The following is a 121896-nucleotide window of genomic DNA, read 5'->3' as shown; positions in this document are numbered from 1 at the left end:
TCCTACCAAGGGGTACTGCGCATGTGCACATCACATTTTAGATCTAGAGCAGCATGCCCATGATTTTATGCTACTTTTGGTTTTTTGTCCAAAGGTTTTTATTGCATGTTTTTCAGCATTAGTGTGGTTTTTCTTTTATTCTAGTTGTGATGTCAACCCAACCTTTCTTTAAGCATACTATACAAAGCCAGCTTATTGTTATCAGTTCTTAGATTTTTTTTCTGTTATCCAAATTGCTAAATGTTGATTTTAGTCAGTGAACACACCTTCAAGTTCATGGATGCATATTAAGGCATATTTACCAATGTTCATATACTAAGTGGCCACTTAACCATATAGGTGTGCCTATGCTGCAATACTGCAAATAATTTACTTATCAATCATGATGTGCTTGCTACCAATCTGTAGATCTGCAAAGCATTCCGGTCCAAATTGGATGGCAGGTTAATTTATAGTAAATACATTTTTGCTGTAAATCTTAATACAGTAATAGGCCTATTTGCCTCAAAAGTTTTCTAGCCACAAAAGGTTATGCAAACTTTGTTGTCCGTAATTGCATTTGAAATTGCATTTCATTTTTATTTTATGTGTGCATGACATAATCGTCAGAAATCATGACATAATTCAAATTCAAATGCAGAAATAGCATTTTAATGTTTTCTACACATTTTATCTGACAATTAGAAAATGTATGCAAGTCTCCATACCATGCATGACACAAACCTATCACAATTAAAATTCAAACGGTAAAAATATAATCTCTAGATCTAAAATAACAGTTTCTTCTTGTAAATGCATGATTGATGACAAAAAGGAAATGATATTTCAATTGGCAGTCTTACTTTCCATTTTCGAAGGCCAGCCAACTTCTCATGGTACACAGCTTACATAAATGAAAATACACTGTTCTTTCATTTGCAGTTTTCACTTCTGTGTTGTCACGCATCTACCCTGACAAAATTCAAATAATAATGTAAAGTTAAATACATTTTAATTTTCAAAGTCAAAAGACCTGTCAGTCAACAGACAGGGGCCTTACAGGGGCGATTAAAACCCTACCAAGAAGTCCCCCTAACCGACCATAGACGGGTAGATTTTTTCATTGCGTATACTTAAACAGGGTGGTACAGTGGAAAGTACCATTGTCTCTCAGCAAGACTCTCCCAGGTTGGGGATTTCTGTGTGGAGTTTGCATGCTCTCTGGCTACTCTGGTTTCCTCCCACAGTCCAAAGACATGCTGGTACGGCTAAACTGCCCATTGGTGTGAGTGAATGGTGTGGGTTCCCTGCAATGGATTGGCACCCTGTCCAGGGTGTGTTCCTGTCTCCTGCTCAATGCCTGCTGGGATGGACTCCCCTGTGACCCTGACCAGAAATAAGTAGGTAAGATAATGAATAGACATAATTAGGCCTAAGTAAAAAATATCATTTAAAATAACTGCATAGCTGCCAGCAAGTTAATGTAAATGGAATACAGTAAAATTCAGAGTAACTTGCCTGCAGCAATTAAGGTGTACTGTGAATGGCTTTAAAATATTTCACAGTATGATTACTGTAGATTCAATTACAGTACCCATCTAAGTAATGTAATTGTTATTACGGTAAACATATTGTGAAATGTATTACACCAACTTACAAGCTAATTGCTGCCAGCAAGTCCCTATATTTATAGTATAGCTATTACAGTACAATGGGGCAACTCATTGCTGTTTTTGGCACTTTTATGTACTTTGTAGAGGCAATTTGTTTCAATTGATATTTCCTATGAAACACCAATGCCAAAATTTTCTGATAGGGCCAATTAGGTCCAATTAGGTCATAAAAATATGCTGCCTATTGTTTTGCAATGGTACCCAATGTTTACTATATTGTTTCAAGTAACTTACCCCTGTGATTTTTATTCTTACCATCTGAAGACAATACGGTCATTCAAACTGAACATATCAAATAGCAAAAATGCCCCTCTGGCCCTTCTGTAGTGTGAATGATCATATGTTTCTAGGTGTCAATGTGTCTGTAAATGTAAATTGTGAACGCTGCTAGGGAAATGTCCCGATGTGGATAATGAAGTGTAGTATATGTGAATGTATGTATGTACAGTATTTATTTTACAATTGATATTTAAGTTCTTACACTCTGTTGTCTTCAGGTGGTAAGATTAAAAAACACAGGGCTAAATTACTTGAAACAATTTAGGAAACACTAGGTAGCATCGTTTTTGGAATAGAGGTTGTTTAATGTTAGCTAAGATCCAATAGCTCCGCAGCTTCGACTGGAAACTGACATTGCTACCATGACTCTGTGCCACCCAGTAGCCAAGTTAAAAATTGAGTTACCAACACAGGCACAGTGGTGAATGTGACCATTTAGACTTACAGAAAAACGGTATGCCTGTCCTGAGGATGTCATTATATTGGGGCAGTTTCTATACGACCGGTGATGTTACCTACGAGTAGTGCTCTTCTCTATGTCTATTCTGCGTGTGTATCCAATATTGTTATTGGTTTATGTACCTAAATGTCAAATGTGGAGAAGTATTTTTTGTGGGCCTGGAGCATTTGTGATAATGTAATCGACAGCAAGAAGAAGAAGAAGAAGAAAAAGAAGAAGAAGAAAACGCAAGTGAAGTTGTTTGTGAATTCTTTCGTTTGAAATGGGGCAAAAAAATTACGTTTTTAAGAGCTGAGAGTCTGTGGTCATTGTGATTATTTCTGTAGGGAACCATGAAAAGTGCCAAACTCTCTGTGCTATATAGGTATGGGGCATTCATGAATGTGATGGCGATTGAAGCACGCACTTAATATATTTATGTTAATTCGAAATGGGGACCTAAAACAAATATTTTAATTTTAAGTTCAAATTTAAGTTCGTTGAAAAAAAATATCAGGATGATATTCGAATATTTTTGACATTCCGATGAGGCATCCCTTGAGGGGTCTCACGACACACTAGTATAGTCAATACCTACATAGTCTATATAATCTTAATCTTGGAAGAAAGGCAACATTTTCTACCAGGTGAGATTATATTTGGCCTATTGTCTATACGGTTTTCCAGGACGATTCAATATTTTTCGGCCAGAAGATGTCAGTGTTTGTATTGCGGCGCGCAAAAACAGAAAAAAGAAAGAAAAACACTGAAATCCAGGTAGGCCTGGTGTATTTTTTGGTGGCCGTTTTCATATTCTTCTCAGTCTGTAAGTGACAAAATTGCGGTGGTGTGTAATGTTTTCACTGTGCACCAAGCGTTTGTAGTGGAACCATTATTAAAGCAAGGGAACCCCCGAAAAGCATTCCAACCCCAGCAAGATTTGTCCTGGGGGATGGTAGGCTACAACTTGGATCGTTCTTCGCAGTAAAATGAAAAAAGTTGAATGACTTCACAGTAAAAATTGAATGTGTTTCACAAAAGCACCAAAAAGATATTTCTGAAATGAAAACAGAATGTTAAAGCTATTCTTGTGTCCTTGTGAATGTCCACTTCATTCGGCCTACAACTATATGTTGCTTGCATTGCCTGTTATAAAAGGTTGAAAAAATGACGCGACGATTTATTGTGATATAGTTTGACCCTTCGAATCACACAGACGTTGGCCAATGTATTGTGCAAACGGGCACCTGTCTAAAATAAGCGAGGGAGATGTGTTTATGTGCAGAGAATATGACTGTATTATGAATCGTAATTTTAATTCGGTTTGATGATGGGCTACACATGGAATTTACAAGACGGGTGGATATGGAGACCCACGAATTTATTTGCTCTTTGGCCAATTGCCAAGTTAATTTGTCTGCTAAACAATTTCTTAAACTTCAGACATTGCAGAAATAAGGAAGTACTAGGAGAAACTAAGCTGGGGTGTGGCTTAACAGTTCACAGCAAACTTCTCCGTAACCCAAACTAAAGCAAACGCTGGATTACTTTTCCATTGCACGTTGTATTGGAAGAAGAAACAAATTGGAACGACTTTAAAGCAGGTTGGTGACCAATAATAGCTAATTAAACGTCTGTGAATGTTTAAAATTAGCCACACGTATTGCGGTATTATACCTGCATTACTAGAGTAAATAGAGGGGACGGAAGAAAAAGGGAAGTAGGAGACTGCACGTTTTTCGGGTGGCTGAAAAGAGTACAACTCGTCACTTTATTAAAGAAGTGTTTAGATAAATCTGTTGTGGACTACCACCTGTATTCAGTGATGGTCGCAACTCTTCACAGTGATTGGCTTTACTCAGCTTGTCTTTGTGGGTTATTTATGTGACATGCAGGTTAATAGTTAGAAGAAATCTATTTTACCGATATGGGCTTACGAGAGGATAGACTTTCCTACGATTTCAAAAAAAATCTAATGTATTTTGTTTAAATTGTTTTTGTGTGCTATGGGTCTTCATTTTACTACTGTAAGCCTACCTGCGCATACCCTACCTTGTGCGCACGACGTTCGATGACTACAGCGTTCATCATTCATTTAGCAACATAGCCTACTTAGCATATTGTTTATTTATTTTAACATATTAACATAGTAGGCTCATAATTCCTTAGTTGTATACTGAGACAATTAAGAAGAAAGTACATTCGACAATAATTCAGATATGACTGTGCAAGGTTTGGTGTGACAGCTTCGAAAAATCTCTAGAATGTTTCTTAGCTGCAAGTTTATGCAGGTGAGACGAGTCTGTGCATTCCATGGCCCCAGGCTGCTATTTCGACAGTCTTAGTTTCCAGAGACAGTACGCAACGAACAACGCTGTTATTTAAAAAAAATGTAAATCAAATTCCACTGTTTTAGGAAAGTATTGATTTCTGATTTGCAATCAATTTTGCGTTCTTGTTGGGGAAAATAGCGGCGATAGTAGGCTATTGTAGGACTGTATGTTATTTGCATGTATAATACATAATTCCTAAAATCAGCAGAAATGTTTACCTGGTGTCCAACTTGGAGGCGACCTGATAACAAAATTCAAACAAAGAAGTTACATTTAGTTTTATTTAATAATATTTAAATATCTATGTTAAATATCATTGTTGGGTAGTAGGCCTAACCTACGGCTTACTGGAACAAATGCTATAGGCCAACGAGTTCTAACATGAATGTGCACACAAGCTGAAAGTGACACACTGAGAAACATAATTAATATACGGGAAAATAAAGAAAATTGAACGTACAGAATGTTACTTTATGATGGGGCAATGGTCTCAATGCATGTTGTGGTCGTCGTTAAACCACGCGTACATCATGGAGCTAATCGCAGGCAACAAAACCTGTTCAGAAGAAAATGTCGTACTTCGTTACAGTTGCAATTCTGGAGCGCTCATCTGTCAAAAAAAAAAAAAGTTTGGTTTATTTTTGGATGTCCTACTTGTGATTTATACCAAACATTCACATTTCATCCAATTTTTTTCCAAAGCGTGTGACAAAAGTAGAGAACATCAGTGTTTGTATTCCTCTCAGGAATACAAAATAGCAATATTTCATGTTTGCCTTTTGAAAGGCTCAATTATTGCCCACACCAGTTGCTTTAAAATAACCACACCCCATGGAGTAAGCAGTGGAAATAAAGCTTGAATAAAATCAGTCACTTCCATTTGTGTGGTAACTTTCCACATGCAAGTAAGGTCATCCGATATTGCAACAAAGTGTGAGGTAGCCTAATACATGGCCTGCCTCTTAGCACTAATGTATGGCTGGGCTGGATCTAGGGGATGAGGCCACATCCCCCCCCCCCCCCCCCCGAAACTTAGACCATTTATTCGGATAATTAATTATATTGATCCACCTGTATAAAAAATTACACTTTTTTAAAGTTAGTATTTTTCACCTTATTCCCCGCTTTTTCTCTGCTTAGCCAATCATAAAAATGCTCTGTTGAAAATAACAAATAAAACAATTTAGGTAGATACTAAAACTTACAAGGGAAAACATAAAAAAACCTTTTTAAAACATTATCTTTGTGAAGTCCTTGCTCCCTGCGATAGATTTCAGGGTGCAATCCTGCATCATGACCAATGCACGTGGGGATTGGCTCCAGCACCCCCCACGACCCTGCCCAGGATAAGTGAATATAGATGGAAGTCCTTGCTGCTTAATTTCTTGCTGAGGTTCAGTGTAGTAGCTTTCATTGATTGACAGTCCCTTTTATGGACATTGGGCGAGAGGCAGGAATACGCTCTGGACAGGCCACCAATCTATTGCAGAGTAGATAGATTTGAGGGTATTTATTATCTATATTGGGTGATGCTTTTAGGAATTTCAGCCCTTTTATACATAGCCTTCCCATTTCAGGGGACCAAAAGTAATTGGTCAGTTGGCTGCTCAGCTATTTCTGGGACAAATGTTTGTTCTTCCATCATTAGTTCACGCAAAAGAAAGCTAACATAAGGTCTAGGTGTCACATTTGCATTTGGGGTCTGCTGCTGTTGTCTCCCAACATGAGGACCAAAGACGTGTCAATGCCAGTAAAGCAGGCCATCATGAATCTGACAGATCAGAATAAATCAATTTGAGACATACCCCAAACATTGGGTTTGTCAAAATCAACTGTGTGATGCATTGTGAAGAAGCAAAAACACACTGGTGAGTGTAGTAATAACAAACAACCTAGTAGACCTGGGACGACCACTGTAGAGGAGGACAAAAGGACACTATCAATTGTGAAGAAAAACCAATTTTCAGCAGTTGAAAAGATCAAAAACACCTCCAGGATGAAGGCATAGATGTGTCAAAGCCTACCTTACAGAGAAGACCACAGACATAACCTCAGAGTATTCACTGCAAAATGCAAACCACTAGTAATCCTTAAGAACAGACTGACAGGTTAGAGTTTGCTAAAAAGTACATTAAAATAACTGTAGAGAGCTGGCACAAGGTCTTATGGACAGATGTAGGGGTGTAATTTATGGGTGGGATAGGGGGCTCAACCCCTCCTTCCCACCCCAATATTTCAAAACAAATACCCCCCCCCCCCCCAATAATATAGCATGATGATGACAAAATTGATTTCATGATGTTATTTGGATATACTGATTAGTAATCTGAAATATTTCCCCCTTAGAATTCACCAGAATTATCATTTTGCCGCTGTTCTTTTGAAAAATTTCTTTCAAGGGCCCCACCCCTGGACCACTTACAAGGTTGCAGTTTTTGGAGTCTGCATTTCATCCCCCTCGATATTCAAACTAAAATTATGCCCTTGGACATATGAAACAAGTATTAACCTGTACCAAAATTAATGAAAGAGGAAAGTGAGGAGAAAGAAAGGAACTGCCCCCCCTCCTCATCTGTGAAACATGGTGGAGGTGGTGCTATGCCATGTATGGCTGCTACTGGAACTGGCTCACTTCTCTTTACTGATGATGTGGCAGTGTAGTATAATGGCTATAATGGCTCTTGTAACCCAAAGGGCGCAGGTTCGATTCCCCGGTAGGACACTGCCATTGTACCCTTGAGCAAGGTACTTAACCTTCATTGCTCCAGTATATATCCAGCTGTATAATTGGATACAATGTAAGTTGCTCTGGAAAAAGCGTCTGCTAAATGCCTGTAATATAATGTGACTGCTGACGGCAGCAGCATGATGAACTGTGAAGTGTACATAAATCTTCTCAGAACCAACCAAATGCCTGAAAACTCATTGAATGGCACTTGCAGCAGGACAATGAGCCAAACTTCTGACAATGAGCCATGCTGCTAAAGCAACCAAGGAGCTTTTCATAGAAGTAGAATGTTCGTGTCTGACCTAAATGCAATTGAACTTTCACTTGCTGAAGACAAGACTGAACACAAAAAGCCCCGGAAACAAACAGGAAATGAGTGGTTGCAGTACAGGCCTGGTAGAGTATCACCAGGGAAGATACTCAGTGTGTGCGATGTCTATGGGTCACATACTTCAGGCAGTCATTGCAGGCAAAGGATTTGCAACCAAGTGCTAAATTTGACCACTTTATTTAACACTGTTTTAAACTGACCAATTGCAGTATTTATGGTCCCCTAAAATAGGTGAGGGGGGTGGGGGCAGTGTATAAAAAGGATGTTATTCCTACACAGATCACCCATGGATGGATCTAAATACCCTTAAATTGCAGCAGACAGTCTGTACTTTAACCTCATATTCATTGCTTCGTTTCAAATCCAATGTGCTAAGGTACAGAGCCAAAACAACAAGAATTCTGTCACTGTCCAAATACTTATGGACCTCACAGTATAGAATATAATACACACTGTAGCATATAAAGGATGTAAAAAGCCTGTAAACTGTATGGCACACACGGTGCCCTGAATAAAAAGTCACCCCTCCCTTTCCCCCCAACCACAGCAGTCTATAACCGGGACTGATGTGTGGCAGTATTATTAGCACAGAAATATTTAATACATTTCACATGCATTTGCTTGAGACAAATAAACTGCCTTCTTGAATTTCAGGAGGAAACTTTTTCATACATAGTTAATTCCTTTTTATATAGGCTAATTATCTGTTATCCCAAGAAGCTCCTAATGCTAAGACATTTACAAAAGAAAATGTGAGTTTTTGTTGTTGATAACTTTTTATTCAGTGTAAGCCAATAAATCACACAGTCTTTGTCTGAAATTCCTTGTATTTGTGCTCTTGTCATATGAAGTGTCAATGACACTATTAATTTGATCTAGGCCTGCAATTAGCCTAAGGCATGGACAGTAATCACATAGGAAGACCAGGACTGAACTAAAAAAGATTGCTTAATTGGGTTTGAAAACAGTGAATAGAATGCTGCTACTTGATATACCACCTGCTATATTCAGTACTTGTAGTAGCCTATGTCTGGCAAATGATTTCAGATATATAATATATGGTGAGCTCCATAATGTCTGGGGCAAAGACTTTTTTTTTGATTTGGCTCCGTACTCCACAATTTTAGATTTGTAATCAAACAATTATTGTTTGATTCTCTGCTTTTATTAAAAGGTATTTATACATATTGGTTTCACTGTATAGAAATTGCAGCATCTTTTATACACAGACCCCCCATTTCAGGGCACCATAATGACAAATGGCTTCACAAGTGTGTCTGATTAGTCAGCTGTGTTCAATTGCTAAAATTGTGGAATACAGAGCCAAATCAAGAAAAAAATATGTTTTTGTCCCAAACCTAATGGACCTCACTGTATATATGTGAAATCATTATTATTTTATTGAAGAGGGACACTATAGGGACATTTTTGTAACCTGGGCAGGGTTAGTGTTGTGGCTAGTAGTGACCTGCTTTGTTAGAATTCAGCCCCCTCACAAAGAAATTGAGTGTCTTTCAAGAGGTTTTTGCACTATTCCCTAATGCTGGCATTTCACATACTGTAGTGTAAGCATTCATAGGTGGCTCAGTCATGTGCTATGTGTTATGCACCAGTTTACCGTGAAACGAGAACATCAGCAATTATTTTATTGTAATCTTATTGTACATTGTGTTGGGTCTTGGTGTCTTTGACTTAGGAGATGGAAAATACTCAGACTGGTTATGTAAATGAGCACAGCTGCAGCGAGAGCATTTAAAGTTACAATCTTGAAGATTTCCGTTTCGTTCTCTTTGGCGGTACCAATGGCGAGAAGCGGTAATTGCAGGTGTGTTTTTGGACCTCACTTCCCATAGATCCAACCGGATCCAACCAGTGTCGCCTGTGTGACGTCGGTCAGTTGGCACCTGGGCCACGCCAACTATAACACTTACTATTTACTGAATAAAAAAGCGTTGTTATAAAAGTAACGTTATGTACAAACTCATTCATTGTCTAACATTAGGCTAACTTAAGCTGTCTTTACACTGCCGAGCCGGGTTAAAATGCCGTAGCAGACCTTGGGTAGAATTAGCGATGATCAATTTCCACAAACATTCTTTATCCACCATTTGCCTGGTATGAACATCTTTACACTGCAGAGAATAATTTGCGGGATTCGCTGTGGCTTGTGCAATTATGTATCTCGTGCACAATAAACAGTCCTGAATGATTGTTGTGTGATATTTTTGAAACAACTGCCTTGCAAAATGTTACCCCTGGTGTTTCTGGTTTTGCTAGCTAAACTGTTCGAGAACACAGCTGAGCTGGGTGTTAAATTAGCAATCAGACCAAGAAGAATAAAACAAAAACAAAGGAAATTTCATCAAAAAAGGGCATCAAGGCTGAAGGAACATATGAGGAAGCGTAATAAAATAATAACAACGCTAATCCATACTGCCGTATTCTTTTATTTAGTTTTCTCCGGCTTGACATCTTTACACAGAAATCAGACCCGGCTCTGGTCCACCTATACCCCGGCTATATATTTATGAACTTCATGGCAATGTAAATAACGGTAATATTAAGGCCAGTTCAGATCAATGATTCGCAAAGAGACAAAACGGTTTTAAAATGTTGCAGAGAAAATTGCAGCGGTGTGAACTGGTTAGTTGCAGAGCGTCTGAAGCCGTTGCCTGGGGTCTCAAAAGACCCACCTTGTCAAATCGCCAAGTGCAGTTTTAGAACGTTCACAATCAGACGTCTTGAATTTTGCAAGTTGCATCCAGTCTCGTTGCGAATCATTGATCTGAACTAGCTTTTAGTAAGCCACATTGCAACGTTGCAACAAGGTAGCATTGCATCCGAGAGACGGTTTGCGAGGTTGGTACCGGTCGCTAGCATTAGCTAGCGTTTTTTCTAATTGTTAGCTGACATTAGATTGTGTTAATTACACTAGCTAGCTAGCTAACACAACGTTACCTGATATGAGAGATGGATACTGCGCGCAGTGTTGTCTAAACTAATGTTGCCTTTCTTGACATGGTCTGGTAGCTAGCGTTAGCTGTGCAAATAGCTATGTAATTTAGTAACGTCAAACTGTCATCAAATGTAATACGAAATCTACATCAACAAATAATATGACCTCTCATGTTACACAAAAACTTTTTAGGGTTCCATAACCCCCCCCCCCCCTTCTCTGTTATTGTAACGCTAGCAGACACCGGAAAAAAACAGTACACCACTCACACACAAGTGACTTGAAGAGCGAGCCTGTTGCGTTAGCTCCACCTACTCTCTCTGGCGGACCAACCACTGATGGGTGATGGAAAATGCGTCATTAACTATGCGCTGCTTGTGATTTTTTCCCGGGAATGTCGCCACAGACACCCAGTTCTTTAATCATAAATTATAATAATAATAATATAAATTTATATAATAATAGGCTCAATCACCATTGTGTTACCTAATTCGGCGATAGATAGTGACTTAACAGGCATTCATTTTAATGAAAATCTTCGAGATTATTACTTTAAATGCACTGCCAGTGTTTAAGATGCATCTTGCACATTGCAAGAAAGCGAAGTAATGGAATGAATTCATTGTTATTACATGAACAGCCTATATCCTCTGTAGCAACCACATTTTAAGAAACCATTTATTGGTTGTATGTTGTGCAAATATGCAGAAAATTATTTTCTAGTATTTAAATATTTTCCAGCCATCTCTGAGTTGACTGTTCTTGCACTATTTTACAATGCTGCATAAAGCAATGCTTTACCTTTAAATTAATTTTGTGCAAATTTCACCCACTGTCATTTTATTGCAGCAAGACCACTAATGCCCACACTGAGCATGTTGTGGTTCTGAGGAAGTTACTCCCCACATAGAGGAATTTACCCACATCACACTAGGCTCAGTTTTTCATGGATGACAGTGTTGCTACATTTCTGCTACATGTCTATGTAGTGTACAGTCATCAGCAAATATGAAGGGATCTGCACTTTAGAGCTGGTTTTGGATTTTGTTTTTAAAAGGTTCTCATTTGTCCGGTATCTGGATTGAAGGCCTTTAGTCCTGTCCTAGAAGGCATCAGGTAACTTTTTCAGGCATGGATCTTGTCTTCAGAAGTATTCAATCACCAGTATAGTCACACCCACTGTGTGTACATGAATTCATGCCTAATTTACACTCCCAAGGCACTCAAATTCACATTTTTAAATTAGTTTTGTCAAATGGCTTTTTGGCCAGCATACATTTTTTCCCATCATAGGAGTCAAAGTAGGCTTGTAGACAGCTGGCTCTCTTTTTCTCATGTCAGTATATCAAGGAGGAAAAGCTGAGATCAGGTGGCATTCAGCTTTGAGAGTCAGAGGAGATAGAGACTGAGAAAGAGAAGTGAATCCGACTGCTTAGTATTTTAAAAATGAACATGGAAATTGCTTAAATAAATAGTTAGGTAAAGAGATCAAAGTTAGAGAACTAGTCCTCCAGTTTTTGTGTTCACCTTAACATAAGCAACCAATTTAGACCCAAAAAGCCAGATGAGACCGTTTTAATTGGCCATTTAAGTGCTGATAAACAACAAAATGTAGAAGACCCTGTGGCTCTCCTGGACCACGATTGAGTATGAGAACAGCAGACAGTGTATGCAGACAGTGTGCAGGTGTTTGAGTAAGAAATTCTAAAGTTTTTGAATAAAAGAAGATTTTAATGAAAAAATGGGAGAAAGGGGAGTTGAGGAAAATTACAACTCCTGTTGGACGATTGTAATCTTATCTTTGTTTGGACATTGGTAGTTGAGCAGAGGGAAGAAAATAATGTTTAGAGAAGAATGTTTCCTGCAAGAATTTCTGTAGATGAGTAAATACCTGGAATTAAATCTCAATACGCCGCAGTACTCATGTAGGATTTTTTAAATGACTGTGAGCACCATATGTGTAACGATGTTCAATACCCATTGAAATGAATAATTAGTATAAAACATGAAGATAGATTTCAGAATAAGTTTTGGGCTATAAATGTCTCAGCTTAACAATTTTTACGTCAACACGGAGTTAGACAGTCATATTTAATGCGAAACGAGTTTTGAATTTTGTCAGGATGAAAGAGAAAAGTTAGGCAGTTTATAATAGCACATTCATGTACTATATAGTGAAGTAAATGTAAAAGTGAACCACAATTCTAAGTAAAAAATGAGCAATGATGTAGCTGAACAAACTGCTGTTAAGACAAAATGATACCGCTCTTTCACCTTGATCAGCTATGCTCACACTCTGGCTGAAGATACATTTCTAAAGATGCCTTCCTGTAAGCAGTACTGTCTCTAGGAAGCCTGTAAAGGGAAGTTAAAAGAAGTAACTGACCTTTTTTCTTAAAGGACACAGAAGTTTTGTGGGCTTATCTCACATTCATATCATATCCATATAGTGCTGCAAGGTAATGAGTCTAACAAGAGAGGAGGCTAAGAGCAACTAAATCAAAGACCTCTGAGATCAACAACCTCTGAGTCCCTCCATTGGTTCATTGAGCTGCCTGCATATTCTACATTCCAAAAGCAGATTGCAACTGTGCCATTCTCCTTCCACTGATGCCTTGCTGCTTCTTGCAATAGATATTCCAAGATGCTAGAATGTTGCCAAATGGCCTTTTCATGTGCTGTTGATAGTCCTAGTCAGTTCAGTTTGTGAGTCCACACCCATGTATATGATGTGAGTGAAATAATTATAGCCTAGTCTTTTCAATGAATGGTGCAATGAACAAAAACCATCCTGTGAACAGCAGTTCTGAGAGAAAAAACAACTTGTTAGTGAGAACTCAGAAGACAATGGGCAGACTAATTAAAGCTAACAGAAAGCGCACACATGCAGAAGGGTATCTCTGAATGCTCAACGCATCAGACCTTGAAGAGGATGGGCAGCAGAAGACAACACTGGGTTCCACTCCTGTCAGTTAAAGGAGTAACATGGTGGTTGAATGTAACACTTGCCAGTTGTCTTTAGGCAACAACAAAATGTGCATATTTTTGTTTTTATTATTCAGTCATTTAAATGTATTTTAAAACTTATTTTTCTAAGCCTGAATTTCCCACTATAAAAGTTCACCCGAACTGTCTGGGCGTGTTAATGAGAACTGTCGGTTAGCTATAATTGACAGACCGTGCCCCGTTACCATAGCTACATTCATGATACGCGCTCATCTTGGGAGACTGAATTTTCACAAACTAGCCAACTAGCTTAGTATATCAAGTAGAGCCCCACCGATATATCGGTTTGGCCGATATATCGGCCATTATTTGACTTTTTTGACGACATCGGGATCGGCAGTTATGCAGCCGATGTGTCCCGATGTATAATAAACAAAAAAAACATTGATTATTTATCCATACTTGTCTAATCGCACGTTGTAATTGCTATTTACTAGAATTATCCAGTAGAGGGAGCTCTAATACAAGTGTGAACTGCAGCAGCTGACGCGCTACTTCTGTAATAAGACGTGCCTCATCCAGTATTCACCACTGCAGATTCGATTGCCGCAATAAAGGTATGTATATTTAGTGAAAGTTTTTAATTAAATACGTTTATACGACCACTATGTTTATCAATCCTCATTATCAAGCGAGCGAGCTAGCTAACTTAGCTATTTGGTTTACTTTAGCAAGCTAGCTGGCTAGCAAGCCTTTATAAAGTGGCAGTGAGCACATAAGCAGCGTAGGATCTACATTTCCAGAGGACATTGCTGTATTCTCAAATAAATAACCGGCCAAAATAAAATGGTGATTGAATGCATCACACATTTGTTTTTTTATCTGAGATAATGATATTAGCTACTATATGATGCTGTGTCAATAGCCAACGCGTTATTGCAAGCGAGTGTGTCATCGTAGCAAGCTAACCAGACAGTAAAAACGCAGATCAAACACTTCTAACGTGGATCATTTTAAGCCATGTTATCTAGCTTTGTCGTGATAACATGAGAGAAGGATTGCTCTTGGAGAAGTGAATCAACCAACAGTTAGCGCGGGTAACCTGCACGAAAGCAGGTCTTTGAGATCATGTAGTAGAAATAAAATAAGAAAATATAATTCATTTAACTTACTGAGAATATATAATAAGAAATAATGAGGCTGTGTCAATAGCTAATGCGTTATTGCGAGCGAGTGTGTCATCTAGTCATGCGTCAGAGCGCATTGTAGTTATTTTCACCACCAAATTCTTATGGACAGGGAAGCTCGCTAGGTAAAGGTAAAGTCTTTGAGATCATGTAGTAGGAATAAAATAAGAAAATGTAATTAATTTACTGAGAATAGATACTAAGAAATAATAATAACAAATTAATAACAACAATAATAATATTCATAAAAATACATGTTTGAAACTGGAAAACTGATTTTTTTTTTAAATTAATTTTTTATAGATGGCTGGAAAAGAAAGGAGTAAAAGCAAGGTGTGGAGTTATTTTGATTTCACACACTTAAAGATGGTGTTATTATATATATATTTAATTTAATATCATCTTTTACATTTTTTATCTAAAAAGTTCTTTGTGTGTTTATTTTTATTTTTATTTGTTTGCTTATAAGTTAAATGTTCTTAAATATAGAAATTTTAATAAAATATAAGTTTTTCAAATTGATTTGAAAATGTTGCAATTTTTGACAAAATATTGGTCAAAACATCGGTAATCGGTGGGCTAGGACTCTCCAAATCAATCGGAACATCTGGCATCGGATCCAAAATACTAAGGATCGTTCACTTATATCAATAATTTTTTTAGCTAAGGCAAGTTAATATACCAATATAATTTTGACAATAGCTAGCTAAGTTAGATACAACTATGGTTCCTTTGAGCAACTGCTCTATCGTTATTGATCAACTATCTTTCTTCTTCTTCTTCTTCTTCTTCTCTTCTTCTTCTTCTTCTTCTTCTCTCTTCTTCTTCTTCTTCTTCTTCTTTCTTCTTCTTCTCTTCTTCTTCTTCTTCTTCTTCTTCTTCTTCTTCTTCTTCTTCTTCTTCTTCTTCTTCTTCTTCTTCTTCTTCTTTCTTCTTCTTCTTCTTCTTCTTCTTCTTCTTCTTCTTCTTCTTCTTCTTCTTTCTTCTTCTTCTCTTCTTCTTCTTCTCTTCTTCTTCTTCTCTCTTTCTCTCTCTCCTCCTCCTCCTCCTCCTCCTCTCCTCCTCCTCCTCCTCCTCTCCTCCTCCTCCTCCTCCTCCTCCTCCTCCTCCTCCTCCTCCTCCTCCTCCTCCTCCTCCTCCTCCTCCTCCTCCTCCTCCTCCTCCTCCTCCTCCTCCTCCTCCTCCTCCTCCTCCCTCCTCCTCCTCCTCCTCCTCCTCCTCCTCCTCCTCCTCCTCCTCCTCCTCCTCCTCCTCCTCCTCCTCCTCCTCCTCCTCCTCCTCCTCCTCCTCCTCCTCCTCCTCCTCCTCCTCCTCCTCCTCCTCCTCTCTCCTCCTCCGTATACACTGCATTATGACGTACCGTCTGCACGTTCACTTATTAACCGGCTACAATATTGCCAAGCCATATGGATTCAACGGGAGCTCTTCTGTGCTTACTGGCCTATGTTCTTCTTTAAAACCACGGACAGGTTTGCTAATGATATTTCACGCATTGCATAGCTGCCATTACTACTAACTATATTTCTTCTATATATCAAGTTTTCCGGTTCTAGCTTAGGAAAACAGCAAACAGGATTCCTACCTGCAGATAAGCCTATCAAAATGCCTTATAAACCTTACAAACACTAAAAGTACATCTCCACGAAATAACAGACAACGGAGCAGGACAGAAGGGTACACAAGTTGCGACCTAGATAGCTCTAATTCTACGGGCTTGCTGATTCTTTTGTCAATCAAGGCTCGTTGGATGGCAGTCAAATCCGTGAGTACATACACTGGCCATATTTCACCTGCGTTTCTGATCCGTTTACACTTACGCCACCGCACCCTTTGTCACAGCCACTGTTTTACATATATAGCAAACCAAAACTGCCAAACGGTACACCCTCATCAGACTGTACAAATGCACACAAGGATAGCCATAATCCACAACCGTTTCTTACAGGGTCACATCGCATTTCTCACTCTCATAATAAAACGCTTTGCAAAAAGAAATTATATCTTATAAAAAACACGTTTTCAACGTACAAAAATGCCAAGTTACTCACACATACAAGACATACCCCGTCTACAACTCATTCATTCAGACTGCCAAAATCCAGGCCTGTGGTTAAAAGTATTGATATCAAAATGACGCCAAGTTATGGTACTACAAACAATATAGGCTATCTTGCCTCACCGAAATTACATAAGATGTATTCCAAAGCAGTGCTACCCAATATTTCCTCAATTCTTTCACTTGGCCCTGTGTTTTGTAATCTTACCATTTTACAATGTCATGCAAACTTTGTGTCAGATCAAAGTGTCAAATATTTAGAATTGCCTCATGCAACACGTTGAAATTCATGTAGAAAACTGCTGGTGAGTAACTACAGGAAGCATATTTCTCCAGAAAACATATGTTTATACTTGCTTCTGAACTGCATTTCAGTAAATGTACAAGTTATTGCATATTTGCTACGTACAAAAAGTACTGCATGTAAAATACATATTGTACATGCATACATAGAGAACTTCTTTATCCCCATGGGGACATTTCCCTGGCAGCATGTTACATTCACATTTACGAACACACACTTATACCAAGAAACATACTATCATTCACGCAACAGAAAGGCTGGGCAGCAAAATACATACATACCAATACAACTTGGACATATACACGCCTATTCAATCAATCTTGACTGTGAGAAAGCCATCCACACATATGTTTGCCCTGCCCATGTAGTGCATGCTTATACACAAAGGGCCAAGTGACTTGAAAGAATTGAGGAAATATTGGGTAGCATTGCTTTGGAATACATCTTATGTAATTTCGATGAGGCAAGATAACCTATATTGTTTGTAGTACCGTAACTTGGCCTCATTTTGATATCAATACTTTTAATCGCAGGCCTGGATTTTGGCAGTCTGAAAACGTTGAAAACGTGTTTTTTATGAGATCTATATTCTACTACATGATTATTATCATCGTCGTTAGACTGGTGAATGCAAACTGTCGCCTTTGGGGATGGGCTGCATCTGTTTGATTTCCGCTGTTACTTAATGAATGAATCTGCAAATGTGCCGCAAAATGCTTTAACGTGTTTTATTACGTGCAGCAAATTAACGTCATTTCATTTCCTGTTTAAACTCGTTAGATATCACTGATCAGCTTTGGGAAGAAACGAATATCTGTATACAATGCGTTGTCTGTGCATTTAGAGTATATGCGTGGTTACACCTGTAGGGGATAATGTATTTCATTAATAAGAATCCTTTGACGTATGTCCAAAACAATCCATTTTCATTGAGGAGATTTTGACATTTCCTTTCATGCATATCATATGGAAAATGTGAGTGCCGATTGAACACTCCAGCCTACACCAGTGGAGAAAGGCATCTGTGTGCTAAAAAAAACAGTGATTACTCCAACCTGAAATTAATTAATCTAGGCTGTAAATGATGGACTTTGGGGTCATTCGTGTATTGCTATTCATTCTTTACCGTGGTCCCTGAATGTTAATCCTGAAGCCCTTTTTTATTAAATCATATTTCTCACATTTCTCTTTGGATGGGGGTATCCTTGAAAGACATGAAGATAGGAAAATGTACATGTATTAATACCCCCCATTTTGATATAGCAACAGTAATACAGATTGCTGTTCCCCACTTGCCAAATACCCAAACACATAAAGAATATCGTTGTAGAAACATCTTCACAAGCTTAAAGCATTAGGCCTAATTAAATTACAAACCTATAGACAAATCTGCTAACTGGCTACCTAAAATACTATACGTACAGCCTTCAAATGCCTCATATTAACAGCAACCTGTATTGATGTACTGGCAAATATGGACTGACTTGCATTCCTGTACCATTAACTATGCATGGTTACTTTTATTCATTTGGGAACTAAGGTAGCTGCTTCATCTAGCTAGCTGACTGATGTGAACTATTTACTTTCCTAGCAATCTAGATACCTTGCTTGTAATATACACCCTAGCTAGTCCACGGCTTTATTCTTGTCAGATCATGTTGATGAATAATCAGTTATTTTTCACTCAATTTACATTCACTTTCCATGTTCATATGTCCTATCTGTACACTGTCTTTGCGAGTGTGGAGATGGGTGATACAGACAATGGGCCACTTAGTATAGATATTAGATATCATTTCCAACACTGAATTTACAGAAACTAGTACTTTCCTGATACATTCACATCCAGTACATTTTTGAACCCGGGCCCTATTTTCGGATAAACTTGGATAATCGTGAGTAGTGGAGAATACAGTTTTGCTGATTGCTTAAAAATTGAGTTTCATACCATTTTTAAAATACCATTTGCAGCCTTCTAAAACCATGACAAACTTATCTTTTGAAAATGAGAAGCTCACGGTATATTCATACTTGTCTTAGCATGTTCTACTGAAACAAATCATTGCAAACAGAGCAGTTCTGGGGTGGGAAGTTACATTTTTCTGCCTATTATAATTTCTGGCTACATCCATGTAGGACTTTGTGTGTGTACGGGGTTGTGGTTGCGAGGTACAGTAGCTAGCTTGTTTTTTATTTTTTTTATTTTTTACAATTCGGTTGCTGTAGCCAGCAGTCTGTTTATGTCTTGCTGCAGCAGCTTAGTTACCTACGGATAAAGCTTGCAAAATATTTTTGTTGCGATATTTTGCTTGTAGCATGATGGATTCCTGCTATGATGATTGTATGTTTGATGAGGATATATTCGGTTTGGATGGCAATGCCTACCAGTTTGAGCCTGAATGCACCGATGAGGAGATGCAAGAACTGCACTGCTTAGTTTGGAAAAATGTTAAATATTATTGCATGCTTCTATTGTGTGAGATTTGGATGCCTAATTTGCACTGAGGCAAGTTTGATGAATTTGTAGAACACTTATAGTTAATACATGACAGAACTCATTATTAATACTATTTCTTAGTGATGGCAGCCACCTTTCAGTGGAGCCACTTACGGAAGTACCAAATTGAATGTAGTTGAATGGGACCATATGACCAAGGGCCACCCAGAGTACCTAAGTTTACAGTTGACTGGAAGGTGCTTGGTTTGAGAGAAAAAAATAGTTCCAACTGAAACTGAAAAACGATTTTGTTCAAAACAATTTCTGCATTTCTGAAAAATAAGTCAGGACTGCTATGCATGTACTGTGAGCTTCATGTTTTTGAAAGAAATGTTTATTATGGCTTTTGAAGGCTGAAAAAAAGCCCCCAATGTATTCTAATGGGAACCATGTCTGAGCTTGCAACAAAAGGGAATGAAACTCAATTTTTAAGAAATTGGTGAAGTTCTGGTCTCCACTACTCACAGGATTATCTGTAAATATGGCCTGGGTTCAAAAATACTGAAGCTGTATCCACTATCCAGGACTCCATTGCTCCACCGTGAGTCACATTCATTACCTGACAAGACTGGAAATCTGATAACATATGAACTGGGAGCAGTGTTGCTATAACAACTCATGTGCAGACTTGAAGGCCTATCAGAATCAGAAGGAATGTGTGCCTGAAAAGTGCATGTGTGTTTACGGTGGGTTTAGGTCTAGTGTTGCAGAATGTGCTGTAAAGTCTAAGTTCAAAGAGGGAAATTTATATTCTAAAGAGTACATTCAAGATATATATATATATATATATATATATATATATATTTAATGTTGGTAGGCAAAATTTAAGAGATATTTTCAGGACTTAGTCATACCAGAAATGATTTCATTCACTCATTTTATTTCCTCAAGTTTGAGACTATTTCACAGGCTGTGCACATACAATTCCTCTCTGTTGGTATTTTTGGTATTAGTAGCATATAAAAATGTCTACTTCCTAAAATCAAAATAAAGATCTTTTACTGAACATTGTTGTGATACAGTGCCTGAAATCTTAAAGGGGTCACAGCACATTTTTTGTATGGTGAACAGACTGTAGAATTTACAATAATGCATTCAGGTATTCATTAAAAACTGTATTTTAAAGTGTTATTGGTGGGTAGGTGGTTCCTTTGGTTAATTTGTGGTGTGATTGTGAGCACAAGAGTCTGCATCCCATAGCAGCAAATCATTGTCTGGTTGAGTTTTCTTGCAGTACCTCTGAGGCTGGAATTTTTGCTTGCACAAGTTTGAAATATCCAAAGGCCGTATCTCACATACTTGTTTTGTGTGCTCGGCCTGCTGTTAGGTTCCGGGATTGTTGTTATTCGCAGTCAGTGTTTAAATCAATTTATTCTGAAATTCCTATCATTGGTATTGCACTACAGGACTTGAAATAGCAATTCATTGTTTTTGAAACTTAACTCGGCTTGTGTACTTTCTAATATTGTTTGTTGATACTCCGAAAAGCAAATTCTATGAATATGTAATATATAGGTACAAAGTTATCTATTGTAAATAAAATGTTGCATGAAATATCAGGCTTTAGGCAGTCATCGATTGCAAAGCATTCACAAAAAAGTACTAGATATTATTTCAAATTATGTTAATTTGTCTTGTTACTTTTGGTCCCACAAAACGGGGGAGCTGTGCATTAAATTGGCTCTTATTCCTGCATGGTTCGCTCTCAAATTAGAGCTGACAGTCTGAACTTTAGCCTCATATTCATCGTTTCATGTCAAATACAATGTACTGGAGTACTGAGCCAAAACAAATTTTTTTTGCCACTTTCCAGATTCTCACAAACTGCACTGTATATGAAAAGGTAGAAAGACAGCTTTAAAGCAGAACGGGTAATGGATAGAGAAGGGATCACAGTTATGAAGGTTCCATGGTGGAGATCAGACCCCTACCTGCCCTGGGGGACTCGTATATGGCTTGAGAGTAGACCGCCTTGTGGACTGTGTCAGCCTACATTGTTTTTAAACATGGAAGTTTGCCACTGTATCCATAGCATGTAAAATAGGGTGCAGAATGGAACTTTTATGGAGAAGATTTGCTTCCATGTGTCCACCAAAAAGAGTAATTCTGAAGGAGTCATTCATTACCCATCACAAGATAAAAGTGCAGTTAGAAAATAAGAACATACGCAGAAATCTCGTCATAGTTGCAGGTGTTGCGTAATAAGAAATCATTCAAGACGACTGCAGAAAGAAAACCGTTCTTCTCTACCCCTGCAATGTTTTCAGAGATTTATTTACGAACACCAGTCTGATCTACATGGCCAATCAGTGTAATGGCATTTGAATTCAGTCAGTTCAAGAAATTAACTGTAATTTGATTGTTGAATTGGGAAAATGCCTATGATGTTATATTAGGTTGATGCGTTGCTTGTTAAATCACAAGGGGATTGAAACTGTGTGTGGAAACATTCTTTTGTCTCCAAAAGTACAAAGTTCTCCATTCTGTTGACACTGAAGGCCTCAGAGTTGATAGATAAGGCAACACATGCTAAAATGGAAAGCATGCAGTTATGCAATGCTGAATGACTCACAGTTGGAGAAACCCAGTGATGTTGTGCTGTCTGTTGTTACTTCACCAACTGGTGTTGTAATCCAAGTTGCATTATATCCAGATATGGAAATACAATGGTTAGTAAAATGCATGGTACAAACCTCTCCCTGGTGCAGTACAATATCTAAAATATTGTTTTCCCACAGTATGTACCATGTACAGTGCATTTCCCATACCAACACTTTTACATGTTACCGTATAGGTCATTGCCACACACAATAAGTTTGAAGATGTCAGGCAGAATCATGTTGGAATCATCCCCAGAGAGTGCCCTGATGGCAAACTCAAATTTAATGGCTGATTTCTTAATCCAGCCAAGCCTTTTCCCTGGGGGTTACATTCTCACGGTACAGCCCTTCCAGTGTTAAATCAATCAATAAATAAATAAATCAATGAATTAACACATTTTGGATTTCCCATATTCAAAAAATAATAATGATTAGCCAAGAATAAATTATAACCAGACTAAAGTTCTAAGGTTCCATCAAGCATGAAAACAAAACAAAATAAAACAAAACTGAAAAATTCAAGAAACACAAAAACAGGAAAAGGTGTGGTTTGACTGAATTGTATTTGCCCTTAAACTGGCATTGTGCATTTGATTGAATCTAAGGGAGTACCTTATCTCTGACTGACTTTGCAAGAACTAAATGTTAAAATTTGGGAAAGTTTAAGGGCATATGAGATCCAGTAAAACCAGACTGAATTTGTTTTTGGATTCAATCAAAGAAAAAACTAAAAAACCAATATACAGGAATAGGTATGGCCTGACAATTGTGGTGCCAGGGCATTTCATTTATTTTATGAAATAATGAAGAGGTGGGAAACAAATATTGGTTTGTCAAAATTGTTTTTCAGAGAAAAAACTATTTCAACAGGCAACAGTAGAATTAAAGTGCTTCATCTTATAATTTAATATGGGTATTTGATAGTATTCTTGTGAGCTGATTGATGATTAAAGGGAGTTCAACACACACCAGAAAACACTACAAGCTGTGGCATAGCTGCAAAAGTGTTCTTTCTGGCTTTTGATGCCAGAAGCATTTTTTCATGCCGTATGGTGGACAATAATATTTTTATATTTGATATACGTTTTTGCTGAATACACTGCTATGTAGCATTAAAGCAACAAAAGCTGAAAGCCAATGCCCTTGGACCAGCAATTATTAAAACGTTGATATATATTTAATGTCAGTTTCTATTATAAAACTGACCTTTGTCTGTCCATGCCTGTGTAATATTATCCATTTCCAAATCAGCAAACACTCTTGTCATGGGTCAACATACAGGTTTGTCATTAAAAAACTGCTTGCTGGAAGTAATGACACCTTTGTGTCTTTAGGATCTGGTAAATTGAACATTAGGCTGCATTTGTAAGGAACACAATAGGAGTTGACCTTATCCTGGGGCTGTTTTTATGACTTTTCAGTTTGAACTGGTCGGGACCCAGTAACATGAGCAGAGATGCAAGGTATAGAAATGACCAGAACCTTACATCTCTGTTTCACCATGCATAACATTTTTCTTTACTGTGACTTACTGCTCTTACTAGTAACAAGATAACAAGAATAAATACAATACTATGAATCACTTATAAATTCCTTTGTTGCTGGGCATAATTACTAGGACTGATTTTTGGTATGAATGCACCTTTAATGATCTGTTTATCTTCGTTGAGGCTTGTAATGATCTCTTTTCATGGTTGGGTGGGGTGACAAGAGCTTCTTGTCCCTGAATGCTTTAAGTATTAAGCTTAACTATTAAACACTAACCCCAGGCATGCTCAGCTTTAGTGACAGGGACTGGGAGGAATTCACCTCTGGGAACAAAGAAAATGGCATTCTCTCCAACTGTGCAAATGCCCGGTGATGCCAGGAGAGCTCTATATGGCTGTTACCATTATGAAATGTATATAGTCCATAATGCTTGAATATATATATATTTTTTGTTTTCTAATTAAGGTAGGGTAGTTATCCCATCACTACAATATCTAAAGAAGTTCATCAGTGAAAGAGCACATTTTCAAAAAGATGCATATCCACTTTTTGCATCTGGATGACTTTATAGGCAACATTTACATAAAACAAATTAGGAAAATAGTATAAACGCTTAAAAAGGCATAATTTGCTATGATTGAATTTAATCGTGTGACTTTTTAATTGACGCATGACGCATATAACTATTCTAAAACGTATTCTTGGCTGATTACTTTTTGTCTGAACTGGTATTGAATGCTGCAAAGGGAATTTATTTTTTCCCTTTCACTTTCTTCTAAACCCCCTCTTCTCCACTCCTTCTGTCACTGAACATCATAGTCTCTACAACCAGCTGTCTAATAATACTGCTGTCTCCTCACTCTTCTCTCTTCTAACACTTGATTCTTTTTGTCACCTTTTCAACAGACCTACATCCTTTCCAAGTCCGTGTTTATCTGACACATGCACTGATAGGACCCCACTGTGGGGACCAGAGAGAATGTGACACACAATGCCCTGTCCAGCTGCTATTCCCTCCTCTCTACATTTTCATCCTCCATCACTGCTGCTAAGGCTAACTTTTTCAAACTAGAATTAAGGACTTGTCCTTTAACCCATGCAAACTGTATTCATTCTTCTACCACTTTTATCTGAGTGGTATATTATGTTTTTTTTTTTTTGTCTAAACACATAAATAAAATACATCAGTGACTGGTGTTTGAATTTTCACTTTACGTACCTGAACTAGGCTATAGCTCAAGACAGACAGATCTGGTGAACTAATTGTTTCTGTCTTTCACATTGTGCTTCTTGGCATGCATGTATTCACTTAGCAAAGCAATGATTTACAGTAAGTGAGCCACTAGATTAGGGCTTCCCAGCCCTTTTCCTCTTGAAGCCACCTCAATAAACTGTTAAACCCGTAATGCCTTATTTAACATCTACAACAGGCTGAAATGTACAATAGTACATTGAAGCATGTATCAGTTGCTGTCGCTTTATATTATGAATCAAATAGGCTCAACTGTTTGGTACAAGAAATATCTAGGCTATTTATTACAATGAGGTTTATTTTACAGTTGATGTCATTTTTAAAGTTTTAAGCTATTTAGTGCTCTTTTATATTAAAGAGGAAACGTTTGATAAGGACCCCCCTTGGGACAACCTATACTAAGCACACGTGTGTGTCTGTGTGAACTCTGCTTTACAATGTGTACAATGTGTACCTGTATATTTTCATTAAATATGGGTGAAAGAAGAAGAGAGTACTAACATGCTGGTATTATTCTCCCAAATGATATACTCCACCCGTTATTATAGTATGGATGTGTGTTTCCATATTTCAATATGGGTGACTAAACCCTCTCGTCCCCAGGGTGCAGGTGTGATGGTGTGGCTGTTTCCGTGACCACACGTGACGAGATGTCGGGTGACACCAGCACCCTGTCCTGGAGGCTGCCAAGCCCTGGCGGCCCTGATTGGTCAGACTGTGGCTCCGATGGGGCAGGTTCTGGGGCTGGGGGCCCTGTGAAGATCCTGAAGGTCTGCTTCATCAGCAACAGCTCCAACCTGGGCAAGAACTTCAAACTTGTCAAATGCGACAGCTCCTGGGAGATTAAGGTAAGAGGCCCCAGAACAGTGCAATTAAAGTGCATGCTATTATGACTGGCATCTTCCATTAATTAAATGACTATTAATGCAAATGCCTTAATACAGGGGTGTGCAGTCATAGGCCACAGGGGATGCCATTGCACCCCCACGAATCACCATCTCATCATTTTTATTTGGCTACTTGTTTATTAGTTTTACCCAAAATTAATTAGAATTTTATTTTTAAAAAGATACTTAGAATATGCATCTATTTTGGAGTATTGAATGCTCCATTTTGGAGTATTGAAAGTGCAAGTAGTAACTTTATCTGCTGTTCATTTGCAATTGGGTAAAGAGTAATGTAGACCACACACTAAAATTAGCTGGACCAAGCTTATTCAAAGTTCAGATGGCGTGACTGCAGTACCATATCTGGTTCATCAAATTCTTTATTAGAAATACCAACATTATCTTAAAACCACAAAACCATGAAAATCAGTGTGACATAGCAAACTTTAGTTTGGGTATGCTGAGGAAACAGACACTAAATTCAGCGGCATACCAGCACCTGGGTAAGCCAAGAATCGTAGTTTTTCATTGCTATCTGCAGTCATAAATTCCCTCTCCCCCTGCCCCTCTAATTTTTTGGCACCCCCATGACAGGCAGATTTTTAAATACTGTGCACGCTCCTGCCATAATATTAGCAGAGTCAGACCTTTGTTGATTAGCTACACAGCTACATACAGTATTAAGTCTTGTCGTGCTCTTTTTCTGTTCCCATTGGAACCCATTGTAGATCAAAATGTTTGCACAAAATGAGGTTGGGCTGGTTAAAATAACATAGCTGGGGGGAGGGCTAACCCTCGCTAACAAGCAATACGATGGGAAATAAAAGTTGATAACCCATTCATTGTTGATTTAATGAGCTAACAAGTTAAAAGGACTTTGATAAGTCATTGCTAGCTCTCTGGGGTATGCCCAAGGGTATGGGCACAAGGTTATCTTGTTTTTGCATCACTTGTACATGCATGTAAAGGGGGGAACTATGTTTCGTGTGAACTGCGTTATGTGTCGCCTCTCCTGGAGCCGCAATGAGCTGTTATGTTTCCATACTGTCAAGGCCCCGTTTTAAAGCCACAAAGTAGTCTACATACACAAGTACAAAAAAAGCATGTTGGTTTTGGTATATTAATAATGCAAACACACAGAGCATGTCAAAATTTCATTGGCAGCTCCAATCAGCTGCCCCAGAATTTGCTTTGTATCATCATAAAATGGGCACATGGGCATACTGCATCAACGTGCTTATCTTACTGTAGCATTCAAGCAGAGTGAGCAGTTTGAAGAATACGCTGGACAGTTATATCAAACTCAGACAAGTATGACTTGTTATCTGTGGTGCTTATACAGTACTGTTTATTTTCTTATTACTTGCAAATCAGTTAACACTTTTGTTTTCTGGAAGATATCTTATTATTCGAGTAACACATATTCATCCCCATCAGGTGTGTAGAGCACAAGGCATAGGCTGATTACCAAGTGTTGTATATTTTACTAAAATGCAAGTATGTTAAACATTCAAACTGGAAATTTTACCGGCATTCTATTCTATTTTAATATTCGACCATTTCTAATAATTCTATAGGAACATTGACAGAGATTGAGCATTTTCCTCATTTAGCTATTCACAGTGTGTTGAAAGTCTGAGTCTAGTACCTTACCCATGACTGCACTGCACATGTAAGGACCTTCAAATTCATTCCAATAGCTGTTTCATTATTATTTATTTATTTATTTATTTTATTTCAAGAATAATTAAGGATTATTGTGTTAATGTAATCATAGGCCTCCTAACAATATAACTCTATAACAATGTAATTGTCCTTGCTGAATAGAATCCACTGTATGTGCACTGTAGGTATACAACATCCTCCACAGTTTGTTTATAACACTGTCTTCTCTGTGGTTTCCTCTCTGGACTGAAATTGAAAGTATTAAGAAATCTGATGGCAGAGCAGTTATCTTATGCAACTAGATGCCCTAGGGTAGCGTTTGCTTCAAATTATGTTCTTCTGTCAAGATGTGTTCCCACCCAAGTGGGATATTCTGTTACTGTTCATAGTTGCCAGCTCAAAAGCCAGCTCAAAAATTCCCCTGTATTTATTTATTTAAATGAGGGGAAATTAATTTGATACAGCATTCATGCTATTTAGCTAACGTTACATGTAGCCAACTTCAATAACAAAGCTAACAAAATTGCTAACAACTTTGAAAAGGCTACGGATAACTTCATGAAAAAGTCATTCAATTTAAGTATATTAACTAGCAATGATAGACCTATGGACTTATCCACATGCAATTCTGTGTTTACATCCAAATTCTAGCTAAATGTCCAGGGTATATAAATGCAATGATTCATTCATTCAGGGTGGTATTTCAGGAAGCAGGGTTTGAGTTTGCTGGATATCTGTGTGGAGTAAAACCCAGAACTGCCCTTTTTCAGTTCATGTTCCAGTTTTACTTAGTGCGCTTATCCAGCAAACTCAATATCCTGCTTCGTGAGACAGGGCCTAAAATAGGCCTAACTAAATACCAAACAAGGAAAAACACAAAATAGCTGCACTGGCGCTGTTAAGTTAATACCATACAATGTTACCATTCACTAAAGGGTGTATTCAGTGTATAACACTACATAATTACGGTTACCATCTATTTGGAATCATTCGTTTTGCACTTGTAGCACTCGAGGGTATGTCTTCAATGAAGGTGTGGGTGGGGTTGAGGACTAAGGAGGTGTGAGTGGGGTTTACAAACACAGAGCCTACAAGGACCGCAAAATCCTATGTAGCATACCTTTAAATCGTATCCCCATTTCTGCAATGGGCCTCATTCATGAAGCGTGTACAATACGATCATATTTGATCGCAAACTGCATGTAAGGACGTTTCCAGGAACATTTCAGCCATAGCCATAATTTCAGTCATAATTTTTTTCTTATCTGTTTTTTTTTTCATGGCTGTTTTCTTATGTTAATCACATGGACAGGATTGTGCATAAAATTTACTACAGTCAGCATTTATCATCTCGTACACCTGGGATACGCACAAAAACAAAGGTCAGCACATGTGTCAATGAATCTCATATTGATTTTTCATAAGAACATTTTTAAGAACAAAAGTAAGAATAATTTAAGAAAGGTTTGTGAATGAGGCCCAATGATTAGGTGTGCAGTTACAAACGCCAGGTTTAGGAAATGCCCTGTTCTACATCCGCATCCGTTTTTACTTGCACTACAGGCTAAAGGTACTAGGCGCCTTAGAAAAGCTAAAAGTATATTTCACTCAATTTTATAATCTCCCTCCCACCCCTCCACCTTTCACTTCGCAAAAAGATTGGATAGACTTCCAATAATTAATTTAATTGTCATTAAAGCCAAGGAGGCTATTTCAATGGAAGTTATGCCTAAGATTATTTTTAAGTATTTTTTATTGTGTTATTGTAGGTTGGTTTGTTTGCTTTATTGTTGAACATTCTTTCCTGCTATCAGCTGGAAAAGAAGCTCATGATCTGTCTGCTAATGTCATCATATCCAAGTAGTCTGCCTCAAGTGAAGACATTTAGTATTTGGAAGTCAGTATTTTCTCATAAAGATGTCTCTTTTTTTAGCTATGTGACACTGCATTTGATTGATTTTCTCTTCCAGGCCATCATCAAGTCTATCCTGATAAGTGGCCGTTTGGGTCCAAATATAAAGTACCCAGGCTGTTATGGGCTCCTGCTCAAACACCTCAAATCGGAAGAACTCCACTGGCTCCACCCAGACTTGACGGTGGGAGAGGTGGAGCAGAAATATGAGAAACTACACTTGGAGGCCGAGTGGAGGTAAGTAGGCTCAGCACAACCTTGAATTTTACCAGTGTCATGCATGAATGTGAAAATCTAAATGGCAGTATCTCGGGCAGACTTCTGCAATTCCATTTCCGAAGACCTGCTCCTTCTTTCTTGAATGGCTGTGTAAACCAGACGGGTGTATAATTCAGCAAAGTACTTCGTCTCATGTCATATGGCCTCTTAGAGAGTGAGAAAGACACAGGGACAAAATGAAAACAAAGGTACCATTAGCTGAAGTGCATACAGATACAGGATGGTATATCTGTATGCTTTTAACACTCATTATCTGTGCCTATTCAAGTTCAAAACTCCTACAGATAAAGGATTGCTAGATGTTATTGTTGCGTGTATGCATTTCTGAGAGCTCAGTGCTATCATCACTGGTTAACCGGAAATGTCAATGTGTGAAAATGCCATTTATGGTTGTTGTCAGACAAATGGCATATGATAAATATGTGAATTCTGTCTTTACGCATTTTCTGACAAAATCAGTTTTAGTTCACCCTACAGGGAAGAGATCACATGCAGAAAATATGCAGGATGTTTCAGAGGATATTGAGGTGGGATGTGGTGAAGAACCAGATAAATAGCCAATAAGGCATCAGGCCCCAATGGAATATATCTACTGTAAGTGTATTGAAAGAACTACTGTATTTATAAACTGTTTTTAAAACTGGAGAATTACCAGATGACTGAAAATACAGGTCAGTATTTTTAACATGCATTATCAGATCCTGTCCTGTGAACAGGCAAAAGTTAAGCGATTATTACTTAACGTGAATAATAAATTGAAATGTCTTTGAGTTCACTTTCAGCAGTAGAGCTCAAGGATACATTTGTATTTTAGTTACAATCATTTACTGAAATATCTGTTGGTTTAGTTTCCACTGAAATCAGCTTCTCTATCTCTGGCCTCCCATTACAAGTGTGACTGAAAATACACTCACCGGCCACTTCATTAGGTACACCTGTTCAACTGCTCATTAACGCAAATATCTAATCAGCCAATCACGTGGCAGCAACGCAATGCATTTAGGCATGTAGTCATGGTTAAGACGATCTACTGAAGTTCAAACCAAGCATCAGAATGGGGAAGAAAGGTGTTTTAAGTGACTTTGAACATGGTATGGTTGCTGGTGCCAGACAGGCTGGTTTGAGTATTTCAGAAACTGCTGATCTACTGGGATTTTCACGCACAACTATCTCTAGGGTTTACAGAGAATGGTCCGAAAAAGAGAAAATATCCAGTGAGCGGCAGTTCTCTGGACGAAAATGCATTGTTGATGGCAGAGGTCAGAGGAGAATGGCCAGACTGGTTCGAGCTAATAGAAAGGCAACAGTAACTCAAATAACCATTCGTTACAACCGAGGTATGCAGAAGAGCATCTCTGAACGCACAGCATTTCGAACCTTGAAGCAGATGGGCTACAGCAGCAGAAGACCATACCGGGTGCCACTCCTGTCAGCTAAGAACAGGAAACTGAGGCTACAATTTGCACGGGCTCACCAAAATCGGACAATAGAAGACTGGAAAAATTTTGCCTGGTCTTGTATCAACGGTTCAGGCTGGTGGCGGTGGTTTAATGGTGTGGGGGATATTTTCTTGGCACACTTTGGACCCCTTAGTACCAATTGAGCGTTGTTTAAATGCCACAGCCTACCTGAGTATTGTTGCTGACCATGTCCATCCCTTTATGACCACAGTGTACCCATCTTCTAATGGCTACTTCCAGCAGGAAAATGCGCCATGTCACAAAGCTCAAATCACCTCAAACTGGTTTCTTGAACATCACAATGAGTTCACTGTACTCAGATGGCCTCCACAGTCACTAGATCTCAATCCAATAGAGCACCTTTGAGATGTGGTGCAACGGGAGATTCGCATCATGGATATACAACCGACAAATCTGCAGCAACTGCGTGATGCTATCATGTCACTATGGACCAAAATCTCTGAGAAATTTTTCCAGGACCTTGTTGAATCTATGCCACTAAGAATTAAGGCAGTTTTGAAGGCAAAAGGGGGTCCAACCCAGTACTAGGAAGATGTACCTAATAAAATGACCGGTGACTGTATAAGGTAGTCTTATATTGCATTCCCAGAACAAAGTACACAATGTTCACTTGTGATAGACTGCCTTGTAAAAACACCTGCCCAGAGGGCCAGTGTGTCCGGGCTGGATCTGCGCCGATTCTGGCCCAAAGTCAGCACTGCCAGGCCAGAACTGGTGCAGATCCAGCCCATACTTGCTGGCTGTCTGGGTGAGACCAGTGAGGCGTTGTCCTTTTTGCTGGGATATTTAGCCACTTTACCAATTTGCTGATAGGCTCAATTTGAACTGGAAGGTAAAGTTTCAGGATTTCTGTTAGGTTTTCCTCAATGGGCAGGAGAGGGGTCCCGTCTCTCCCTGGAATGCCAGATAATTATCCCTTTTAACTGGTGACAGGAAGTTGGGAAGGGGAGTTCCTAGTAAGGTGATGCTGTAAAGGCTGAATGAAAATGAGGACACCAACCTCCTTTCCTCTTCTGGTCTGTTTAAAATGATTATCATTAGATGCCGGTGTCTAATTTAAATAACCATTGGGGCTATAAGAGCTTAGGCTATAGAGGTGTTTTTATTTTAATTTCTTAAAGCCTTTCCTCAGAAGTTAAAAAGACATGCATTCTAAGAAACATGTAGAATTAATATGCTTATCTGTATTCAGAAACTTTAGAGAATTAAACTCTGGAGGGTTTGGGGTCAATTGCCTGGCATTAAATGTCCCATCCAGCACAAATGGAAAAGAGCTCAGGTTTAATTTGATCGAGGTTAGTGAAAATTGTGACTAACAAAATGCACAACGTTTATGAAACATGCAACAAAACTGCACATAAATGTGCATGGTTCTCCAAGATAATACAGTTGACGCAATATAAAGGGTATTTGGCTTCATATTTCACTTCATCTTTGACAAGATAGCAGACTCTTTATCCAGACAGAGATTTCTGGGGAGCAGCTTTTTATTCAAGGCACAGTGTGTTCATACAGTTTACAAGCCTGCATTGCTTAGTGATTTTTAACACAAGATCATTGACTCCGTCGTTTCCATTTAATTTTAAATATGCACATCGTGTTAATGCAGGATCCTGCGGTTTTCACTCAGATAAGAGGAGACAAAACGCAGGGTAAAAATGCACTGCACTGATATTGGTCTGACATTTGTGTTTTTTATCATTTATGTTTTATATTATGCTTTATATTATGTTTTTGATCATAATATTTACACAGCTGTTGGTAGCATTGCAAGATTCAAAGAGAAATCGCATAATTTGACTGAAAAGTGGAAAATGACATGTTACTCTCTAGCTACCTTTTTAAAGATAATGCATTTGTTTTCTGTGCCTGTCATCATTGTACTGTGACCAGTTTAAACTCTGGATTATCAACAAAAAAAAACTTTTTAAAAAAGGTAGATTTTTTAAAATGGGCCCCCTCAGATGCACGCACACATGTGCAAACACTGCACCATTAGTCCTAGGTATTTTACAGTAGACAATGTGTTGGGTTGTACGACTTAGGCGATTGGGATAATATAGGTAAAGGTAGACATCAGAACCATGAACTGGGCTCAGTCTGGACAGTGCTTGGCTGCAGGCTGCTCGAAACATCAACAGTTACTGAAACAAACTTCACAACTAACTAGGCCAATAGCTTGCTTAGGTCTTCATGACACAACTTACCAAAAAAGCACAAAAAACAAGCTTAATTTGGCGTAGCGGCTCACTTGTTGTAGGCTAGGCTATGTATAAGCCTTCACTGTGTATGTTATTCATTTAAAGGTTTCCCACTCGGCTAGGAGTTTGCTTGAAAGTTAGCTAGGCAGTAAGTATTGCTACAGCCACAAACTGTGTAAAGTTTAACCATTCTAGCTAGCTAAAATCACCTTTCAATAAAATCCACCAGTTACTGCCTTGACACTTTTGCTCTCCTTGAAATCTCAGAAGCTACAGGGGGTAATGCGCACAGAATGTCCCCAATGTACGTGCCATTTTTAGCTTGTGGAATGCTGCGTCTTTTGAACGCAGGACATTTCAAAGTTGTATTTTACGCTAAATGTCCAAAGGTGGTCCAAAACTATATATTTTTTATAGTTATATTGGCATGTTTGATTACAAGATATGTATTTTTGCAAGCAAATAAACACATGACAAAGTGTTTAAGTCTGCTTTAATAATAGTGCTTTTGTTAAATAGCTGTTAGGTGGTGATTCTCAGCCCCCAGTAAATCAATGTTAATCAGTATTTGGCTTACAAAGCTAATTCTAAACAGAAAATTTTTTGTGTGTACATAAGATAGGACAGCTTAAGCCCCCCAATTTAATAAATATTACATGGTAAGTAGCTCTGCGGACCTGGGTCGAAAACGTGAACTATTCGCATGTAGATTACAGTTATCCATAAACAAAATTTCACGATCAAGGTTTTCACTTAGGAATGCCGTTTTCCTACATAAAATAAGAAAGCAATTGTCGAGCCACACGGCGGCTATAGCTAACAGGCTGACAATATCAGAAACCTAACACCAGTCCCCTTGAAAAAACACTTTAACTATTCACTCCTTTGAAGGGCGTCCAACAAGCCTACATTTAGCGGTCTCCAGCAAATTAAGATACCGAGCTGTGATGCTCTTGACAGAAAGTAGTCCATAACCAGTCCACTCAGTCTTTCCTGCCAGATGCTGCTCCTCATGCAGTTCTTGATTCATCTTCATTTAAAAAATGATTCATTCATTTAAACAGCACTCACTGCTGTTGCAACTATGGCAGACAATGTCATAACATCCGCAGTAGCCTACACACCTCACATCATATGATGTTTCACAATCAAGTTAGGTGACTGAGGTGTGTTTTGATGATCTCAGTTTTAAAACATATCCTGAATGACAGGAGATGAGCAGGGAAGGTTGTTGATAGGTTATATTCATAGTCGGACAGACTTTTTGATATGGTTGAGTTGCAGGGTTTGGTGATTGCATTTTTAAAAAGCCATCCTACTCTGGCAACTTGGCTACCTTTCTCTCCTAGTTCATTTTCTCTTTTCTATTCTTTTTGTGTTTGTTAGGTATTTTGATATGCTTACTTGTAGCTAGGACTTCACATTGTTCTCTTATTCAGCTAGCTGGCTGACCTTAAAAATTCAATGCCAAAACTGGCTAACAAATAGAAACTTCACATTAGACCACAGCATGAGATATTTCCCAGAAATCTTTTAATTTCAGAAAATAACACTAGTACCAAAGAAATTACCACAAATTACTTAATTGAATAGTTTTAAACATGTTTTCTGTAGAATTGGCATATAGACTAAGTTTGACGTGATCACAGACTATTACAAAAAAGCGTATTAACCATGAGACGAGTCTGCTTATTGAACGATGAATAAAACAGATGACACGACAAAACCAAATTTGTTTACTGTCTCTGATGCAAGCCCTTGCATCAATACACTTTTTTCATGTAGAGCTAGTTATCCACAATGTTTGGGGGGAGGGAGGGGGGGGGCAGAGAAAAACTTGGGGGATCCCCAAAATCGACCCTGCTCCTGAAGACTTTTTATGCATATGTTGTATGAAATAAATGTATTTTTATTATTATATATATTTCTCTAAATTGACATTGTCATATTTGTACAATATTTTGAGACATGAAGGGGAATTTCATATGAGACACACTGAAGATTAACTTTTAAAATGACTTCTTATTGGGTTTTTCATATCAATAGGCCACAAAGCAAGCACCATCAAAACCAAGCAAAATGTACTTCGTGGATTACCTCAATTCAGTTAGTTCATGTTTCATTCCCATTTATACAACATACTAGTTTAATCACTAGTTCAAGCGGCTTTTTGAAAACTAACATTGTTACTTATCACCATGGAGTATATATACACATCCAGGAAGAGCAGGCATAAGTTCACATTTATAATTCTGGTATAAGAAACTCAGCCACTCAAGTGACGGGGCATTATTTTTCGAGCTTGTAATACACCCTTAATCTTGTTACACTCTAGATTGATGCTTTACTGCATGCTTTATCTACATTACCAGTAGTATAATGAGGATGAACACTACATGTTTCTGTAATATAAAGCAGTAACACATTTACTGTATGGTTGAATGGATACACAGGGTGGATGACAACTGTCAGACAGTTCTACAACAATGTACAACATGATTTATCTCTTTGGCTTTCACTGGCATGGAGTTGAATGGTGCAGACCACAGCACAGCTGACTGCCATTGTTCTGCTTGGTGTCATGTGTGATGAATTGCAGACCTGTTCAGCCATACTGATGAATACACCAGAAGTGTCTCAGTAGACGCTCCGCAGGGCCCAGATCTACAGTAGTCTCAGCCACATGGAGGGAGGAACTGGAATGTCAGTCCTTAGCAAGACTGATTTATCACATCAATTTGAGCATAATAGAACATAGAAATAATGTAAACTTAAAATTGCCGTACTTCATATCAGCTAGGCTCAATTTCCTTTGGATTTTCTAATCTTTAATATGGAGGATGTGGGTTGTACTTAAATATATGTTAATTTCTTTTTTTGGTATGTGAAGATTGCATTACCAAAGACATTAGCTAATTGGCATATAAATTAGGTAAATTTATTTTCCCCATTTTTCTGCCAATTTGGAATTCTCAACTGCATTCATATGCTAAGAGCATTGCAGCAGCCTCATCTATCTACTCAGGAGAATGCAGAAGGGCATGTGCTCTTCTCTGAAACTTGCTCTGTCTGTTGCTGCTACTTTATGCTACACAGTTCACCAATTAGGCTTGCGCAGGCATCGAGTTAGAGGAAGATTCTTTCTGTACAGTTTATGTAAGTGCTGTATGGGCACTGGATTTTCCAGAAGTGACTGCTGATTCTGTCCTCCCTGTATGTGCAGCCAATCACAAACCACCCTGTAGGACTCGCAGCCAGCACTGAATGTTACAAGCATTGAACAGATGCACTGATGCTCAGCTCCATCATCCAACACTGTATTGCAGTGAATATTGGTATGTTTATGTGTGTTCTTTCATATCTCATTTTCAACAAAATTAATCTACTCAAACCTTTTCTTCAGGTATGATCTGAGAATCCGATACATTCCAGACAACTTCTTAGAGAAATTTAAAGAAGACAGAACCACAATGTTGTACTTCTATCAGCAGGTGAGTGACCTTATTATAAATCTACCTCACGGGCTCAAAGTGTAACATATTAGACTCCTTTTTGTTATAATTTTACATGTGGTACCCATGCTATAATTTCTCACAACTGTTGTATTTCTGTTAGATATGATAAATAATGAGAACTCATACTGAAAACAAAAAACACGAAACCAGATTTTAGGGCCAGTTGCATTTATTTATATTATGCTATAAAATAATTTTTTGAAAAGAGACAGAAAGAAAGTAACACAAAACCTTGGATCTGTTCTTTTGGGCTTCATGCAGGTCCGCAGTGAATACATGCAGCACCATGCCAGCAAAGTCAGTGATGGGATGGCATTACAGCTGGGCTGCCTGGAAATCAGGTAACATCCTCACCAGTGCCAGGCCAATTAAGCCAATAAACTAATCGTAAGAAAATGAGTTTTATCATAAATGACAGAGAGTTGGAGCAAGTCCAATTTATATTCAATAACTAAAGGAAGATTTTATGTAATTCAGCCATACCATCGGTTGCTTTGTTCAATTTAATTAAATTAGATATTTTATGGGGAAACAGCTGTTTTCTCTGTTTTGATGTGCTTTTTGTTTCAGGAGGTTTTACAAAGACATGAATGCTAAAGGTCTGGAGAAAAAGTCAAATTTTGAATTGTTAGAGTAAGTATGAACTTTGTGTGTGTCTGTCCTACTTCTGTAATAATACTATACCTGTCTTACATGACTTTAATGGTAATTAAAGCCACACATATGTGTCATATGACACTGTATAAACTTTCCTTCTTTGTTCCAGGAAGGACGTGGGACTTGAACTTTTTTTCCCCAAAATGCTTATTGACAGCATGAAGGTACAGCCCTGATATTGTTTAACAATTGAATGCAATAACACCATTGTACAATCTCCCCCGTCCAAATACCAATGCTCTGCAATTATAACTAAAAACCAAACTAAAGTCCAGAAATTTCTGCAGTTCATAAATATAGTTATACACTTCACAAACCAATTGCCTCTGCATACTCCATCTTGTGTTATGGTGATTTGCACCACGATTTGGAAACTGTAATGCAAATGCAATATCAGTTCAAAGAGACCAACCTTTTACTAAACTATTTAAATGTACAACGCATCCACACTACATGTTCAAGTGTGAAAGGAAATAGCCATTATTAAGAGGTCACATGCGCAGCACTGCATGATCATCACCTGTGGCTGGATTACAGATAGATTTTTAATAGCTTTTGCAATAGTCAACAGCTTGCTTTTGATAATAGGCTGCCAGTCTGTCAGATATGTGAACAATACAACTGTTGCTTATGGGATGGTGTGGTGCTAGTTTGTATGTGTTTCAAGGCGATACTTGGAGTGATTCCCTTCAAAAAAACTTGTTTCTAAAGGTGTAATTTTTTTATTTGATCAACTGAACAACAGGTGAAGTTTGTTCTTTTGTCCCTGTATGGAACATTTTACTGTGGTCTAATCTAAGAGTGACCAGTGCTGGTGTATAAAGTTTTTTTTTGTGTGTGAACATGAGGTGATTGGTTTAAACAGAAACCCAAAACCCTTCGCCAATGTTGTTGATATTTATGTGTACATGTATGTATGGTATATGTCAGATTCCCTGAGAAGTCTCATGATTAACTAATTCATTGATTAATTGAGTAACTGCTTGGTGGACAGCCAAAACAACTGAGGAAGATGATCCAGCAGACCTTCCTGCAGTATGCTACGCTTAAGGAAGAGGATTGCATGGAGAAGTTCTTCGAGACACTCACCACATTCTCCAACTTTGACGAGGAGGTGTTTCCTTGTGAGCTGGTGGTGAGTTTCCCCCTTTGGCTAGAGAAGGCTGTCAAAGCAAACTAGCAAAAGCAAATGTGCTGCTAGCAAGCCCATATCATAAAGGAAGAGGTGCTGTCAAAAGTTGTTGCCTCGTTGCCTCTTTCTGTGAACATGACAAAAATTCAACAAAACGAGTTAACTTTTGAGCTAGCTCAAAATGTCAATACAATCCCACTGGGCACCAATCTCCACTCACTTTGCAAACTAATGTTTCCATCTTTACAGAACCTGCACCGTTTTTGGCCATATACTTCTGAACCAGTGCCCACTTAGAGCTTTGATACCTTGAATACAAAATCAGAAAATACCTGAACAGAACTCCTGTTCTTTTTCCAGGCAGTTAAAAATGGCAAGACATTTAGTAAATGATTATGGTAACTGTAATTAGTATGCTGGAGTGTTTTATCAAATTATTATGCTTGCTGAGATCTGAGTTCTAATCTGAGCCTAATTTACTACACAGTCTCCAGTGTTTTCACATTATTTTCTCTGCGTCTCCTACAGCAAGGCTGGAGTCTTGCGGTGGAGCTGGTCATTGGACCCAAAGGCATCCGCCAGCGTACACAGAAGCACTCAGCGGTGAGAATGTCACAGGTTCCTCCCATATTGACCCCAGTGTGTCCCCTCTCACAGCCTCTGCAGTACTGATTTCACCGCACAGTGAACCCCATTAAAAGCCTGTTTCACAGTTATTCAAAAAAGTTCTATTTAAGAGGTATAGAAGATATAGTCAGTGCTGATCTGAAGTCTGTTTTGAGGTTTACCATACCATTTGTTATTTAATTTTGTTCAATTTATTCCTCCAGCCCATCTGCCTAGCTGATTACAAACAGATTAAGAGCATCAAAAGTTCTGTACAAAGTGACAGCAAAGCACTTCTGAATCTGAATATAGAAGGAGCCGCTCAGGTAAGCACAAATAAGGTTGATTTATTGGACTGTCATAAATTAGATGATCTAATGAGCCCTTGACTGAGGCTGTGATTGCAATGATTTCCTTTTTATTGAATTATCAGTCTAAATTTTATAGACAAGAGACAAAAAAATATAGATTAAAAACCATTTTTAATATGCTGTGGCACAGCCCACACATTTTTATTGTTTGGAACATTTCAAGGATAAAGTTGTAAATTAATAAATTATATGTATAATTCATTGTTTTTATTCAGGTTTTTAGTTTTAAGAAACATCGGGGACATTGTTATTGGGCAGTGGCTAATGACAAAACTAATAACAGGATGAATACTATACCTGTGTTTCATTATGTGGCCATATGCTGTACCTGTGTTTCATTAAAGAATGTATGCTGTATCTGTGCTCCTAGCCTTTGTCCATCCACACGGCTTCCATCAGCATGGCAGAGAACATGGCTGACTTGATAGATGGCTACTGTCGAATACAGAGCAATACAGAGGCATCTTTGATCATGAGGCCACAGAATGGTAAGGAGCTTACCACCCAATTGACCAGTGGGGGTTACTGGTGCACAATGAGGTGCTGTCATCCAGGCCAAGCGAAACTTTCAATTGGCTGGAACCAATTGTGCATCATCATGCAGGGCTGCCAACCACTGTTGGCAAAGGCATGGTCTGGATTTGATACCAAACTGTCAGGCCAATCCATACACTTGAACAATGCCTTAATAGGATGAGTCACTAGGCAACCCCTTATCAGATGATCAGTGAAACAGTTACAAAGTAAAATCCCAAGAGAATTGTTTTATTTATGTGCTTGACATACACTATATGACCAAAGGTATCTGGGCACCCCTTGGTCTGGGGCTGTTTTTCATGGTTTGGGCTAGGCCCTTTAGTTCCAGTGAAGGCAAATCTTAATGCTACTGCATACAATCACATACTAGATGATGAACAGTTTGGGGAAAGCCCTTTCCTGTTTCGGCTTGACAATGCCTCTGGGCACACAGCGAGGTCCAAATAGAAATCAGACCTGGGTCAAATACGTATTTGTTTGGGATTCAAATACTGTTCTACGCTTTACTGATCTTGTCTGGTGTATTGGAACCAATTAAATAGTCTCAAAAAGTGCAAACCCCGCCTTCTGGTCATATTGGCAGGCTCAATTACACCAGACAAGATCAATGGAGCACAGAAAAGTATTTGAATACAAAACAAATACGTATTTGACCTAGGTCTGATAGAAATGGTCTTGTCGAGAATGGAACTTGACTGCCCCTGAACTCAACCCCTCAACCCCATCCAACACCTTATAGCAGCAAAGGTTGGACCAACTCCTTTTAATGCCCATAATTTTGGATGAAATATTGGATGTCAAGTATCCACATACTTTTTTCCAAGTAGTGTATATATATATATATAATATATATATATAACTGGCTTTTACCTTTTGACCCTCAAATGAGTGGTATAATATTTCCATGCGTTTTTCTTGTATGCCAGTTGTAGGGATGTATGTAACTTTGTAAGTGTCAAGTGTTGTTTTTTTAATTTATTTACTAATTCTGAAGTATTTTTATTTATGTGATAACTTAATAATGTTTGGAAAATATTTATAAATGTAATGTCTGAATTTTAGTAACCATGACTTATTTATAGCAGTACTTTTATTGAATTGGTTACTGCTCTATGTTGAGAAATGTTAAACTCCACTTGCAGTACTGTGCAAATGAATTCAAATTTATGATGCCTTCTCAGTTATGGGGGACAGGTGGCTCAGTCACAGACTTCACTGCTCTCAAAGTGTTCCCTGAAGACATATTGACTGCAACCTGGACACACATAACTCCTTTCTTTTAATCTCTGTAAAGAACTGCCTGAAATAAGCTATATAGACAAAGTTTTGTGAGTTAAATTTGGAAGTATTATTATTATTATTATTATTAATAATAATAATAATAATAATAATAATAATAATAATACTAATAATAATAATAATAATTGAAATTATTACAGCTTACTGGTGTTGCTAGCTTGCCTTTTAGTTTTAATGTTAAAAAAACATAAATGGAACATCCAGTGTGCCACCCTTCACAACTTCTGCAATGCGTCACTATGTGAAGGCATCTGTGGATGGACAGAATGAATTCTCAAGATCCTTTATGCTGTTCCAGCATTGCCTAAACTATCCTCAGCACTGTGAATTGTTTGGTGGACTCGGTGAAAAATGTTTTGTTTACAAGAGGCTGTAACAACAGCAAATTATGATTGGAAAGCATGACTGTGGTTGAAAGCAAACTGCATTTACTCCAGAGTCTGTAGCACAGGGGGAACACACACACCTTTTAATAATATTTTTGTCTTGAGCAACCATGTGTAACTATTAGAACAGCAGTGTGATTCAGGTCAGCCCTCTTCATAGACTCAGCTTCTCTGGGATGAATTATCAAATATGCAGTAATAGGCACAACCCCCAGGGTTGACTAGACACAAATGGTCAGGAATGAAGAGGCACTTGTAAATATGATCACATTTGTAATTTATTCTGTATTATTTTTTCAGACAGGAAATTAAGAAATTCACTACCTGAGATTCCCACTTGGTGAGTTATTATTTGTCATTGGTTTAAACCTGAGGATTCATTTGTAAACATTTTATATTTATGTTTCATAGATATATCAGAAAGACTGGAGGCTATAGAAAAGAGAGATCACAACATTGTTATTCAGTATAATCAGTATAAGTTGGCCTGAGTAATGACTTTATTTTCATTTTAGTAGATGCTCATACTAAGATTGCTTAAACTTAATTTGTACTTACAATCTATTAAAAAGTATTTAGTGAAGCAATTCAGGTTAAGGACCTTGCTGAAGTTACAACTGGGAATTGAACCTGCAAACTCGCATTACACGCCTAGTTCTCTTCATTTACTGCCTTATCTTTTCTACATGTCTATATAAACTATGATGCTGTAATTATTAATGTTGTGTGTCTCCTCACCAGTGACAATAAAGAGACTACCACCAGATACAGCATGGGTAAGTGTAACATTCTCTCTCAATGAATGTTTGTTTGGACCCTTTACAATTTGTAAATTTGCAAAGCAAATATTACGTGATTCAGCTCTGTCATTTAATTTTCCCCAGGATCTGACATCTATGCAGAGATACCAGATGAGCGGCCAAAGTCTGGTAAGCTGATGAAGATGAAGCCGATTAAGGCTGCCCTTATTACATTTTACATACATTTCTACCTGGTGCGCACAACCAAGAATAACCTTCTGACTGTTTGAATGTTCCAGTAATGAGATATGGTCTGTCCAGAGATGACATTGTTCTGGGCAGGATTCTGGGTGAAGGTTTCTTCGGGGAGGTTCACGAAGGAGTTTATAAAAAGCAGGCAAGTACATGGATCACAACCAAGTGCTTATCGTTTCACATTCCATGTGAATTAGTGTATCGGTAAACTGAAATCAAAATGGTGGTGTTAAAGGTTACTTCACAGCTGACACAGACCTACTGTATAATTCATATAGAAAAAGAGATGAGTAACCTGAGGTGCGTATGAAATGCATACATATAAATATGTATTAGAATGCTGCCCAACACTGACAGTAGGCTTACAGATGAACTAGCTAGTACCAGACTGTGTAAAAAAAAAAAAAAAAAAAAAAATCCTCTGTGTAATATTCGACTAAGACTAAATGTCTCACTGTGTGTTTAATTTAGTCCGGAGAAAGGATCAGTGTTGCTGTTAAGACCTGCAAAGACTGCTCTCCTGATGTCAAAGAGAAGTTTATGAGTGAAGCTGGTAAGATTTTGGGCCTCTCAACTATTGACCCCTGCAGAACCTTACATAGATTCTCAGAAAATCCCAGTTCAGATCAAAACCAAAACAGAAGGTGAGATTAGAATGGTGGGCGTTTATAAAAAGAATCTTCAGGCGTTTAACAAAATTACTGTTATTACCATAACAACAACTCATTAACTGGTTGAACAGAACTCTGGACTGATTATGCTGTACTGAAATGTTTTTTAACAATTTAAATGAACTACCCGCCATTAAGCTTGCATAGTGTTGCCATACTCATGTCATAAGACCTGTTATTATCAGCCATGATTAGCAGCATATTACAGGTCATGGCATATTACTGTGATAGTGTGAGCATTGAGTTTTACAATCAGATTTTAAAATAACTTTTACAAAGTGTCCATGGTATACACTATACTAGTGTAACTGTATCTATTGCAAGTTGTAATATGCGGTCATGGCCAGTTTTGACAGGCGTTATGAGCTATTATATGCTTTTGACAGTATTATATTCGTCTTTGGGTGTATAGTTCAAGTAAACCATTACCAAAAATCAATCTCAGAGCATTCTTATCAATGGATGACTTTTTAGAACCTCATGCAGTCGGCCTTTCTTTTTGAATGAAATCTCAGGGGCAGTTAAGAATAAGGAGTTTTGTTTCCTGCAACTATAAGAAATGGGTCCTTATGCTACAGATGTCTTTTGTATATGCATTTTTCTGCTATTGACCTGTTTCTGTATGTCAGTGATCATGAAGAACCTGGACCACCCCCACATTGTGAGACTGATTGGAATCATTGAGGAAGATCCGGTGTGGATCGTCATGGAGCTGTACCAGCATGGAGAGGTCAGGATTCCCCCCAGCTGTGGAAATGCAGGCAGGGTGAAAGGAGAAAAGACTAGATTAGAGTCCATTGCTCATATGAGAACCAAGCCTTACAGCTACTGTAGATTGTCTATTTAAGAGATGGGGCTAGATGGGCTGAACGGCCCGTTCTTATTATTCAATATTTTTATGCTCTACTTGCACTCCAATGCATTCCAATTTAGAGCAGAGGGATTTGTATGGATTGTCCCCTGGCATTCCTTGCATTCCAGTTTTGAGCAGAGGGATTTGTGTGAATTGTCCTCATGGAAACCAAGCCTCCTAACTGCAAGGCTACCTACTGGGTTTAAGTGATGGGCAGAATGGCCTCTTCTTGTCATCAGATATTCTTATTCTGTTCATGCATTTTTATGTTAGTATTGGGAGTCAAGTTTAATTTTGGTCAGCTTTGTCTGCCATTTTAAGCATGCACTATTGGCTCGGTAGACATTGCAGGCACCTCAAAGGTACGTTCGGTGTTGTTACCTTACTTGGGGTGAAGCAATGTACCTATTTATGTGCAGTATTCTGTTCATGAAGCATGGCTCATGCTCTGAAAGTGACATTCTCTTTATCATATATAAAATGCTATATATAATATTAATCATGAACTGTTGATCATGATGTTATTTTTGTCTGTTTTTAGTGATTATGATATGTATTGCTTCAAATACATGCATTAATTTATTTCTTGATTAAAAATGTTCTGCATGGGCAAGCTTTTTGTCTCTGAGAAGTAAATCAACAGTAAAGTAAACATGCAGTTACACTAACAAAGCCCTTCTCATTCTTTGTCTTGTCCCTTAGCTTGGAAATTACTTGACAGAAAATCAGCACAAGTTGACCAACGTCACGCTAGTTCTGTACACATTGCAGATCTGCAAAGCCCTTGCTTATTTAGAAGGCGTAAACATGGTCCACAGGTGAGTGTTTATAATTTCCATTTACCAAAGTCTTTTGAATCAGTAGGAAGCCTCGTTTCATCAGTGGCAAAACGCTACAGTGTTTTTGTGCCATGTAAACCTGTAATGATTTTTTTCTGTCAGTTAGGCTAAATTGAAAGCAGGCTGTCTTTAATGGCAGTCTGTGGCATTGCTTGGTAATATCGCTATTTAAATAAATGTGAACCCCTGTTCCTAAACTTAACTTAGATGCTTTATCGAGTTTGTGTACGGAGGATGATTATAGCATTTATCTGTACAGAACAGACAGCCTATGTTGCTGGTCACAGTCTGTGGTTTGTATTTCCTCCCTGCTGCACGCAGCATATCTAGTCCTCTGGGCCACTGTGTTGAGGGAGCAAATGGTGCCATATGTTGGTTCCCCATATTTACCCAACGCACTTGGTTTTGTGGTATGGTCACACTGATATGCGACATTTGTGAAAGCGGATGTTGTGGTTGGACCAGAGGGAACTTTTGAAGACTGGAAAGTCAGCAGTATGAAAGGTTTTACATGTCAGTTTGAGGCTGATTTTACGATGCTTCTCCTCTTGCAGTTCACTTAGTGCAGCGATCAGCCGTGCAATTTACTGTGCAGTAATTATTTTATCCTCTGGATGCTGATGCCCTGAAACACCTTCAATTTTAATGAAATGAATGTGACTCAAATTAATATACTGTAGATATATTCTGTTGATATGCAGTGATTTTCTTTTAAGTCTCAGAGATGTGTGAAGTTATTATTTTAGTCCAAATAGTACAAATGGGGGGGGGGCGCACTACTGAAGGAGATTCACTAATTTAATCTCCTTCAGTATCTGTCATGGAATAAACACAAGCCTCACCTGCCACTAAACAGCACATTTGGTGAGTCACTGTACAGCACAAATGTGCACCCAGACTCATTGTATTTCCCTGTGCCTGGCTGTCCATCCATTGCTGGACAAAGCTGATCTTTGCTCATGATGTTTTTAATACATGATATTATCAGCATACCAATAGTCTGTCTGCTGCCTTAAATAATACATTGTTTGTTTCCTTATTATACTTCTCCTGAAACTGATATGACTCAAACACCTGCCAAAACGGATTCTAGATAACTTGGTTTCTAGTTTAAATTTTTTTTAAATTGATATTGTTTTTCAAATTATTTCACTGGGGCTTGAAGTTAATAAGACACAAAGCTCATCATTTAACACTTTAATGGGACTTTAACAGTGTGTGACATTTTTTCCATGGTGTGCAGAGACATTGCAGTGAGAAATGTTCTAGTGGCTGAACCAGACTGTGTGAAGCTGGGGGATTTTGGCTTGTCCAGATACATTGAAGAAGAAGAGTATTACAAAGGTGAGTCTGAATGATGGTGTGCTGTTGGTGCCATATTGAGGATGTTTTGTGTCAATCAATAGACCAATGCCCTTCTCAGTGGGTATAGTTATTTACGTATAGTTATGTATTATGCACAAAAATCCTGAATTTCATTTGAAAAAGGGTGGTCTAATACAGGATGCAATTTGTCTTTATGTCCTACTAATTCTTTTGCCATTGATTACTTATATTTCTGAAAAACAGCACACTTGTGAATAAATATCCAAATCTGGTTGCTATATGGTTACCATGTGTCTGTTGTCTCCTATATGAAAGCAAAGCAAGGTTGTCAATATTAGTTGGAGCCAATCGCTCTGGATTATCTCCACAGCCTCTGTGACCCGATTACCAATCAAGTGGATGGCCCCTGAATCCATAAACTTCAGACGCTTCACATCAGCCAGTGATGTCTGGATGTTTGGTAAGTTGGTCCTTGTCCCGCTCAGGATAAAGCAATCAAATTAAATTAAAAAACAAACGTGCATGTACAGTACATACAGTATGATCACCTTCAATTTTAGCTATTAACACAAAATCAGGCCAAAGCAATATATAATTGAATATCTTTAGGCTTTTTAAATGAGATTTTTAAAGGGATTAATAAAATGGATGACAAAATATATTTTAAGTTATGTCAGCAGAATAAGGGGATAAATGCAGAATTTAATTGAAGGGGAATATTTTTTACATAGAGCGATCAATGCACTTGCCAGGTCATATAATAGCCTATAGGGAAAGACCTATATGAATATTATGCATATATGCATAATTATCCTATATTTAAATGCACACAATCCCACTCATAAGCAGCACCGTTGCTAAGTCCAATGTTTTTAAGTCGCAAACCATGGTCATTAGCATAAACTCCTGTGGTTCTCAATCATGCGGCTAAAACCAGGCTTTGTTTTTGTCGCTTGCTTCTTGGACTTGTTCAGAGATGTTGCTCACTAGCACCAGTGCAGTTAGCTCCAGTATAGATGTTTCAGCCATCCATTTCAGTGTAAGTGAATGCAAATGAAATGGTTAGAGTATGTCAGTATTTTTTTGCAGTGGGTGTTTGGTGGATAATACCTGCCAGCCCATGAAAAGGCAATGGGTGCTGTCACAATGACTTGGTCCATATATTTTCTACAGTCTATGTTCTAAATGTGCACCAACCCTCTCAGCCAATGACATTACAGCTGTCGCTCACCCCCCCCCCCCCCCAATGGCCATCACTATCTCCCAGATAGAAAAAGCAGCACGGCTACCTTCTGATTCCACAGGAAACACTGGACCCTATGGGGTATTAAAGACAAGGATGGATGCAGTCATGCAGTCAGCAACTTAACAAGCCTAGGTGGTCTGAATACCTGTTTTCTCACAAATCATGTATGTTCTTAGGTATATTTTGTATTGGCCTGGACCTCTTAAATGGGTTCGTCAAGATGGTCTTCTTGCTGGAGAGGTAACTCAGGGACACAAATATCCATAGTCCATAAAATTGCAATGGAGATATTAAAATGTTCCAGCCTTTATGAAATAATAAATTATCCTGAATGAAGGTGAGGATGTTTGCTGGAATGGGACCTAATTTATTTTTTACGGCTCGTGAATTCAATTCCCTCCCCCGACATGTTTTTATTTCCCTCTGGCTCAGAGATATGACAACGCAGCCTGGCCGTGCCAGTCATTTCCACCTTAGAAGCAGCATCAAACCGCTCCTTTATTTACTGATTGCAGTGACAGATGATAACAGTGACTAAAGCAAAGAGGTCATTGGGGAGCTGTTGTAAAAATGTTTGAACAGGAAGTTTTATTCCGTCATCTGTTGTTTTGAGGTCTTGCATTTATTTTTAAACAAACTCATGAGAATCCTTCTGACAAGTTGATATTTCGATTTTGTCAGGTTATGGGGCTAGTATAACACATTCTGGCTGTGCTCACAGTTTGGAGAGCTACTCCCATGAAATCCAATTGCATACTGCCTGTTCAACTTGTCATGCATTAGACAGTTGATCTCTGATGGATAGCTGTTCCTTTTATCTTGTCCTTCTCTGTGCAGTCATCACTTTTAGAAATGAGAAAACATAACACACTCCACTATAGTTTCATTGTCATTGCCATTGTCAGGTTGCTGATCTGTCTTGGGAAGTGGTTGCTGTTTTGAGCTCTTACTGTGAAAATACAGCATATTTGAATATGTTTTAAAGTGCGAGCATTTGTTGCTATTAACATACCATGTAGTTTGTGTGTATTTTTGCATGTGCATTTTTGTTTATTGGTGTGTTAAAAATTTTACCAGTGCTCTATTCCACATGTGAACTGTGTGTGCATACATGTTATATTATTTGTGGCTGTTGTGTGTGTATGTGTGTGTGTGTGTGTGTGAGTGTATGTGTGTGTATTAGCATGTACATTAGTGTTTGAACGTGAATGTGTGTGTGTGTGTGTGCATGTGTGCCTGCACGTGTGTTCAAAGCTTCTAAGCCACTATTGTACATGTGGGTGCTCTTTATCACTGTGTTTTCTGCGTGTGTTCAGCGGTGTGTATGTGGGAGATCATGAGTCGAGGTCAGCAGCCCTTCTTCTGGCTGGAAAACAAGGATGTGATCAACCAGCTGGAGCAGGGCATCCGGCTGCCCAAACCCGAGGACTGCCCCCCAACCCTGTACTCCCTGATGACCTGTTGCTGGACCTATGACCCTCGTGAGAGGCCCACCTTCACAGAGCTTGTATGCAAACTGAGGTACACAAAGCTGCTGTGCAAACATTATTCAGAACAGATGTGGGTGTCAGTTCTGGGAAGGACATTGTTGTCTTATAGTAGCTCATATGCCTTGTTGTACGGCCAGTGTTATTCAAGAAAAATATTTGAGTTAATGTGTAATGAACTTGACTTAAGTTGGCTTTGGCATTCCTGTGTGTCAAATATATGCAGGGTTCGTAAGGTCATGAAAAACCTGGAAAAGTCATTGAAATTTAAAATGCAATTTCCAGGCCCTGGAAAAGTTATGGAAAATAATATTTTTTGAAAAGTAATGGAAACACAGCTAAAGTTGCATCAAATGTAATTACTAATGAATCCAATCATAAAAATAGTATGTATAGTAATACAACATAAATTGGCACGTAACCTTCGCGGTATTTTGGTGGTGTAAGAAGTTAATTCGGTCTGGCTCAGTCTGTTTACAGGCACGCTTCTGTAGCTAATGTAGCAGTTAGTAAACGTAGGCCCTACTGTGCCGACAATATGCCAGGGAAGTGCAGCTTCAATAATATATCAGGGCTCGAAATGAACTTTTTTACTTCGTAGCACTGGTGCTCGCAACTTCAAAAAGTTAGGAGCACCCACCAAAAATATAAGGAGCACCAACAATATATGCAATACAAAACACTAGCCTACGTTAACATTTTTTAAAAAAATGCCGTAATCGTTCGCTTCAGCTTTTCAGCTTTCGATAACGCTAATAAATTGAACATAAACTTTTGTCTTCAGGTAACATTAGTTAACGCGTTAGCTCCCTGTGTCGCGTGACAGTGGAGTGCAGTGAAAGGGAGTGATTGAAGGCTAATATTAACCAATTTAAAATCAGCATTAAAGGTAAGAATGTCAAGCTCACGATTGGTTAGAAGGGTCACCGTCAGCTCACAAGGGACATACTGAGTGTACCAACCAAGCGGCCAAAACCAGACTTCGTTTTTGAAGCTCATTTCCTGGTGTTGTAGTTCCTGGTTGCTCACTAGCGCCACTACGGATGGCTCCAGTATAGGTGTTTTCATATCCGGTTTCCATGTAAGTCTACGGTACAAATGCGATCAAAATACAAAGTCAATAATTTTTTCTCAAAAGAACAAATAGTCATAATAGGTGTATTTTATTGGTCTTATGACTGTCCGTGGGTCGATTTCATGATTTATTGCGTCATTTGGGCACAGTGCCAATATTTGTTCTGGACCAATGAGGTACAGCTTGCGTCACTTCCGGATTACTGCGGAGGACTCAGCTACAGTAGGGGCTACAGTCTATGGTCACTGGGGTGGGCGGTGGCGCTTCTTGGCCTTGCCATTGCGGCTCCGGCTACGGTCCGCCTGTGCTAAGTCTGAAAATGCAGGCATCCCATTTCGTGGTGATTTCATTATGGCGTGTGCTATTTACAGCTGCTCTAGACGACCATAAAATAATCCTCCTCTTAAGTTTTTCATTTAGCCTACTTAACCAAATAATTACTTGGCAGAAAGCGTAATCAGCTTGCTATATTTGGTAGTCCAGTAGTAGCCTGTGCTAAAACAGTTCGCAACTTCGGCTACCAAGCCATTTGACTAGCTAGCTAACCTTAACCGGCAAACATTCAATCTGTCAAACGTGTTTGGCGGCTTGTCAGTCGTGTACATTCCGTAAATGTCTACCTGGGCCATGCTTCACGCATGTGACAAAGCTACTATAATCCCGATTTTGGGATAAACACTTTTTCAGTTTCACGAAGCGAATTAAGAGTTTCAAGGTTCATTTGCTGAATATACAACACACGATGAAATCACACACACAGAATTTAACGAAATTAACCATCTTGGCATTTAGAAAGGAACATGTTTTTAGCATTTAAGAGACCGACAAGCTAGGCATTTAAGACAGTGGTTCTCAGAATCGATTCTGGGGGCTCCTTGCGTATATTGGCTTTTCTCCATTGGTTTTGATGATTTACAAGAAAAAAATAATAGCCTAATAATAATTAGAAATTCAACGTAGGCTACATTATTTTTGTCTTCATGCACCAGGTGGAAAACTTGCCGTACAAAGTGCGTTGTCATATTTACACGCCTGCAGATCAGTTATTAAAATACTTGGTAGATTTGTTAATCACCGCTGAGTGTTAATTTTTGTTCGGTAGAAAGTGATTTGCGAACGATCGGTCAGATAGCGTCACCCAGCAAGTGAACACCACAAACGGCGATGGAGTAGCTAGTAGTAGCAGGCTCATTATCTGACTGGCGAAAACCTACGACGATAACTTGCTCGGTTAACAGCAGATCTACCAGACAGTTATACGAAAATTTGCCTAGTCAAATCACCAGTAGCCTACACATCTCCGATTGATTGACCATCAGTGTAGTCAATGTTCTTCCCCTGTGGTTCATATTGCTAACGCGTGAGCTAACCACGGACAGCCTACCTAGCTCACTGGCAAGCTGATATGCTAGCTAAGCATATTCGTTTTGCTGAGAAACATACATTGAAGATAACTGAACATAGCCTAATTGTATTTTTAATGTCATACATAACGTGATTACATGACACAGTACAGTCACGGATGGAAATTAAACTCCGTAAACATCTGATAATATATTTTAAAACATAACGGCAGACAGTCAGCTAGCCTCGTTCAGCTTGAGGGGCTTTTCCGCACCGGACTGTCAATCAAATTGTAAAAATCGCAAGACCGCTTAACTCTATGGTTTTGGCTCCAAATCGAGAAAATGGCCGCGCCCGCCATTGAGCTTCAAAACGTGTTTTAGAGACCCACGGAGAGTCAATGGGTGACGTCACAGTAGCTGTGTCCATATTTTTTACAGTCTCTGGTACCAACTAGCGAATGTACAGAGAAAGACGTTCGACTGGAAAAAGAAAGAATAAAAAAGGTCGCACCAGAACAATTATTTTCACTCGCACAAATGCTCCCAATTATATTTCGAGGTCGCACAGATTAAATTTCGGTAGCATATGCGACCAAAATGGTCGCAATTTCGAGCCCTGTTTGAGACATTGACAAAAATGTTAAACTATTCGAATTAAAATATGAGAGAATGTATCAATGTACCAAAGTGTGTCTGGTGTTTATTTGTTTTAGAGAGGCACCATATGTTTCAGATGCAGACCTAATTTTACTTAGTGTTGCAATAAATCATTTTAAATCGTCCCGCTGAGATAAAGTCATTTGTTTTGGTCATGGAAATTCAGTTAAAGGTTGTGGAGAAGTCATGGAAAAGTCATTGAAAATCATTGGTGAAAAAGTGTATGAAACCTGTATATGATGTGATGATTGGCTGGTCCTGTACAGTGCAGTCCACAAGATGGAGAAGGAGCAGGAAGTGGAGATAAAGAGGGACCGGGCGCGGTCAACTCGATACTTTGACTCCAAGTTCACCTTCAATGAGCCTCCACCGAAGGTACAACCTGTTGTCTCAAATTTCTGACTTGAACTGTTAAACTTACTTGCACTGCTGTCTTAAACTGCTTCTGTCCCCATGTCTTATTCTGCTTGCCTCATATGTTCCCATCTGTGATCTGATTTACAGCCATCAAGAAACAAGCCTGGTCGCTTCGCCAACACACTTAGCATAGGCGTACATATTCAGGTATCTATTTTCTTGTCGTTTTTACCAATGATGGGAGAATCAGGTTTATGAAGCCCTAGATGTCATTGTTCCAGTTGAGAGAAAATGGACCTAATGGTTTTATTATATTGAAATGATACTAGTGTATCTTAATGGCTTATTTCACTAGGTCGATTTTCTGTCTTGAATGTGGGCACACCAAGACAAATTACAATTGACTGTGTGACATGACAATAAATTATTGAATTGAATTTTCATTGGTTCTAAAAATTGACTGGTTGCTCTACCCATTATGAGACTGAAGTTGTCAGATGGAAAAGCGGTAGGCTACTCTGTGTGCTTTAACCTGCAATGCTCCATTTTGGCTGCAGAGAAGCTAAATGAATAATATCAGTGCATGGAAACCATGTTCTATTTCATTAAGTCCTCTGTTTGGTGTTTAGCCCATCTCGGCTTGCTTTTGCTGCTTCAGTTTTAGCTGTGTGTTATGTGAAAGGGTTCTCATACATAATGTAAAAGAGCATGAGCCCCCCCCCCCCCCCTGAGTTTTATGGTCAGGCCAGGCAGTGTTGCTTCTTGTGGGTAGGACTAGTTTTAGTTTCCATTCCATATAAGGCCTTAATTATGTTTTGAAGTCCTTATCAGTACAAAAAGTTAACTCGACCTTGATTCCAGGTGGAAATCAATTTGTCTGGTTAAATGTAAGTGTTAGTTTGCAGATACAAATGTACTAAGAAACTATTAATTATCCATTCCTAAAACAATTCCTGCCCTCAGGGATCAGTATTTTAAACTGCTACTGTGTAGCTTTCAGTGTTTTGCTTTGTGCTCATTGCTCCTGTGTGTGTTTGTGTTTATGTGTGTGTGTGTGTGTGTGTGTGTGTGCGCGCGTGTTGCTGTGGCTCCTTGTGCATGTATGTGTGTTGCTGTGGGTCCTTGTGTATGTGTGTTTATGTATGTGTGTGTGGCTGTGGGTTTTTGTGCATGTGTGTGTGCTGCTGTGGGTCTTTGTGTGTGCGTGCATGCGTGTGTGTGTGTTGCTGTGGGTCTTTGCACATTTGTGTGTGTGCATGCTTGTGTGTGTGTGTTCATGTATGCATTTGTGTGCCTGTGTGTATATGTTGCTCTGGGTTCATGCCTGTATATGCGTGTGGATTTGCGCGCGTGTGTGTGTATGTTCACGTATGCATGTGTGTGCCTGTGTGTATATGCTGCTGTGGGTCCATGCCTGTATATGTGTGTGAATGTGTGTGCGTATGTGTGTGTGTTCATGTATGCATGTGTGTGCCTGTGTGTATATGCTGCTCTGGGTCCATGGCTGTATATTTGTGTGGATGTGGGTGTGTGTGTATATGCTACTCTGGGTCCATGCCTGTATATGTGTGTGGATGTGAATGTGTGTGTATATGCAACTCTGGGTCCATGCCTGTATATGTGTGTGGATGTGAATGTGTGTGTATATGCAACTCTGGGTCCATGCCTGTATATGTGTGTGGATGTGCATGTGTGTGTATATGCAACTCTGGGTCCATGCCTGTATATGTGTGTGGATGTGTGTGTGTGTGTATATGCAACTCTGGGTCCATGCCTGTATATGTGTGTGGATGTGGGTGTGTGTGTATATGCTACTCTGGGTCCATGCCTGTATATGTGTGTGGATGTGCGTGTGTGTTCGCTCCTGCTGCCTGCTTCCCAGCTGCCCGAGGCTCTGTGTGCCAGCTCGCCCAACCTCGTTAGCCCATGCGATTACCAGTCGCCCTTCGACTCCAACAAAATGCTGATGGTGCCCAGAACTACCCCCCGGCGTCGCAGTGTCGGGGTAAGACTGCTACCTGCCCTGCCACTGCCCTGCCGGTCTTACGTGGGGCAGGGAGGTGTGGATTTACCAGGTGTTTTGCGGGTACTCAGTTTCACATTGCTGTGTCACTTTATCGTGTAGAGATGTTTTTCTTTGGGGAAGGGAGATTTCTGCACTCAACATTTTACAACCAACACATGTTTGTTGGGTTTGTGAGTTGTCAATCGCACAAATAGGCTTTTGCATTATTGTGCTCAGTCTGTTATTGATTCTCCCTGGTGACGACCGGTGAGCACTGAAACACATGAAAGTATTCACCCCTGAGTTCAGGAGTGAGAGGTGTGCTCAACCTTTTTTATTGAAAGGGAGGCAAGGATAACAGATAAAGTTGTAAGTATTTGTGCATCACAAATATTTGTAAACATTTTAATAGTAATCTGGGTAAGCTAAATAAGATGTGTACCTCATGAGCAATGCATTCTGTCTATGCTTCTGTCTTTGTTAGGGGGTGAAGTTCATAACTGTCTGTCTACGTGTGTGTGTTGAAGGAGGGGGAGTTCATTATTGTCTGTCTGTACGTGTGTGTTTTGAAGGAGGGGGATTTTATTATTGAGCCATCCAGTAAGGAGGATGCCAAGCAGCTGTGGGAGATGGAGAAGCACCGGATGCAGGAGACTCTGAAGAGGCAGAAACAGGAGATGCTGGAGGATAACAAGTGGCTAGAGAAGGAGGAGAGACTGCTGGTGAGAATCTGATCTGAGAACAGTGCAGCCCGCTCACTACAGTCCCCTCAAACCTCTCTGTACTGACCTGGGAACAGTGCAGCCAACTCACTACAGTTCCCTCAAACCTCTCTGTACTGATCTGAAAACAGTGCAGCCCACTCACTACAGTCCCCTCAAACCTCTTTGTACTGATCTGAAGACAGTGCAGCCCACTCACTACAGTCCCCTCAAACCTCTCTGTACTGATCTGAAAACAGCGCAGCCCCTGAAAAAACATGTACTGACCTGGGAAGTACAAATGTGATACATTGGTTCTAGTTATCTTAGGTACAGTCACAAAACTGAAACAATCATAGTACTACTCAGTCCAGCTCTTCCAGGCTGGCATTCATCTACCTCAGCCTCATGGGTACTTTAACATTACAAAAACACTCAGTTGGATGCTGTAAGTGGGTAACGCCAGCCAGGACAGTTACAAAGATCTACACTCGGATGATCAATCACTGATTACTGAAATAATCAAGTGACCAAACCCAAATCAGTATTTGTTTTGAGATGTGCTCTTGACTGTTGTATGATGTTTTCCACAGATGGCTTAGCCTCAATGACCATTTGGCCATGCTTTCAGCATTTTGGAATTCATTGATTTGAGCTGTAGGCTTTCAGTTAAGCAATATGAAATGGGGACAAGCAGTTGTTATTCTTTATTAGGAACCCTCTTTCAAAAGGAACAGCCACAGCACATTATGGAAAATGAAAGCATTAGTTTTATGGAAGTTTTATAGTTTTTGAAGAAATTGTTTATCATGACCCATAAATAATAGACAAGTCACAAATGTGTTTTACTATCACACACATATCTTTCAACTGTCTTGTAAATTGTAATTTACATGACTGTGTACTGATTTGTGCAAATGCATACATATTTGTGAATACATATTTCCCTGTTGCACAAATATATTTTTACATGAAAACCAAAAATATTTTTCCAATTTCTTTTCCAATTTTTTGCAATAAGACGTTCTCAACTGTATAATTTGTGAAGTGTTGAATGTGCATTTGCGGATCAGGAGACATGCATGCATTCAGTGACGTAAAAAAATCTTCAAATTAATCCTGTTGAAATCTTGTAATATGAGAAGCTGCATGATTCCCAGTCTTTGCAGAATCTTAAAATGTGTGCACCTCTAGGACTAAAACCCATGATTTAGGACCGATTGTTATTAGATGTGAGAATGTGTCAGACTTTTGTGTAGAAGTCGGTTAATGTATGGGAGGCATAATCTGCATGTCTTTGGACTGAGGGAGGGAACCCACACAGACACAGGGAGAACATGCAGACTCCTCACAGAAAGGCCCAGGCTGGGATTTGAACCTGGGACCTTAATGCTGTGCGGGAGTGTTGTATGGTTTTATTGTTAGATAATCTTACCCTGTCATTCCCTCAACTTCTCGTTGGGTGAACCCTGAACACAAGCCAGAGCTCAGGTCTGAAAATAAATTACAGAAATAAAACACTTTCACACTTTTTTTTTGTCTAACTCCAGATTTTTAATTCACAGAAATATGCTGTCTGCATGGTGAAACACATTTGTGACTTGTCTTTTATTTATGGATCCTGATTCATACAATTGTCAATAATATTGAGACTAATCTCTCTATATATTTCTGGGTGGTCACAACCTTACGTAGCCTACAATGTTATTTGTATAAGCCAACACATTTTAACAATATTGCCAAATGCTGGGGGAAAAAATTCTGTAATGGATCAAGATTCTCATCATTGTCAATTGTTGCAGTCAGAACTTTGATAGTTCCTGTCAACAATGTTGATGCCTAGCATTCCTTCCCCATTATAGAAAGGTATTACTGGCGCCTGGAGCAGCTCCGAAGGGTATTGGTCTACCTCTGAAGGGGAGTGGCCTAGCTCCAAACGGACAGAGTTTAGTGTAACCCTCCTTTTTGGAGCTAGACCACGCCCCTTTAGAGCTAGGCCCTTACCATTTGGAGCGGCTCCAGATGCCGGAAATTTATTCTTGCTCATTACAGTAAAGTTCAGTGACAATACCTAACCTGTCAGTTTATAACATGATGTACCAAAACAACATTTTTAAGAAATAAAAACATACACATGGTAACTGTGTTTTATTTCAGAATGCAATTTGAGCGTGTTCTATTTCTAACAGCGACTAAGTGCACCAGCCTATCAGTGTATTTTACTTGTTGGCTATTTGTTCCTAGAAGCTGGTTACTCCCTGTTGATTTTTTCTTAAAGTTAACGCACTTGTTACTGTTGCTACAGTTGCACATGCTATTTAAATAATTTCCCACTGTTACATGAGATTACATTACATTACATTACAGGCATTTAGCAGACGCTCTTATCCAGAGCGACTTACACAACTTTTTACATAGCACTTTACATTGTATCCATTTATACAGCTGGATATATATACTGAAGCAATGCAGGTTAAGTACCTTGCTCAAGGGTACACGCATGTCCTTACTCGGAATCGAACCTGCGACCTTTCGGTTACAACGCAGTTCCTTACCCACTGTGCCACACTACCGTCCTCAATTTTCCTCAATGATCTATCAATTTTTTTAAAACTCCTTGATTTCTTCTGCTTTTTTCATCTTTCTGTAATTTTTTGCAACTTTGCCGTGACTGCTTTGCGACGTCAGCCAATATTTTCTGTCACAAACACCAATCCTTATATTTATGATTAATCTAAACATGTTCTTCCTGTGCAGGATCCCATGGTACAAGATGACATGAAAACTCCAGTGGTATGTCCTTTCTGTGTTTGGAACATGTATGGAATTGTGACGATATTAATATTTCATATGGTGAGGTCTGATTCATATGGTGGCCTGGAAGTACAAAGTACAACAAAGTACATTACCCAGAACAACTGAGAAACACTGCAACAAAGCTCAAAACAAATGGGGCTTCCTGTAAAGTCATTGTACTTTGTGTTTTGCACTTCTTGGCCACCGTAGATTCACCACTTCTGTTGTCTTCCAAAATGTGCAGCTTTGTCAAAGTTGTAAATACCACTTTTGTATAAAAACAAAATCAGATGAGTACACACAATGATACGTAGTATTTCCTTTCTGCGTAGTATGTAAATAGAACATTGTCACTCCATGTTCAGTGTTTGAAAACACTGTTGAAATTGGATTTTCATTCTCATGTTTTTCTCACACAGACACCTGAAAAGGAGCCAGGATATGGTGAGTTATGTGTCAAATTCCATTTAGGAATTCTGCATCAACACTAGATTTTACGAGCTGTACTGTGCTGGACATCTTTGCTTTGCAAACAGATGGTACACTGTTTTATCACACATTACATCATTTTGACTCCAGTCACATTTGCATACAGAATTAATTAGCCATTAAACCAAAATATTACATTTTTGTGGTTTATAACCCCAATTTATCAACCCATTATACATTATATCTGTTTACTCGTTTTTCATGCCTGATGAAATTTTTCTAACCCAAAAATGACAATCTGTGAAAGCGACCTGCTTTCAGTTTACTTTTTAAAAGGCGTATATAAATGAGCTGCTAATTGTAGTAGTTTTGAAATATTACTTTTTCATTTTGGTCAGAAGTGTTCATATAATTCCTTCCCAGTTTGGCTCTCAACTTTAAATTAACTGCTTCATATTCATCTATTCAATTTGGTTAGACTTCTGCACTAACATTTCATGTTAATTGCATGTTAATCTCAAATTATATTGAAGCTAAACTGGATACAGGCCTTATAGAGTCGGGGTGGGGAAACACACAGCTGCAGGGCCATAAACTTGGCTTGAAATCCAGTAGCGGATGTGGTCCTCTAGGAATGAGCTTCCTCACCCCTGTTTAGACAATCATAAAGTAGAACATAGTTATCGGGTATGCGAGGTCCTTTGGAGCCGAGCTGCCCACTGTGAGCCTGCTCTCCAGCGTCCTCCAACCTCAGAAAGCCTCACCACTCTCTCTTTCCCCCACCAGCTGAATTCACCGGCCCCCCCGAGAAGCCTCCAAGACTAAGCGCTCAGGTAATGACCGGACCCCCATTTCCTTTCCGCCTTCTTCCACAACACAGATGTTCCACTGTAACGCTGGGGTGTTAAAACCTTTGAAGCTTGCTACCAGGAATAGTTTCCTTTGCTGTGAAGGGTCTTGTCTTCCAGACGGCAATAATGTAAGCGGTTGGGGGTTGGGTGGTTTCAGGGAGCACTGTCTGTGTATAAAGGGATTACCTGGGGGGCATGGGTCTGCTGGCGTGTTATGGGACTGTTAAAAGGCCTCTTCCTGTCAGCACATGGCTATGTACCGTCACACTGCTTTGGACTAAAGATTAGTCCAGTCTCTTTAGTTAGAAAAGTTTCACAGACCTCTTGTAAAGGTAGCACCATAATGATTTTCAGGAAAGGCGTTTTCTGACTTAATTAAACTTAATGTTTAATCTTTATTTTTAGTGCATAATTTGCCAATTACAGGCGAGATACATTGAAAAAACTGGGAAATAAAGAATGAAAACACACACATTTATGCTCCAGAGATGGTGATACATTTTTTGACCATGCAGATAACATGCCACTTGGCCTTGCAACACTCAGCAAGAAACTTCTACCATATAATTATCTAGTTACATTGTATATGTACATACAAACTCTTTTTGTGTATGTATATATTTTGTGGGCTTTACCTTAAGCACAGCCTTACTGAAATGTGTTCCTAAGTGACACAGCGTGTCTGGTGTTTATCTTAAGCTCAGCACTTTCCTGCCTTGTTGGGAGGAATGAGTAAGTGTCTGGATGGAGCATTATGACCCTGCACCGTTAGCATTAGCCTGTGTGAACATGCTGATGGACCTCCATGCACTCTCTCCCTTCCTCCCTCCAGCCGGCCCCCACAGCCGAGATTGACCGATCTGATGACCAGGTCTACCACTTTGTCATGGAGGTAGTGAAGGTGGTTGTGCAGCTGAAGAACGATGTCAACACACTGCCGCCCTCAGAATACGTCGGTGTGGTTAAGGTAAGTGTCCGTCAACGGGAGGGTGGACCGGGGGAGAGGGGAGGGGCGGGAAACAGTGGCCTGCATGTTGGGGCCTGCCTACGCTTACGTAATTGTATGCCGACACCTCGCAATGAAATGTGCTTCTGACTCTTCTTCATACCATTGGCCTCCACTGTGCAAACTTAGTGTCTCAGCTTGTTTGGCTGTCTCAGTGTTCTCCTGTACAGTAAGCAGACCAGTGTTAAGTAATTACCTGAAATACAGTACCTTAACCCTTTCAACCCCAGACCCATGGCAGTTACAAATGGACCATATATATTCACCAATATTCTGCATTTCATTCTTCTTTATTATGATTGTATGTTATGGTTTGTAACATGGTTCATTGAAAAAAATTTCAGGGAGTTGCAGGAGTTTGTTTACAGGCATTAAACTGGCAAAGTATTTTGAATACCTATTTGACTCTGAGGTCTGACTGTAGCAAGGGATGCTGGGCTTATTATGTTGAGTAAAATCCGACAGACCGACCTTCCCATGTCCCCCCCACACTTTGCCTGTTTCTGTCTGCTGTGCCTCAGAATAGACCTTTTAAGCACTGGAGAATAAATGGGTATTCCTCTGGTTATCATTTAAATTCAGACAGTATTCTAAATAATGGCTATTTGACACATTCTGAAACTACTTATTACATGTACCATTACATATGCCTGCTGGTGATATTTCGGTCATCAGATACGTGGTCATCAAAGCCCTGTATTTTCCTGTATTCTAGAGCCTAATCCTTTTCATTAATAGAGATGTTCACATCACCCTATTTTAGCCTCTTTACACTGGTTGCCTGTAAGATATAGCATTTATTTAAAGATTTTACTGATCATTTTTGAAGTTTTGCATGTTTTAGCCCCTGTATATTTGTATTGCAGATCTTTTATCCCCCTATCAGCCAGTGCATAGTCTGAGTTGGTTAAGACCCTTCTGAGCATTCCAAAATCCAGATTGAAGACAGAGGGTAGCCTTTGGTATTACTGCTGTTGTTGGTTTTGCTCTTTGTTTTTAAATAGCTTTTAACCTACTTTTTGTGAAGCATTTTGTAAGCACTTTCTGCAAGTTCTGTATAACGAGAATAATTATAATAATGATAATAATAACACCTTATTATTGTTGTTATTATTATTATTATTTTGGATAGGTGCTCATGTCTTATTATTTTGCACATATCTTTGTTAAAGTAATAAAGGTATATCCAGCATGTCTGATACCAGTAAACTCATCATCAGTCACTTTTTGGTGTATTGTTATTGAGTAAGGTGTTTGCATGACTTCAGGGTAAAATATATATTACTGCCCATGTAACTAGTGTTTCCTGAGAAGGTTCTACATCAAAGATACACGTTTTTGGTATAAATAACATATTGTTGATGCCAATAAAAATTTGTCTTCTCCTGCCATGTAAATAGATTTTGGGAAGGGCATGGACAGCAGCTAACACTTAGCATTAATGAGGTCAGAAAGGCCATAGAATTTAACTGCTGAATGTATATGTTGTTATTTTAATGTGAACTCAGAACATACACATAAACCTGGTGCATACAGTAGTAAATTGTAGTTAAGGGCGCCTGCCTCCCTCTGTCTTAATTAGCCACAGTGCCTTCAAAAGGAGTGTAAAATGTTACGGTATGCACATTGAAAATCTTAGCATGTATACGTTTTCACAAGTCTGGGCAAGACATTCCTCCTCTCTGAAGTAGCAGTGGGAGAATAAATGATTTATAACTGCCCTCAAGTCTTTTTTCAGGATGAATATGCACATATAGATGCTGATATTTTTAATCAAAGCTAATTTTCCAAGCTTAACTTTGGTCCTATATGCCTCTCAGGCATGTGCCTAGAAGGTGCACAATTAAAATGATGTGATTTGTGAATATAATTTGCCTCAAGTCAAAAGCAGGGATGGTTCAATGAATTATTGGAATATTAATCTCATATATATTCCATAACAATGAATTGAAATTAGCTAATGTTAGTTGCGATACATTACAATGTTATCAATTAATCATAAAATAAAGAAGAAATAATGAAGAACTGTTCCATATTGTTGCCTACTATAGCGAGTTCATAAAAGTTTTATAATGAAGTGCAGCATCAGAATGTGGGCGTCCAAAATGTTATAACAGAAACAAAGACCTATACCTACTCTCTTACTAGTGGTGTTGCATTTCATTGAGTTTTGATGATATTGTTTTATCATTGTGAAATGTTTACCTGGTAATTTTTGGATGCATTGTTTAGATATCCACAGCAGATTTGTGACATTTCCACTGGTATTTCCCTCTTTTTTAAATCTCTTGGTCAGACATGGTGTTGTATCTCTTTCAGACGGTGGGGCTAACCTTGCGGAATCTGACTCGCAGTGTGGATGACGTTCTGCCTTCTCTCCATGAGTCCATCAGGACGGAGGTATGGAGGAACCGGGTTCTCGTTCTGTCGTGATTCTTCTCCTTCCTTCCTCGCCCTCTCAGTGTCTTTCTGCCCTCATGCAGTCTCTCCCTGCAGACACAGGTCAGCTCTTGTGCATACAAATGTGCAGCTCTCTTTAGTATGGGTCTTACAGCCCTGGTCTGGTGTCAGATGAGTGCTTTGATAGCCTCTTCCTGCACCGGTTCAACATGAACAGCCAGCTCTGTATCCTCGCTCAGTTGTCTGATACTGGCTGTAGATTGTAATGGATCAGCAGAATGTGCTCAGATTTCCAGATAGTACTGATGCATACAGTATATCCCTGGTGTTTCACAGATATAGCTCCATCTAACTGAAAAACAAAGATTCATTGTGTTTTCTCTGCATAGTCTGGGTCCACATAATTCTGGCATCAGGTGTGACCTTTTGATCCAGTGTGAGTTCTGTCCTTTCAGCAAGGCAGATCAAATGGGTCTGTATGTGCCCCCCATGTGCATTGTAGCTACTTATATTTGGTTTTTCAAAAGATATAACAGAATACTGTCAGATTAAATGACACTATAAAAATTATACAAGATGTTGAGCTCTAAAATCCGCAAAGCAGCGTTTCAAATTTCTTCATTGACTTTTTTAAGAAGGTGGACCAGCGGGTGTGTTCCAATTATCGGGAAATCACACTCTCCAGGAGGCTTCGGCAGATAGTCGAACCCCAGATTCAGGAGGAACAATGTGGGTTTTGTCCAGGTCGCAGCAGACCAGCTCTTTACCCTCTCGCAGGTATTTGAGGGGGCAAGGGAGTTTGCCTATCCAGTCTACATGTAAATGGTAAATGGTAAATGGACTGCATTTATATAGCGCTTTTATCCAAAGCGCTTTACAATTGATGCCTCTCATTCGCCAGAGCAGTTAGGGGTTAGGTGTCTTGCTCAAGGACACTTCGACATGCCCAGGGCGGGGTTTGAACCGGCAACCCTCCGACTGCCAGACAATCGGTCTTACCTCCTGAGCTATGTCGCCCCACATGTGTTTTGTGGATTTGGAGAAGGCATGTGAGTATAGGGAGTATAGGGTGCCGGGGTCGCTGTTGCGTGCCATTCGGTCCCTGTATACTCAGAGCGAAAGCTGTGTTCGCATTCTCGGCATTAAGTCAAAGTGGGTGTCGGATTCCGCCAAGGGTGCACTTTGTCTCCCCTCCTGTTCTTGGTATTCATGGTCAAGATCTCAAAGTGCAGCCGAGGTATTGCGTGTCCAGTTTGGGGACATAGGAGTGGCATCTCTGCTGTTTGCAGATGACGTTGTTCTCTTAGCCTCATCGTACTGTAACCTTCAATGCACACTAGAGTGGTTTACAGCTGAGTGTGGTGCAGTCGGGATGAGGATCAGCACCTCCAAGTCTGTGGCCTTCAAGTAAGGGAAGAGCAACTGCCCCAGGAGGAGTTCAAGTACCTTGGGGTCTCATTCACAAGTGAGGGAAAAAGATCAACTGCCATCTAGGTGCAGCGGCTGCAGTAATGCGGACATTGTATCTATCAAACAGTGTTGGTGAAGAAGTTAATGAGTCGAAAGGCAAAGCTCTCGATTTACCAGTCGACCTTCCTCTTTACTCTCACCTACGGTCATAAGCTGTGGGTGAGATTGTGTCCTTGATAGGGTGAGGGGCTCAGCTGTCCAGGAGGACCTCCAAGTAGAGCCACTGCTCCTCCGCATTGAAAGGAGTCAGTTGAGGTGGTTCAGGCATCTAATATGGATGCCTCCTTGGCGCCTCCCTCTGGAGGCATTCCGGGCACGGCCACCGGGGAGGAGACCCAGGGGCAGACCTAGGGCACACTGGAGGGATTATATCCAAAGGCTGGCCTGGAATCAGCTTGGGATCCACCGGGATGAGTTTGTGGAAGTTGTTGGGGAGAGGGACGTCTGGGCTGCTCTACTTGCCCCTTTGCCTCCACAACCCAGATCTGGACTAAGCAGTTAGAGAATGGATGGATGGATGGACGGACTTTAATCGTTACTATTCAAGGACAATCAGTGTTCATTAAAAAAAACTACCTGCATTTTTACTTTATTTCTAGTGTCCAGGCAGTAATATGCAGCTGAATGTTCCATGGCCAGTATCTTATAGGCTGAGTAGAAGGATTTCTAGGCATGATGTTGCTCTCAGGTTCTGTGCATACACTATGCATTTCTTCTGCCTTCCATACTCCCTTCTTCCACCTTCAACCTTTATTATTCAATTTTAGTTTTTGTTTTTTTTCCACTCACCTTATTGGCATTGCCCCACCCATCACAGCGGTTTTAACAACTAGCCAACAATTAAGCGTTGCCTGAAATGTTTACTCTTGTGGCAGATACAAATCATAGGATTTTTTTTGCAGCATGTTGGCTGCAAAAGTCTTTTGTGATTGAGCCTCTCCAGAGAATAAAATAACCAGATTTTTCTCCAAGTCACTTTTGCATAGAAATTCAAGCAGGAGAGCAGTGGACTATTGAATTAACAGAATTAAGTTAAAGTGTCACCTGACTGCTGCAAATTTCCTAGCATCAGTTTGGTTTGGTACTCATTAATCTCTAAGAGGAGAGGTGGGGTTCTGATGTGTGTGTGTGTGTGGGATTGTTTGGCCACCCATTACCCTGGCACAGTGAACTAACTGGCTGCTCATATCAAACCATTCATACAATTAAACTAGTTCAGAGCAGAAGCTGGCACAAAATCCTGAAACACTCTATGGTCCTTCTTCCCCAGCAGTGATTGAGCAGTAACATGCCCCTGTCTGTCCCCCAGATTGAAGGCACCCAGAAGCTGCTGAACAAAGACATGGCGGAGCTGATCAGCAAGATGCGGCTGGCTCAGCAGAATGCCATCACCTCCCTGAAGGAGGAGTGCAAGAGGCAGATGCTGACTGCCGCTCACACCCTGGCCATGGACTCAAAGAACCTTCTGGACGCCGTGGACCAGGCTCGTGTCCGAGCCAACCTGGCCAAACCCAAACCCGCCGCCTCCTAGCCACCCCTGGGCCAGCTCCTCGGTCAGCTGGAGGACCTGAATCTGGACTCCCTCCTGAGGATCATCAAAACAACAACAAAAAAAGTCTGATGCTGGTGAAAATAAACTTACGTTCTCTGTAATTAAAACTGTGTTGTTGGTGGCTTTTGAATATTTTAGTGTTTAATCTCACTTAAGCTATGATTTTTTCACAAATGAACAAAGATGAATATGCACACGTACACACAGAAATACTTACTAAACGCAAAGCAATTGGAAAGTTTTTTTGGTGTTTAGTTCAACTGACAGTACCGTCTCACATAAAAGCAAAATGTATGACAAAGAATATGTACACCCTTTGTAATAATAAGCCATTTTTAATGATTCAACGGAAAAAAAAGGAATATTTTATCATGACTGTGTTTATCATCATCTGAAATATGTGGTGTGTATTATTTTAATTAAAACAAGTGAAAAATGACTGCACTGTTGATTTTCTTTTGAGGAAAAATGGCTGTTATTCTCCACACCTACTCACTGAAAACTCAAACGCACCCCCTACTGAAAAAAGCTTTTATGGAAGTTTTGACCCTGGAATAAATGCTTGCACACAAACATGAAATTATCCAGTTTGCATGACAAGAAGCAGATGTCATTACACTACATAAAGACAATCTTGTAAAATAAAACTATGCTTAGAAAGCTGTTTGTGACAGTACTGACAGGTTGACTGATGTAATGCCATGAAAGGAAAATGGCATTGTCAGCTGTGTTGATACATAATGAGCACCAATCAGTACAGTTCCTGACCTGTTTCCTGACTTCTATTTGTCCAGATAATTTCTCAGGAAATTAAATTAAGGAGCGATCAAAAAAGACTAACATTATTGCCTCTCGGTTTAGAGATTAATTGCCAATTATCTGTGTAATTACATCAGCAAGGTGAGTTATAGTGTTTTGGGGGTTTTTAAAGGAAGCTCAAACCATCTGGAAGCACCCATGTATTTACTGAGTCAGTTTACTCTGATTTCCTAGTGATGTATTGCAGCATTATTTATATGGTATGGGTCAAAGCATATGCTCATGTTTTGCTTGCTGCATTTTAAAAATATTTTTATTTTTTGATTTGCAAAATAATTTAAACATGTACTATACATGAAAGGCAATTCACCAAAGCGTCCTTGCTGTTTTGTCAACCAGTGTGCGTGTTCAATCAAAGGTTGAGAGGCTAGAGCACAGATCTTTAAATTGCTAACAGTCTCAGCTATAATTTTGTTCTTTTATCATACTCAAGTTAATAGTAATTCACCCTAAATAAGATACCTTGAACACACAAACGCATACATGTAAGCTATCCCAAGCGTCTTTTTCCCACAGCATTGCCACCAATACTAACAAATTATCCTTGAATATGACAAAGCATCTATGGCATGTGCCATATTAGACCAAAGGCCGTATCTGGCATGTGCTATATTGGATTGCTCAAAAGTAATGACTGGCATGTGCCATATTACAACAAAAGTTGTCTTTGGCACATGCTGTAATTGGGCAGACTCTGGCATGCGCCACATTGGACTAAAAGCTGTTTCTGGCATATGCCATACTGGGCTGAAGGGTGCCATTGCAGCATTCTATACTGGCTTGAAGCCATCACCCGTGGCCCCTGCACCCTATGTCCCCACTCACTGAATGAGCAGTTGCACTGCTGACACCTTAGTGTGCTGTGCCACACCAGAATCTCTAGGAAAGGGCAGTTCTGTATATCAGCCTGGCATTAGCCTGGCCTATCCTGGTACCAGTATTTTAGTAGACTGAAAAAGGGTGGGAGGTAATGTTAGGGTACATATGTCAGTCCAGAAAAGAAGTTCTGCTTTTTATGAGGCTACATCCTCAATGTGACCACAGTTTCTGCTCCATGACAGAGAGATACAGAGGACAGCAATTTAGACCAAGGAATATGTTTCACACTTACTTTGAATACATTCGTTTTCATACTCTTTATTATACTTTATACCATTGCACTGAAAAATAGGATCCATTTCTCTGGCAGGGAGGCAGGGATTGGGGAGGAGCAAGAGTCAGTACTTTAAAAAAAGTAAGTCCCTTAACTTGAATTGCAGGCAAACTCCCTGCTACATAGTGGAGTACATTCAACGCCAGCATGCTCTCAGCGACAGTGGTGTCTGGGTGCTGATGGGGCTGCCCTAGATCATGCCTGCCAGCCAGGGTGGCAAAAAGAGCCCAATGGTGCCCAGGAGGCACACGATGATGAACATCCACAGAAAAATGCGGTCGATCACCATGGCAACATACTTCCAGTCTTCCTTTACCTGAGGAACAGTGAAACAGGACACAATATCAGTTGAAATCTTGGAGATGATTTTACTGCTTTTATGGATTTTAATGTGACTGAAATTAATTGAATGAAATTAATATTTTAAGGATGGGTGTTCACTAAAATAAAAAATAATATATATCAGGGGTGTCCAATCTTAACGGAAAAGGGTCTGTACACGTGTACAGGTTTTTGTTTTAGCCCAGCACGAAGACACCTGATTCTACTTATTAATTTCTTCATTGAAGGCCACAATTAGTTAATTAGTTGAATCAGCGTTCTGTAGTGCTGGGCTGAAACAAAAACCTGCACCCACATCAGCCCTTTTCAGATAAGATTGGACACCCCGATACATATGATATATTGGAATACTTATGATTATACAGTGTCTTTTGAAGGTATTAAACTTCAGGTAATAATTTACTAGCTCAATCGGTAAATTCAAACAGTAATACACAAGCTGACAGCGTCCCTGGTGTGGAAGCCATTTTTCATAAAGTGATTAGTGCCTGAAATGGGTCCTGCCTGAACACTGAAGCAGCATCCTCCCTCCTTTCCCTCTTTCATCATTTCACTGATCTTAAGTGACTGCTTATTGACTAGGCGATGTTTCTGCCATATTGCTGTCATCTGCCTATACATTATAGGTGAAGGAAAACCTTAGAGGATTCGGACGTAGCCGCAGCTTTGACCTGTGGAACCATGGCGATTTAATATTGGCTCACTCACAGAGAAGTCAGCGTCCTCGGCTCTCAGGTGGTCCGCAATGTAGTGGACCCCCTCCAGGGCGCGCAGGACACTGGGGGAGAACGTGAACCCCTCTTTGGACACCGGGCTGTCCATCTTGGTGGGGTGCTGCTGGGAGGGGTTGACCCTGGCTCCTGAGCGGTGCTGCTGGGGGGGCGCGGGCTTCTGCGGCAGGGGGAAGGGGAAGGGAAAGCCCGGGGCCCCGCCCAGCTCCGAATCGCCATGGCGGCAGTCCACGTCCGTCTCCCGGAGCCAGGTCTCAGAGGTGCTGAGCTGGGCGGCGGGGGGCAGCACCTTGTGCTGCAGGAGGAGCACGCGGCGGCGCTTCTCGTCCGGGACAGGCCTCCTCATGAAGAGCCAGCGCGGGATGAGCTCCAGGAAGACCGTGTGCACCCAGCGGGGCATGGTGTGCGTGCCCGGCGAGCGGTGGTGCACGTTGAGCACGAACACCGTGATGACGATGGAGAGCGTGACGAAGATCATGGTGAAGAGCAGGTACTCGCCGATGAGCGGGATGACCAGCGAGGTGGAGGGGATGATCTCGGTGATGAGCAGGAGGAAGACGGTGAGGGAGAGGAGCACGGAGATGCAGAGCGTGATCTTCTCGCCGCAGTCGGAGGGCAGGTAGAAGACCAGCACCGTCAGGCAGGAGATGAGCAGGCAGGGGATGATCAGGTTGATGGTGTAGAAGAGCGGCAGCCGACGGATGATGAAGAAGTAAGTGATGTCCGGGTAGATCTCGTGGCAGCAGTCGTACTTCTTCGTGTTGTAGGTGCCCACGGCATTGACGATGGCCCACTCGCCGCTCTCCCAGTAGTCCTTCAGGTCCACCGTGTTCTCGATGCGCTCCAGATCGATCTTGGCCTTGTCGTAGGTCCACGAGCCGAACTTCATCTTGCAGTTCTGCTGGTCGAATGGGAAGAAGGTGACGTCGATGCTGCAGGAGCTCTTGTAGATGGCGGGGGGCACCCAGCGCACCTTGCCCGTGTGGAAAAGGTGCGCCTTCGTCATGTGGGTCACAGCAAACTCCCCATCAGCACTGCAGGACACGCAATGATCTCATTAAAGGGGAACTCTAGCCAAAAATCATAATTAAATATGTTGGTCCTCACCTCAAGAATAATACAATAATCAAATTAGTAACATGTCACATTCAGTGTAATACTTTTACAACAGAAAATGTACAGGGCCTCACCACAAGTAACAATTTAACCACGGTATAACACCTCCCCAAATTTAGTAGGCCACAATTCAGCTGAAACTAACAACTAACTCCAACTCTTCAGTTATGTCTTAAAAATCTGCAATATTAATAATTATAAATATAGAGAAAACAATTAAACAGTTAATGTCAGCATTAAACAGTATTCTGTAATTCAAAAAGCACCTCCTGTTTCTTTACGTTATGAGAAAGGAAATTAAGTGATATCAATACTTAAAATGATCTTTTGCATTTGATTATGACCACATCAAATACAGGTTACGCCAATGATTTTGGTATAAAGCAGAAAATACCAAATCATGTTTAGGTGGAATTCCTTTAAACCCAAAGATCAGTGCAATTTGACAAATCTAGTCATTACATTACAATATGAACTTATTGTCCACTCGAAAAGTGTAAATTTGCCTTAGGCTTTACATTGTCATGCATTCATTTTAAAAAGAAAAGTGGACAAATCTTACACTTTGCACATACCTATAGACCTATGCAGCATATTCCCAATTATACATTCCTAATTTATATGCAGCTCCACTGCACTGTTTTGCAACAAAAAACAATGAACAATACTTAATTATAACTTCATAAAAAATTATTTGATTAGCATGGTCATTATTTTATTCATGTTACACTTAATTTCAGTCATGACTCAGTGCTGCACTGTTTCTGTCATGTTGAAATGAAAGGCAGTAAAAGTACACTTTTAAATGTTTCCACTAGATGGCAGAGTAAAGTTATTTTCCAGATTCTTGCAACGATGTTCTTCTAAAATCAGTTCGTAATAGTGTTGATGATCTCATATTCAAAAAAATATATCTGTTATAAGTATTGTAATATCAGATTTCTACAACTAAACAATACATAACATAGAATCCTTATAAAACCAATTTCTAGTCACATTTCTAAGTTAAGCCATTTTGTATACATATTTGGACATAAACACATGCACAACACTTGTTCAAACTGTGTTCAAAATTGTTTTCCCAAAAGCTTGATCAATATTGCATAACCAGTACAGAGCAGCCTTTCACCTCAACCTTTTCACCTTTAAGCTTCTCACCAGTCATAAATACAATGCCATCACATCCACATCTGCTACCTTACCGAGATTATTTGTGGTACATCTGTATATACACTTCTATTAGAAAAATGGTCATCTTAAATGTTTAAACCCTGGGCTGTGTCCGAATAGTGTTTTTTGCTTAGGAAGGTTCCTAACTGAGTGAAATGACCCGGAAGTATCTAAGTGGCAGCCATGATAAGAGCTGTTCTAATTCTCTAAATGCTAAGGAAAGGTGCTTAAGTGCTTCCTTTCTTATCTCCTTTAGCATAGGGGACACTGGACCATCCAGTGAAAAGAATTATGAAAAGAAAGTATATAATGCAGTCCCACAATTTCTTGCAGTAGCAACATTTAAAGCGATGCACCATTCGGCCGTTCACGAAAACAAACGAACAACATGACTGAGTTGTGTGGTGGTTCTTAAGCTATTATATGCATAGGCTTATAATCAGATCATAATCAGCATATTAACCATAGCACAGTGATCTGTCTTTCAAGAAAAATGGATATGAGACGTTTTTGATGATATGTACAATAGTAGATTTGTAGGCCTAACATGTTATGCCTATCTTGCATAAATTTAACAATTATTTTCATACAATCATACTAATTGGGATTCACGATAAATATGAGTGGACAGGAGGGTGAGCGTGAGCAACCATTCTCAATGTGACAACCATTTCGTTTCACTTTTGTGACTGGTAGCCTATATTCCTGGAATGAAGTAATGTTTTTCACCGGGTTGTCCACGTTTATATAGCCTGCCCTGCATGAAACACGGTAAGAACGCACGGGGCGAAGTATCTAAGATGTGCTTTTAGTAGTCCATCTTTGGAACATTGTAGTTTCACCACAGCAGACCCATGTCAATAACATCCGCCGTCACACAATTATGTGGCCTAGTGTAAGTGCAGTCGGATTCTCTTAGCACCGCGGTTGTCTTTTCCTAAGTCCTTATTAATTCTCCTTCACATCTTTCCTTGACCTCATGATGTTTTCCATCGAGGTCAAGGAAAAGTGGTTAGGAAAAGACATAGGACGTAATTTTTTTTTGACTATTCGGACGCAGCCCTGGTTTAAAATCCTAACTAGTTAGGTCAGAGACTCACTTGTTGTACAGGACAATATCGGGGACCCAAATCAGTTCAGAGGGCACCCGGATAGATGTTACATTGTCAAAGTCTGAGGGCTTCCATCGTAACTTGTAGTCATTCCACTCCTGCGAGGCAAACGTGAGACAAATGCATTTATTCAGACATAAAGCACACACACAGGTAAAAATAGATATACTTCCTGTTTTTGTCTTCACAGTACATTCACAGGTATTTGTTTTACAGACTTGTGTAATCAACTGAGGTAATAAAGTGTGTTGAGCAATTAAATATGCATCATCCTTCATCTATATGCACATAAAACAAATGAGTAAACATTATAGAGGTTTTGGATGAACAGTGCTCAATTATATATAATGTGCTACAGTGACACTGAATATTGCATCCACTTGATTCTCGTTAGCTTTTTGTGAGTGGTAACCTAAATGTACCCCAGCACAAAAGCTTTGGCCAGCTTGATCGAACGTGAGGGATAAAAGCCCCGCCACTAGCATTCTCTTGTCAGCAGCTTGGCCATTTAAGTCCCTGCCAGCCTGAACCTTCTGGAAGCCCTGGCAGCTCACCTGCTTCAGCCACACGTTTGTAGTCATCATCTGGTTCTTCTCATCCTGCGGGGAAGCAGAAATGAAAGGGGATGAGATGAGTCAGGCAGCTGGGGCCCATCCAAACGAGGGAGGGGTTCAGAAAGAGGTCAGTTTCGCTGAAATGTGTGGCCAGCACCATCTGCAATGTAATATCCTAATTGAGAAATCTTGGGAGCAAGCAGCTGCTGTGGGATTTGATGCGGAGCTGAAAACCTGCTTTCAAGCAAATTATCTTTCATTGCATTTAAACTGTGTACCCACCTGAGGTTGAGAATCTGAGAAAATAGAAACTTTGGCTGGACATACCAAACTGATCAACTTTATAATAGCCATTTACGTCTTTTGAGATTTCCCTCAGGTTCAATTCAATCTGCAATGGCTGCTTCCAGAAAATGTAAAATTTATTTTAAAACTCAAATACGACTAAATGTTAAATGATGCGTGTTAGGTAATGGCAAGGGCCACTTGTTTGTCTCCACCATGTGACCTGTGGGGATTTAAACTTATTTCAATGGTTATCCTCCAGGGGTCCCCACAGGGCCCCACAACACTATCTCTTTCTGGCAGGGGCCTGAACCTACCCCAGCCTCTGTAAATTCTGTGGCCTCTGTCTGCCTAAATAATCCACATACTCTTAAAACCAGAAAAGGGTTTGAATTATTTTATAAAAAAACTTTTCATACAGGATGCAATGATGATCCTTTTCATTTTCAATAAGCATGCAATTAAAAAAGCTTAGCGTAAACGATGAACTCATTGGTTTTTCCCTGAACTGTCAACTCTGTTCATGTCAAGGAACAAAGCTTGGTCTCTTGCTAGACGCACTGGAGATGCATCCGTTTGGACTGCATTCGGACAACTTATAAAGAAATGCACACCCTCTGTGCAGAAAGCCTGTATAGCTCTTACTCAAACAATTTTCAAAGGTAGTACATAAAATGTAAAAAATCTTGCTACTGACTCAAATTTAATGACTGTTCTATATATGACCATAAAGAGATTTGTTTAGCTTTTAGTAAACATTTTTCAGCAGTGGGTCACCTTGAGCACACAGAACCCCCTCATACGACCAATGATCATGTTCATGCTGTAAACCATGTTCCTCAATTAAACTTAGATCCCATACCTTTCAATGCAGTTTTTGTGGCTCTCCAAGATATTTAATCCACAAAATCACTGGGCGAGGATGACTTTTTTCCTTTAGCACTCTGCTCCACTTATCTCAGAGCAAGTAACTTATATTTGTAGTTTCTCTATTTCATTCTTACACACAGGAGGAGATAAGAGCAATCTTAATAACTATAAACCAATATCCAAACTGTCACGCCTAGTAAAGATTTTGGAATCACTTGTAAATAATGGCATTAAAGTATTTCTCAAAAGAAATTCTATTTTGAGCCCTCATCAATCTGGATTTAGAGCAGGGCATAGTACCATCTCCACTGTCACTTCAGTCACAAATGGCAATGCCTCTGTGGTAGATAAGAGAAAACACTGTGCTGCACTTTTTGTTGATCTGACACTGTCGATCTGACACTAAAGCATCTGACGCTGTTGACCACCCCTTGCTTTTGCAGAGAATACAAAATGTTGGTTTTGATTCAAATGCTTGAGCCTGGTTCCAAAATGACCTCTCTGAGACACAACAATCTGTGAAATTGGGAAATATCCATTATTTGGGCCATATTTACTAAGCATGCCACAAATTACTGTCAGGGCTGAAAAATTATCCATTGCTGCATATTTTCAATTTAGCAGGGTATTTACTAAGGCTAGTTATGTAAATAAGCACAGCCACAGCAAGTTCATATAAATGCACTACCAGTATTTAAGATCTGCACATGTGCAATTTAAACCTCTACCGCCTCTCAAAAATTTCCAAAAAACTGTCTTTGAGTCAGTAAAAATGTGTTCTGGAAGTAATATTTGTGGTAAGGCTTTATTTCTATTTCCAATAAATCAAATCATACATCATTTAAAAAAAAGTTACTTGCCTTTGAAAAGTTAGTGTGGTGTTCTGAGTGTATTCTATGTATTTGAGCTGGAATCTAGATAGCCAAAAAATCATGACCTGTATAAATGCAATAACAGCCATAACACTTACACTGTCTCTGAGTTGCTATAACAAACAATGTGTGGTTTGTAGTTATATGTTTACCAGAATGCCATTGAAACAGAAAACGAGAGGGTTGGTAACCAGGGAGGTCTGAAGGTTCGGGACAATACATAGTGTTGAAAATCATCTACATGTAGTGTCCTTTTGGGAGACATTAAGCATTTTAAATGGTGTTTAATATTTATTAAATAAATTAATTTTTACTCATTAACATGTTTGACTTTAAGTTAGTTCAGTGTTTAATGTTGAATGTATTCTGCTCATTTGCTTGCTGCGTTTACATATCCTCATCTTCTGGATGCTCCAAGTGATTAATGGAAAAAGAAAGAGCTGCCTGGTCACAGGCATTTATAATAAGCACACAGCAGTTGGTCTGTATGGTTGGCTATTTGCTTTGTAAAAGCTTACCTGGGTGTTAAGAAACAACCAAAAGCAGCTTTCCTCATCTATTTGGACATTACCACAACTAAATTCATGCTAAGTTACGAAGTTGCTCGTGCATCAATGTTTATGCAGAGTCACAATCTGAGGATGTGTCTTACATTACCAATGGAAATGTGTTTCCTTGATTAACATTAGTTTGTACTGATAAAAAAGCTGCGTATGCACATTATAGAGCATTTTAATTTAGCTACTGTTAATGACTACTGACATGTCAAAGCTGTTTGAAGTAAAATTTCATAGGGCTCAGCTCAATTTTTTCTGAACAAATGAGCGAAATCCAAAAAATTTACATTCATGGCAACCCTCCCCAACTCTAATCTGCTGACAAAGTCTCTTCTTAAGAATGGCCATTCTTGTCTTGTGCAGGAAAGTTAACATCCGCTTTTTGCAGATGTTAAAAAAACAGATGCAATTACCTTTGCCACAAGGGCCACTAGCCATAATAAATCAGCTGCAGCAGGTTATATGCATACATTTCCATTCTTGTCACCCATATTTTTTCGGTCTACCATCAGAACGCTCTAAAATGTATATGCATTAAACCCAAAAACATGCCAATTTTAAGGATGCTGCATTTCTCTTCTTTTACCAGCAAAAACCTTTGGTGTAGCACCATAATAAATATGGAAAAACGCTAGAGTATGTCTCGTTAGTATCTATAAAAGCCCCACTAATCCTTATCAAGTATTTACCAATAACAAAAGGTGTTCCTCAGGGATCCATTTTGGCTGCAGAGCTGTTTACAGTTTATATTTATGATATAATTTCATCTTTAAAGGAGTACCATGGTGATTTTCACACTTTCTCGGTTTTGTGCTATTTGCACAAGAGGCATTGAAGAAACACAATGAGCAAAGTATTAAATATGTCCGTTCTGTATTTTTGGAGAAATACGCGTTTTAAATTCATCGTCCTATTTTCAACCGGTTGAGAAAGTTTTTTGCTACGTCACGAATACAGTAACCACTCCCATTTCCACGCCCCGTAAAGAAATCTGACAGGACACACCGTCCTGCTGTTCAGACAATGCAAATATTTGACTAAAGTTAGGTTCACTTAAATTAGAGTGCCTTTAGATTATTTCTGGTTATATTCATTTAGCTAGCTAGCTAACGTTAGCTAGCTAGGAGGTTTGCTTTCATAAGGCAATGTTATCGATAACATTAGCTTGCTAGTTTGCTTTTATGAGGACGTTATAGTTGTGTGATGGAGTTGGAGTTTTGGGAGACCAACCGCGACTGAACAGGGGGGGTTCTTTAAGCTATTAACCAGAGGTAAAATAGCCACAAAGTCTCAAGAGACACGGGAAAGGAAAACAATACTCCTTAGGGAGAGTATCCCAAAGAAAAGCTCTACACAACCCACGTACTGGGTAAAAAAAGAACTAAAGCTTAAGGAGTATGAAAATAAAACAAAACTGCCAGAGCAGAAAACGGGGCAACTCAAAGAAAACAGACCTCGAACCGAGGCTGAAAAAGTAAAACCCTAAAGAAAGAATACTGAGCTTAGATTGTGGCACTAACTGGTTGCCAACAATCTAAAAAAGCTAAAGACTGTTGTGCTAATTTTATAGCCACAACAATCCAATATCGCAACTCAATCCTAATCCTTTACCTTTACCTTTACCTTTACCTTTACCTCGCTTGACAGAATACCGGCTTTCGTGAAACATAAGTGACACTGAAGCAAAGCTTATCGGCTTGCTCAGGGTTTAAATAGAACACCAACAGGTGCAAATAGTAAAAGGAAATTTGCACGTGTATAATTCAATCAACTCAAATGGCCGTAATAACTGAAGAAAAGGTGCATGAAAAACCAATGGCCGTAATAACTGAAGAAAAGGCGCATGAAGAAAAAGAAATGGTGGCATCAGCCAAAACCATGACAAGTTGTGCTTTTATCTTAACTTGGCTAGCTAGATAGCAAAAATTATAATTGGATATAAGTCAACGTCCTTACCTTAGCTACCTATCGATACTTGATATACTACTAAGCTAGCTAGCTTGTGAAAATTCAGTCTCCCAAAAGAGAGCGCGTATCATGGGGGTAGCTATGGTAACGGGGCACGGTCTGTCAATCATAGCTAACTGACAGTTCTCATTACCACGCCCAGACGGTTCGGGTGAATTTTTATAGTGGGAAATTTAGGCTTAGAGAAATATGTTTTAAAGTACATTGAAATGACTGAAGAATAAAAAAATTATGCACATTTGTTTTGTTGTTGCCTGAAGACAACTGGGAAGTGTCACGTTCAACCACCATGGTACTCCTTTAACTGACAGGAGTGGAACCCAGTGTTGTCTTCTGCTGCCCATCCTCTTCAAGGTCTGATGCGTTGAGCATTCAGAGATACCCTTCTGCATGTGTGCGCTTTCTGTAAAATGATCATGTTACTATATCACTTAATTGTTAAGTTGTTCTATAGGCTGGTTCACGCTCCAAGTACCTTGAGACAGGACCAAACTTGGAAAGACTGCTTTGATTTTAGTGTGCCACATTCATGGAACAGTTTACAACCTCTCCTACAAATCAATTTGCTCATTCCTTTTGGACACTTACAGAAATATGATCATAACCTTCACAATTCTGTTTTCAACTGGAATGACTTGCATTATATACTGAATCTTCTCGTAACATTTAAATCTTTGATTCTAACTTTTTATTTTTTGAAAGTTTTTAACAATCATTTTATTATTTTTAATCTTATAGTAATTTTTGTTTTATGTTGTTGTAATCTTAGCACCACTACAAATGAGGGCTCACACCCTCAATGTGTTTTCTGAGACCTAAATAAAAGTTGAATGAATAGGCATTCCAATGGCACAGTCAAGTGACTAATCGTACAATTGAGTTTCTAATTGAGACATTTATAAAAAAATAATTATTTAATCTAATATGAGTTAAGTCAGAAAGGAAAGGGAACATGGATGGAAGTTCAAATTCTGCGAAAAGCATGTCTTTGTGCCAGTGGTCCTCACTATTGGAGAGCCACAGGGTCTACCAACTTTCCTTGCGATTAAGCACTTGAGTGGCACAGCAACTGATCACTTAAAGCAGTTGTCACACCTTAAGTAAATTTTTTAAATAAAAACCAGCAGATTTTGTGGCTCTCCAGGACCAGGATTGAGTACCACTGCAGTAATAAGAAGAATGCATCCATATAAAGCAGGAGATTCTAATCTCATCTGAAAAGGGCCGGTGTGGGTGCAGTTTTTTGTTTTAGAAGAACTAAGACACCTGATTCTATTTAAAGTCCATGATTATTTAAATAGTCATTAATTCATTTTTTAATGTAACTATTTTTTTCAAGTTAAATATTATATAACTGTTCTCATTATTAATGTGTGCATTTGTCTAACAAAACTCTATCATGCCCCTGTACAACATTTTAAAATACTATGGCATGCCCACAGTAGTAAGTAATCAAACTGATTGTAACGCATGAGTGTCCCTTGTGAACATTGCTGTCAATAATCGTCTGTGCTAAATTAGTGGCAATTACTTCACAAACTTAAACTTATTGATATGGTGCAAATGAGACAATTGTTTGAGAAGGGCTTTGACAAAGAGGCTATTGTGACCTCTAGCTGACGGAGGACTGAAGTACCGTGTGAGAAAATAGGGGGAGACAAATTGGTGGCCACTGGTCATGACCCTTTAAATAGCCATGTACAGTATGCTATGAAAGGCACTGTATTTGAGTCTATGGAAGTAATCAGCAGTGTTCTCAGATTTCAGTCTTGGGCAGTCTGAAGGCTTCAAGAGCTTTTTTTGAAACATAACTACTGAGTTCATTCAGTATATTTCTATGTTGGGGAAGTTCAGTTGTGGTCCTCAGTCTTTGAGTGGCATCTGGGGACACCAGCACAGCAAGTGCAGGGCTCTATAGCCTGGTAAGGAAAATCCAATTATTTGGGGTTTCTCAATAAGGGAAACAAATTTTTTTTATTATTGTTGGCTACAATATTCTGAACTGACTCAAGTCTGCTATTCCAAGACAATATTTTGGTCCACACTTTGGTTGTCTGAAAATAGATACAATGGATTCATTTATTTCATAGAGTGCAGATGAAGTGTATTGTAAAAAATTAAACTGTCTGATTGATGCTATTGGAAATGAATACAGGGGTCAATATTCTGAGGCAACCCAAAAGGGTGGGACTTTAGTTGGTTGGGCCTGAAAACCTATTCTGCAAAATATTATTTTCCATCAGCAAATAATAAATAAATAATTGGACAAAAAATCTGTACCAACTCACCACATCAATCAGCTGAGCGATGGAGAGACCAAACTTGACGATGACCACATCGGAGATGTTAGGCACAGGTCTTGACCACTTGTTGTAGCCAATGAAGAGCTTTTTGAAGAGGTCATCTTCAGCATGGGAGTGTGTCTTATCAAAACAGAATGCTAGGACAAAACATTGAACACATTGGTCAGCAGGCATCTCATTATAAACATAACATAACATAACATAATGACGAGAACAGGCCATTCAGCCCAACATTGCTCGCCATTTTCCTGACTAAATGAGTCCTCTGATTACCTACAGACTAGATAGTATTGGATTTATACTCAATACTATATATCCCAGCATACTATTGGCCTTTTTTACTGCTACAGCTCAGTGCTAAAAGAAGAAAGGACATATTGTGTTCTCTCAAATTGAAGAGGACCCTTCTGTTAGCAATTACTGAATAAGAAAGACACTTAGGGCTCTATTTTATAGGGCTGGTGCATGGTGTATGATGAGTGGTTGCACTGGTGACATGGCATTTTTGTCCTTTTTTGATGCACTTGAGCCGGTTTGGTAATTTGGGGACTTGCTACAGTATGTGCCAAAGTGGGAGGAGAGGTGGGTGTGTCAGCAACTGAAATTTTGGTGTCAGAGTAGTCTATGGCATAGATGCAGACCAGCGTACAGAGATTTTCTATTTTTCAGGGCTTTCCCAAGCAATGTGAAAAATCATAACCCATTCAAAAGCCAATCAACTTTTTTTCCTGGATCATAAGCTGTCCAATTTAACTTTGATATAAATCCTCCCAAAGAGGAAAAATGCTTACTTTACAGTACATTTATCATTCATCGTCTTTTTTTTATTTTCTTTTTTTCATGTTAATTCATGTTTTTAATTGTTTTGGCCATTCTGTAGTACCAGGGTATTGCCTTCCGTTCTTTCTCTTACACCTGTAAGTAATGAGAAGAATTAAGAAAAAAACACAACTTGAACTTGAACAATCTTTTCATTTTAATCATGTGGCTGTAAATAAAACGATGGCTACATGCAGGTTGAATGCATTAACTGCATTAGTTATCTCCATATACCATTAGGTAACCTCAAAATAAAATGAATGTGTGAATTTGGAAATAGTACAGGTTCTATGCCATTCGAAACGAAGCAAAAACCAGGCAAAAAGTCACCTGCAACGTATGTAAGCCCTACTAATCCTCCAAAAGATATTGGTCAGTTCAGTTTAGTTTAAGTAAGCCATGCCATTGTTGTGAATTAATGATGGACTCATGCATAGGCTGACCAAAATCCTCCTTTTCCCCAAACATTTAATCATTTCATGGATTGACAATATCTGTCCAGGTGGGATTTCTGAATTCCTAAATTGTCCAATTAGGTTTTGCTCATGCCATAGACCATATATAAACAAAGGAAAAGCAAGCAATGGTGGCAAGAAAAAAACAGACGGTATATCGGAAGAAATATTGGGAAGAACAAAACCAAATGGGGGAGCCCATGCTCCTTTGTCCAGTTCAGAGTGTGGGTTCATAGCATCTGCTCCTTCTTTAACCTTAACGTTGCCTCTATCATTTTACATGTAACATAATAACATAGACAATAACAGACACTTAAGACATGTACTGTATGTTTGAAGTAGGAAGTAGGGTGTTAAGCAATATTGTCAGGATTACTTAATGTTATGTTGGTGGCTGCAGTTTCAAACTACAAAATATCCAACAATACAACACTTTCCTCTACTGCTTCTGGTTAATTGTACTATTAACTATATCTTTTCATTGAAATGCTGAAATGCCTTGGTGTAAAAACACATTTTGAACTGAGATGAGCATGCCCCGGCTAATGTAAAGAATTCCGGTACTACATAATGGAATGCCCCTGAAATTGTCTCAGAGGATTTATTTCAGGAGTTGCAACTATCATGCTGTTAGTATTAACACTGTGTCCTAAATTATATGCTGTCAAGAACTGAAAGTTGCTGAAAATTCTGAACCCTCCAGATGGAATCACTCTCTGAAAGCAGTCAATAAATAATTTCAAATAAACCCCAATGAAAGTGTTTGAATGTACCAAGAAACAGCACGTTCATGGTAATTTTATAACACTGCATGTATGAATCTATCAGTTTATTTATTGCCTGAATGATACGCTCTGTTATGTGAAGTCTGGTTGCTAGCTCGTTAGTATGTTCTCCCTGTTGATGGGAACCTTATCTTACTTGAGAAGGAACAGAAATCTATGTGGCCGTGAATACATGTTGACAGGTTGACTACACTATTGGCACATCTAATTAGAGAACCTCGGCAACTCCTCAGTCCATAATTACTGTTCGGGCTTTAATCAGTCTGATCGGCTGTAATTGTGTGTCACTCAGGCCTTAGCAGTAAATCTATTGCGCAGATTTTTGAAGGCAGAAGAATCCAACTGGGAATTTATTTAGACCATGTTTTTCCTATATTGGTGCTGATGCTAACTGCAAGAGCAATGATGTCGGAATAAATTCACAGCCTGGATGACACGATAAAATGGGACGATGTCAGGATGGACAACAGTTACAGGTCAGGCTTCTTAATTCACCCTTGTGAAATGTCAAAGGGATGTTAATGTTTACTCATTCTAAGACACTACAGTTCTATGAGAATAACTTATTCACCCATCATATCAGTTTAAATAAGCAGGAATAATAGGACGTGTGCCTACTGTTGTGATTGCATTGCAAATTGGGCCATGTGTCATATGAACAGGCTTGTACACAGGCTTAAGCACAACCAACGCTGGAAGTCATAAGTAATTTTTATTACTGTGCACCAGAAATACTTTTTTCATCTCACAGTGTGCTTGTATGGATTGATTCATTGCATATTAAAAAAAAAATGTTTGCATTTCATAAGGTCAGCATAGACACCAAAAGACCAGGATGCCATAAAAGCAAGCGTATGCGTTTGTGTGAATACACACATGCATTTATATGGTTTCAACTAACAATTATATGTTAATGTGGTCTTTCTAACAATCCTGCTGGTTAGAATTTGAATTCAAAATCCATGTTGTAATGCTGTAATTGGAATGCTGTACAGTAGTTCCACTTAAATCTTTCTAGCATGCTTGAGATACCTACTGTACATAACCTAGCTGATATTGTAACCTGTAGGCAGTTTGACTCTATAAAAACAAGATGTTTAAAGTCCTTTTCTGAGGACATTAGGAGCCAAACAGGTTTAGCAACATCAGCCAGGAAGAGCTACTCCCAGCAAAAGTGCATGCAGCTGAGTGAGGCACAGCAGGCTTGGCCGAGCGAGATCGCCCCCCTACCACAGGCCTTGCAAGGAGTACTTTCATTTACTGCACATAGCACACATTCAGTGGCCTGACCCACCATACTATTACCTGCAATAACCCAGCAGTACACTGTAAAAAGAACTATATTTTTATAGTAAAATGTTTGAATTTACAGGGTTTCACCATTTAAAAAAAAACTAAGTCATGCTGAATAATGGCAATAACTCAATTGCAATCCCATAAATTACAGAATCTATACAATTAAGTAACAGGATTCATACTGTTTTTTCCTTCATTAAATAGTTTTTCACTGGCAACACTGATGTTTTTTTCAGGATATTTTTTTACAGTGTGCTTTAAATTAATGTGTGCTCTTAATGATTTAATTAGCGCAATAATATCTTGATCAAATATTGTCTTTCAGCTGATACAATATGTTTTCTGAGTTAACAATTCATGTTATAGTAAAAACACTAGAAACATAACTACAATATGGGGTACAACAATATAATATATATCTAACATTTAATTTAAAAAAAAAAGTTTTTTCATCTATCAGGTTCACAGTTAACATTACATTTTCACACATTTGTGCACTAAAAAAAAAATAATCTCACGTGGGCCAAAGGCATAGAATACCACAAAAAGCACTCATCCCAGTAGAAGGTAAATAAACATAAACAAACATCTGTTAATATGATCAATGCTAACCTTCCATAGTTCTGCAGCCTCACTTTTATTTTAATAGCTTAAACAACTGTTTTCTCAAAATCCTGAACTAGTCACACTTTTTATACCATAAAACACTTATACCAATTAAGACCGCCATTCTGCTCTCAAGTCCAGCTGATAGGAATGTACTGAAATTATGTTATACATTAATATTGGTATGATGACTATGGCAATTAACTGGCTACAAACACAAGTAAAGACAAACAATAAGCAATAAGCATAAGTGTTAGGAGATACCTAAAGCACGTAAGAATACATACAAGATGCATATGTAGCCATGCATACGAGAACCATGTTGCCTGAATTAAGAGGCCACAACTAGAAACATCTGCACAATCTGAGCAATTTGAAATGGAAAAGAAATTGTGAGAGTCATTAATAGTCATGAAAAATGTATGATGTAAGTGCTAAGCTATTATGATAGCTAGTCTATTTTATCGTTGCACCACAATAAGTATGTCACTTTTACTTTTATTGCACCATGGGGTATGACTGCCAGCTCACAAAATACTTCTCACCTGACTGTCATGTACAAGAAACAAGATGTTAAATATTACAAATCAGTATTTGCAAAAAAAAAAAAAAAAAAAACTGCTTTAAAAATTTAATGTACTCCTCAAGCCTTGTAGAGTACGGTGAGCAGATAATTTGGGAAAAATCTGGCATTAATACAAAATGCATGAAAGGTTCAATGGGGATTTATAGGCAATATATTTGATCTTCACAATATTCCTTATAACTGAATTAAAATAGTACATTCAAATGTGCTGAAATTAAAAGAAGATTTTCTAATCCTGAGGTGGGCTCATTTGTAACACCTATTGGCTTTGCTGCTATGTCAGGTAAAATCCAGACATTTCATAAAGTATATATTTTTTCTCTCCTAAATTACTGTAAGGCTTGTGCAGATTTTGGGTGGAGATCAAAGCCACAGAGTAGTCAAGATCTGATTTGTGACGAGAGGTGATAGGTGACCAGCGCCCCAAAACATCTTGTGGATGCTTCCCAAGCTTCCCCAGGAGGTGAATTTCAAAGCACAAAGGGAGGCGTGTAAATGCTTTGTTGGCAGTTTGCAGAAAACCTCATGCCTCCTGGTCAGACCACTGTTATCTGATCTCCTCAGATGTGCATGACACTCATCCCACTTTGGTTGTCAGCGTCGCTGCTTTATGGATATGCCTGATGAGCCAGCAAAAGGGGGAACGCTGAACAAATCAGCCTCCTTGGGAGGTTCCTCTAAGAATCTACAGTCTAATATAAACACATTTAAAGTGTTGTGACTGGTTGTTGAATGTGAGGGTGATGCTCAAAAAGCATATGATATATTCTCCAATATGCAATTCAATAAGGCTTGTTTGATAACCTATCAAACTAAGGAAACAAATTAAAAAGTCAAGGGCTTTCCAAGGGGCTGAAAAAAATCAATCAGAGACATATGCTCTACAAAGCATATCTTACTAACCCCTCCCCCTTGAAACATAAGTTGTATTCCTCTTATCGAAATAAATTGCATCATCTCATCAGAGCTGCCAAACGACAGCGCTATCTTACTAAATTCGCTGAATCCAGAAAAGACATGAGAGAAACCTCGACAATCATCAAAGAAGTTGGGAATAAGGCATAATACCAGGAAATACCATAATAAGGAAATACCAGCCCCTGTCATGAATTTAAAAATGGGCATGATAATGACCTGATCTCAGATCCCATTGAAATCCCACCAAGCTAATGAATTTAACAGTTTCTTTGTCAATACTGGACCCTCTTGCTAGTGTAATATCACATATCCCTATGACTTCCCTTGGAATACTGTTTTCTCAGTGAAGCTTACGTTAAGCTGATTGGGAGGGCTAATGACATTTTTGTTTTATGACATCATTAACAAACTCAAACTATATGCAGCTGGTCAAGATGGACTGAAGCCCAGTCTTCTCAAGAAGTGCTTACCTATCATATGGAAACCTCTTCTGCATATCCTATACAACTCTCTCTAAAGTGGCAGCTTTCCTGACAAATTCAAATGGGCCAAAGTCATGCCAGTGTTTAAAGCAGACGATCCTTCTGTCTTTTCCAACTACAAACCAGTCTATTCTTCCATGTCTTCCTAAAGTACTTGAAAGAATAGTGTATAATAGACTCACCAATTTTTTTCTGACCATACCGTCTCTACACCCACCAATATGAATTTAGAGGAAAACACTAAACTTCAAACTTCAGTTGTATGGTATTAAAGGTGTTGAATCACAGTGGTTCAGAAGTTAGCTATCCAATCGCAAACAGCTTGTGGAATGGTTCTGGATTCTGAATCAGAGCCTAACATTTGGTTTACCTCAAGGATCCATCTTTGGTCCCCTGCTACTTTTGATATATAAATGAACTGTATTTAATTTCCAAAAGCATGTTCTTTGTCCTTTTTGCTGATGAGCTTTATCTAAGATAAAGACTAATAAAGACTACTATAGCTTAATCACCAAAACTAAATAAAGTTCACCACTGGTTTCAAAGCAAGAAACTGTTCCTAATTGTAAAAAAGAAAAAAAAAAAAAAAGTTCTTACATGCTATTTCTACCCAAGAATATACATGGAATAGACTGTGGGAAGAATGTTTATGGCTGCCAATATTCTAACTAGAGTTCCTAACATCACGAATCTTGGTGTTTTGATTGATGACTTGAAACAAACTTGAAAAAAACATATATTTCCAATAAATTTGCTTAGAATGTTGGTGGTATCATCAAAATTAGGCATGTTCTGAAATTATTACCACTTTGTACTACACCCTGATATCCTCCTTTTCTCATACTGCAACATTGTATGGGCGAGAACCTAAAAGACAATCCTCAAAAATATTTTCACCTTACATAAGAAATTTGTCAGGATATCAACCTTTTCTGGACTACTCGCCAGCTCTGCACCTTTATTCCAAAAAAAATAATCCTCAACATCTATGACATTAATGTTTTCCAGATCTGTCTATTTGTTTTTCCAATACAGGATGAATATCCTCCCCAGTAGCTTCCACAATGTGTTTTGCCCAATAACCAAGTACACAGTTATTCCACTAGAATTCATCTGACCTCCTCACTCCATACTTTAGGACAACTCAAGGTCAGTTCACTGTTCGCTACCAAAGACCATCCCTCTGGAATAATCTACCTAACCATCTCATTGTACCTCAGGCTCATTGTTTAAAAAAATCTGTAAAAACACCTCATTGTCTATGTAACCACTCCTTATTTTTCCCCTGTGTCTTTGTTGTCTCTTTGTCTTTATTATGTTGTTGCTGTATGTAGTTTTATTAATGTTACTTTTAATGTTTTTTTTCAGTCGTTGGTTAACTATCGTTTTGCATTTTCTTGCTAGGGGAACGTCTCTGTATAAGCCCTTGGGTGGGGTTTGTTTTATTTTTTTCATCTCTCATGCACATTTAACTTGTGTCATACATAAAATAAATAAATAAATAAATAAGTGCACTGCGCTGTCGATGACTCGTCAAAATTCCTCAAATAGATATGTTGTATAATCACATGGGCTACTGTTCATGAAATACGTCGCATGTGATATGTGGCTGAAGGTGGATATAGGAACGTTGATGGGTTGAGACATGCAACGTATTTCATGAAAGAATCTGAGCCGATTTTTAAAAATTAGTTGTGAAAACCAGCTCGGCCAGCACTGCAACCATGCTTTTCTTATCACCAAGAATTGATGTTCAGTGTGACACAGACGCGAAACAAGTAAACACACTTACTTGACTTACATAAGAAGACACAACAGAGTAACGTGGTTCTTAAGGAGAACCGACCGTTGAAGTCCAGTTCCATATTTCCACCGTGGAGCAGAGATTTTCAACTTCGGAACACATAGAGTATAATTTCCCAGGAGACTGTTTTCTCTGGAGTGTGGTTACCTTAGACTCATTTTATACGGAAAACTTTTCAGCTGGCATGATATACGAGAGTCTTCCACCACTTCAATCCTTCTTTATGAGGCGCACATGACAGAAACTGGGTGTCTTCAGTTTTGACTTGCCACTGTGCCTTAGATTTAGGGGCAAAACAGAGATAATGTAACGGTGGTCCAATGTTCATATAAAACCAAGAATACTAATAAAAGTGATAAGCAAATAAAAACCAAGCATTATTTAGCAATTAAATTAATATTCTTACGTCGTCACTGGCTTCGGTAGTGAACGGCATACTGCTTGCAGGTTGCAGAACTTGAGCTATCCATTTCATGGTTCTGAAATTTAGTAGGCACATCCAAACGACTGGCTCATTGAGTCTGAAAGGCGGTTAGCCTATAACAGTGAACAAATATCCCTTTTTCTTTCAATGTAGCACTGATATTGTCCAAAGTTTCTGAGTGGGAGCCAATCAACCTGAAGTCTTAAAATGTCCAACAAAATTACATTTGCACAGCTATTAACAAGGTTAGCTCATGCTGGTGGCCACGCGAGTTAGTGTCTTATTTACGTGCGTAGCCTATAGGGCCTATTAGTTGCTCCTACTTACATTACGTTAATTTAGCAGACGCCCTTACCCAGAGCGACCTCAAATCAATGAAAACATAAATACATTCACTTGGTTGGTCGGAGCAAGAGTGCTAGACCTGGTTTATGATTCCTATTATATAGCAACCCATAAGCTCATTTTAAAGCGACATTTTGAAACATAATGTTATCTTACAATGATCACAGGATTAAGAGCAAACTTACCTTATTTGGACCGTCCAGTTACAAGATTCTGCGTGAACGCATACTGTTGCTTATAGCCCGTAAATATTTTTTCTTTCACTTACTTTGACAACGTTTGAAAAATATTTTAAACATTCATTGTAAACCTTGCCTGAAGTTCAAAAGGTCTCGTAAATGGATTTGTTCTCCACAAGTTGCAACTTAACATTCTGTCCGAAGACATGAGGAAAACCGGGGGTAGACAAGGGATTAAACGTTTACTTTCCGTTTAATTCAGCCATCTTCATTGATAACTTGTGTTGGAATCTTTAAGCAGAGTCATCGTTTTAGCATTTAAAAAGTTTGTATCCATCCCCATGACATCGATGGAAGCGCCCCCTGGCAAACGCTAAACTGACAGCATGCCCCCCTGCTCCGTTTCTCTTCAGCTCCGGCACACACTCTGCCTGAATGATGTCAGAAGACAGAGGGAGGGACTCATTTGTACGAGTCAATACATCAACGCAGAACATAGACGTCTTTTGTAGTGGATATGCCATTTCTTAATATTTTACTAATTTAGGGAAACATAATACTGTTTCAAAGTATCGGAAAGCAATAAGACAGACAAATAAATAAATAAAATGTTGTTTTTGGTGAAATCATAACAGTGGTGAATATCAAGTCGATATCAAGTTAGTGGTTAATGTTAACTATGCCTATGGCCACAGCATATATTGCCTTATGGGCTCGTAATATTACTTTAGATTTCATAAATCACATACGAACTAAACGTTCGAAATATACAGGGCAGGGGACTGGTGTGGAATTTAAATATACATTTATGAATGTATTTTGCATATAAAGGGACACGATGGCATTCAATATTTGTAACCTGTTTGGAGTAAGGCACCGCTGGCATCATATTCCTTTTAAATAAAACGCATGGTTCTTAATGTACCACAGTAACAGTTACACACGAATCTTAACATTAATCGTCACTCAGCAGGATCAAATTATGTGGCGCATGCTGCAAATAGCTGGTGAGAAAGTGAGAAATGCGCACTTTGTTCGGCCAGATATTCTGTATTAGTTTGATTGAACGCTAGAGGGCACTAACAGCTGAATAAATAGAAGGTTGGCTGTCGTCAGGCATATCGTTTGTGGGAGCAATAAGAAGTACAGGGAACCTACCTTTACGGGAAATTTGATTTGAAAAAAAAGCGAATGTAAGTTATATATTTCTAATAGCCTACTTGTTAAAATACATAGGATATTTCCATTTCAATCTTTCAATTGTTTAATAGATTCATAAAAGCAATCCAATTCCGAGCCAATATTGTATAATATATTATAAAATAACATACATTATAAAATACTGGATCTAACAGGAAGGTCTCCTGTAACAAGCAGTCACTGGACCCTGAAAGATGAAGCATAATTGAATCACAAATCTGAAACTCAGATTGAAAACCACTTCACATATACAGACAGGTTAAGTATACACTGCAAATCAAGCTGCCACTGACCTTGGACATCCGGGTCCACTAACGGTTTACAGTCAGATGGGAATTAAATCATTTCCATTTTCTAAATCAAGACCAACTCAGGCAGTGGAAGGAGGCAGACTGGAGCAACATACTCAGCTCCCCTGCAAACTCAGTTACACCACTGATACAGATGCATGACCCTCACCACTGGAAGGCAGCTAGAATGATTCATAGAAAAAAATTTACCCAGAGAAAATGATTTAATTGGACATGTCAGGCATGTATCAAGGGCCTTATTCTTTGTGTGTGTTTTGGGACTGTGTACTGTCTAAGCACACATGCAGACATGCACGTGCACACAAATTTATGTGATGCTGTACAACATATCTCAACAACTCATATTGTTAGCGTACAAAAATGGTGCAAAAAATCTAGGCCTGCCATCAATAGTATTGATATCAAAATGAGGACAAGTGGTAAGATAAATGGTAAGACAAAAAACACAGGGCCAAGTTACATGAAAATGTTTTTAAAACATTGAGTAGCATAGCTTTGGAATAGAGCTTGTTTAATTTGTGTCAGCTAAGAGAGAAATATTGTTTGTTGTAACATGGCCCCATTTTGAAATTAATACTTTTAAGCTTATGTTGTCTGCCCAGGAGTTGTGTTATTTAGCTGATTTTAAGCTGGGTGTTCGTGTGTGTAGGCTGCTCAATCGTTTTAAAAAGATTAGTAATGAGAAATATTGGTATTGGATCGGTATTGGCCGATACTGAATGGTATTGTACTCAGATCAGGTTAGGAGACAAAACAACATGGATCAAGACATCCATAGTTTTTGTTGAGATATTGTTTTTTTGTACTGTGTCAAGAGGCACTGATTATAATGCATATAAATGTATGAATTACTAGATAATTAAATCTAGAGAAACATGCCTACACATACCTTCATTCTAGCTCAAAGAAACACATAGGTGTGGCTTTCAGTCACTTTTCCTCTTGCATGAATTACAAATACATGGAAATGTTTGTCATGTTTTTAAATGATTTACGCAATGTGTTTTTAATGGATTTTTGTATGTACACGGTAGACCTACTAATTGTTTGCATGTAGGTAGTGCGGTGTTTGGAAGGTAGCTACAATAGGCTAGGTAAAAAGTAGTTACAGTTGAAATACTACAGTGGTCAATTTGACTGTTGTCACTAACAAAATCTAGAAATCTGTTGTCATGATATATATTACATTACATTACATTTATTTAGCATGCACTTTTATCCAAAACGACGTACAAAATGCATATGGCACCCCCTTCATGACTTTACCTAAACATATGTTTTGAATATTCTGATATAATTTGAATATCAATATTGCATAAGAAAATAAAGTAATTAACACGTTCTCATTTCAATGGCCATTAATAGTCAAATTGACAGTCAAATTGTCATTTATCTTGCCAGTACACTTTTGATCACTGCCTGTAACAAAAGGGCTCCAATAGCACCCAACTGCAGGCCAGCAGAACAAACCCATTGCTGGGCAAATCCTGCAATAGTAGCCCAAGGTTTTAGGGCCTAACTTGTAGTCATGTAGCTATTTCAGTCATGAAACAATATTGTATGGGTTTCAAATACATTTTAAATATAAATTACAACAAATTACAGGAGAAAAAATGGCAAAATTTAAAATAATTAAATAAATTACTAAATAAATGAAAGAATAAATGGATAAATAAATAGCCTAAACACCTGTCCATCCCTCCATTATCTATACCCGCTTATCCTGAGCTGGGTCGCGGGGGGTGCTGGAGCCTATCCCAGCATGCATTAGGTGAGAGGCAGGAATACACCCTGGACAGGCCGCCAATCCATTGCAGGGCTAGCTTAAACATAAATACAATACATATATAAATCAATGTACAAGTGTAATAGATTAAATAATTTATTTACTTATTTGTTTCTTGATTCTTTCATTTCTGTATATCTTTATTTCTATATTTATTTATTTCATTATTTCTTCGTCTGTATAATAATGAGAGGGCAGTCAATCAAAGTATGTCATGGTGTCACCTTATTCTCAGTTATACTCAAGTGTGTACATCGAATGTACGTTCCTTGGCTTCAACATTTACGTTAGTAGGGGAGAGCGGGACAAAATGTAGTACAGATTTTTTTAGGTGGTTGCATCAGAGCTTGAGCATCATGTTTTGGGTTAAACACTCAGAATGACCCTCTTTGTCACCAATGAATGGCGAGAGATTTCGATAAATATTTCAGGACATATTGCCAAATTAAAGTCTGTTTTGGCTATATGCAAGTGAATTTTGTTTTATGCAAGTATTTTTTGGGTGCTACATTTTGTGTGTATGTCAAGGAGTCCAAATGAATGCAGGTGAATTGTAAACGGTCTTTTAGTGACTAAGAGAGTTTTTACATAGCATGCTAGCTTGCTGGGATTGCTATCCAGTCAAAGGTGCAGACACACCCCAGGTCTGTGACCAGTTTGTCATCAGTCACACGTGGGCTTACCGACTTCTTTCATGTCTTGGCTTTCATGATCTGCATGTCTCAATGTCAATTTCGGTGTAAAATATAGTTTTTAAGCTTTTACATGTAAGATGACTAGGATTGCACATGAGTTTTGTGTCATTTTAAGGCTCACCAGCTTGCCACCTGTCACTAGTTACGCAGTCTCATCCGCTGCTTTCATAGCTACTAGATAAGATATTCAATCTCATCTGATTTTGCTCAAAAATATCTTTTTTTGATTTTGATGAATTTTATGTCAAATTCAGAGTAAAAATGTAGAATCAAGAAATTGATATATACAGAAATAAATGAATCAAGAAATAAATACAGAAATAAATGATTTTAGAAATACCCATTTATGTCAGATTTTATTTATTTTTTATTTGTTTATTTATTTATTTTTGTGTACATTAATTTATTTTCACCTTTTTCTTGCATTTATTTATTTATGTATTTATTTATTCATTCATTTATTGAGTCATTTATTTAATTCTTTATTTTAATTTCAGGATTTTTGGTAATAAATGAGTTTCACACAAAGATTATATAGCGGTCATTTAAAGCATCATTTAAATTTTTTTGGACAATTAGTTAGCAAGCAAGACTCTTTAATGACTCTCTGTGGTCATTAAAGATCCCATGACACTTATCGCTAAGAGTAGGGGGTTCCCCGGTGTCCTGGTCAAATCCCAGATCTGGCTTTCGCAAAAACATGCCACTAAAAAAATCATCCCCAGATTTAATTGGCTAAATAAATGTTCTCTCCCTCTCCACCTTCGCTAATGTGTGGTGAGCGTTCTGGCGCAAAATGGCTGCCGTGCATCACCCAGGTGGGTGCTACACATTGGTGGTGGGTGAGGTGAGTTCCCCTTCACTGTAAAGCACTTTGAGCATCTGGAAAAGTGCTATATAAATGTAATTAATTAATTAATTAATTACGATGGTGACCATAAAGCTTTTATAACATCCTTTTGCCTGTGTGTTGGAATGTCTCACAATTAGATACTTTGATCCTGTTATTTTGATCAGATGTTGTTATTGGCAGATGCAACTAAATATCCAATGGGGATAATTATTAATTGTGGAACTAGGACATTTCTGATCATGTAACTGGCTGGAAAAAGCAGAAGGAAAAAATGCAAAATAACACAAGTTTTGGGCTTTATTTTGTGAACGTATGAAATTGTTGGTGAATTGTGTCTGTTTACATGAGGTCAGAAGGTATAGAAGTGAATGCTCTTAAGGGCTGAGAGTCGGTGGTCATTGTGGTTATATCTGTTGGGAACCCTGAAAAGTGGCAAGCTCCTGGTGCTTTATAGGTATGGATGATGCCGCCCCATTTAGCCATAACTTGGCGGGATGGCATACGTTGCCACACCTGCCATGGTATTCCCCACTTTGAAGGTGGCCTACCCAGTCATACATGTTTCTGCCTTCTCCTGAAATAGAGAAATCAGATCACATTGTCCTGTCCTTCTGTAAGAAGGCTAGACCCTATTAGTGATAACATAAAAAACAAATCATACAGGAACTGACTCATTAATTGCGGACTGTTTTCATGTTAGGGAAAAAATATAGCCTGTATGAATATGCAGGGCACCACAATTACTTCAGTGCGCCAATTATTTTCAGAGTATTAGAAATGTTTTGTGGGTAATCTCTGCAGTGAAAAATATGACTTGAATGTCCTGCATTCTCTGATCATGCAGCGTATTAATCACTTGATGACTTGACAACAGATGAATGAAAATGTTGGAAGGAAAAACTCCCATCGTAATTATTTCAAAATTGCCTGCAAGCCCAATGATAATTTAGGACAAGAATAAGCAGCTGAACTGAATGGTTCAATGTGCTGCAAATATACATCACTTCAATGTAATACTTTGATATGCCACAAATCTACTTGAGGATACTGTACAGCACATATACCTCCCTGAATTTAGCTAAAATAGCATATCATGATGAAAGAGCAACTGTATTGTCCTGTACAATATTGAAGTGTGCATTATCAGACCACAATAAGAGCATTTTGTATTTTTTTTAAAAAGAGCAACTGTTTAATGGTGAACAATCTGTGTGTTTTGCAGCTGCTGTGTGAAAGAGACGTAGAGTGCTTTCGATGAAGTCTCCAGCTTGTTGGCTATTTCTTCTGCTGTGCGGAGCATGTCTTCGAAGGCCGAAGACTCTTCTTTAATTCTGAGAGAAAAAACAAGCAGCAAATGTCAGAAGGAGCAGTGAAGGCACTCAACACCTTCAAAAATCACACGGAGTTCCAAGAACCATAAACAATAAAATATATAATGCGCAATAAAATGTCTAGTGTTAATTCAACTCTAACAGAATATATACACAAGTCTGACAGGGACCACACATACTCTGTAAGAGTTGATTTAACACTATTATTTTACTGTGTGGTAATGGTAAAAGCAGATTGACCAATCTTGCACTGAAAGCTCATCTCTCTCTCTAATTCAGTTTCTCTGCAGTGGCTACCACCTACTTTGTTTGAACAGAATACATTTGTCATTGATTAAACTGTTTAATAGAGTCGATTAAGTAATCATGTTTCCTCAGGGCCAGGGCAGTGCAGCTGAGGTACAGTCGCTCAGTCTAGGAGTCTGTTACTTCGATGGAAGGTCAGAAAAGTTTGGATACAAAACTTTCTAAATCCATGTAAATCTACAACTATTCAATAATTTGCTCCCATGGTTTTTTCTTGGCAAATTCACCAAATTTATGAAACACATTTCAAGGGAAATATTTATAAACCAGGATCTAATAGTTGATTTGCTATATCCTCTAACTGAAAGAATCACCTCAGGGCCAAGATGGAGTGCAGTTTTCACTCAGACAGTTGCTTATGTCATTGTGACAAAATTGTGTGTTTTTTCATATCAGATAATACTGTATCTGCCATAGCATCCTTCACAAAGAGACAAAGTGCTTTGTTGTATATACAGTTGAATACAAAAGTATTGGGATTATCAATTATGGATGTAAGTAACATTAAAACTAAATTAAAGCTGACAGTCTGCACATTAATGTGATATTCATTGCTTTATTTTAAGTAAAATTGCTGTAGTACAGAGCCAATACAAAAAAAATGTATCATTGTCCGGATATTTACAATCACTTACTCAAAATCTAATCCTTTTTAAAATGCCAGGGAAAGAAATTTATGATCACAGACAAGCACTACTTTGTCTGTATGGTACCCATACAAAAAACTATAGATATTGTAAACTGTAAAATCTATAGAGAAGGCACATTGCACATATGAGCAAAAGAGAAAGTACATAAACTTTATAATAAATGGAATAATATTGTGATATTGTAATTATAAGCATTTTCCTTTAAATAAGTTTTATATTATTATTATTATTATTAGGTAGGAACATGGAGAACAGTCTCCAGTGTTAACTTTAGGTTTCCCTATGCATCTAATTTATAGTCTACATCTTGCTTTCCCCTAGTTACAGCTCCTTTACGACCGGAGTGAGATTTACATCACACTTGGTGCACACTGCAACAGATTTGCAGCCATTAGTCAGTCTTAACTTGCATTTAAAATATACATCTCGTTCACTGCTCTAACCAGCATTATTCACAGGGAGAGTAACAATACAAAAAAAAAAAAAACTACCAAAAAATGTTTTTGCTAAATTACAAATTAGTGAATGCATGGGTGGCTTTGCACAGTGGTGCAGAAGTATAAACTATACAAAAAATCAGAAAAGAAAGGGGCGACCAGTATTGAATATGGAATACATGCATGATTTGAAAATATATTTCTAGTACAATAGAAACTCAAAAATAGGAACCCTTCAGGAATAGGGTTTGGTCAGTACTCTGAAATCAGTTGAACAATAAACTATTCAAAGAAGATAACATTAGACCAACATTAAAAAACAAACAAACATCAATAAAGATCTGAGATCAATAATCTGTCCTCAGGAGAAAAGAAAGCATTGAGCAGTGGCCAGATGTTATTCAAGATTTGACAGAGTGCAAATATTCCACTGTAAAAGTATATAAGCAAATTAAACAAGCATGAAATCAACAGCAGGGCAGTTCCATCAGATAGACAGCTTCCAAAGACAGCTGCTTTGAATAACATCAAAATGAAAATTACTGAAAGGAACTGAATCAACAAATAGGAGAGACAGTTGTTTTACATATTTGTTCTCTGAGGAAAATCCATTTTCTTGTCCAAGCATTTGTGCTTGACAATGCAAGCTATATGTTTAAAACATACAAATACATTGTTAAAAGCTTGATGCCGAATTTGTTTTTCTAACACATGGAGAGGTGAGGAATGTAAACATGAAATGAAGGTCAAACAAAAAAAGTCTGAGCATCCAAGTGCACCAGTATTCGTCTGGTACACTGCACACAGTGCAGTATATTCTGCACTGTTTGAAATGTATCCATACATGCACACAAAACATTGACATTTAAATTGACATTTTCCAATAAACACATCAATGTGGACTTGAACAGAGAGCAACAAAAAGGGAGAATCACGAGGAGGGCACAGGAAACCATTCAGCCATGGATATATATCATCCGTGATTTAATCAATGCATTTTTGAGTGCAAACATTCTGCTAGAAAAACTGTATAACTCAAAAACTGATAAAATTTCTCAATAACCATGTTTTCAATGGTCATGGAACCCCTCTGCAAAATAGCTTCAGCAGAAGTACGTACCATGGGCACATGGGAGTTTTTAAGCATTGTCCTAGCAGGCAGTTACGGTAACCAGAGCATCTAAAGAACTCATTTCTAGAGCAAGGTTCACACCTACAAATAAAACTCCCATCTGAGGACTCTAACTCATTCGATTAATGCACCACGCTGTGGTACATGGATGTGCCCCATGGTCTGGATCGAATCCAGACTGGGCTAGTGCCGACTTTGGCTGGTAACCCGAGAGGGCAATGCACAATTGCCGATTGCGTCATTCAGGTTATGGGATGATCCAATCAGTTAGGGGTCCGCGTTTCATTGCTATATTGTGAACCTTGCTGGTCAATCGTGCACCAGTGGACTGCATGTTAGTCACACATGAAAGGTCTTCGTCTGACTCCACTTTATACAAGCTTAACTGTAGTCTATGATGTGAAAAAAAGCAGCTGGTGATATTAGTGTCTTGGAGGAGAACCATGGATGTCTACACTCTCCCACTGTGGGTTTGTGCATGAATGTGGCTGCGATTGCAGATAATTGGACATCCAAATTTGTGGGTGAACCAGGGGGAGATTGTGAACTTGGGGGAACCTCCCATTTTTCGGTGTACCAATGAAGAACTGGGTGTGCCACGGCCAGCACTTGAACGACACAAAATAAAATAGGATAGTTCATATTCTTCTGTATAGAACCATTTTCAGTACCCTAATTTCTATTCCAGATTCGTAGACCTGGAAACCAGTGAATTACTATGAATAGTATTCTATTTACCATTTTTATGCAGGTGATATAACTGCAGTTTTTCATACCTGCAGTATATTTTATATCTACTACCCATAGATAAAAAATATATAGCCCAACACTGAAAATTTGCTGCTGCCAACTCTGTGGTTCTTATAACCACACTGAAAAAGCTGCATCAAAAAAATGGTGACTCTAATAATAACAAAGATAGTGTATGGCTTTTATAATAAAGATCTTCAAAATGTGCACTTGTTTGTGTTATTTCTGGGTATGTGCAATCTGTAAAGCTGACTGATCAGATTATAACTCTGAAGTTATTATCACTGAGGTTAAAATGTGCATGTATTTGAAATATTGCCCATGTGTGGCTATTCAGCAAGAACAGGTTAACTTACTTCTGTGCCTCAGCCAAAGATTCCAGAGCTTCCCCCTCCAGCTGGGTCTCCAGATTATCTGTGATCTTTTCCACAATGCCCTGACAGCTGAGGTGGTCCTCCTTGATCCCAGCAACGTTCTCCAGGATGACCTCCTGGTAGCGCTGCTCGCCCATCTCGGCACTGACATACTGGATCAGGTTCTCGATTACTGCCTGGTTCCCATGCTGGATGGCCCTCAGGTAGCTAAGCTCCTCCTTCTGGGCGCGGAGCCAGCGGGGGGTGGTAGAGCATGTGTGGAAGTAGGCAGAGCAGCTATTGCTGTGACCATCGCTGTCACTGCTTGTGTCAGATGGGGCCTCACTGTCCAAGGGCTGATCCCGGGGCTCTTGAGTGAAGTTGTGGGTGGAGAAAAGGTCTAGGGTGTCTCCTGAACCCCACTCCCCATCCCCACTCTGAGAGACGCCAAGTGTCACCATTGAAAAGGCCACCATCACCCCCAGTGCCCAGTGAAGTAGCATTCTGTGACCTGTGGAGAGTGAAATGCAGACTGAGAATGATCTTTCGCAGTTTTTCCTCTACAACCCTTTTCCTCTGGAACCCTTGCTGACCTGGCTTGTCCAAGGCTTACACTACTTGATAGACTTGTTTGGATGGCTGAAATCTAGGGTCATGAAAAATATGGTGCAGATTGGACACCTGGTGGTGCTAAGGTGCACAACAATTAAAAAAAATTTTTTTTTTACAGAAGTATGAATAACTGAATACCTGTTGTTCGCCTCAAGATTTTAAGGCAGCAAATTCCTGCTCAGTTTCACAAATGCAACCTACCAAATTTCATTTCAATAAAAAAAGTTTTAAATGTATTTCATAAAATATGAATGGCAAAAGTTCATCAAATTATGTTAAGAAACAGATTTGTTGGTCAGCCTGAGTTACAATAGTTTAAATATTGAAAAATCAAGACAATTATAGTGCCAATTATGGTGTTCAATCTCACGGTTTAGAATGTGAATGTGAGTGTGAATACATATACCATATATTATCAAAAATCATGAATTAAAAATCACTGCTGCATCACATCAGTCTCAAAGTTAATGTGTTTGTACACTCCTTCCGCTGTATGGAGGACAATGTCTGCCACAAAATAATGAATTCATAGATATAGTAAATAAATGTGGAAATAAAAGTTGACATATAGAAAACCATGCATGAATAATTTAATTGATTGATAAATAAAAAACAGGATTTGTATATAAACAGAAGAAGTTTAAGAAACAATCAATTTTATTTTGACTAAAATTACTTACGCAGGCCAGCTTGATCATGAGAAGCCTTATGAAAATAGGACAGGTCTGCAGTGGCCCATCATCTCAATTTGAACATATATTACCATAACATAGAATCTATAATTCCATGCACCAACTTTACGTGTGATTTTATACATTGTTGCCTGTGGTGCTTGGGCCCCTGGAATTACTCCCTGTTGCTATATTTTGCTTTGTTCCAGCCTGATTCCTGTTTGCAACTTTGTCTGCTCTGGTCTGGTTCCCATTATTGGCTTTGTCTGTTTTCTCATAATGTAATTTCCCCATCCTTATTTGAATGATTACATCAATTCTGCATCAAGCTTACATCTTTCTGTTCTCTCTAATGCAATTGATTAGGACTATTTACCCTTTCATTTGCTTACTGTTTTGTGTTACAGGTACTCTACTCTTCATGTCATTCTCATCTCGACTGAGACCTGTTCTGGATTATACTGAGGTAATTACTTGTTTCAGCTTGGCCTACAAATCATGTTGTGGCACTGCATTTTGTGCCCTAGTGAAGTTACTGCAGCAAGACAAAAAACAAATGTAAAATATCTGAGTCACAACTAAATTACCATAATACACAAATGGAGTTACCTGACTTAGCCTTCCTACATAATTAAATCAATTGCTAACTCTCACATACGCCTGAGACAGCTGCACTGTCAATAAACAATTGTTATTTTTCCAGGACAATGACGCCAACATGGAAAACAGCTGGAAGTATGCAGAGGAAATGAAATGTGAACTGGGTTATTCTAGAAATGTGATAACACCTACATCCCCTTTATGTGTGTTATTACAGCTGAAAAAATTAAACAACTAAACAAGGCTTTTAAATTATTTATTTACTCCAATGCCATATAGCACCCACTTTGGAACTCACAGTAATACTGTAAAACCAAACCTGAGGGCCCTCTCTATGCAAAAAACGTTGGCAGGTAAGAAAAGTAGCCACAGTGGCAGTAAGTTATCTTTATGACAGGTTGTGTGAGGTAAACGAGCACTTTGTACAATAAAACTCCATGAGCACGAAGACTAAAGTCTTAAGAGCCGGCTATATTTAGCCTTCCTAATAAATCGGAATTTTGAGCATAGGCATGATCTCAATTCACCCCTTCAATGAGCCTCATCTTCTGCAGAAACCGCCAGGCCCTTGGCAGTGACTACTAGAGCAATCATTACAACCAGTGACCCCTCTATCACCCCTGACCTTCCCAGCTGCCCCCTAATGTGGCAGGGCGCTCATATTTTCTCTGACCTCTGCCAGGTAGACTGTGAAGAGGACTAATGCAACATGCCTCTGATTGATGGAGGCTTTTCCTGTCACCTAGAGGAGTAATAAGTTTCTGTCCCCAAACAGACCATTGGATAGTACAGCAGTATTCCTGGCCTAAGACGGATTACCACCTTTCATTCAAGACCTACCCCCTGATAGGAGCAGAGGGGAGGTTAATGCCAGGCGTAAGAGAGGAGGAGGAGGCTGCGGGAAGGGTTAGCATAAGTGATGTCTAAGCTCAACTCCTGCCATGACAGCACAAAGCTGGTGGTCCAACTGATTGAGATGGTCAAGAAATAATATATGGATGGCTGAAAAAAACTCGGCAGCCAAAGAAAAAAGATTCTTTTAACTTCATTCCAGGAAAAAAAGGTTTTTTTTGTAAAATCCTGGCATTCTGGGTACTATGAAAAATGAATGCAATAACTTCAAAATAAAAGCTAAAAATATAATTGATGTAAGAAACATTACAATTACAGAGTATATTTTGAAGCAAGAATCCCTTGCTTGACTGTGTAACTTAGTGCTTAGCAATCACTTGTTGCTGTGCATGTTCAAAACCTGTAGGATCACTACCTTTGCTTTTTTATGAAAATATAAATCTATTTATAGAATATACATTTTTTTGTAAAACATGAAAAACACATGAGATTTGGTGCCTTTGAATGATGCAATTGGCTTTCAAAACTATATGAAAAATGCATACAAAATGTATAACAATATTGTAACTTATAATGCAGACATTATGTGTGTCCCATACTCTTTCCATAATGCTACATGTTAAAGATAAAGTATACATTTTTATTTTATTTTACCAGGTCCCATTGAGAATGAATAATATGTTTTGCAAGGGAGACCTGGCCAAAAGGCAGTACAATCGTTAAAAACTCAGCGATTAATGTAATTATTCGATTCATTTTTATGTGTAATACATTTTTAATTATATGGTTTCATTCATTATGTCATTCATAACAACATTGCACATTGATAGCTGTGCTGTTGTACCCATTCACACCACTTGTATGGATGAATGAATTAAATTGTATTGTTTTTCGCATAATGGAAGCTGCATGGGAGCTGTGAACAGTACTTAAATGGCTAAAATTATATGCATAAATGAAATCGATTTTTGTCTTTTGTGTAAATGACTTTTTGGATACCCAAATTTCATATCTGAGCAACAAGGTGACTGAATCATTTCAGAAGTGTGCAAGAAACAATATATCATAAATTGTCAAGGGGGTGGGGGGTCAGGGGGGGTTTGGGCAGATGAACTTCTTGAATGCTGGGGGTGTGTGGTTTGAGACACACTCATCTACATGTTTCACAAAAGCCACGTTGCAAACCACATCTCACAACACAACAGGTCTGCACTGATCAAATAGCTATCTTGTTGGATAGCAAATGTTATTACAAAGTAAGTTGTGTTTTTTTTAACCAGCAATGTCATGCATTCGGTCAGCAATGTGACCAAATGTTAATGTGATGTAAATATAGTGCTGATAGCCAGCAATTGGCACAATGCCTTTCCATAAATGCTGGACCTGTTGGGATGACTGTATGCTCTTGGGAGATGTGCCGCTGCCATCCTGTCCATGCCTAGTGCAAACAGCGTTCTTTTAAAATATACATTTTTTAGTAAAGATATCACAGTAATACTGTAAAACAAACCAAAGGTTGGCCGTCAACAAACGTAGCCACAATGTTGGAAAGCTATCATATTAAATTTAAATTAGAATGTATGCATTCGATGAAAATAATAATAACAAGAAAACATTGTTGAATAGCTTGGTAGGTAGGTAGCCTTGCTAGCTACCTTCATAGTTCACAGACCGCTACTGTATGTTAACTAATGTACCCGAAACTGCATATTTGCAAAAAAAATATTTGTCAAGCCACACAATCATGCATTGTATCCAGTAAGGGGCTGATAAAGCAAAATGGTGACAGAATTGGAAAAATTGGTAGTTGCAGACTGTTTAATGGTTTCTAAGCATTTGCTCCTGAAAATTAATGTGTGCTAATTGTAAAATGTATTTATTATTTCTCAACTTTGGAGCAAATGCGCTCCTTGGAGAAAAAAATGCTAGCGTCGTGCCCTGACTTTCCTGTACTTTCTCCGCTTGGTAGCATTCAGGTAAATTACACAGCAAATTCATTGTAAAAACACAGACATCTAAAAAAAGCATAGATAAATATCACTACACCCCTTTGAATCTCTATAGTCCCACAGAACAATTTTTTCATTAACGTATTTTACGGTTTTCCCCAAAGCATTATGTTTCTCACAATATGTCAAACAGTGTGGCACGTCTGAACACATCTTGGAACATGATACCTGGCAGCAGACCGGGCAAACACATGAGCTCCATTTTTCCACTGTTTGAGCATTTCTGTGGTTTTGTGGTCACCGCATGAGCTTTTTGGATTTCCCTCAAACAGCATGCCACATTAATAATATGTTTCTCTGTGACTCAAGCATTATTCTATCGTATGTTAGACACTATAGGAAGCCAAACCTTTGGGATTGGAGAAGGAAATGCAGAAATAGACCAAGTTCTGGTTTAAGAGAGGCACGATCTGAAGACTCAGCAGTCGGTGGTATCGTCTGACTGTGAATGAGAAACCCATATTTTTGTGGTGGAGCTGTGGCCCTACACGAGACTATATAAAAAGCTTCACTTACCTATCATTTTTTTATGATTAGAGCAAATGGTGACCGCTTAAGAATTTATGCCTGGGAGAGATCCAATTTACACAAACCCCAAAACCGCTTCAGATTGCTTTGAGACACATGACAGAGTGTCATTGCAGCTGAGAGACCTGATTTAATCTCAAGCCAAGCAGATCCATTCGGTTTTAACTCATGCTGAGAGAACACTGTTAGCCTGTTTATTGTAATGCTTTGGTGCCAATGAAATGACTCGTATTGCTGTTGAGGTAATTCGCTAGATCAATAATCAAATGAATAACTGAAACCATTGTCAAGCAGTATAAGTAGATGTGACTGAATTTCTCAAGTCTTACATGATGCAAAATACCCATTAGCAGATTGCTAGTTATTTTGCAACAAGTAGAAAATAGCTACTGTGGCTGGAATTGGATAGGCTATATTGAATAAAAACTGTGAAATCAACATGTTTATGATCTTTTTTGCAGACTGCATTATTCTAAACATATCAATTTCATAATTTGTGTTCAACATAGCCCATTTCAGCTTCTGTAGGCATCTGAAACTTTTTGGGACCTTCTAAAGTCAAATAATTATTAATTATACATGATGATTTTCTTCAAGATAATCAAAAACAGACGCTGTGTTTGTTTAAGTTGAAGCCTAATGTTTAAAAACATTATTTTTTTCCCTCACGGCTATTTGGAAATGCTTTAAAAAAAAAGGGTTTAATGGTACTCATACAGTTAACGTGAAAGGAGTATTATATTAACAGTTTTCTTGGTCCATTTGTAAGCAGTTGGCTGCACGCCTCATCAAAATGCATTCTTGCATGGGCCTTTCAAGGTAAACACTGCGGAATTCAGTTGTAAGAAGGTAAAACACCAAATTTTGAATGAATGTATTGTCCTGTCCCGTCTGTTGATACTTTCTGTGTTAGGATATTCACATAATAATATAATTTATTTATCTACAGTAATTTGTTTTCCTGTGCAGCTCAGTCTCAGTTAAATCATGGAGGACTTAAAGGCTCTTGGACTTCTTGGGAGTAGTAATTCCATCTGTGGATGAATGTTTTATTATGGAAAAAGCTGCATACCCTGATCTTAATAAACAGTGTGGTTTTAGAAGTACATTGTGACAACCAAGGCTTCAGTAAGGCTTGGCTTCACAAATACACAAACACACACACACACACACGCACGCGCACACACACACACAAACACACACCAGAACATAAGCATTGCAGTCACAGTCAGAGAGAAGGCATCAGCCTTTGTGACTGTGAGCAATTACTCCATTCTTATGTTGTGGTTATGAAACAGAGAAGTAAACCACTTCTTGGCTGCCAGCAGTTATTTGCCAGTTCTAGCTAAACTGAGAAAAGATGAGACAAACATTTTTTCATAGCTGCAGTTACAGACACAAATTGATAGGTTTTTCGTGCAGCTGATATACTAAACAGGCCTGTGATGTCACATTGTCCCAGCCGCCATAGCAACGAGACCTTTGACAACTGTGCTCTTCCAATGAGAAAGCTTTTGTAATCACCCAGATGTCTTTCCCAAACTGAAGATAGCAAACTCGAGCTAACAGTACACAATAAAGATGAGCGCAGGACTGGTAAATTCCCATTCAACCGCCATCCCTGGCTTCAACAATCAGGCAATTAATATGGAGTGAAATCTCTCACATTGCTGAAATCACAAATTGATTGACTTTCAGTTTAAATTCAAACTGAGCCGTAGCAAGCTAAGACACTCGTGCTGCTGAGCTGAATTTGAATTCTGAATTTGAAAAGATTTATTATGAAACATGTTTAAAAAGCCTGGAATATATGGATTAAAGATACATTATAAGAGCAAGCTGTCATGTATCATACAAATTCATTCAAAGAGTAAGTCACCTTTGTTAATGTTTTTCCTACACAAATGAATGCAGTATCATTATGCTGTTCGTACTGTAACATGACATTTTCTGTTTACAGAATAGGCTTAGCCATAAAGATTCATGTTTACCACATATAAAATGCAAATGCAATGCAAAAAATACTAAGAACTGGATAATTCTCTGAATAGATATTGATATTGAATTATTTTTAAAAACACATCTGAGAGCTTGCTTAATCCTGTTGAGGGCAAACCTTTTACTGAGCTTAAATAAAACAAGCAAAAAAATATATTTTCTCAGGCTGAATTGATGAATTGGTCTCTGTGGGGTATAAAGTCATAAATTTAACATCAAATAGTTTTACACACACCCCGGCGACAAAATATTATTGTTTCTCTTCACCTATTGAATTACATTTAATTGAATTTTGAAATCTGTTGCATTCTCACATTTACTGCTGTGCTCACGAATGTTGGCATGAAATATCATTTAATTATTCCCATTATTTTGTATAAACATACCTTCATTACATGTCATGAAAGGTTTTCAAAGCCAGTTCTGCATTTTTCTTAAAGAGTTTCTTTAAACGGGAGAAGGGTACAAGCACTGAAAGTCTACCTCACTTAGAAAAGTGATGGTAAAGACAAACTTCATTGCAAACTTCCACTATTAAAAATACAACCCAGTTTAAAAAAACAGTACTTACCCTGATAAGGAACCTTAAATCAAGTCAGATTTTCAGGATTCCCTCGGTTTTTAGTTTGACCAAGCTTTTTCCAAATGTATCCTCTAGAATGTTCACATACAAGGACAAAATTCCATTTTCCTTATGCTAAATAAAGACCCCCAGATTTCCTGTTCATTCCTTCTTTTCAAAGGAAAAACACTTGGATGTCTGGAGCAGGAGGAAGTCTGTGCCCCTGTCTGGTAGCACCGTGAGGGAATGTTTTGAAAAAGGCTGAGACTCAATGATTTCTTTCTTTATGGTGGAAGGGGCTGGGAAAACTAATCTACTTCACATCTGTAGAACCATAATGGGTGACATATGCAATCTGAGTTAAAGAGACAAAAGAGAAAAAACTAAAAATGGAATCATAAAAAAATACACAAACTCGTAAATGTTTAAGGCCGAACATTAAAAGGTCACGAAAGAAAAATAAAATAAGATGGACTTCACTCCACTAAGGTTTCTTTCCAGGAAAACCTTTACAATTTCAGATAATCGTGTATATTTACGGCAAACGCTGGCCCTTTTCCATCAGATTTAAGTAAAATTACAACAGTAAAGAAACACAGCCAACATTTCAACAAAAGGGCTTTATTAAATTAAGGTCTGAAAATATGCACCCTGCTTAGTATATGAAAAGCTATATTTTCAGATATAAACAGGCTATAGCCTATATTATGCATGCTATACTTTAAAAAGGTTTATTTTTGGCATATTCTTGTAGTAAGGAACCATAAGCTACACAAGCTCTAGCTCTGAAAAGTAAGAAGACTCTGCAAAGTAATGCCAAGCAAAACCTGAGAACAGGATCCTGTATTCTGATGATCAGAATTACTTACCCGACCACAGACATGTAGCTTTCTAGGTCAGAGCCAGTACTAGTTGACATTACCGATAAGATTGAATACTGGACTCTAGATTTTTCCAAAAACTAAAAAACCAAAAACTTTGCAGAGAGACAAATGTTTATTTATTTATTTATTTATTATTATTATTATTATTATTATTATTATTATTATTATTATCATCATTTGGAGCATTAAAAAATGCCAAACAAAGGCTAATTATCCTCAGACAACAGATCTTTCCAAAAGGTTTCCGACATGGGTGCAGTTGTACCGTGTTTCGACTGAAAGCCTTCAGGCGCATACTTTTCCATCGTGAGATTGGGACACTGAGGAATTTAAGCAGGTTCCCCTCTGCTCTCTCTGCTGCGCAGGACAGCCATTCTGCTCTTACGGAGCTGTGGGGCTATGCTCTCAGAATGAGGCCGCCTTCTCTCCACGGGTCTCCAAGGAACTCTCGCTTGTTGCTCCCCTGCCACAGACCCTCGTCACAGGGGCCTAAAGCTCCTCTTTCCCTCACAGTAATCATTCCTCAAGAAATCACAACTGTGGCAAATGCTTTTCCACATTGTTCCAGGTGGTGCAACCATCAAGTGCCCAACCATTGTGATAAAGTAGGAAATTGCATTAAAGTAACTTCAGAAATGTGCTTAATGATAAACTAGGTGACCACAATGAGCCTCATTCACAAAACTTTTCCTAAATTATGCCTACTTTTGTTCTTAAAAATGTTCCTATGAAAAACCAGTATGGGATTCATGACATGTGCAGACTGTTTTTTTTGGGCATATCCCAGGTGTATGAGATGATGAATGCAGACTGTTTGTAAATTTTATGTGCAATCCTGTTCATGTGATTAGTATAAGGAAACAGCCACAAACAAATATAGATAAGAAAAAAAGATGAATGCCGGATGGTTCGTGGAAACATTCTTACACACAGTTTACATTCTAATATGATAGTATGAATGTTTTGTGAATGAGGCCCAATAAGTGTACATTTTGAAATATGCCTTGATGATCTTATGTATACTTTAATTTGGCTTTGTACTCCACAGATTTAGATTTGTATTCAAACAGTTCACATGTGGCTAAATTGCACATTCTCAGCTTTTATATAAGGGTATTCTTATGCACTTTGGTTTCCCTAAGTACAAATTACAGCTCTTTTTATACAGGGCATCATAATGTTTGGGGACATTATGTAGTAATGTTATGTAAATTAATGTAGTCATGTTTAGTACTTTATTGCATATCCTTTGCATGCAATGACTGCCCAAAGTCTGTGACCCATGGACATCACCAGGTGCAGAGTATCTTCTCCAGTAAGGCTCTGCTAGGTCTGTACTGCAGCCATCTTCAGTGGTGCTTGTTATGTTGGCTAGTTTCCTAAAGTTTTATCTTTAGCATATGAAACATATGTTCAGTTGGATTCAGATCGGGTGAATGACTTGGCCAGTCAAGAATTTTCCAGTTTTTGGCTTTGTTGCTTTAGCAGTATGTTTGGGGTTTTATAAGTCTATGGTTTGGCCTATGTCTCTGACAGGTTTTTTTCTTCTAATTTCTCAGCCTAATAATGGCCCTTTGTGATTCATTGGCACAACTCTGCCGTGCAAAGGCAAAAGGCCGTAACTTCAATTTTGGTCGAAAATGAGAAAAGATCTGCTTTATCGTGTGGACAAATATCTTGAGTCAATTTTGTTGTTTTTTGGAGAAAATAGTTGGGTTGTCTTTGCCGTAACTTCCAAAGCCCTAGAGAAGCCAAGGCAGAATCCCGTAACATCAGTTACGGTTCTTTGTCTTTGTTTCGCTGCACTCCGGAACGCTCAAATTGAGTTAAGCCTTAACTTAAGGTACTCTGCCTTGTTTTGCTGCACATCAAAGTGAAGTTACTGTTTATCGCGCTGGAGTTACGGTGTTATTCCTATGTGTCATCGAAGCATTTCTGAGACACACACAGTAGCTTGAATGAAGTGTAAAGCAAATATAGTGTTGCAGTGGTTGCTTTTACTAACGTTGCATTTAGCTTTTAAGAATGGCCCATTGCTCTCGAGGGAAAATGTTGGTAGAGATGGCTTTGAAACACACCCACCAAAATCAAGGTATTGATAGTCTACTCGAATTACTTATTAGCTAGCTAGCTAGCTAGCTAGGCTAACTACTTCACAAACAAAACCAAACTGCTCCCATATGCGATCAGAATGCAAAGAAAGCAAAACAATAACTAGATGGCTTGCCAGCTATAAGTAATCGTAAATCATACGCAATTAATTATTTTTTTGTGTCATGCAGGCTAGTCAGTGCCAGCCTGTGACAGCCCGACACTGACAGCCAGGGAAACAGCGCGAGTGGGTCGATCAGGGCTTGCATAGACACACGACACACATCCTAAATAGCCTAATCACACACACAGACGAGCTCAGCAGTAACAATTCACAATTAAATAGATAGCCTACTTTTTTTGTAACCTGATCCATTGCAAACAACGTCCTTTGAGAAGTTAAATCCACAACATGAGTTTTGAGCATTACTCGCTGGCGTTCAACACGTTAAATCCATAACATGAGTCATCCTTGAGTATCCTACTCTGCCATTCATCCAATTAAATCCAAAACATGAGTCTTGTATCCTTTACTATTCGTTGCGTTGCGTTAGTAAACATTGCACTCAATAAATTGACTGCAAACGTTACCCTCCCACATGCAAAACTATTTTGTTTGATCAATGTTATCTGTGTCTACATTTGTCATGTCAGAAAAACAATTAATCTAATCTAAACCTAATTGTGCCATGATCACTAGATTTTATGCAGATGTTATCATTATTATCATATACTGATTTTATATAGTGATCAGCAACCAAATGAGCAATCAAATGGAAGTTAATGTCTTTTGCCTTGGCATGACCCCTCATTATTTTGCAGACAATGCAAAGGCAGAGTACATTAACTTCCAAACAAGGGTCAAAGGTCAAGTTTGAGCTCAAGATTTTTATGTAGATAAATAACTTCATTAAAAAAACAAAGAATTGCCACATTTCCAATATTCTGCCCACAGTTCATTTGGCTGGACAACAAAACAACTTTAAAGTCATTTTTCTCAGTTCTACACTCTGGCGAGTTAAGGTCTTTTGCCTTTGTAGGGCAGAACTGTGGTCCTCATATCGACAAACACCAATAACAGATTTTAAAGGCAATTAAAAATCCTAGAATCAAGACCAGGTACTGAAAGCTCTCTAATACCAGCGCTAAGGAATCAATTGAATAAACCTGAACAATCAAAAACGCTTGTGACAGCATTTGGCGCAAATATTATGGTGCCCTGAAATGGGGGACTATTTATAAAAGGTACTGTAATTTCTACATGACAAAACCAAAATGTATAAAAAATACCCTTTGAGAAAATCCACACTTTAACCACATGTGAATTGTATGATTACAAATATAAAATTGTGCAAACCTAAGCCATATTAAAAAAAGTCTTTGTCCAAAACATTATGGAACTCTCTGTACATGTTTGATAGTATAACACGATTAAACATTTGTGTTTTAAAATGTACAGTATTAAACTAGGGGGTGACACAGAGAGATATACTCAAAATGTAGTTGAAATCAAAATTTGTCAAGAATGCTGGCTGAACTTCAAGAGGTATCAGACACCAGATACCTCCATGATAAAACTGGTGTAACTGCATAAAATGTAACAATTTATGTTAGATTTTATCAGTGTAAGAAGAGAAGCAACAACAAGACAGCATTCATGTCTTGCTGGAAGCAAAGAGGGGGTTCATTTTTGCTGTGTGGGTTATGGTGCTGTTTTTACAGGGAAATGCTTGTCACACATCCATATGACTGTTCCCTTGCCCATGCCTCTCTAAGGTATTTACCATCTGCCCCATCAAAATAGTTTCAGAATGGCTGCCAAACATCCATGTGGGTTGTATCAAGCTTGACAGCTGAAAGAGAACCCACCGCCTCCCTACCCCCCTGTTTAGTCTACAGCATTGTAGAAAGTAGGAGAGATCACCAGATGGGACACCTTCCAGACACTTGAAGATTAAGCATTTTGCACTGAAAACGGCAGGCCATATAAAGCCAACCATTGCATTCAGACATAAACAATTGCGTTTCCACTTTAAGATGGGACATTAATCTGCTGCAGTAATATCTGAAAAAATTTTCCTCAGAAACAGAAATGGTCACCTGCTTAAGTGATTTAACAACAGAAACAGAACTGACCAATTCTATCAAGCGTGTTACAAGAGGCCACTTTGAAAAGCTGCAAAACATTGTTGATTGAAACATTTGTTTCTAGAAAACAAGACACATCCACAATTCTACAGAATATTCTCTCTGTGAAAAAATGACTCCAGCCAAACATTCACTCTGTCGCACAGCAGCCTAAACGAGTGCGTCATTATATTCCTAAGAGAAGATTTCAGTATAGCAATGATAATTCTGCATCAGTGCCTCACTGCACTAGTGTGTTCTTCCCTGTTAGGTAATGAGTCAGGCTTTTCATTCGAGCAGCCCTGCAGCACTGAGCTAGCGCTTTTCAGAAATATTGATCATAAATTCACTGTGATTCACAGAAAAGCACAGCCACTAGTTTTTATTTGTAAATCATTCATGCTGAGTGCCCACAGCCTTGAGGAGAGTGAATGGCAAGCAGAGCGGTACTTTAAATCAAAGTATAGATAACTTACACTTTTAGAGTCAAAGTGAGTAGTGAGACAGAGAGTGAGCTTGTTTATTTTGTATAATTATTTTGCATAATAAAAAATAAATAAATAAATAAATAAAAAATAATAATAATAGTCATCATCATTATCTGGTATCAGTTTTCACAATTGAGTGAGGTTAAGGACATGGGATATACATTCCTTGATCAGCTCTCAAGTGGTATAACGTAAGCGTTTGCACACGCAAACTGTCAAATTGACATTCCTCAAAATGCTTTGCAAAGAATGGAAGAGAAAAAGTTGGTCCGATTTCAGAAAATGAAGTCAAATGTAAACTTTGTGACACTGAGATAATATACTCCAATAGCACTGGAATGATGCAAAGTCATGCAAGATATAAACACTCGATGGTGACTGATTAATGATCTGTGTAGCAGCCACTCTGTCAGCCCGACTGCATCTAATCCCCAGAAAACATCAATGTGAGCTCTCACTTTGAAAAGAGGTAACACAACTAGAAAAGAAAAATGTGACCAGTGGTGGTAGGAAAAGTAGGAAAAGGTTTCTTGACTGTTTCTTTGTTGTTATGTAAATAAAACATATTAATTTTATATTTTTCCTGGTATTCATTTCGTAGAATATATAAACTACATGACCAAAAGTGTCTGGACACCCCTTGGTCTAGGGCTGTTTTTCACTGTTAAGCCCCTTAGTTCCAGTGAAGGCAAATCTTAATGCCACAGCATACAAGTATTGAGAAGGCCCTTTCCTGTTTCAGGATGCCCCTGGGCACACAGCGAGGCCCATATAGAAATGGTTTTGTCGAGAAGGATCTGGAGGAACTTATGCTGTTGTATACTCTCAAACCATTTTAATTTGACCTTTCTGTATTGACTATCATATGGTGCTTTTCCGTGATTTGCACTCATCACCTTGTTGTTTAAGCATGTAAGGACTTTTTTTTCACCCGCCATTTAGCAATTTTCTGAGTTTTGCCAAGTCTATGTTTGCATATTTTCAAAAAAAAAAAAAGAGCAGTGAGCCCTAGGGTACACCCCAGATGACAAAAGTCGAGGGAAATTTGAAGGCGCCAAAATGAATAAAGTTCGGCTTCTATGTTCAGTCAGTTCCGACCAAAACCAACCCAGGACAGTGCCAGTGATAGAGATGAAATGTTGCATACAATTCAGTAATCCAATGCAGTGACGGAGTGGGGAATTAGGAAGACCAGATGAGACAGGACAGGTTTCAAAAAGCTATTTCCCACAAAGAGAATAACCACCAAGTCTCTAAGAAAGACACAGGGATATGGAAGAAAAAATAGAAAAGAAAAGGGCTTCACTCCACGGGAGACTATCCAAAATAAATAAGGCAATCCGCTAAACCGGAAAATGCCAAACTGAGGAGAAGGAGTAAACGAAAGCCTATAGAAAACAAACAGAAAACAAATGCACCCGAAGGTAAACTAAGCGCAGTTCCACTCACAGGAGCTGAAACTAAGAGACCTCGAGACAGCTAACATAAGCTAGGGCGAAACAACACCTGCTATTCTCTCTCTCAAATAATACCTCCTGAGACCAACCCGGATATACGGAGTTCATTCAGTACCAGTATCGGCTCTCGTGTATAGGCAACACTAAAGCGTTGTTTCTCTGTGAACACAGACCTTAAGTAAGGTTCAACAGGTGCAACTGCGACAGCATTAAACACGCCTGCAGACCTCTAACCAATGAGTGCAGGAGGACTTGCAGGCAGAGCGAAATCTGCACGCGTAAAACCCATTTAGCTAAATTGATGTGGCACACTCGAATTAGTGTAGCAGGAGGGGAAAGGAATCGAGCTGGGTGATACATCCACCCAAAACCATGACAAATGCTGGCACCATGTCAAACACAGCACAGAGGTCTAGAAGAAGTAGTATGCTGACAACCCCTGCATCAGTAGCTATAAGCAGGTCATTGGCAACCACAAATATTATATTCCATATTTGCCAGTTCAGTGGTGTAGCATGAAACTTTTTAGCAGAAATAGCAACTCCCCATCCTCGAAACTTCAGAAAACAAGCCCTTGAATGTTTCTGTATAAAAGAAAAGCTGCAATTGCCTCCATCTACACAACAAATGCAACTGCTTGAAGGACTGGCTTTTTTCAGCTTTTAATTTTGTGTATCTCTGGAGCTACTGACATTGCAGGCTTCAGTAATTGTCTCTCATACAATATGTACCTGACACTCAAATCTACAGCTAATAGTGGACACAACAAAAATGTGGGGTTTGTGTAAGTACTGTAAACGTCTGTGGTGACGTTTGTGAGCATGCACAAAAGAAAATTGAAATACAGTTTTCACAGAAGCAGTTTAAAGCTGGTCATCTTAGAAATAAGTAGACAAACAATAAAAGAGATCCAAGATTTGTATAGTGAGGATATCACAACCTTCAGCAAATGATTCTGGTTCTTTGAAAAGAATGTAATTCTGCTATTTAAATGTGCATTATCCGACTCATCGGTCAGCATCAGGCGACTCAGAGGTCCAAATATGGACAACAAAAGGATGTACTAAACTGATTGCTTCCCCGCATGATTAATAGAGAGATTTTCCACTTGTGATAATCAAATATAATCAAAATATTTCCCAACATGATAATCAAATATCTTAAAAAGACAGTCACATTAGAATTTTATCAGTGGACTTCGGTTTTATTTTTAAAACCATTCAGTCTATTGTGCTAAAAATTGCGCTTATTGAAATTAACTGAGCATCTCAGCTTGAATGCAAATTTGATTTGGTAGAATTCATACAAGCAAGCATCAGCAAGTCAAAGCCAGATGGCCAGAGATATGGCCAGTGGCCTCAATTCACCAAAAGACAAGGTATGGAAAGGTCAGATGACAACATCAACTCATAACAATAACATATGTGGCAATAACATCAAATAAAATCAAACAAATTCTCATTCCTGACTATGTAAATACGTAAACTACAGCAGCCATCATAAAAATATGTTTAAACCATCTCTAACCAAGATATCTTGAAACATCCCATTTTGACTAGTGACTCAATTTGACTAGTTTCTTTCAAGACTAGGATAGGACTCTTTTCCAAGAAGTTTAACAAAAAACAGCAGAACTATTCAACTGCCAAAAAGGAGATGCTTGCCTTGGTGCTTGAACTGCAGCACTATCTCTGAGTTTATGTGGGGGCTGTGTCCGGTCCTATCACTGTATATACAGTACAGACCACAATCCTTTTATGGAGGTATTTTTTTTTTTTAGCAAAATTCACAAATCTATAGAATGCATTCACAGATCTGTAAATAGTCTCCCAGGCTGCACCTGAGCAGGACCTTTAAATGGTGGCAGGTTCCATTCGTTTAGTCTCTGTCTCAGGACATCTTGCAGGAACCAGCACGCCTATGCTGCTTTACTTGATTTGTGAAATACTTCTGTATATATTTGTCACATGCCGTGACCACCCTGGTAGGTACAGAAGAGCTGGAAACATGAAGATGCGGAAATTCCGGATAACTCCAGTGTTTTATTTGGAATAGCGAGAGAGATCGTAATTAGACAAAAGCGGAAAAACCTTCGCCCGTCACCCTTATGAGATCTGGGCAAAAACAATAAACTAAAATAACGAAGACAAAATAAATTAAATCATACAACCGCTTTTCAGCCTTTTTTCTGTCTGTACGTGCTCTCTCTCACCGTCATGGGGGATCCTGGTCTCAGACGCCTATTGTGGAAAGAAGTACACTTTTAAATCTTGGACTGATTCGTAACATCATCCAGGTGTGTGCATACTTAACCAGTAGGTGTGGTCCTCTAATTGCCCTGAATTCCTCCCGCAAACCAAGCCATAAGGCCATAACCAGCAGTGGACCATGGGGTCAGAGACAGGGCCTTCAACAACACGCTTAACAAATGTAATCACATTGCACATGGAACATAATCCGATGGATTAGGCTGCTTGATGAAATTAATTCATGAAACAGAATTATTTAACAATAATCAGATCGTATTTTATGATTTTCTTGAGGGAATTTAATCCAGAGGCAAATAATTAATCAATTAAGTGGTGCTGTACTGCCAGGGCTGTTGTAGCCAGTGTTGAGGAAGCTACTTTGAAAATCTGTTAAACTAAGCTACCAATTACTTGACACTGGAAGTGGTTAAGCAACAGCACATCTACCAATAAGAAAAAAGTAGTTAACTAAATCTACTTTAGTAGTTAGTAGTTAGCTACATTGAATCTTAATGAAAAAAACATAACTTTGATCACATAATGTGGGCCATGTCAGACATTGGCTAACACTACTGTTTTTATGCTCAGATCCTCTTTAAATAACATAAGAACTAATTCATAAGGCAACAGTTCATTTAGCTACACATTTTTTCAAGTGTATTTCAGGGAAGAAATACATAGAGAAATGTTCAGAATGAGTTCTCATCCTGAAGAAATACACAGAGAAATGTTCAGGATGAGTTCTCATCCTGAAGAAATACACAGAGAAATGTTCAGGATGAGTTCTCATGAACTTACTTTGTTCAGTTTTAATAAAGAATAATAAAGAATAACATTACCTAATCACGCCTATTTCTGACACTTACTCATTCATGATTTCATGAACCAAAAGCCATAGAATGTAAATAAAAAATATGGACAAAGTGACCATGACATTACCAATTGACTTTCCATGGGCTTGCAAAAAGCATTTTGAAACTGCGGAAGTACAGTTTTGTGCAGCTATGTGGTACAAACTGGAGCCAGAGACTGCGCAGTCGGGAAAGGGAGGGACTCTTATTTGGCCATGAAGTCTGGGCTGGGTCTAGGTCATCCAGTAAGCGCATGGATTCCAGCTCAAACCTAAATGTTAAGATACATAGCTCATCATACAGAGGGCACTAGTTGCTGTGTGATAGTCTTGTTATATAAAAAGAATCAGTCAAGCAAGAGTTGAGTATCAGTAAAATAGATACAAGTACCATTGAGTGATTCAGCCTAGTAAATACAGCAGCTATGTAAATTAATATAATCAATTTCTTTCCCCTTAAACTAACATTTTAAACATTGATAAGACAGTCACAGTTGTTATTCAGATTGCACACAGGTCTGATAAGGTACAGTACTCATTATGTAACAGTTATTCATAGCCATGACCACATTAAGTCCTGTTCACACAGTAAGCATAGGCTAGGTTCAGTCAAACTGGGTGGAGTGCTTGGTCAGGTATGGTCGAATCCTCCTGATGTTGTATAGGAGGTATATGCTGGACTGTGATGTTGCCTTTATGTGCTCCTTGAAGTCCAGCTGGTCATCAAGAACCACTGCTAAGCTCTTTGCAGAGTGTGAGGCAGTAACTATGGTGCCATCAACAGTGATTGAGAGCTACCGTAGGAGGAAGGTCTTGCAGGGAGAACGGAATCTTAGGTAGCTCAATCTTGTTGAGATGAGCGCAGGAGGTGACCTGTAGGCAGGCAAAGTTGAAGATGTGCAGTAGCCATGAGCAGGAAGTAGGTATGTGCACTCTCGGGGTTGACCCATGGGAAGGACAGAGTGGACAACCAGAGAGAGCAGAGAAAGAACTAGCCAATGGGATGAAGGAAGAAATGCTGCAGACAGGTCTAGGAGAATCAGGACAGAGGAGAGGGATGAGGCTCTTGCAGTAGTGAGTGCCTCCATCACAGTCAGGAGGGCAGTCTCTGTTGAGTGCCCAGATCGAAAGCCAGAATTTTGAGGTTCAAGCTGGGTCAAGAGACATCCTTATCAGATGCCTGAACCACCTCAGCTGACTCCTCTGAATGCGGAGGAGCAGTGGCTCTACTTTAAGGTCCTCCCGGACAGATGAGCTCCTCGCCTTATCATGGAGAGTAAGCCCTGCCACCCTACGAAGAAACTCAATTTTGGTGACTACCCATAGCTCGTGACCATAGGTGAGAGTAGGGACGAAGACTGACCGGAATATCTTTGCCTCATCGGCTCAGCTTCTTATTCACCGCCACCATCCAATACAATGCCCGCAGTACTGCGGCCAGTGCACCTAGACGGCAGTCAATCTCTGAATACCTTTTTCCCTCACTCGTGAATAAGACCACAAGATACTTCAACTCCTCAACCTGGGGCTGTTGCTCCTCCCTGACTTGAAGGTGACAAACCATCTTTTTCCAGGAGAGCACCATGGCCAAAGACTTGGAGGTGCTGATCCTCATCCTGACCGCATCGCAAAGCTGCAAACTTTATTCGCAAACAGCAGAGATACCACTTCTATGTCCCCAAACTGGACACTCCATACCTCGGCTGCACCTTTAGATCCTGTCTATGAATACCAAGAACAGGAGGGGAGACAAAGTGCACCCACCCTTGGCAGAGTCCGACACCCACTTTGAACTTGACTTAATGCCAAGTATACAAACACAGCTCTCTCTCCAAGCGTACAGGGACTGAATGGCACACAACAGCGACTCCGGAACCCTATACTCCCACAGCACCTCCCACAAGATACCCCAGGGCATACGGTCACATGCCTTCTCCAAATCCACAAAACACATGTAGACTGGATAGGCAAACTCCCATGCCTGCAAGATAATAAAAAGCTGGTCTGCCTCTCTCATAATCTACTGTTATATGCATTACTATTATTACTTACTCATAACAAAAACAGTACAAAAATAAATTATATCTGAAGAAAAATACATTTTCATGTTACTCACACATACAAAGCACTGTCTATAAGTCACTAATTCAAACTTGCTAAATCTGGGCCTGTCATTAAAAGTACTGATATCAAAATTAGTCTATCAAAGTAATCAGCTATCTTAGCTTAGTTTTTCTTCAAATAGTATTTCTTTTGTCCTGTGTTTGTTATGAGCAAGTAATAATAGTAATGCTGTCAGTAATGCATATAAATGAGAGAAGCATGCATACACATAAATACATGCAAACACACATACATTCTAGCTGAAAGAAACACATAGGCATGGATTTGGTCATTTTTCCTTTACGATGATGACCAAAAAATGAAAGCGTTCGTCATATTTTTAAATGGAAGTGTTTTTAATGGGGTATTGTGTACGACAGATCTACACATTTTTGGTACATTGGTAGAGGATCTAGAGGGCTAGCTCACAATAATTTAGAAATGTGGCATTACACAGTAGCCCGAATGTTAGTTAAAAAGTTGTTAACATTATTAACGGCACAGCAGTTAACCCATCTCATTTTAAGAAAATTGATATACCTGCTCTGAAATAGTCATTAGCTTGTGCAGGTTTCCATATTACCATTACCTAGGTATGGGGCATGCCGCCTCATGGCATACCTACATCCTAATGACACCATGCACCATTTCATCCATACTGGGTGGAAAACTTCTATACACTACCCTGCATTTTGTCTATTCTGAAACTGTAGTTAACAGCCAGTTGGAAATGTCTATTTGTATTTATTATACATTAGATAGGAAACAATTTATGCTGATATGAGCTGGTCACTGCAGAGAAAAAAGAAATGAACTTTGTTTGTTAATGGAAAGAAGGCTGTAAATTCTGAAATGTGTTGACTGTCCAAAACCAATATAATTTAAAAACTTGGATGCCTTTCATATTGTGCACCCTTAAACTTTAAACAAGATGCCATAATGCATTAAGTTATTGTGGCTTACAAGTTCATGTGGTACACATATTGATTTATGGCTTTAATAAGTTTTTATTTCAGTACAGCAGGTCTCCAAGGCTGGGACTTGGCCTGTAGGTTCTTACGTGGTTCAATTCCAATATAAGATAAATTAAAAAGGTCCTGGAGTAATGATCTTGAAAATGTACATTTTTAAAACATTACAATTTTAATACCCTTTGACATTGATAAATACTTTAAAAACAGGACCAAAATGTGGTTTTAACATATGCCAAAATTAATTTACAGCACAGAATATATGCAGGTATGCACCATTTGCTTGAAGCAGTAAATTGAGAAGCTGTTTCAAGCCCTTTGGTTGCTGCCCCACCTCTTGCCTAGCTTTACCTTCACAGTTGACCTGTCCTTCTGTCTTGTACTTCTCTGGGCTTTTAGTTTTTTATGAAATGGACACTTTTTTTTTCCTTTTTCACATTTAATGCCACAATAATAGCAAAGTGTTTTTTGCTTACTTGTCAATTGCAGGTAAAGATTATTTTCTGAATTTCGTCATGCCCATCCTTCAATGATACTAGTGCACCATGGAAAATTATAAATAAATTAAACAAGTTTGAGTTAAAAAAAAAGTTGTCCTCTGAAGAGGGGGGGAGGGGGTGGTGGTGGGCAAAAATGGAGATAAAAAAAAGTTTGAGTGAAATTAAAGATTAAGGTTAAGACTAAGACTAAGATTTATTAATGTGAAAACAATTTTAATAATCAGCAGCCCTAGCAAAGGAGCTTGCTGGATATAGCATTAGCTGTATATTTATCCAACTTTATTGACCCACAACAGTCACAGACACTGCCTAGCTGGCTAGCTAATTTTAGTAGCACAGAAGCAAAGAAAGGGGGGTAGTCCAATATTAGCTACCAGTTACTCTGACAATTACTCTGACATTCGTAACTACTGTTCATTGTTTAATGTAATGCAATGGTGTGTGAAAAGGCTGACAAAGTCTTAACTCAATTTTGACTCCAAATCCACAACATCTTTTGCAGTAATCAAATAGAGCCATATGTGCTACTTTATATTCCCCTGTGCATGGCTCATTTACTGTACTCTTCCTCTCTCCTCCCATTTTTGTCTTATCTCTTGCATTCTATCAATTTCCCTTTGCAGTAACTTCTATTCTGTTGCGCTTGATCTAAACTGTTTTAACAGCCTTTATTCTGAATCTGGTTTCAGAAAGGTTATTTTAATTGTTTACTTAACATTTAATACTGAGGTTTAATCTTTTCTTTTACATTAGAGTGCACATTATGGGCACCAGTGAGGATGCAGTGTTGCCATTTTGAGCAGCACATTCCTAAATTATTACTACCTCAACAATTTAAATTGATAAAGTAATTGCCTCTAATTAAGCACAGAAGATGATTGACAGTGATGTTTCCAAACAACACTCACTGTTACACTGTAACTGTCATGGTTTCTGTGCAGGGTAGATCATTTTTCTGTGCCTGCACCGGCTCAGTGGTTAGCATTCCGATTAGCCACTCGGCTAATCGTTATTTTGGTGTGTGGGGACGATTAGTTCGAGCTTGCAGATTAGCCACTCGGCTAATCGTTATTTTTGGTTCCTGTGGGAGGATTGTTCCTGCTCTAACATTCCGTGCATTCCTGCAGGGTTACCTCTGATCTGTTTCACCTGTGGGTTGCTCACATCTTCCGCTGATTACCAGCCACACCTGTGGCTGGGTATTTAAAGCGTCAGTAGGCAGTGGAACGGTGCTTGAGTGTAACGTGTTTTGCTCTAGCCAGTTCCCTGTCGCTTTTCTGAGCAAGGTGTAAGGATTTTAGGAACCAAGAAATTTAAAAGAATTCTGACTTCAGTTTGTTTGTTTTTTGGGAAAAAGGTATTAGGACAGTATATGTCCAGATTCTGAGGTTGGCGGTTTAAAGGGGTTATTGTGTCACCGTGGGGGCACAAACCTTTCTGCCTCTTACTAACCAGTTTCCCCCCTGGTTTTAGTTGGCCTCAGAACGTCTTCTGTTTGTTTTTGAAAAGACATTTTCTTTTTCTCTGCTTCGGGTCAAAGTCGTTTATTCTTTTTTCTTTTCCCTGTTCCTTTATTTTCTTTATATACTCCTTCTTCCTCAGTTACCCGTTTAGGGGTTTATTCATTTTTTTGGGATACGTCCCTTAGGAGTATAGCACCCCCTTCTTATTTCGTCTCTCACGAGACTCAGTGGTTACTGGAGTGCCCCTTTGGTAACTTATAGATCCCCTGTTTGGTCGCGTCTGGTCTTCACACTTCCCCTCCCTCACAGTAACCGTGTTAAATTCAGTTTGATTACTTACTACAGTGGACATGTTGCAGTATTTTTAAATGTTGTACAGAAGCATGATCCTTGGTCCTGGAGAGCCATAGAGCCTGCTGGTTTTTATTTTCCCCAGGTATTCTTTTAAAGGAATTTCCAGGCTAGAACACTCTGACACATGTACGGCC

General features: G+C 38.8%; 3 protein-coding genes across 5 annotated transcripts; 1 reads left to right on the top strand and 2 right to left on the bottom strand.

Annotated features, from left to right (window-relative positions):
- Window positions 1–3819: 3819 nt before the first annotated feature.
- On the top strand, window positions 3820–66477 carry LOC135256906 (protein-tyrosine kinase 2-beta-like). 2 transcript variants are annotated; one of them, XM_064339171.1, is made up of 31 exons: window positions 3820–3974; window positions 25652–25896; window positions 29571–29749; window positions 36877–36964; window positions 37250–37329; window positions 37559–37621; window positions 37755–37809; window positions 38640–38780; window positions 39306–39380; window positions 39608–39709; window positions 40125–40242; window positions 42277–42316; window positions 42718–42752; window positions 42861–42905; window positions 43016–43113; window positions 43443–43524; window positions 44272–44372; window positions 45198–45313; window positions 46578–46678; window positions 47031–47120; window positions 49223–49427; window positions 52738–52846; window positions 52976–53035; window positions 54711–54833; window positions 55406–55555; window positions 58292–58327; window positions 58750–58774; window positions 59546–59592; window positions 60443–60577; window positions 62936–63016; window positions 65796–66477. In XM_064339171.1, the coding sequence occupies exons 2-31, from the start codon at window positions 25699–25701 to the stop codon at window positions 66015–66017; spliced, it is 3000 nt and encodes a 999-aa protein (XP_064195241.1). In that variant the 5' UTR covers window positions 3820–3974; window positions 25652–25698; the 3' UTR covers window positions 66018–66477. The 2 variants fall into 2 exon arrangements, with proteins under 2 accessions (XP_064195241.1, XP_064195242.1); XM_064339172.1 differs by lacking the exon at window positions 54711–54833.
- A 78-nt stretch (window positions 66478–66555) lies between these two features.
- On the bottom strand, window positions 66556–88252 carry chrna2b (cholinergic receptor, nicotinic, alpha 2b (neuronal)). 2 transcript variants are annotated; one of them, XM_064339173.1, is made up of 7 exons: window positions 88048–88252; window positions 87630–87918; window positions 79876–80027; window positions 73036–73080; window positions 72470–72579; window positions 69061–70117; window positions 66556–68326 (listed from the first exon to the last, which is right to left on the bottom strand). In XM_064339173.1, the coding sequence occupies exons 2-7, from the start codon at window positions 87700–87702 to the stop codon at window positions 68201–68203; spliced, it is 1563 nt and encodes a 520-aa protein (XP_064195243.1). In that variant the 5' UTR covers window positions 87703–87918; window positions 88048–88252; the 3' UTR covers window positions 66556–68200. The 2 variants fall into 2 exon arrangements, with proteins under 2 accessions (XP_064195243.1, XP_064195244.1); XM_064339174.1 differs by having other exon boundaries at window positions 87639–87918.
- Window positions 88253–93713: 5461 nt separating this feature from the next.
- si:ch211-142k18.1 (uncharacterized) lies at window positions 93714–106463 on the bottom strand. Its single transcript, XM_064339175.1, has 3 exons — window positions 106235–106463; window positions 98397–98904; window positions 93714–94765 (listed from the first exon to the last, which is right to left on the bottom strand). Exons 2-3 carry the CDS (start codon window positions 98894–98896, stop codon window positions 94627–94629), a joined length of 639 nt encoding a protein of 212 aa, XP_064195245.1. The 5' UTR covers window positions 98897–98904; window positions 106235–106463; the 3' UTR covers window positions 93714–94626.
- Between the last annotated feature and the right edge of the window lie 15433 nt (window positions 106464–121896).

This window comes from Anguilla rostrata, chromosome 6 (assembly GCF_018555375.3).
Source record: "Anguilla rostrata isolate EN2019 chromosome 6, ASM1855537v3, whole genome shotgun sequence".
NCBI lineage: Eukaryota > Metazoa > Chordata > Actinopteri > Anguilliformes > Anguillidae > Anguilla > Anguilla rostrata.
Note: the sequence above shows the minus strand (reverse complement) of the source record. Positions and strands in the feature narration are given on the sequence as shown.

Bases quoted from the DNA above. Each gene is read 5' to 3' on its own strand.
- LOC135256906 (XM_064339171.1), top strand. From the start codon at position 25,699: ATGTCGGGTGACACCAGCACCCTGTCCTGGAGGCTGCCAAGCCCTGGC. The intron at 39,381-39,607 runs GTGAGAATGTCA...TTATTCCTCCAG, and splicing joins GTACACAGAAGCACTCAGCG to CCCATCTGCCTAGCTGATTA. The intron at 40,243-42,276 runs GTAAGGAGCTTA...TTATTTTTTCAG, and splicing joins GATCATGAGGCCACAGAATG to ACAGGAAATTAAGAAATTCA.
- si:ch211-142k18.1 (XM_064339175.1), bottom strand. From the start codon at position 98,896: ATGCTACTTCACTGGGCACTGGGGGTGATGGTGGCCTTTTCAATGGTG. The intron at 94,766-98,396 runs GTAAGTTAACCT...TTTTTCTCTCAG, and splicing joins TCTTTGGCTGAGGCACAGAA to AATTAAAGAAGAGTCTTCGG.
- chrna2b (XM_064339173.1), bottom strand. From the start codon at position 87,702: ATGGAACTGGACTTCAACGGTCGGTTCTCCTTAAGAACCACGTTACTC. The intron at 73,081-79,875 runs GTGAGTTGGTAC...GCTTCCCCGCAG, and splicing joins TCGCTCAGCTGATTGATGTG to GATGAGAAGAACCAGATGAT. The intron at 70,118-72,469 runs GTGAGTCTCTGA...CGTGTCCTGCAG, and splicing joins GATATTGTCCTGTACAACAA to TGCTGATGGGGAGTTTGCTG.